Here is a 144,179-nt window from a genome sequence, read left to right as displayed (position 1 = left end):
AAAAAATTGAATTGAGTAAAACTTGTGGGGATAGGAAACTGTATATTAACTTCTGGAAAAAAATAGATGAACATTTTTATTACTGTTCTTAAATTTACTGGAAAACTTTTTGAATTGTATTTGAAAAATAAAATCAACAATATGTATTGGAAAAAAAGCCAACTAATTCTGTGAGGGCTGCTCTGAACTCAATATTTTATTATATTGTCTAACAATGTCAAAGACAGATGTTAGTGGTATTGTAGTAGAGGCTGAACCTTCTCAACAATATAGTGCCTGACATGTAAGTGCATATGGACTGAGTTTGTATGCAGAAAAATTTTTGCTCCTTGATATTCACAGATGCTTGCTGAACATTTATAGAGACCACACAGTGGATGTAAGCAGTTAGATAACAGGTACTGCTTTTCAGCAGGGGCAAGAGCCATTGTGGATCACCTGCACTGGTGCAAATTTTTTATATGAGTGGTATGCCTCCTGATCATCGCTGGCAAACATTAATTCCTTATTGTGGTGACTGGTTGAAAAAATAGTGTTTTGTAGCTGAGAATTTTCTCTATCACATAGTGTAATTGTGTTCTTTCTACCTGTTGTAGTTTCCCTGGAAATAATTAGGAGACATTACTTTTGGAGAGACCAATTTACTTATTGTACTCAAGTTGAGGTCTTTTAAGTCTCATCTAAAGCATTCTTTTGTGATTCATTTGGAGTCTTTTTTTTTTTTTTTCATAAAGACAAATTTTCATTTGATTCCTTTTTCCCTGTTTACAAATAAATAAAATTTCCAAATATAAGCTAAATTTGGGGAAAAACAAAATATTTCTTGATTCGTTCCGACTTTTTCTCAAGATCTTACTGTTCATAGCTTCTCTAGTTGCACAGGTTTGCCTCAAATTTGTTATCTAATTAACCTCTGGGGCCTGCAGCATAAGAAAGAGCTAGTAGAGAAAGTCAAGAGAAGGCTACAAAGATGATCAGGAGGCTGGAGCTCCTCTCCTATAAGCAATAACTAAGAAAGTTGGGATTCTTGGGATTATGATAAGAGAAAGCTTTGAGGAGAGTTATAACAGCATTCCAGTATTTGAAGAAGGCCTACATGAAAGTTGGGCAGAAACTGTTGGTCAGCAAATGTATTGACAGAACAAGGGGAAATGGTTTAAAACTTAAAAAAAAGAAAAAGAAAGTTTAAACCAGAAGCATTCTACACCAGATTGGATGGGTCCCTGGCGGCCTAATCTAATAGAAGATGTCCATGTCCATATCAGGGGGGTTGGAATGAGGTGATCTTTAAGGTCCCTTCCAAAATAAGATATTCTATGAATTCTATAATCCCCTTACTGTGACAAAAAAAAAGATATTACTGGCATATACTGAATGAATTAGATCAATTCTCTTCAATTTCTTGTATGACACTCTTTGGGGCAGAAGGAAGTTGGGGGAGTAATAATAATTATGCATATGGTGTCTGAGGACTGCATGCAGCTGGATTTGGAAGGAGATGTGCCCAAGTTAGATGGTAGGAGAGAATAACTCTAGGAACTCTGCCGTAAAGATCAGAGGCTGAGAACAGACAAGGAGAAATAAGAAACAGTGAACACTGTACAAATCCAGACAGAGTTTGGCAGAGTAATAGACTGGAGTGGGAAATCTAAACAAGGAAACCTCCAACCTTGATACCATCTCATTCTGCTGTGGTCTTCAATTACTGTTTTCTCTACCTCACCTTTGCCCCATGTAGGCAGGAAAGACAGTGGCACTGGGGATTGCAGCTATTCAGTGATTTGTTTCTTCCTCACTGCTCAGGACATGTCCCTAGTCTTTATTTGCTGCATGCTGTTGAAACCTTTTTCTGTATACAGAATTATTAATTTCCTCATAGACTCATTTCAACCTTCACTTCAGCTGATTCAGCCTTTAGCTATATTCAGTCCCTACCCATTAGCTGAAATGTTCCACCTGATTTACTCTTTTCCTAGCTCTCCCCCTCAAATCATTCTTCCAGCCCCACTAAATACTTCACGGAGACTAGAACTGCTTACTCCCGGGGCTGTAAAGTAGGGAACCTTTTTATTTTATTAATGTTCACTAATGGGTTTATTAATGCTCAGTAGATATTTCATTTCATTGCTTTATGTTTCCTCTTAAGAACACATACTCAGTACTCCTGAGCTGTGTTTTATTTTTTATTGGCTGGCTAGTGAAGAAGTTCATTTGTCCTATACCATTACTGCCACCTACCTTGTCAGGCTTCCTTAAAAATTAAATTGTGCCTCAACAACTTTGCCCTTGGTTAAATAAATAAACCATAACCACAGCTGTAACATCATTATCTGAGTATGACTCTGAAGGCCTTATGATTTAATAGGGTGATGGAGCCATTAGCACTGCAACTTGGCTTTATTGTATTCACCTTGCTGTATAACAGCATCTGTGCAGCACTTGTAATGTCAGTGGAAAAAGGCTCTACAACTCCAGTTATGTCCTAAGAAGATTCCCCTCCTTGAGCAATTCCACACAAACACTCCCTTAGTCTTTCTTGCTTTAATTTCTGTTCTTGTTTTACTGGTTCAAGCTCCTTTCAACTCAAGCAGAAAGCAGTGAAATGAGAAATGTGTCCCTGGAAATGACAACACAGATGGTATTTCTGAAAACAGAAATTAAGGCTTGAATAATACAACAAAGTCATTTAGTACCAGCGTAACATAAAAGAAGAGGAAACACATTTGTTGGTGACATGAATACTATAGTTCCTTTCAAATCAATTAATTTTTCAAGTGATGTTGTTTTCTATCTGTATTGTCAAGTTTTATTGTAGGACTCAAAGTCTTCAAGAAGGAGCAGCAAATAATAATAATATTGCATCTAATCCACATGTACTATATGTTGTCCTAATAAAGAACAGATACTGTGAAATTGCTTTGAATGGACTGTATCTTATATTCTGTGAATACAGCCTGATTTGTAAAGTCCAACCTCTAAATTAAAACGAAAGTAACAAACAAAAAAATATTGTTTGTGCAAAATGAAAATGACATTGTACATCCTTTGGGTACTTTCTGTCCAAAGAAACAAAATTATGAAAACTAGGAAGTCAAGAGTTATTTATTCTTTTCCTTGAGCAGTGCTCAATATAAGCTTAATACTCATGGTTATTCGGCTCTTATAGATGGTATGAACATTAGAGAATTAAATCACATTTACTTTTTAACACTCTTTGTACTTTCTTTTTGCATAGAGATAGTTGTAGAACAGGAGAATTTTTCTGTGTTAGAAGCAAACTTAAAGATCATCCAGTTCCAGCTCTCTGTCATGGGCGGGGATACCTTCCAGAAGATCACATTGCACAAAGCCCCATCCAAGCTGCTCTAGAACACTTCTAGAACATCTACAGCTTCTCTGGCAACCTGTTCCAGCACCTTGACACTTTAATCATGAAGAACTTTATTTCAGTTTTAAACTGTTATCCATTGTCATGTCACTAGAATCTCTACTAAAGAAACATTTATACTAAACAGGAGTTTTAGACTTCTGGCATGTGTTTGAACACTGACTTAATGAAAAAAGACCACAGGAGAAAAATGAAATATTTTAGTAGATTGTATGAGTTCTTCACTTCTTGTTTTTTTGTTTGGTTTAGTTTGGTGGGGGTGGTGGTGGCAGTGTTTCTTTTTTGTGTGTGTGTTTTTTTATTTGTTTGTTTGTTTGTTTGTTTTGAGGGGGAAGGAGGGCAGTGAGGGGTTGATGAGAGGAGTGGTTTATCACAGAATCACAGAATGTCAGGGACTGAAAGGGACCTTGAAAGATCATCTAGTCCAATCCCCCTGCCTGAGCAGGAACACCTATATTAGGTGTTTATATTTATTGGTTTTGTTTTTTGTTTTTTTTTTTCTTTTGAAATCAACGACATATATATTCAACATTATATCTAAACACTGTTTCCTTTTCAGAAGCTCTCAGTAATACTTAAAATGCATCCAGAACTGTAGAACTTTCCCTGTAAAAATTCTATATGCCTGTAATCTTCAAAATTAATCTTCAAAATTTTGAAATTAAAAAAACAACCAACAATTAGATGAGGTAATGCCACAGGAACAAGATTGCAGATGATCACTCTTAGAAATCTTCCTCTTTCTTGATTAGAAACTATTGTGCTTATCTGTAGATATGATTCAACAGAAAAGCGTATGGCCTCTTGAACCACATATGTCATCTACACCTATGTTGAATAAACATTCCTCAAGTCAGACTCTTCATAGAATCACAGACTACTTTGTGTTAGAAGGGACCTTAATGATCAACTTATTCCAAATCTCCCTGTCATATGCAGAAGTGTCACCCAGTAGAACAGGCTGCACAGGGCCTCATCCAGCCTGTCCTTAAATGCCTGCAGCAATGGTGCATTCACAGCTCCTCTGGGCAACATGTCACAGTGTCTCACAAATCTCTGAAAGTTTCCTCCTGATATCTATTTTAAATCTCATTTGATTTTGTTAGAAACTATTCCTCCTTGTCCTATAACTATCTGCCCATGAAAAATGTCAGTCTCCTTGCTGATTACAAACTTCTGTCAAGGACTGTGAGGCCGCAATGAAGTCTTCCCAGAGCCTTATCTTCCACAGACTAAACTAAATTCTCACTCCCTTAACCCTTCTTTGTAGTAGACATGCCTTCTGATCATCTTTTTAGCCCTCCTCTGGACCTACTCCAATAACAATGCATCTTTCTTGTACTGGGGGCCCCAGGCCTGGATCACAAGAATCACAAGAATCACAAGAATCACAAGGTTGGAAACGACCTATAAGATCATCCAGTCCAACCGTCTCCTCATCACCAATGCCACCACAAGCACTAAACCATATCACGCAGCACGTCATCCAGACGCCTCTTGAACACTGCCAGGGACGGTGACTCCACCACCTCCCTGGGCAGCCATTCCAGTGCCTGACTACTCTCTGAGAGAAGAAGTTCTTCCTTATGTCCAACCTGAACCTCCTCTGATATAACTTGTGGCCATTGCCCCGTGTCCTGCTCCTTGCCTGGGAGAAGAGGCCAGATCCCTCTTCATCACAACCTCACTTCAGGAGGTTGTAGAGTGCAATGAGGTCTCCCCTGAGCCTCCTCTTCTCCAGACTAAACAATCCCAGCTCCCTCAGCCACTCCTCATAAGGTTTGTGCTCCAGACCCCTCACCAGTTTTGTTGTCCTTCTCTGAACACGCTCCAGGATCTCAACATCTTTCCTGTAGTGAGGGGCCCAAAACTGAACACAATACTCGAGGTGTGGCCTCACCAGTGCTGAGTACAGGGGGATGATCACCTCCCTGCTTCTGCTGGCCACACTATTTCTGATGCAGGCCAGTATGCCGTTGGCCTTCTTGGCCACCTGAGCACACTGTCGGCTCATGTTCAGCCGAGCATCAACCAACACCCCCAGGTCCTTCTCTTCTTCACACTCATCCAGCCACTCATCCCCAAGCCTGTAACGCTGCATGGGGTTGTTATGGCCAAAATGGAGGACCCAACACTTGGCCTTGTTGAACCTCATCCCATTCACCTCAGCCCAGCGGTTCAGCCTGTCTAAATCCCTCTGAAGAGCCTCCCTACCCTCAGGCAGATCAACACCACCTCCCAGCTTGGTATCATCTGCAAACTTGCTGAGGGTACACTCAATCCCCTCATCCAGGTCATCAATAAAGATATTAAACAAGGTCGGCCCCAGTACCGACCCCTGGGGGACACCACTTGAAATGGGTCGCCAGCTGGACTTCATTCACCACAACCCGCTGGGCACGGCCCTCTAGCCAGTTCCTTACCCAAAGAAGTATATATCTGTTCAGACCACGGGCAGCCAGTTTCCCCAGAAGAAGCCTGTGAGGGACCGTGTCAAAGGCTTTGCTGAAGTCTAGGAAGACTACATCAACAGCCCTTCCCTCATCTATCAGACTAGTCACCCAGTCGTAGAAAGAGATGACGTTGGTCAAGCACGACCTGCCCTTCACAAACCAGTGCTGGCTGGGTCTGATCCCCTGGACACTGCGTACATGCTGTGCAATCTTATCCAAGAAGATTTGCTCCATAACCTTCCCTGGTACTGAGGTCAGGCTGACAGGCCTATAGTTCCCTGGATAATGTGATGTGATACTCCATATAAATCATAGAAATCATAGAATCCCCAGAGTTGGAAGGGATCTTTAAAGATCATCTAGTCCATCTCCTCTGCAACAAACAGACACCACAGCTAAATTAGGTTGCCCAGGGCCTGATGCAGCCTCGCACTGAAAGTCTCCAGGGACGGAGCATCCACCACATCTCTAAATCCAGATGGAGCCTTACAGGAGCAGAGCAGAGGGAGACAATCATTTTCCTCTCCCTGCTGGCCACACCTCTTTTGATGCAGTCAGGGTTACTGTTGGCCTTCCTGGTTGTGAGTGCATACTGTTGGCTCATGTCAAGCTTTTCATCCACCAGAAACCCAAAATCCTTCCTCACAGGGCTGCTCTCAATCAGTTTTTCTTGCAGTCTCTACTCATGTCTGGGATTGCCCTGATCCAAGTGCAATGCCAAGTGCTTGGCCTTCTTGAACCATGTTCAATTTGAATCACAGAATGGCTTGGGTTGGAAGGGAACCCAGGGGTTCCAATTCCCCTGCCATAGGCAGGGTTCCCAACTGTTATATGAAGTTCCAGATCAGATTGCCCAGGATTCCATCCAAGCAGGCTTTAAATACCTCCAGGAATGGGGCATCCACATCTCTGGGCAACCTGTTCCTACACTTCACCACTCTCAGTAAAAACTTCCCACTGACATCTAATCCATACCTCCCCTCCTTTAGTTTTAAACTATTCCTCTCTGTCCTATCACTATGCAAAAAGAGCACACACATGCACAGACACACACACACATAGACACACCATAAAAGATCCCAAACAGTTAAGTGACTATTCCTACTACGTCCCTACTAAAACGTCAATATCTCTGCATCAAGAATATAGCTGCAAAAGTACTGAATGAGAAACTAAATCAATCGTGTTTGGTACTTAAGAAAATATGTATCCTTGATCTTCTGGCGGTTTATTGGTGTTTCAACACATAAAAAAAGTGTAACTTGTCTTGCAAAACTGTGGAGTCATCCATTCCTAAAAAGAACCACTTAAGTGCCTCATTGAAGCACCTGGACTTGTTCTATAACAATGAAAATCAGTGGACAGCTAGAGAGAATAATTTAGTGTGCTGAATCATGCATAGGATTACTTATCTATAAAAATTACTTCACCATTATACCAAAAGTCATGATATTTTTACAGTATTTGGATTAAAATTGTAATAAATTCTTTCTTTTAGATAACATTTGTGGTGCTTTCTGTTCTAAAAATCACCAGTCGAAACCAAGAAAGTAATTACATGAGATATATAAAAGTCAAAAATTCCCTGTAGACTGGTGAAAATTGAGTGCAAGATCAGCAATCTGGATTTTTTGCAGTATTAGGAGGAATTCCACATTTTCAGCGTCACTTTGTTATGCTTATTTATATGTTAGCTTTTTTTAAAAAACAGTGTTCATGTTTCTGAAAGAAATCTGTTCTTTTATTTTATAAATCTGTTATTTAATTACATAAATATCTTAAGCATTTAATGGCTTACTAGCATAGACACTTCTTGAAAACATGCTGCTGATATCCCCAAGGAATTTATCATTTCAGTATGTTCATATTAAATAAGAAAGCAAATGCGAAATGCCCCAGAGGCTCATAACACTAAAATACTGTAGTTCACTTATTCTTGTTTAATTAAAAATAATTTTTATCTATTTTTGCTCTGTTTATCTACCACCACCTTCTGTAATGTTGAGGATCACAGAGAGAATGACAGGGAAATTTACTTCTCAAATTTTTCTCAAGTAAGTGTGGGTGTATTAACTATGATATAAAATATATTTCCATTTTGAAACATATTAAAGATTTGCAGAAGAAAGAGTAAAGGCCCATCTAGCCTAGCATTTTGTCTTTGAGACTGTGGCCATAATCAAATGTCTAAGGAAGAGCACAAGAAAATGGTAATGACCTTTCCATATGAGCACCACATGAACACCCCCTTAGATCCTATTTCCAGCTGTCATTTTCATTTATCTATCAATTACCCCCAAAACTTGCTACTGTCTGGTAGCTTAAAGTACATCACTTTTAAAGAAGTACAAAGTTTAAATATGAAGTTGGGAAAATATCTTCCTTTGAGCATCAATTCAATTCACATAACATTTTTTTTCTTTTATCATTAAATCTAAGACAGCTTTGCCAGCACATACAATCTGAGTAACAGTAATGCATGTGTTTTCATTCTGCTTTTGGATTATATTTCAAGGAACAAGTATTAAGTGGTATCAAATGAGTGGTATCAAATCTTCTTTATTTTTTGGTGCCCTCTCTGCCTGAAAGAATATTGTGTATTAAAAGAGTGGAAAGAAAAAGGTAACACATGCAGGATTAGTTCAGGAAGGATGGCATCCATTGGGAAGGACTCCATACTGAAGCAAGGGCAGAGAGTGACCATGAAGGAGCAGTAATGAAGAAGTATTATGGATAAAATACATCCCCTATTCCACATTTCCCTGTATTGCCTGGGGGTAACAGTTAGAAGAGGGAGTATTGGAGGGAAGGTTATTTTAATTTGCTTTTAGTCCTTACTGTTCTAGTCTGTTAGTAATATCCAATAAATTACATTATTATTCCTTTTCCCCATTTGTTTTGCCCGTGACATTAATTGTTGAGTGATTTCCCTAACCTTATCACAGCCCTTGAGCCCTTTTTCATTGAATTTTCTCCTCTAGTTCCTTTGAGGAGGAGTGAGAGTGAAAGAACACTGTAGTGGAGTTCAGTTGTCCATCAGAGTGAAACCAGCACAAGTTTAAGAAGACAATATATCAAAGCAATTCTATTTTACTTTTAGAATATTTAGAATTATTTTTATTACTATTTCTACTTTTTTTTTAAGTATTTTTTTTTTCTTATTCTGTACTGAATGCCAAAAAAAAAAATAATAATGTCCCTTCATTTCGTATTGGTTCAGCATAAACTTCATTTTTTCCTTTCTTCTCTTATATTTCAAATGAGAAAAGAAAAAAAATGGCTTCGGAGAAAGATTCCTTGTATACCAAGTTTGCTGTGTTTTTGAAATGGAAAAAAACATCTTGATGCAGGGGGAAAAAGGAAATTAAGGAGGACGTTCTGTAGAAAGAGATAACCTTCCACACATCAAAACTTACTTATATTATCTTACTGCATCTATTGCACCACCATCTTACACTGACTTCATAAATCAGCAAACTTTGCTCCCATGATTATCTACTCATGCCAAGGGAAAATAAGGCATTAAAATGTGTAGCAAGGACTGGAGGAGTTCAGAGAGTGAAGGACAAAACAACTCCTTTTGGCAATATTTTATAAGAAAGTAAAAGAATAGTTCCTATGGAACTATATCCTGAAAACTATTAGTTTGTGGAAAGATGTGGAGGATTGAAAGAACTCGTACATGTTTCTTTTTCAAATCACACTGAAATAGGGAACATTTCACAAAATTTTTTCAAGAAATGTACCTCTGGAAATTCACAATTTGTTGATTTTCAACACACAACTATTTTACACTTTTATCAGTCATTTTACTTCCCCATTGAAGCTCATTCAGAACCACCAACTCAAGAACTTGAAAATCTAAGTTCCAATGAAATGTTCTTGACACATCCTCCTTGTCCTGAACATCATTTTTCACTTCAGTACTTTGCTTTTCATAAAGGAAATCCAAATTCTCGATTCACAGAATTCTAATTCTAATAAGAGACTGGGGAATATTTCCCCATTTGAGTATACTTGAGTGTATGTTTCCTTGCCAAATATATAGGTCTTAACATTTTGCCTATGTTATCAGCTGTCTCATCAAATAGACAAGAATATCCAAAAGACTTTTATCAAAGAAGGCAGCATGTGTTCAGGCCAAGTGTAATCACATATGTAATACAACACTGTCAGGGAATCATGCTGAACTGCAGGCTACATGTTAGTCTAAACAAGTTAGGTAAAATGTAGAATTGGCTTTATATAATAATTTAATAACAAGAAAGTGATTTTTAAGCCTGACAAAATGAAGAAATGATACATTTAAACCTCGTGGGCTGTGTAAGAAATATATTCTGTCATATTTACTCATGAGAAAATACTTATTTCTCTATAACACATAGAATTATAGAATCATAGAATCACAAGGTTGGAAAGGACCTACAAGATAATCTAGTCCATCTGTTCTCCCATTACTTTTACTACCACAAGCTGCTAAACCTTATCTTATAGCTCCTCATCTGGACACCTCTTGAACATTGCCAGGGATGGTGACTCCACCTCCTCCCTGGGCAGGCCATTCCAGTGCCTGACCACTCTCTGAGAGAAAAAGTTTTTCCTTATATCTAATTTATATCTCCTCTGGTAAAACATGTGGCCATTTCCTTGGGTCCAGGAAGATAGAATAGAGATAAGTATACAAGATACCGCTCAAGCATCTGAAAATCATTGAAAACTGAAAGAAACTGCAGCATACATGATACAGGGCATTGTATTGATAGTGCAGGCTGTAAACCAAACTACCCTTCCCGTCTGTCATGGTTTTGTGATTTTTGCCTTTCAGTATTCCACATCATAACATCATGTGGGGCACTGGGACTTTAACTGTCAATGCTCAAGTCCTGGGTACCTGCCCAGAAGAGAAGAAGAACTACATTCCCCAGGGGACTTTGCGGTCAGGGAGAGGAGATTTAACTCCTGGCAAGGTCACCTGATGGGCTCTCTTTTTCGCCTGCCTTTCGTCGTGGGCGCTGCTCTGGTCTCCCTGCTGCTCAACTGGACTGCGCATCTCACCTCAGCGTTGTGGTGAGGCCTATCCACCTATCGGGCATTCTCTCTCTCATTATATTTGATTTATTAGCTTCAATTCTGATTATATTGTATTAAAGTGTGTTATCTTGCTTCCGATAATATACTTAGTAAATTAGTTTGTTTCTCCTCAGATCGTTGCCGCTGTTTTTAATTATTTTGGGGTCCCCTGTTTTCTTTTTTCCCAGAGGCGCGGATCTGCGGATCCCTCCGCCCCGCTCATCACGGAACCGGGCCAAACCAGCCCGTAAACCATTGACACCGTCTTGTCTTCCCCTTCTCTTTCCCTTCCCCTTCTGTTTCCCTTTCCCTTCTCTCCCCCTTCCCCTTTCCCTTTCCCTTTCATCTTCTCTTTCCTTTTCCCCTTCCTTTTTCCTTTATTTTCTTTTTTTTAATTTAGATTGCAAAGACTTCAGGAGAGGTCAATCCATGAGGAGGTAATTCATTAATGATAGCTATCTAAATATTGTGTATCTCGTAAGAGACCTTGAGCTTTTTTAATGAGGGGCACAAGAGAGAAAGGAGAAAGTGTTAAATCTTTACTGAACAAGGAGGTAATTAAGTCTATGTGACTATACTTGAGGTAACTGAGGTTAGATGTGATAAATTCTATCCTTAATAGTTTAGTGCAGTGTCTAATATTTCTACATAATTCAAAGCTATGGTTAAAAAAATGCTACAGCAAATTTTTTTGTTACTTAAGGTAGGAATACATGATTATTTTGTTCTTTGCTTTATACTTAGAATTACCTTGTTGGTGATGTGTACTTTTTGTGCCATTGTTTGCATGTGCACACAAAACTGAGAACTAGGAAACAAAATTTCCCATAGTATTACTCATTAGACTAGTTCGCGCTGTCATTACTTCATTCCAGCTTGGATAATGATTCTCTTCCCACCCATACTTTCTAGTTTTTGTATTGGATGTGCTATTCTTCTTGACTTGTTACTTCATTTGCCCTGTAATGATCTTGAGGACTTAATTCATTTCAATGCTAGATGAAGTGATCCTTATAATCAATCACCTACTACTTTCACAAGCATAATTAACATGTCCTATAAACACAAGGAGTGCTGAGAGATATTACAGAAGTGTAGAGAGGATAGAACTAGCTTGTCTTAAGCTTCTGTTAGTGTTTGAAGTTCATAGTAAAAGTATGTGGATCATGTGACATTGATTTTTTCTTTTTTCCATACAATACTATGAAGTAATGTAAAGGACTAGTAAATACAGGAAATTATATATATAAAAGACAATATTAACAATATACTAACACAGGTGAAATATAATGCTATGAAATTCTTTTCAAAGGTTGATTTTCTGTGTTTGGAGCAATAACATATATGAAACGATAATTTACTACACTAAAACTAATTTTTTTGGAACAAACAGAAAGTGTTTTCCTATTAAAGCAGAAAAAAAAACATTTTTTGTTTTGTTTTCCAAGTTTCATACATAGAATAATATTCATACTGTTCGATTTGGTTTGAGATAAGTATTCTTCTTTCTGAAGGCATTAATATTTTGTCATTGCTGAAATCATACTAGACTGATCAGACTAACAACTTAAATATAGTCTTAAATTACATTCTAAGGCCAGAGAGACTGTTAAATCATTTAGTCAGATCAGTAGACCATACATTTCACCAAATTATACAAATTAATCAGAGTATTCTTTTTTTATTATAAATTCCCAAATTGTGTGATGGTGAACTATGGTTCTATTTGCTTCCAAGGGGTAAATGCTTTGCCACTTTGGACTTCTGTAATGTCTGTTACATTTCTATTACAATTCTTAGACAAGATCCTCAGCTCACATTGTCTTCACAGAGAAACATAAAAATGCACTTTGCTTCTCTTCTCAGAATACTAGGTATTACCGACATTTAGAAAAATATTTTAGAGTATCCTGAAACCTCTTATTTCGTTTCATAAACCTCATCATTTTTGCCTGAGACTATAGTTAAAGAATCAAGACATTTGTGACCAGAGTATTTTACGTCAAATTAAATCTGCCAGATATGGAAAATCTTCTGAATTCCTTTCAGCTCATGTTGTGGCCCTACATTCTCCAAAAGAGGTACATCAGTGCATTCATTGTCAGTTTTCTCTCTCTCTTTCCCGTATCTAATGGCTGCATCTCATTCTGTTTCTTGAGACAGACATATGCTAAGGGACTATGACAAATTCCTTCCTGCACTGGCAATCAGGAGACCAGGATCTAGGAGTACATGCCAGCAACCTAATAGTACAAACACACCCTGAATTGATTTTATTTTGTCTTTAACATAAAATTTTGCTTAATTTGTAACCAGATATAAGCACGTTTAAGGAAAATAGAAAACATACCAAATTTGTAGAGGTATATGACTAAGAAATAATGAAAAGAGTGGATGAATACAATGATCACAGGACAAGAAATTGAATAAATAGTTTCTCATAACAAAATATAGGAAGTTTTTTCTTTGTTTGTTCAACATTTCTGATGCCATAGCAAAAAGGTAACTAAACCTCTTACTACTGAAATTGTTTTGAGAATTTTCTAATTGATACTGTCATCTGCTACAACATCAAATATTAGCTAAAATAAAAAAACAATATGACAAATATATTTATCTACTTTGATCCCATAATTCAAAGGAAAATCTTGATGACTGTGAAACTGAAGAATTTTATAACAGCATAGTGTACAGCATTTTCTTTCTAATCAAATAATTTTGAAATCTGTTTCAAATAAGATGTTAACCACATAACGTTTGCCTGTTCCTGATTCATTTGAACACATGCCTGTTCCTGATTCATTAAATCACAGCAGTTTATAAAGATGTGATGTTATAGAGTTTGTATTACGAGATCCAGTAATAGTCTATCATTATTCTTTCTGCCAGATGTGCTACAGGGAATGCTGGCTGCCTTAATAGTTCAGACAAAATATTATAGTCAGTGACACTCCACAAAGTTTTTGGATTGCTATCCACTTGGCCCAAATGCAGTAACCCAGAACATCACCTACAGCAAGCTGTTTCCTTACTTTTCTTTGCTTTTTTTTTTTTTTTTTCCTTGGCACAGATGAATGGGAGCTGGTTTAAACAGGTCACATTAAGCTAGAGTATCTCCTTCTCTGAATGAGATATGAAGGGAAGCCAGATGACTCTTTTACAGACTTCTAAATTTATATGATATAAATTTCAAACATACTATCCATAAAGGGCAATCAACTGTTTTAGATCTATTTCACGACTCCCTCCAGAAAAGTAAGTTACCCAAAAAGCTTTTCTCTGAATGATTAAAAACTGAGTAAAAATTTGACTTTGTGTTTTACATGTAATCCCAAGTTTCTGATAACTTCCCAACTTCTGATTTTTAGTAGCTTGATAAGATAGCAAAAAAAAAAAAAAAAAAAAAAAAAAAAGGGGTGTGTTGGGGGGTATATATTACAGTGACAAATTTTTTATTTATTTTCCTGTCATATTTAGCATGTTGCTTGAAAAGAAGAAATCTATAAATGTTGTGATTTTACGTTATCATAGCTGAAGAAAAGTACAGATGTTTAAATTTTTCTTTCATGCGTATAAGGTAGCATTAGGGCAGATATCAGTCCTAAAAAGTTTCACAGAGGCATATTTCTTTTGTTAAAAAATTGTGCATTATGAGAATTCAATACTTTATGATACATACATGTATGTATCATATGTATGATACTTTATCATACATATGATAACCTAAAACATAAGTATAGCTTTGAGATACTGAATCTGAATTATTTGAATAATCACATCTCTTTACTTTTGCAGCATATATTTTTTAATTTTTTCCTAGTTAGTGTTTGGTTCTCACATATATATTTTTGGACTACTTCACATAAACCATACATGAGGTTATGATTATGAATAATATAAAAGTTGCACTGATTTTCAGCATTCACTATTGACCTCTGCTTGCTAATTGCAAAAATGCTGATATACCTATAATAACCTAGAATGCTATAGTTTCTGAGGCATCTAATGTTTCTATAAATGCAACAATGAATGTGTTGTAAGGTATTCTGTCTTTCATTATGTATATTTGGCTTTAAATTTCCAAATTCTTTCTTGAATACGTTTTGCACTAAGATAAACTCAATGAATTATTTACAAGATAAAATACTTAATACTAGAATTCAGGCAAAAGAATGAGAGGAAAATAAATTTTAAAAAAATCAAATGTGAGCAACTTTAAGTTGCCTTGTTTGAACAATTATATGAGAACAGATAATAATATTAATCCACATTCTGAGATCTATTTAAAACTCACTTATTGAATATTTAGATTCTTACACATTTTAACGAGTTATTGTGTAATCCTGACACATCATTTTTGAGGGGAGATGGAGAAAATTAGAACAAATTTATACATTCTTTAAACAAACAAGAGACATGTTGGTATTAAAATTAGTCCTTGTAACAGAACTTGAAGTTAAACAGATAAATTAGAAAATAGTAGTGATTTTTTGGATTAAAAAATAAACAAAGAGGAAGATAACCTGGTCACTTACTCTTACCTTCCTTCAGAGATATGCACCAGGAAATAGAATCATTTAGATTGAAAAAAAAAGTCTTAGATTATCAAGTCCAATCATTAACCTAGCATTACCAAATCTACGACTAAACCATGTCCCTAATCTTCATAACTGTTAAATACCTCCAGGGATGGTGATTCAACTACATCTCTGGTCAGCTTGCTCCAATGTTTCACAACTCTTTTTTCCTAATTTTCAACTTAAACTGACTTGGTGCAACTTAAGGCCATTTTATCTTGTCCTACCACTTTTTGCTTGAGAGAAGAGACAAAAACAGCTCTTCTTTAATGCAATCACATTTCTCTGAATGGAGGTTGGGTAGATTACGTTACATACTTAGAAATATGAGTATTGTGTAAAAGCTAGGGACAGTTTACCGGTATGAAGGACATCAAATTGTATTATAAAGACAGCACAACACTTGTCCTGTAATAAAAATAAGAGCAAACACTTGAAAATATAATATTTTGTTTATTCTAATAGTGGGAAACAAAAAAACACTGGAAGAATTGGTCTAAATCTTTCATCAAGAATAATTAATCAGTTAAAAATGGTTTTATTATTGTTGCCTTTTGGAGATGATCCCTTCCCTTCCCTTCCCTTCCCTTCCCTTCCCTTCCCTTCCCTTCCCTTCCCTTCCCTTCCCTTCCCTTCCCTTCCCTTCCCTTCCCTTCCCTTCCCTTCCCTTCCCTTCCCTTCCCTTCCCTTCCCTTCCCTTCCCTTCCCTTCCCTTCCCTTCCCTTCCCTTCCCTTCCCTTCCCTTCCCTTCCCTTTTCTCTTTTGTTTGAATCACAGTTTAACTTCTGCTTAAATCAGATTTCTATATTATGGATAGAAATAATTAAAAAAAAAAAAAAAACAACAACAAACTAAGCAAAACAAAATACATACGAAATAATTTTTTTTTTGCAGTTAAAGAGATTTTGCACTTGCCATCTGCATATGGCTATTAAAGCTATTTTTCAATTATTTTTCAATGGATAGTTTCAGTTGTCCAAGAAAAATTTACTACCAAGCTCTGTTAAATAATTCAGTACCTATAATATAGCAATACCTTTCTGAGACAAAAATTACTTTTTTTCTCTCTAATTAGGTTATATCAAAGTATTGGTACCTCAATATGAACTCTCCTTCTCACATGATGTCTCTTCAACATCTTCATCAGTGACATAAATGATGGCTGTGAGTGCACCCTCAACAAGTTTGCTGATTGACACCAAACTGAATGGCATGATTGGCATGTTACAAGGAATGGATGCAATCCAGAGGGACTTCAGCTAACTTGAAAGGTGGGTCTGTGTGAATCTAATGAGGTTCAACATAGCAAAATGCAAGGTTTTGCACTTGGGTCAGAGTTATCTCAGGAACATATACAGACTGGGAGAGCTCCTTGAGAGTAGCGCTGCAGAGAAGGACCTGGGGGTCCTGGTGGATGAAAAGCTTGAGCCAGCAGTGTCTGCTCTTGCATCTGGGAAAGCCAAGAGTATCCTGGGCTCCATCGGAAGAGGGGCGGTCATCAAGGACAGGGAGATGATTGTCTCTCTCTACTCTGGGAGCCCTCTTGTGAGGCCTCATCTGGAGTACTGTGTCCAGGTCTGGGGCCCTCAATACAGGAAAAATGTGGAGCTGTAGGAGTGACTCCAGAGGAGGGCCACTAATATGATCAGAGGTCTGGAGCACCTTCTCTATGAAAACAGAAATACTCAGGTTGGAAAAGACCTTAAAGATCATAGCAACCTAACCATATTACGCTTACTCTATAGGATACATATGTTACTCATCTTTAGCATGAAAAATCTTTTTTCCTCGGACTCAGAAAATCAGAACTTTATCTGGTTTGATGTGATTGTTTTCATTAAAGAAAATATTAGCTTATAGAAACTCAGAACACAAAGAAAACAAGAAAATAAAATTATCACTTGTCTTATTAAAAGAATATAGTATAAACAGTCTTTGCCCTCAGCATGTAAAACAAACTAATAAAATCACTGTATTCAGAAGCCTACTCTATAATTTAAAAATAATATCACTCAACATCCTTAGAATGGTTATCATGCTTCCCATATGTGTTGCATCAAGTGTTTCGGAGAAAGAGCAGTAAATAAATGACCCAACTGAAGTTAATATCAGACCACTTCTGGAGGCATTTTTTTGACCTTAGCTCAGAAGATCTTTTGAAGCATTAAGATTAATAGACTTTTTGAATATGTTATTTTGTAAGAAACATTAAGTGAAAACAGGAAAATGTAAGATGAGCATATATTTTGTTCAGAAAGCTGAGGGAAAGAAGAAATCAAGATATGAGCTATTTAACAATTGGAGATAGTTTTCTCTGCAATGGACATGATGTTATAAATTGTCTGAGTTAAAAGAAGAAAAATGACAGTGCCATTCTTGGTGTAATCTATTATTTTCTTTGTAAAACCAGAAGTAATGGTGGCTTGTTACTTAAATACTTAAAAGCAGGCTATAGTATGTAGGAGATTTTATGCATGGAAGTGAACATTGCTTCTGCTAACTGATGTATGAAATATAATGGATATTTTTTCAATGTAGGGTTTTTTATTATTATAATTTTTAAAGAAATTAATTATTTGCTATTTATTTTTCCTTTTTTTCAGAGTATAGCTACTATCTCAAAAAGGGAGATTTTGGGTTGCAAATGATTCTTGTTCACAGTGATGTGGAAATGAGACTGCTACCATCTGTTAACTGAGGTGTGTCAAGCTTTATGACCACGTTAAATCTTTTTTTTTTTTTTTGGCATGTGTTTAAAACTACATATGCTAAAATCATAAGTGTTAACATGAAATAAAATGATTGATTCTGGTGTTTATCATTATATAGTAATCTTGGAAATAAATTTGTATTATATTTAATTTTTTTCATATGCAGTATAACCCCTGTATATTCATCAGGTACTCAGAAGCTCAAAGAATTCAAAGATTCTCTATTTCTTCAACAAATATGTAATGTAATACTGCTTTGGAAGCCATAATGATTCAGAAGATATGGCTCTTTTACTTAATGGATTTTATTTTTATATTTTTTTCTTCATGTCTATTGCCAGTTCCATATACTTTTTGGTTTACTTCTAAATTCTAAGATACAAATAGAAAGTCATCTTCTTTACAGGCAATAAAATTTTTAGACTACTTGAAAGTAAGTAAACATTCCCTGAATGTGTTTGAAAACCATTTGGATGTGGTGCTCAGGGACATGATTTAGCTGAGGGTTGTTAGAATTAGGATAGTATGGTTAGGTCATGGCTGGACTCAATGATCTTTAAGGTCTTTTCCAACCTGAGTGATTCTATGATTCTATAATTTATTTATATATATATATAAAAAAATAGAAAACAAGAAAAATACATGTTTGCTTTACAGGTATTCTCCTAGTGTCTGTCTAATACATTTTGACAGAGCACTGGAATAGGCTGCCCAGGCGGTTGTGGATTTTCCTTCTTTGAAGATACTGTAGACCCACCTGGACACCTACCTGTGCAGACTGCTGTTGGGGGACCTGCTTTGCAGGGGCATTGTACTCGATGACCTTCTAGCCCCCACAGTTCTATGATTCTGTGATTCGGTACTAATATAACTCCAGTGAACTGTAGAATACAGCAATTCTGACAAAAATATTGAACTAACAAAATCAAATATGGCAATTTTAAGTTGCTCTCTTACCTAATGCTGGAGATGTTTTTATGAAACCAGGTAATATTATTCCACACACTGAGATCTATTTAAAACTAATACAGTGGATATCTATGTTTTATGATTCTTATATATTTTAATGAATTACTGATTATTCTTTACGTATCATTTAGAGGCTAGTAAAACTAAACCAGGTCTGCTCATTATTTTATTTTATTTTTTCTGAGCTTGAAAGTGTTACATTTTAATTATATTTGCAGAGTAAATGGCTAAATAAGGAGAAAGTGACAAGACTAGATGAACCCTGTCATTGGAGTTAGTGGTTACAGGTCTCAGTCCACTAGAAATCTGGGGGAAGAAAAACAAAAGGTGCATTTTGATATAATTCATCCACTTAAAAGTTTATTGTCAAAATACATACAAAATAAACAAATTAATTACAAAAATAAAGGTTTAGTAAAATAGAATATAATATTTGTCCTTAAAATAAACATTTAATTTCATGTTGAACACAGTAATGTATTTTCTATAGCATTACTCAGGCAGCAAATCTGCCTAGATTTTTAAAAAATTGAATGATATCTGAAATTTAGCTGAAATTTTTTGTGCTAAAACATTGTCTATTTTCATTATATATAGCTTTTCAGATAAAACAAAATGACAGTTCAAGTGGAAATAATAGCAAAAAATAAAAATGGAATGGGAGCTATGTTTTTTGTTTGTTTGTTTGTTTGTTTGTTTTTAGAGATTTATAGCCTGAACACATGTAATTACAGTACAGCACTTTTAAGCTTCCATTAGAATGAAGTGAGGTACGCTCGACAGAAAGGTTTTCTTCTGCAAAGTGCTGCAGCAATATGAGTTTATTTTGTCACTTATTTTCAACTGAACGTGTACAAAAACTAATTGTTCCACCTTTGATCTCTTAATCAAGTTACACAAATGTTCAAAGCAGATTTGGACTTTTGGAGGTCTTTGCAGTTACAGTCCTATAGGAAGTTAAGTCCTACAGGGAAATGTAGGTCTTATAACAGAACAGTTAGACGGTGATTACAAAAAAAATTGAGCTCTTTAATTCTTGTGATAGCCACATACTGGACAAGGAATACATTTATTTTAATATTTATTGCATTAAAAATATTTTAGCAATCTAACCTTGGGCGCTTATTTCCACAATTGGCTCTTGCATGCTGTGTATTATTTGACACATTTAATTATTTCTCATTTTTCTGAAATTCTAAAATAACATCTAACATAACCTGCATTTTAACATTTCGTTTTTTATCCTGGCTTTCTTCAAGTAGCCAGGTTGTAATGAAAATTACTCTTTTCATAATCAAGATTTCTCTGAGAGATGTAGTCCATAAATGCATTTAAATGACTAGGAAAAAAAAAAAAAAAAAAGACAAAAAAAAGTTTTAGGCATTTTTTCTTTTCCTTGAAAATTATTCAAGAATCTTCTGTCAGCTAGGTTTTAGCAATATATATATATAATTTAGCAATATATATATATATAGCAATATATATATATATATATATAAAGGCCCACCTTGCTGCCATAGATTAATAATGTCATAACTTAGTGTAACCACTCAATATCAAAGGGAGAGAATACCTGAGTGCACATTAGAACAGCAACTACATCTTCTTTTCTCTTTCATTAGCACTTCAGTGAATAGATCTAAGAAAGTAGCTCTCTGTGTGCAATGTCTTTCAAGTTGAAACTGAACAAAAAATGTGTCAATATTTCTTATGGTTACCACATTATCATTAATTGGTATTTTTGAAACTCCTGCTTCAACTCTTAGTCAAAAGAATAATGCTCTTAGGAAGTGAACACTGTTTTCCAGATTGCAGCTAATTGATTCCAACTTGAACAAAAAGTAGATGATTCTGTCTGTTTACTTGATGTAGGAAACAATGATAGAAGTATGTATCTTTTTGCAACAGTTTCTATGGTTTACTCGGCCTGTATTCATTTGTTCTAATAGATATGTTTGGTTTTGTCTTTATAACATAGGAACAAGCATTTTGAAAGAGTTTTGGGCTTTTGACTTTTTCTTAACTCGATCTAAGTATCTTATGTTTCATTTATCTGACCGTGCAAAGATATACACTCAGTGTAATTATGTCAGTGACCTCTTGTATGACTGCAAAGAGATGACAGTTACCAAAAGCAGCTGCTTTGGAGCTGGACTGGCCAGAACCAGAGCAACTGATTTCAAGATACAAAGGGATATAGGGGTTTCTTTTGCCAGGGAAACGCTGAAAAAGCAGAATGACTCTACAGCAATGGCCACCACTTGTGAGAGAGGCTCATGTGGCATAGGCATTGCCAGGGCAATGGAGACCACACCCATGCCTCTAAAAGAAGCCTCATTGAAAACAATGACTAGCCTGCAGGGCAGGCAAACAGAGCATGGGTGTCACCTGTACACATATGGTGTGCTGAAACAGCCAGAGCAGTAGGTCACATGGCAGGGCACTAAGTCTCTGCAATCTTCAGAAGTGAAGTGCACTCACTCCAACTTACCCTCAAAGCAGTATAGTGAAAACTTGATTCCAAGCTAAGGCTACAGCTCTGGTAGGGGGTATGCACCACCAACCCCAACGTAACCAGACACTCCACTTAAACAGAGCACCTGAACGAAGATGCATCTGTGCAGACCATGATCTGTGGGAAGTGTCTGGACCTTTCTCCTGAAGCAGAGAGTGGCAAACTCGTGTCTAAGCTGTGCCCAGGTGGAGGACCTCTTGCAGCAGCTGACTGACCTGAGAGGATAGTCAAAAGTCTGTGTGCCAACAAGGAGGCAGAAATAGTCAGCCGCATTCACGTGGAGCCTATACTGAATTCACTGTCTTAGACCAAACAGCCCAAAATTCCCCCACTGGCATATTCCCACTGGGAAGACAACAGTGATGAGAGATGGCAAATTGCCACAAGAAAGATGAACAAGAGAAAAAAGTCTGCCTCAATGCCGAGGTGCCTCTGCAGAACCACTTCACAGTTCTCCAGGCTGAGAAGGAAAAAGAAACACTAACAGGTAAGTAGTCAGAACAGAGTAAGGCAGCCAGACCTGCTCCCCCCTACATAACAACTACTGTGACTAAGAAAAAGTGACAGGTGATAGTGATGGGTGATTCTCTTTTGAAGGGTACAGAGACACACATTAGTCATCCTGACCTGCTATCTAGAGAGGTCTGCTGCTTGCCTGGGACCTGAATCAAGGATGTGACAGAGAGACTACCAGACCTTGTACATCACACAGGCACCAGTGACACAGCTGTCACTGAAGAATATGAAGAATATAAAGAGGGACTACAAGAAGCTAGAGGCAGCACCAAAGAACTTGGGAGCGTAAGTAATCTTCTCATCAATCTTCCAGGTTAGGGAAATGGAGAGGGAAAAGGCTGAGAGAATTATGAATATCAATAAATGGTTAAGGGAGTGGTGTCATGAACAAGGCTTTGGTTACTTACGCCATGGAACTAGCATTGAGAAATCTGGTCTTTTGGGGCAGGATTGGGTGCATCTGCCAGACAAGGGGAAGACCAGCTTTGGCAGCAAGTTTTCCAATTGAATCAGGAGAGCTTAAACTAGAGTTGCTGGGGGAGGGGATCCATCTGATGATGGTAATGGATGCCCTGGGCCTGGAATTCCATCAGGGCGGTGTTGCCCTCTACATCAATGACCACCTGGAGTCCATGGAGCTCCACTTGGGGATAGATGTGGAGTTGGCAGAGAGCTTATGGGTTAGGGTTAAAGAGAAGGCAGAGGAAGGAGACCTTCTAGTGGGAGTATAGAATCATAGAATTGCTCAGTTAGGAAAAGACCTTAAAGAGACCTCATTGCTCTCTATAACTTCCTGAAGGGAGGTTGTAGTGAGCTGGGGGTCGGCCTCTTCTCTCGTGTCATTAGTGATAGGACCAGAGGTAATGGTTTCAAGCTACGGCAGGGGAGATTCAGGCTGGACATGAGGAAGTATTACTTTTCAGAAAGAGTGGTCAGGCTCTGGAATGGACTGCCCAGGGAGGTGGTAGAGTCACCGACCCTGGGGGTGTTCAAGGAAAGGCTGGATGATGTGTTGAGGGACATGGTTTAGTGGGAGCTATTGGTAATTGGTGAAAGGTTGGACTGGATGATCTTTTAGGTCTTTTCCAACCTTGGTGTTTCTATGATTCTATGATTCTAAGATCATCAAGTCCATGCACAACCTAACCACACTCCTCCAACAACCCGCTGCTAAATCATATCCCCGCTGCTAATTCATGTCCCTGAGCACCACATCTGAACAATTTTTAAACACATTCAGGGATGGTGACTCAAACACCTCCCTGGGGAGCCTATTCCAGTGCTTAACAACCCTTTCAGTAAAGAAGTTATTTCAGTATCCAATCTAAACCTTCCCTGGGGCAACCTGAAGCCATTTTCCCTCTTCCTGTCACCAGAGAGAAAAGACCAGCCCCTCTCTCGCTGCAATCACCTTTCAGGTATTTGAAGAGAGCAATAAGGTCTCTCTTCAGCCTCCTCCTTCCCAGACAAAACATCACCAGTTTTTTCAGTCTTTCTTCTTAGGGCATATTCTTCAAGCCCTTCACAAGCCTTGTTACCCTTCTTTGGACCTGCTCCAGCACCTCCATGTCCCTTCTGTATTGAGGTGCCCAAAACTGAATGCAGTACTCAAAGTGAGGCCTCACCAGTGTGGAGTACAGGGGCAGGATTACTTCCCTAGTCCTGCTCACCACAACATGTCTGATAAAAGCCAGGATGCCCTTGGCCTTCTTTGCTGCTTGGGCACACTGCTGACTCATATTCAGCCAACTGTCCATCAGTACACCAAGGTCCCTTTCCCTCAGGCAGCTTTCCAGCCACTCCTCCCTAAGCTTGTAGGTTGCCCGGGGTTGCTGTGACCAAAATGCAGGACTCGACACTTGGCCCTATTGAAGCTCATACAGTTTACCTTGGCCCATTGATCCAGTCAGATCAACATTCTCCCAGGCAGATCAACACTCCCTCCCAGCTTGGAGTCGTCTGCAAACTTACTGAGGGTGCACTGCATCCCCTTATCAGGATCATTAATAAAGATGTTGACTAGTAGTTGCCCCAGTACCAAACCCTGGGGGACACCACTCATGACCAGCCACCAACTGATTTAACTTCATAATTCTTTGGGCCTGGCCAACCAGCCACTGTTTCACCCAGCCAAGCATATGCCCATCCAAATCACAGGCAGCCAGCTTCTCCCTGAGGGTGTTGTGAGGGAGTGTCAAAGGCTCTACTGAAGTCCAGACAGACCACATTGACAGCCTTAATTTCATCTACCAAGCGAGTTACCTTGTCACAGAACAAAATCAAGTTTGTGAAGCAGAATCTATCACTCATGAACCCAAGCTGGTTGTTTATTATTATTGTTTATTTTTATATTAGGAGAAAAAAAGATAAAAGGAAAAAAAAAAAAAAAAAAAGGAAAAGAAGATAATATTGCATTATTGGTACTTTAAGTTAAATATATAATCTTCTAAATATTGAGAGATGAAAACAGATCTTCCCAGTAGTGTAGCATGAATCTGAAATATCTGGTTTCAATTTACAGAGAGAATAATTTGTTCTTGAGAGTCTCAAGTAAAATTAAAAATTTGCTAAGAATATAAAATCTTTAATGTGATAGCATGTGTTATGCCTCACTTCTCATTTAACATCCTGGAATTATTATCTTTGGCTGTCATTACTGGTGTGTATGTGTTAGCCAGGGATTTTGTATGTGCATGGGTCTGGTGATATCCAAGAGGGAATATCTACATATAAGCAGAAGGAATTTTTTAGACATGTTATTCATTAACTGTTTATTTTTATTTGCACTTTTTTTCTTTTTTCCCCAACCCTAAAATGTTCAGGCTTAATCAAGATCTCTGCGTGGGTACACTCACTCTTAATTTTACGAATCTGCATTCTGCCAGAAAAGCTGAGTCCTGGGAGAAACAGAGCACTGCTTAAGGAGTGCAGTATCGCTTTGTCTTTCTTATCCTATTTTTGTTCCCTCTTAACACAGAATATCTCCTAGGATGCTTGTGGCTCTGCTCAGAATCTTACCACTGTTACTACCATGTCTACAAGAGAGAAGTTTCTGCTTTGCATAGTAATCAAATCATTTCCTTTTTGATTTAATTTCCACTTATTATTGATCACTTCTCTGTTTTGTTCCTTAGTATGTTCTCTGCAGTCTAAAAAGCTATCGCTCTCCAGATCTAATCAACACAATGAGTGGAAATTTAAGCTTGTTTAGGTAATTTCTTGTCAGTGGTTTACAGGCTGGTTCAGCCTGGTTCTGTGACCAGCGGGGTGGACGGATTTGCAAATCTGCATATATGTAGGTCCCTATGAAAGTAATTTGTCTTATTTATTTCAGTGGGAGCTACAATGGATACAAAGAGCACAGTAACACCGTTTGATAGAAAAAATTTTCACATACAAAACACTAGTTCTTATCATACTCATCACCATTAACTATGCACTTTTGCCAGTGATGTACAAGAAGCTATAAGCCACTCTTGTAAAAATCTGCACCAGTGGAGGTGACCCACTATTGCCACTGCTGAAAAGCACCACCTAGCACCTCATTGTACTCACATCGACTATTTACTCTCAGTAAATGTCAATGAGTGCAATTTTTATCTTCATGGAGGAATTCAATTCTGCACCTTTGTTTCGTATGTCCTTCCGTGTTAGATGCCATTTTGTCAGACTGCCCCTCTGCTGCTGTCTGTCACATGGCAACAAAATGTATGGGAATATTGTTAGGAAAGTTTAACCTGTTATCATAGCACCAACACCCACCTCTGATGTTGTGAGCCAAAATACTAAAATACTAAAATAGGCAGTATTACTCTCAGAACAGACCGCATAAAACATAGTTTGTATATAAGTAATAAAACATTTTACTATTATAAATTTTTAATAAAAATAAAAGCGCTTAAAAAAAAAAAAGTAACAAATGCACGGAACTAGTGGGCTATTTGACTTTATTTTTGTGAAACTAATGCATGTCTTGTCCAACAGCAGTAGTTACAATGCTCATATAGAAAACAAAAAAAAAAAAAGAAAAGAAATGGAGCATTTTACAACCTGTAGAAAGAAAGTTACTTAAGACTAGTATATTTATCCATTAAGAAATCTTAAAATATATCTTGGGATGCCTACCAATGATAAAGGAAGTTCTACTACTGAGGTTAATTTGCACAATTTACCAACTGATGATCGCTCTCGTATCACACTCCAACCAACCAACCAACCAACCAACCAAATAAACAAAACCAAATAAGTAAAACACTGAAACAAAAAAGACAAAACAAAACAAAAACTCCCACAAGTAGCCCTTGATCAACAAGGTTAGCTGCTTTGGAGCTGACCCGGCCAGAACTGCAGCAACTGATGGTGAAGTAAAGAGGGGTTTTGTCAGTTCCTGTACCAGAAGAACCCCGAGATAACAGAGGGCCCAGCAGCTCTTGTGAGAACAGCTGATATGGCATAGGCGTTGCCAGGGCAATGGATGCACATCCATGCCCTTTGCCTTAGAAAAAGCTTCTAGGAAGGAACTCCACCTGTGTGAGGTGTGAGCAGGTAGAAGATCTGCTCAGCATAGTGGCAAAGCTCAAGGAGGAGTGAAGAGGTTAAGAACCATCGGGGAGTATGAGTGGGAGATTAGTGGAATAACTCCCTGGCATGCCAGAGAGAAAGGCACCAGGGAGACAGCTCCCAGAAAATGATGGACCCCATGCCCCATCACTGATGGGCACAGAAAGGGGATGTGAGAGAAAGGGAGGGTTGGAAGACAGTCCCAACTCAGCATTGTGAGTGAACTCCTTCCCTGCCAAACTCACTTCACTTGCTTAGGTGCCCCTAAGGGATTTGAGGCACTGGTAATTGAAGGGGAGGGGAGCAAGGAGGCACAGGAACGTTTGCCTAAGGCATTGTGAAGGGTGAGGTGGTTCACTCTGTGCCTCCAGGCTCCAGAGACTCATCTCCAGACTACCTCTGCTAAGAAAGACAGAAGGGTTATTGTCGTAGATGATTCCCTGCTCATGGGAATGGAGAGTCCCATAAGTGGACCAGACCCAAATCAAAGGGAGGTGCGTTGCCTCCCTGGGGCCCGGGTCAAGAACATAACTGGAAAACTTCCAGATCTGGTTTACTCTTCTGATTACTACCCATTACTGATAGTTCAGGCAGGCAGCAATAAAGTAGCTCAGAGAAGCCTGTGAACTATTAAAAAAGACTTCAGGGATTTAGGGAGGTTAGTTGAGAGAGCGGGAGCACAAATGATATTTTCTTCTGTTCCTTCTGAGGAGGCAAAGGACACAGAATGGGCTAGGAAAACCCAGGTAATGAATGAGTAGCTGTGAGGGTGGTGCCACCACAGGAACTTAGGGTTTTTTGACTACAGGATGATTTACTCAGCGTCTGGTCTAATGGGTGTCACTTTCCTCTAAGAGGGAAACAGACTGCAGCCCAAGAGCTAGCAGGGCTCATTGAGAGGGCTTTCAGCGAGGTAGGAAGGGGGAAGGGGATGCAATGAGGTTTGCTAGGACAGAGAAAGTACTCTGGGATTTTATACTAGATCTGATGGGAGAAGAGTTGAGTGTGGTGGGACAGAGAAAGGCTTGGTGTTGCTGTCACACCAGAAGATCACTGGGAAAAACCTCTGAACTGTTCTATAGGATCTTCTGGCAACTCTTCAGAGAGGGTAATGTTGCTTACCCCCTGTCTGAAACCCTCTCGTGTCCCTCTAGGAAGCATTGGGGAAAACTTCAGATTTATGTTGGAGGTTTGGGGGAGGGCCACTCTAGAAAGGTAGTGTGCCAGAAAGCACAGCTGAAGTGCCTTTACGCTAATGCATGCAGTGTGGGAAATAAGCAAGAGGAGTTGGAAAACATGATGTGCTTGGAAAACTGTGATCTGGTTGCTATCCTATCATGGGAATTTGGTGGGCCAAATCTCATGACTGGCTTACTGTTATTGAGGGCTACAGGCTCTTCAGAAGGTGACAGACAAGACAAGAAGTGAGGCGGAGTTGTTCTCTTTGTTAGGAGGTGGATAGATTGCAAAGAGCTGTGTCTGAGTAAAAATCACAACCGGGTTGAGAACTTATTGATTAAAATCAAGGAATGGTCCAGTAAAGGACATCTAGTGGCTGGGACTACTACAGGCCACCTGATCAGGAGGAGGCTGTTGATGAGGCCTTCTTGCTTCAGCTGCAGGAGGTGTCATGCTCACAAGCTCTTGAACTGATGGGGGGTTCCAACCACCCTGACATTTGCTGGGATAGCGACATAGTGGGTGGCAGACAATCCAGGAGATTCCTGGGGTCTGTTGAAGGTAACTTCCTGGTCCAGGTACTAGGCCCAGGGCGAAGCCTTACTGGACCTGGTGCTCACTAATGCAGAGGAAAGCATTACAGAAGTTAAAATCGGAGGCAGAATGGGTTGTAGCGATGATGTCCTGGTAGAATTTGTGATCTGGAGAAATGCAGGCCTAGCAAAAAAAGTAGAGTCAAGAGCCTGAACTTCAGGAGAGCAGAATTCTAGCTGCTCAAGGAACTGCCAGATGGGATCTCCCGGAAAAGTCTCCTTGAGGGCATAGGAACAAAACAGAGCTGGCAGCTCTTGAAGGACACCTTTCTGAAAGCACAAGAACTTTCCATCCCCCAGCAGAAGAAATTCATCAGAGGCAGTGGGCAACTGGAATGTCTGAGCAAGGACCTGCAGCTTCAGATGAGGGAAAAGAGAGAAATGTACAGGAAGTGGAATCAGAGTTGTGTAGCCAGGGAAGAATACAGGGATGTCCACAAATGTAGAAATAGGGTCAGGAAAGCCAAGGCACAGATGGAGCTAAATTTGGTGAGGGATGTGAAAGATAACAAGAAGGGTTTCTGCAGGTACATAAGCTGGAGGAGATAGGCAAAGGAGAGTGTTCCCCCTCTGATAAATGAGGATGGAGAAGTGTCTTCCTCAGACATGGAAAGAGCTGAGGTACCCAGTAAGTGCTTTATCTCATTTTTCACTGATGGTCAGGCTCCCCGTGTCTGCCAGACTCCTGAACCTCTAGGTGAAGGTAAGAGAAGCAGATTCCATTCCACTGTAATGGTGGAACAAGTTTGGGACCTCCTCATGCAATTGAATGTATGTACGTCCATGAGGCCAAATAATATGTATCCCAGGGTTCTGAGAGAGATGGCTGATGTGGTTGCCAAGCCACTCTCCATCATACTGAATAATCATGGCTGTCTGGTGAAGTCCCTGGTGACTGGAAAAAGGGAAACATTACTCCCCTTTTTAAAAAAGGGAGAAAGGGAGACCCGGGGAACTACAGGCCAGTGAGCCTCATCTCTGTGCCTGGGAAGATCATCCTGGTTACCATGTTAAGGCACATACAAGACAAAGAGGTGATCTGAGACAGCCAGCATGGCTTCACCAAGGCTGATCATGCCTGACCAATTTGGTGGCATTCTATGATGGAATGACAGCATTGGTAGACAGGGGAAGAGTGGTGGATGTCATCTTCCTGGACTTCTGCAAAGCCTTTGACATGGTCCTTCACCATATCCTTCTCTCTAAATTGGAGAGGTATGGATTTGAAGGTTGGACTATTTGGTGGATTAAGAACAGGTTGGCTGGGCACAGCCAAAGGGTTGTGATCAACTATTCTGGGTGGAGGCCAGTCACAAGTGGTGTCTCCCAGGGCTCAGTCTTGGGACTGGTGCTCTTCAACCTCTTCATCAATGACATAGACGATAGCACTGAGTGCATCCTCAGCAGTTTTGCTGATGACACCAAGCTGAGTGGTGTAGCTGCTACACTGAAGGGAAGGGAATCCATCCAGAGGGACTTGGACAGGCTGGAGAAGTGGGCCCATGAGAACCTAGTGAGGTTCAACAAGGCAAAGTGCAAGGTGTTGCACTTGGACCAGGGCAATCCCAGCACTTTTTACAGACTAGGGGAAAAATGCCTTGAGATCAGCCCTGTGGAGAGGTGCGTGGGTGTCCTGGTGGATGAGAAGCTGGAAACGAGCCAGCAGATTGTACTTGTAGCCTGGAAGACCATGTTATGGTCTGCATTCACAGAGGAATGGGTAGCAGGGAGAAGGAGGTAATCTTCCCCCTCTACACGGCTCTTGTGAGGCAACATCTGGTGTCCTGCATCTAGGCCTTGTGCTCCCAGCACAAGAAGGACGTGGAGCTGTTGAAATGAGTCCAGAGGAGGGCCACTAAGATGATCAGAGGGTTGGCACACCTCTCCCATGAGGAAATGTTGAGGGAACTGGGATTGTGTAGCTTGGAGGAATCTCTGAGGAAAACTCTTGTGGCCTTCCAATATTTGAAGGGAGCCTGTAAACAGGAGGGGATATAACTCTTTACTTGGTTGGATAGTGTGTCACTGAGTTATCTCTAGATCCATCTGTGTCTGTGACAGGGGGACGGCACGCCCACAGGCCCACCAGCCTGGAAGAAGGGGGTTGGGGATATGTGATGGTAGGGGGGCTTCCTCCTCTGAACGCAAAGTCCTTTGGGTTATGTAGTTCTTCTCTTCTGAGAACCAGGTAGCCAGAAGATTGGCAGTCCACTGAACAGGAGCATTAACTCTTTAACTCCCAGTGTTTTACATAATGATATGATGTGGATTACATAACAAAAATCATAAAAACATGACATAGTGATAGGACAAGAGAGAATGGTTTTAAACTAAGGTAAGGGAGGGTTTAGATTAGATATTAGGAGGAAGTTTTTCACCCAGAGGATGGTGACACACTGGAACAGGTTTCCCAAAGAGGTTGTAAATGCCCCATCCGTGGAGGCATTCAAGGCCAGGCTGGATGTGCCCCTACGCAGCCTGGTGTAGTGGTTGTTAATCTTGCCCCTGGCAGGGGGCTTTGAAACTAGATGATCTTTGAGGTCCTTTTCCCAGGCCATTCTATGATTCTATGGTTCTATGAATATTCCTCTCAGTTGAGGTTGGATGCCTTGGTTGTGGCTTCTCCCAGTTTTTCGTGTACCTCCATACACCTCACTGGCACTACAGTATAAGAAGCAGAGAAGACTTTAGCTCAGCGTAACCACTGCTGACCAACATCTAGAATACTGATGCTTTATCAACACTGATTTGATCACAGATCAAAGCAACACCTTACAGGCTGCTACAAAGAAAATTAACTCAATGCCTATCAAAACCAGTACAAATCAAAATATCTTGTTTTTCACAGTGGAGTTGGTAGTATTTAAAACAAACAAACAAACAAAAACAATAACAAAATGACTACCAACAGAACGAAAAAATTAAGATCAGATTCCTTTTGTATTTAAATGAATATTATGTGCATTTATGTGACAAATATCGATGGAACAGAAATACTAAGAATGAAAATTACACTAAACACCATAAAGAAGGAGCCTGCAAGAATGAAAACTTATGACATTAGTGAGAACAGGTGTCTTGGTTGAGAACTGCAGATTAGTCAAATATTCATAGCAGTAATCATGTCAGCTGCTGTTTCTGTTTCAGACATTGTTTTATTTTATCTCTTATTCACTCCCCCTGTCAATGAAATAATATAACTGTTATCTGTCGTCATGAAGAAGGAATGCTGGAGACCAGAATGGAATAGAGATTGAAGACATTTAGATCAAGTGAAAATTTAGATCTCTTTTCTTCAAAGTTGAACAAGAACACTAATGAAAAGCCCACTGCTCTTAAGTGTTCCACTGTAAGCAGACAAAATTGGTCTAATGTAGAGATGGAGAGAGTTCATCAGATCTTATTTTAGATGTGCAAAACATAATGCATTTTTTCCTGCTTATATATTTTTCAATTCAAGCTGGTCAAAATCTCTGGAGTCCAGAATTTAATGGTTTTGTTTGATTCTTTCTATATGCTATGAAACTAGGATTTGTAAAACATGATTTAAAGAATAAAGGTATGTTTTGAAGGTGATATTACCATTGAGATAATCTTAGAGGATATTAAACAGAAGACAGATGCATTCTTGTTTTCACTGCTGTCTCATCAGAGACTGTTCTTGAAGCATTCCCTTCACTGAACTGTATCTAGGATGTGTTTCAGAGGGAACTGGCTGGCACCCTCGACACAGAAAAGTGACTGTGAATTATAATGCAGTGCACAAGATCTTAAAAGAAAGCTCTGGGCCTGATTTGAAGAACTATAGTCCATGATAGTATAGAGATATACAAGTCAGGTGAAAATATTTCTAACTAAAATAACAATGCCGGAGTTATTTTAAAAATGCTATAATGAAAAACCCAACAACACCGAAATCTAAAAATTCTCAGAGTACTGATGCATATTTATGAATTTATTATTATTTTTTTTTCTATTTCATACAATCATAGAATCACAAGGTTGGAAACGACCTACAAGATCATCTAGTCCAACCGTCTCCTCATCACCAATGCCACCACAAGCACTAAACCATATTGTGCAGCACATCGTCCACACGCCTCTTGAACACTGCCAGAGATGGCGACTCCACCACCTCCCTGTGCAGCCATTCCAGTGCCTGACCACTCTCTGAGAGAAAAAAAGTTCTTCCTTATGTCCAATCTAAACCTCCTCTCATACAACTTGCAGCCATTACCCCTTGTCCTGCTCATTGCCTGGGAGAAGAGGCCAAAGCCCTCTTCACCACAACCTCCCTTCAGGAAGTTGTAGAGTGCAGTGAGGTCTCCCCTGAGCCCCCTCTTCTCCAGACTGAACAATCCCAGCTCCCTCAGCTGCTCCTCATCAGACTTGTGCTTCAGACCCCTCACCAGTTTCGTTGCCCTTCTCTGGACGCGCTCCAGGATCTCAACATCTTTTCTGTAGTGAGGAGCCCAAAACTGAACACAGTACTCGAGGTGCGGCCTCACCAGTGCTGAGTAGAGGGGGATGATCACCTTCCTGCTCCTGCTGGCCATACTATTTCTAATGCAGGCCAAGATGCCGTTGGCCCTCTTGGCCACCTGGGCACACTGTCGGTTCATGTTCAGCCGAGCATCAACCAACACCCCCAGGTCCTTCTCTTCTTCACACTCATCCAGCCACTCATCCCCAAGCCTATAACGCTGCATGGGATTGTTGTGCCCGAAATGCAGGATCCAACACTCGGCCTTGTTGAACCTCATCCCATTCACCTCAGCCCAGCGATCCAGCCTGTCTAAATCCCTCTGAAGGGCTTCCTTACCCTCAGGCAGATCAACACCACCTCCCAGCTTGGTGTCATCTGCAAACTTACTGAGGGTACACTCAATGCCCTCATCTAGGTCATCAATAAAGATATTAAACAAGATGGGCCCTGGTACCGAGCCCTGGGGGACAACATTGGAAACGGGTTGCCAGCTGGACTTAACTCCATTCACCACCACCCGCTGGGCATGGCCCTGTAGCCAGTTCCTTACCCAAAGAAGTGTATACCTGTCCAGGCCACAGGCAGCCAGTTTCCCCAGAAGAAGCCTGTGAGAGACTGTGTCAAAGGCTTTGCTGAAGTCTAAGTAGGCTACATCAACAGCCTTTCCCTCATCTACCAGTCTGGTCACCCAGTCATAGTCATATTTTCTCTTTATTTTCTCTAGTCTTTGGCATATAAGTTTTGTTACTACTGTTATCAAGTTTTTTTTAGAAAGATATGTTACCATGCTCTTCATGTTTTAGACCTATGTTTGCTTAACCTTGTTGCTTCTTCAGATGATAGCTACATTTTTACTGCAGGCATTTTAGATTTTAGATCATGACTTCATTTATAGTGAGCCATTGGTTTAAAACATATAAAAATATTAATTAAAATGTATGTAATAAATACTACTTGTAATGTTTCTGTTCTATTTGAAGGAAAATTTCGCATTAGACAATCCCTGTTTTGTTAGACTAGTAAAAAGTACAAATCAAGCAAAACAAAATGAAAAAAAAAAAAAAAAAAATTTGTTCTATATGGTCTTAAGATAATGAGAAGCTGTATAATTAAATCCCAAGATTCCAATTAACAATATCAGAATTTGGCATAATTGTGTGAGAGGTAGATTGTGTTTTTGCAATGGAAGTTTCCCATATTTTCTGTATATGGTATAGGATAAGATAGAGAAAACTCCTAAATAGAGTAAAGTTGAGACTGTGGCATTCCGACCTAGGTAGAATTGGCACAAGCATCAGGGTAAAGGAGAGACAGAATGAATGAAATATTATCCTCCTATTGCTATAGAAGTCTAGAACTTACCCAAAGACAATGGGTTGGCAACAGGTGTAGCTATGGAAGCATAACCGTAGCTTTGGAAGTGTAACCTTAGCTATGGAAGCGTAACCATACGTACAGAAATGTGAACGTAGCTATGGAAGTGCAATGTAGTAACAGCGTTGGAAGACTGTGAGCCTGAGATGCTCAACCAATGAGTGCCAGAAGAGGCTTTACCTGTATCAGAGCCAGAGTATATGACAGAATGGATTTCACTGACTAGTTGTGCGACTTCTCCCTTGTCAGTAGGGGGTGTGTGCCCATTATTGAAGCAATGAATAAAATGCCCTTCACAAAGATATTTTCCTGATTGGAAATTTTTTGATCTTGAGCATGTTTCTCAGGAAACAATCGTTTCCTGAATATTTATTTTCTAAAAAGTTAGACAATAATTATCAACTTAATACCTTTCAGAAGAACACAGTTACTATTTAGTAAATTGAAACAGTGTCATGGTTTTGTGATTTTTGGTTTGTGGTATTCCACAAACTTAACTAGATCAATCTATGATCTAGAGTATGGTTAACTAGATCAATCTATGCCCGTGACAGGGATGCAGTAGGCCTGTGGGTCCCCTGACCCCCAAAAATGGGAAGGATAAAGGAAAAGGGGTAGGGAGATCAGAGCTGGGCTTAAGGAATAAAACAGAACAGCAGCGATGATCTAAGCAGGAAAACTTATTTTACTAACTGTGATATTGGAATGCAATATAACTCAATATAATACAATCTAATTGAAATTGAGACTAATAAATCAAATTAAATATGAGAGAGAGAGAGAATTTTCAAATCTGAGGAAGCCTGAAGTCTTGGGATGGCTAGGAAGCACTCCACTCTCACACACTTCCCCTATAAAGCACTAAAAGCGAGCAAGAAAGAGGAGGGGCCAGATCCCATGACTTCCTTGATGTACAGGGAGAGGTACCAGGAACTGGAGCATGACAATTAATCCATGATGTCAAAAGTGGATATTGAAGTAAAGGTTGAACCTTACCAACAATATTCCATTAAATTTTGTTGCTGTGTGACACATAGCAGCAGAGGGGAAATCTGACAAAATGGCATCTGACATGAAAGTGTGCAGGAAGCAAAATTGTGTCTTTGAATTCCTCAATTCAGAAAAAATTGCATTCATTGACACTGTGTTTCAGCAGTGGTAACAGCACTGTGAAAGACAAGCCATTGTTCTGAACATCCAGGCAAATTTTTACAAGCACGGCATGCTGCTTTTCTTTTGGAGTGATTGATGTATTTGCAAATTTCCTGGTTCACACATGACTAAATATTCACTGAATAACATTCTTCAGCAGTTTTCGGTCCACAGAATAATGGCAAAAGCCCCTCAATACTTCAATATTTGTGTGTATGTTTCTATTCCTCCTGACTAATCAACTGAAAATATTCAAAGGAAGAGTAACACTATTGAGTAACACAGATTTTTGCATGATTGTTCTTAATCACTAATAAGAGTAAGGTGAGTAAGCAGCCAAACAAATATTAAGAAATAGGCATATGGATATCTGATAAAATGCAGATGAATTACAGTTATTTTCTGAGATTTAATTAGTATCATTTAACATCCCATTAGAGTGACTATTGCAATAGCCCAGTGTACTCTACTATATAGCTCTCATAGGAAATAGAATTAATCCATTGATAAAGCATCTGATTATGTTTCTAACTTATGTGAATTATCTGCAAATGTAATCTTTCAAAATAAATGGCCTTTAAATAAATTATTTTTATTTAGTCATGATTCTCAGGAAAAAAAATGCACTCTAGAGGACATACGAACAGATGTGTAAAGTCACAAAATTACAAAATTACTGCAAGTCTTGAGCTGGGTATCCTTTTATTCCAAAGCTTGTCTTGAGTAAAATATCCATAACAACCTACTTTATATATATATTATTTTGTTTCCAGATATAAAACTTAATATTTAATTGTTACTATATCAGCAAAATTAAGCTAATCTGTCACCCAGAAAAGTATGCTGAAGATTTTCTAGTTACTTTTCAGAAGAGTAATTTGCTAAGAAAAAAAATAATATTTAATTGAATAGTTATAATTCAAATAGATACATTGAGTCTATTAGCCAGGCTAAAGATGTTGAAGAATCAGATTCATGCTATCACTGAAGTGATTTTTTTTTTTTTTAATCAGATAAGACAGTTAAGAATTAAGTTTTTCCTGTTTCTTTTCCACTATTAAAAAAAAAAAAAAATAAATAAAGAAAAAAGAAAAAAGAAAAAAAGAAAAAAAGAAAAGAGAAAAAAGGAAAAAGAAAAAAAAAAAGAAAAAAGAAAAAGAAATCTTAAGGTATATGACATAGCATGAAAAGACTCCAATATTTCTTTTTTTCCTTCTGGACATATATGCTGAGGTTACTCCATAAAAGTCAATGGGAATTCATATGTTAGTTGTACATATGTCAGAAATTCTTCTAAGGACCTGATCCTCAACATTTCTGTAGTAAAAGGAGAAGAAAAAAAAAAAAAAAAAAAGCAACATACAAACATAAACTAAAACCAAACAAACAAATGAACAAACAAGAATTTAAAGTTTTGACTGTAGCAAGAAATGCCAGAAATTGTTCTACAAGCAAGACAAGCAAGAGATCTTAAAGAACAGAACGTCAGAAATTAATTTCCTTCTGAATAATTATATTGGAAAAAGAATCATAGAATCATACTCAGTGAATCAAAGAATTTTAGAATGGCTTGAGTTGGAAGGGACTTTAAATAACATCTAGTTCCAATTCCCCACTATAGGCAGGGTTGTCAACTGTTAGACCAGGCCACACAAGGCCCCGTCAAACTTGGTCTTGAACATCTTCAGAGATGGGGCATCCACAGATTTTCTAGACAACCTGTTTCAGTGCCTCACCGCCCTCTGAGTATAAAAAAGTATCCTAATATCTGATTTACATAAACCCTCTTTAAGTTTAAAACCATTCCCCCTTGTCCTGTCACAGAATCGCAGAATTGCAGAATCGCAGAATCACAGAATCACAGAAACACCAAAGTTGGAAAAGACCTATAAGACCATCCAACCCAACCATCCACCTATCACCAATATCACTATCAGACACAAAATATCTGAGTAGAGGGGCGAAGCAACTCCTTCACTTTCTGCTCTTTTGATGCAGCCCAGGACACAATTGACCTTTCAGGTTGCAGTTGTACACTTTTGACTCACATCTGAACCCCAAGTACTTCTCGGCTGGTTTGCTCTCAAGGAAGAAGGTGTAATATCTGGGACTGCCCTGGCCCAAGTGCAACACCTTGCACTTGGCATTATTGAACTTCATTTGGTTCACCTGGACCACTTTTCAAGCTTGTTCAGGTCCCTTTGGATGGAATCTTTTTCCTCTGTTTTTTCATTTGTGCCACTCAGCTTGGTGTCACCAGCAAACTTGCTGAGAATGCACTGAATTCCATGCTCCAAGTCATTGATAAAGATGCTGAAGAGCACTGGTCCCAATACAGCCCCCTTGGGTTGTTGAAATGCTTCCACCTAGACATAAAAATCATTGAACACAAATTTCTGGCTTCGATCATCCAACCAAATCCTTTTCCACCTAATAATCCACCCTTCAAATCTATATCCTTCCAATCTAGAAGTAGAAATATGTTGTGAGAACATTTCAAAAGCCTCTCTGAGATTTGTTTTATTCTTTGCTAGTTTGCATGTTTATTTGGTACTGATTTTATCTAGAACAGAATTGATTTTCTTCATGTGGTCATGTGTTACTAAATTTTGAATTTGTTTCTTAGACACTTGATAACACATCAAGTTTTAGTTTTAGTCTCTGTTGAGCAGCGCTTACACAGATACAGGCCTACTGTGTTTCTCACACTGCTCTGCCAGCAAGCAGTTTGGGCATATGAGATGTTGAATGGGGACACAGTCTGCCAGCTGATCACCTATGATCAAACGGATATGACACGATGTTTTGCTCAACAATAAAATATGACGTGCTATCCAAACATATAGTCAAGTTCTGAAAAATTAAAACTTTTTTTTTCTGTTTTACTTCAGCAAGAACTACATTTTGTTATTACAGGAATTGAAAAGTTTCAGATTTGTAAGTTGATCAAACAATCCCTTCTTTTTAACTGTCTCAGTTATTCTGAGAAAAAGCTTGGAAAGTGTAACTGGACTAATTCATTGTTCTCAGAATTATCTGGATGTAGGCGTTGGAAAGAAATAGCTTCACAAATTTAATTATTGAAAGCGATGAAGGAAGAGCTGTGGTTTGTGAGGTCAATGAGCAATGAAACAATGAAAGGCTAATGTCCTTTCAGATCTCCTTCCTCCCCTTTCTTTTCTTGTGTTCATTTTCCTTCCTCCTTCCCCAGCAATTTTATTTGTTCAACAATCTGTACTGGCTGCATGGAAAATAATTTGATCAAATTTGTGTTAAATTTAAATATAACTCTCAAGACAACATTTTCGTAAACATATCACATTTTCTATTATCTGGGTGTTCAGTTGTAATCCACTGATATGTTAGAGCTGATGACAAGGTGAAATCAAAGAAACACTATGTCAACTCTCCAAACAAGTATCACTGTGTTTTAAAAGATTGAGTATGCTCACTCCCATAACCTTACATACTAAGTTTCATGACAATAATAGCAATCTCTATGGCATAGCAGAATTTTGGAGAACTGATGAAAGCTGTTATGACTAGGGATGAATTATGCAGTCTCTTCTTATTTCTTTAGAGAGTTTAGCATTTGGGAAAATTCAGTTCATTACAACCTATAGGCTTCCACATAACAAACTTCAGAATTTACAATTGGCTGCTCTGCTGATCTTATGCTGCTTTGCTTACCATTTGTCTGAATAGTGAATGTGATTAAGAACTATTGCGGCATCTGTGTATGTCAGCACCCACGTACTTATACTGTGCTCAGGGCTGTTCATTTCCACCTTGATGCTCATGCAATGCTCAAATAACATCTTTAAGTTTTAACATTTATGCTGCATTGTCTCTTGCAGAAGACTGAATTTTTAACACATTTCATCACATTTATTATGGAATCCTCAGTCTCAGGACTGAGACATCACTAAAGCCATATTGATGATGGTTAAAAATACAAGGTCAACTTAGAACTATCATGTTCAGCATGGATTTTGAATGTGCTGGCAATTTATTGAGATTATTTAGAAATTAGTTTTCAGATTTCATACGGGAATCCTGTGGGAGAAATTTAATTATAATGTTAGGAATTTTCTTTAAAATAAGGAAGGAAAATAAAGAAGGAAAAATTTCAAAATATAATTAGCTTATAAAAACAATATAAATTATAGTGCACATATTTATTCCAATAATCTTATTCCAAGGGAGTTGTATACTGGGCTTGGAAATCTTATTAAAAAATTAATTTTTAGTAAAACATAACTTTTTTTCATCTTCACATACCATTATAATTTGATTGAATTCTTCTCTACTTTTAATATAATTCTGAAACTAGCAAATTAGAACTAGTTGGAAGATGGAACAAAAGTATGTATTAACTAGATAAGAAGAAATATTAACAACAGCAAGCACAGGAAAAGAAAATGACTGCACAAAACAGATGGTATGTTTGTGTTTGGTAGAACATTTTCAGAGATGTTTTTGCTATTACTTAGCTCTTTCACCAGTTTTACATTGTTATTAGGTTTTCACATGCAACAGCAAATGCTGAAAATATATGCCCTAAGATTTTACATAAGAAATAAAATTTAGGAACCCAGATACATGATGAATACTATATTAACACATCTATATGCATATTACACAGTTTGTCTGAGAAATTAATGTCTCTAGTACTTAAAAAATGTTTTGGAAAGCCTTCAGGTGAGAACTGGTTTTGAATGGGATAATTAACCTTGACACTAATTTCTCAATTTCAGAACCAAATAGTGGCTGGAAAGATGTATTCACTTTTCACAGAGCGCTAGGTACTTATGGCCTGGAAAGAGGCTCTAATGGTTTCAAAGAAAGTCTATTGGAAACAGGCACTGAAAAATTTTCCAACACAGACTCATCCATCAAATTCACGAATAAGGAAGTGATTCACTAAACAGGTAATAGAGTCCCTAGCTGAATGTTTGCAGTGGTTTATTTTCATTCCTAAACCAGCTGAAGTGACTATTTCCTGAACCAATATGCTTACACAATATGATTACATATGCACTATCCTAAATAGTTTTACAGTTTATTTAAAAATCAGTATACATGCCTTTCCCACTCAAGCTAAGAGAACTGGAAATAATTAATCAATAAAGTATAAAATCTGTATCAGTAATTGTGTAGGTATATTCGTCTGCAATTCAATACTACATATATATTTTTCTGTTTTAGAAATTAAAACAGCTATAAAACACTTTTTTGATGATTTCCATTTCTCAGTGTTCATAAAATAATACTCTCTGCTACATTCATATTTTCATAGGTCTGAAAATGGAGTGATTTGGCTTTTGTATTCAGATCACAGAATCACAGAATCACAGAAACACCAAGGTTGGAAAAGACCTTCAAGATCATCCAGTCCAACCATCCACCTATCACCAATAGATCTCACTAAACCATGTCCCTCATCACAATGTCCAAATGTTCCTTGAACACTCTCAGGGTCAGTGACTTCACCACCTCCCCGGGCTGCCTATTCCAGTGCCTGACCACTCATTCAGAAAAGCAGTATTTCTTAACGTCCAGCCTGAATCTCCTATGGCAGAGCTTGAAGCCATTCCCTCTAGTCCTATTGCTAGATACACAGAGAAGAGGCCAACCTGCAGCTCGCTACAACCTGACTTTAGGTAGTTATAGGGAGCAATTAGGTCTCCCCTGAGCCTCCTCTTCTCCAGACTGAACAATCCCAGCTCCTTCAGCTGCTCCTCATAAGCCCTGTGCTCCAGATAAACTCACCAGCTTTGTTGCCCTTCTCTGAACACGCTCTAGGGCCTCAATATCTTTCTTGCAGTGAGGAGCCCAAAACTGGACACAATATTCCAGGTGCAGCCTCACCAATGCCCAGTTTAGGGGGACAATTACTTCTCTGTTGCTTCCGGCAACACTGTTTCTGATGCAAGCCAGGATGCCATTGGCCTTCTTGTCCACCTGGGCACACTGCTGGCTCATGTTCAGCCGACCATCAATCAATACCCCCAGGTTCACTTCCTCTACACAGCCTTCCAGCCACTCTGCCCCAAGCCTGTAGCGTTGCCTGGGGTTGTAATGGCCAAAGTGCAGGACCCGGCATTTGCCCTTGTTGAACCTCATGTTCAACATTTGTACACTGTACACATGTACATATGTACACATGTACATTTCATGTACATTCCTCTCTTTTCCCTCATTTTAAGCTGCAGGTCCTTGCTCAGCCATTCCAGTTGCCCATTCTGCCTCCGATTTTAACTTCTGTAATGCTTTCCTCTGCATTAGTGAGCACCAGGTCCAGTAAGGCTTCACCCTGGGCCTAGTACCTGGACCAGGAAGTTATCTTCAACAGACCCCAGGAATCTCCTGGATTGTCTGCCACCCACTATGTTGCTATCCCAGCAAATGTCAGGGTGGTTGGAACCCCCCATCAGTTCAAGAGCTTGTGAGCATGACACCTCCTGCAGCTGAAGCAAGAAGGCCTCATCAACAGCCTCCTCCTGATCAGGTGGCCTGTAGTAGCCCCAGCCACTAGATGTCCTTTACTGGACCATTCCTTGATTTTAATCAATAAGTTCTCAACCCGGTTGTGATTTTTACTCAGACACAGCTCTTTGCAATCTATCCACCTCCTAACAAAGAGAGCAACTCTGCCTCACTTCCTGTCTTGTCTGTCACCTTCTGAAGAGCCTGTAGCCCTCAAGAACAGTATGCCAGTCATGAGATTTGTCCCACCAAATTCCCATGATAGGATAGCAACCAGATCACAGTTTTCCAAGCACATCATGTTTTCCAACTCCTCTTGCTTATTTCCCACACTGCATGCATTAGCGTAAAGGCACTTCAGCTGTGCTTTCTGGCACACTACCTTTCTAGAGTGGCCCTCCCCCAAACCTCCAACATAAATCTGAAGTTTTCCCCACTGCTTCCTAGAGGGACACGAAAGGGTTTCAGACAGGGGGTAAGCAACATTACCTTCTCTGAAGAGTTGCCAGAAGATCCTATAGAACAGTTCAGAGGTTTTTCCCAGTGATCTTCTGGTGTGACAGCAACACCAAGCCTTTCTCTGTCCCACCACACTCAACTCTTCTCCCATCAGATCTAGTATAAAATCCCAGAGTACTTTCTCTGTCCTAGCAAGCCTCATTGCATCCCCTTCCCCCTTCCTACCTCGCTGAAAGCCCTCTCAATGAGCCCTGCTAGCTCTTGGGCTGCAGTCTGTTTCCCTCTTAGAGGAAAGTGACACCCATTAGACCAGACGCTGAGTAAATCATCCTGTAGTCAAAAAAGCCTAAGTTCCTGTGGTGGCACCACCCTCACAGCTACTCATTCATTATCTGAGTTTTCCTAGCCCATTCTGTGTCCTTTGCCTCCTCAGAAGGAACAGAAGAAAATATCATTTGTGCTCCCGCTCTCTCAACTAACCTCCCTAAATCCCTGAAGTCTTTTTTAATAGTTCACAGGCTTCTCTGAGCTACTTTATTGCTGCCTGCCTGAACTATCAGTAATGGGTAGTAATCAGAAGAGTAAACCAGATCTGGAAGTTTTCTAGTTATATTCTTGACCCGGGCCCCAGGGAGGCAGCGCACTTCCCTTTGATTTGGGTCTGGTCCACTTATGGGACTCTCCATTCCCATGAGCAGGGAATCACCTATGACAATAACCCTTCTGTCTTTCTTAGCAGAGGCAGTCTGGAGATGAGTCTCTGGAGCCTGGAGGCACAGAGTGAACCACCTCACCCTTCACAGTGCCTTAGGCAAACGTTCCTGTGCCTCCTTGCTCCCCTCCCCTTTAATTACCAGTGCCTCAAATCCCTTAGGGGCACCTGAGCAAGTGAAGTGAGTTTGGCAGGGAAGGAGTTCACCCACGGTGCTGAGTTGGGACTTTCTTCCAACCCTCCATTTCCCTCACATCCCCTTTCTGTGCCCATCAGTGATGGGGCATGGGGTCCATCATTTTCTGGGCGCTGTCTCCCTGGTGCCTTTCTCTCTGGCATGCCAGGGAGTTATTCCACTAATCTCCCACTCATACTCCCCAATGGTTCTTAACCTCTTCACTCCTCCTTGAGCTTTGCCACTATGCTGAGCAGATCTTCTACCTGCTCACACCTCACACAGGTGGAGTTCCTTCCTAGAAGCTTTTTCTAAGGCAAAGGGCATGGATGTGCATCCATTGCCCTGGCAACGCCTATGCCATATCAGCTGTTCTCACAAGAGCTGCTGGGCCCTCTGTTATCTCGGGGTTCTTCTGGTACAGGAACTGACAAAACCCCTCTTTACTTCACCATCAGTTGCTGCAGTTCTGGCCGGGTCAGCTCCAAAGCAGCTAACCTTGTTGATCAAGGGCTACTTGTGGGAGTTTTTGTTTTGTTTTGTCTTTTTTGTTTCAGTGTTTTACTTATTTGGTTTTGTTTATTTGGTTGGTTGGTTGGTTGGTTGGTTGGAGTGTGATACGAGAGCGATCATCAGTTGGTAAATTGTGCAAATTAACCTCAGTAGTAGAACTTCCTTTATCATTGGTAGGCATCCCAAGATATATTTTAAGATTTCTTAATGGATAAATATACTAGTCTTAAGTAACTTTCTACAGGTTGTAAAATGCTCCATTTCTTTTCTTTTTTTTTTTTTGTTTTCTATATGAGCATTGTAACTACTGCTGTTGGACAAGACATGCATTAGTTTCACAAAAATAAAGTCAAATAGCCCACTAGTTCCGTGCATTTGTTACTTTTTTTTTTTTAAGCGCTTTTATTTTTATTAAAAATTTATAATAGTAAAATGTTTTATTACTTATATACAAACTATGTTTTATGCGGTCTGTTCTGAGAGTAATACTGCCTATTTTAGTATTTTAGTATTTTGGCTCACAACATCAGAGGTGGGTGTTGGTGCTATGATAACAGGTTAAACTTTCCTAACAATATTCCCATACATTTTGTTGCCATGTGACAGACAGCAGCAGAGGGGCAGTCTGACAAAATGGCATCTAACACGGAAGGACATACGAAACAAAGGTGCAGAATTGAATTCCTCCATGAAGATAAAAATTGCACTCATTGACATGCTTGCTAAACATTTACAGAGAGTAAATAGTCGATGTGAGTACAATGAGGTGCTAGGTGGTGCTTTTCAGCAGTGGCAATAGTGGGTCACCTCCACTGGTGCAGATTTTTACAAGAGTGGCTTATAGCTTCTTGTACATCACTGGCAAAAGTGCATAGTTAATGGTGATGAGTATGATAAGAACTAGTGTTTTGTATGTGAAAATTTTTTCTATCAAACGGTGTTACTGTGCTCTTTGTATCCATTGTAGCTCCCACTGAAATAAATAAGACAAATTACTTTCATAGGGACCTACATATATGCAGATTTGCAAATCCGTCCACCCCGCTGGTCACAGAACCAGGCTGAACCAGCCTGTAAACCACTGACAAGAAATTACCTAAACAAGCTTAAATTTCCACTCATTGTGTTGATTAGATCTGGAGAGCGATAGCTTTTTAGACTGCAGAGAACATACTAAGGAACAAAACAGAGAAGTGATCAATAATAAGTGGAAATTAAATCAAAAAGGAAATGATTTGATTAGTATGCAAAGCAGAAACTTCTCTCTTGTAGACATGGTAGTAACAGTGGTAAGATTCTGAGCAGAGCCACAAGCATCCTAGGAGATATTCTGTGTTAAGAGGGAACAAAAATAGGATAAGAAAGACAAAGCAATACTGCACTCCTTAAGCAGTGCTCTGTTTCTCCCAGGACTCAGCTTTTCTGGCAGAATGCAGATTCGTAAAATTAAGAGTGAGTGTACCCACGCAGAGATCTTGATTAAACCTGAACATTTTAGGGTTGGGGAAAAAAAAAAAAAAAAAAAAAAAAAAAAAAGTGCAAATAAAAATAAACAGTTAATGAGTAACATGTCCAAAAAATTCCTTCTGCTTATATGTAGATATTCCCTCTTGGATATCACCAGACCCATGCACATACAAAATCCCTGGCTAACACATACACACCAGTAATGACAGCCAAAGATAATTCCAGGATGTTAAATGAGAAGTGAGGCATAACACATGCTATCACATTAAAGATTTTATATTCTTAGCAAATTTTTAATTTTACTTGAGACTTTCAAGAACAAATTATTCTCTCTGTAAATTGAAACCAGATATTTCAGATTCATGCTACACTACTGGGAAGATCTGTTTTCATCTCTCAATATTTAGAAGATTATATATTTAACTTAAAGTACCAATAATGCAATATTATCTTCTCTTCCTTTTTTTTTTTTTTTCCTTTTCTCTTCTCTTTTTTTCTCCTAATATAAAAATAAACAATAATAATAAATAACCAGCTCGGGTTCATGAGCGATAGATTCTGCTTCACAAACTTGATTTTGTTCTGTGACAAGGTAACTTGCTTGGTAGATGAAAGTAAGGCTGTCAATGTGGTCTGTCTGGACTTCAGTAGAGCCTTTGACACTCTCCCTCACAACACCCTCATGGAGAAGCTGGCTGCCTGTGACTTGGATGGGCATATGCTTGGCTGGGTGAAACAGTGGCTGGTTGGCCAGGCCCAAAGAATTGTGAAGTTAAATCAGTTGGTGGCTGGTCATGAGTGGTGTCCCTCAGGGTTTGGTTCTGGGGCAACTACTAGTTAACATCTTTATTAATGATCCTGATAAGGGGATGCAGTGCACCCTCAGTAAGTTTGCAGACGACTCCAAGCTGGGAGGGAGTGTTGATCTGCCTGGGAGAAGAAAGGGATAGACTGGATCAATGGGCCAAGGTAAACTGTATGAGCTTCAATAGGGCCAAGTGTCGAATCCTGCATTTTGGTCACAGCAACCCCGGGCAACCTACAAGCTTAGGGAGGAGTGGCTGGAAAGCTGCCTGAGGGAAAGGGACCTTGGTGTACTGATGGACAGTTGGCTGAATATGAGTCAGCAGTGTGCCCAAGCAGCAAGGAAGGCCAAGGGCATCCTGGCTTTTATCAGACATGTTGTGGTAAGCAGGACTAGGGAAGTAATCCTGCCCCTGTACTCCACACTGGTGAGGCCTCACTTCGAGTACTGCATTCAGTTTTGGGCATCTCAATACAGAAGGGACATGGAGGTGCTGGAGCAGGTCCAAAGAAGGGTAACAAGGCTTGTGAAGGGCTTGAAGAATATGCCCTAAGAAGAGAGACTGAAAAAAGTGGTGATGTTTTGTCTGGGAAAGAGGAGGCTGAAGAGAGACCTTATTGCTCTCTTCAAATACCTGAAAGGTGATTGCAGCGAGAGAGGGGCTGGTCTTTTCTCTCTGGTGACAGGAAGAGGGAAAATGGCTTCAGGTTGCCCCAGGGAAGGTTTAGATTGGATACTGAAATAACTTCTTTACTGAAAGGGTTGTTAAGCACTGGAATAGGCTCCCCAGGGAGGTGTTTGAGTCACCATCCCTGAATGTGTTTAAAAATTGTTCAGATGTGGTGCTCAGGGACATGAATTAGCAGCGGGGATATGATTTAGCAGCGGGTTGTTGGAGGAGTGTGGTTAGGTTGTGCATGGACTTGATGATCTTAGAATCATAGAATCATAGAAACACCAAGGTTGGAAAAGACCTAAAAGATCATCCAGTCCAACCTTTCACCAATTACCAATAGCTCCCACTAAACCATGTCCCTCAACACATCATCCAGCCTTTCCTTGAACACCCCCAGGGTCGGTGACTCTACCACCTCCCTGGGCAGTCCATTCCAGAGCCTGACCACTCTTTCTGAAAAGTAATACTTCCTCATGTCCAGCCTGAATCTCCCCTGCCGTAGCTTGAAACCATTACCTCTGGTCCTATCACTAATGACACGAGAGAAGAGGCCGACCCCCAGCTCACTACAACCTCCCTTCAGGAAGTTATAGAGAGCAATGAGGTCTCTTTAAGGTCTTTTCCTAACTGAGCAATTCTATGATTCTATACTCCCACTAGAAGGTCTCCTTCCTCTGCCTTCTCTTTAACCCTAACCCATAAGCTCTCTGCCAGCTCCACATCTATCCCCAAGTGGAGCTCCATGGAATCCAGGTGGTCACTGATGTAGAGGGCAACACTGCCCTGATGGAATTCCAGGCCCAGGGCATCCATTACCATCATCAGCTGGATCCCCTCCTCCAGCAACTCAAGTTTAAACCCTCCTGATTCAATTGGAAAACTTGCTGCCAAAGCTGGTCTTCCCCTTGTCTGGCAGATGCACCCAATCCTGCCCCAAAAGACCAGATTTCTCAATGCTAGTTCCATGGCGTAAGTAACCAAAGCCTTGTTCATGACACCACTCCCTTAACCATTTATTGATATTCATAATTCTCTCAGCCTTTTCCCTCTCCATTTCCCTAACCTGGAAGATTGATGAGAAGATTACTTACGCTCCCAAGTTCTTTGGTGCTGCCTCTAGCTTCTTGTAGTCCCTCTTTATATTCTTCATATTCTTCAGTGACAGCTGTGTCACTGGTGCCTGTGTGATGTACAAGGTCTGGTAGTCTCTCTGTCACATCCTTGATTCAGGTCCCAGGCAAGCAGCAGACCTCTCTAGATAGCAGGTCAGGATGACTAATGTGTGTCTCTGTACCCTTCAAAAGAGAATCACCCATCACTATCACCTGTCACTTTTTCTTAGTCACAGTAGTTGTTATGTAGGGGGGAGCAGGTCTGGCTGCCTTACTCTGTTCTGACTACTTACCTGTTAGTGTTTCTTTTTCCTTCTCAGCCTGGAGAACTGTGAAGTGGTTCTGCAGAGGCACCTCGGCATTGAGGCAGACTTTTTTCTCTTGTTCATCTTTCTTGTGGCAATTTGCCATCTCTCATCACTGTTGTCTTCCCAGTGGGAATATGCCAGTGGGGGAGTTTTGGGCTGTTTGGTCTAAGACAGTGAATTCAATATAGGCTCCACGTGAATGCGGCTGACTCTCTATTTCTGCCTCCCTGATAGCACACAGACTTTTGACTATCCTCTCAGGTCAGTCAGCTGCTGCAAGAGGTCCTCCACCTGGGCACAGCTTACACATATGAGTTTGCCACTCTCCTCTGCTTCCCAGCTAAACATTATATGTGATATAGCCCTGCTTTTCTTGAAATATCTGAGTATCTATCTGCTGGTGGAACACATTAAATGAATTCCTTATTTTGCTTTGCTTGTGCATGCTGCCAAATCTTTGTGTCCAGTAGAAAAATAATATTTTTCATTCCATTCTTATTTGTTAAGCCAAATACTGATAATATACACATTTTTTTCACAGATTTTTTTGCTTTCAATTGCTAAAAGACAAAATTACCTTGTGCTTTAAGAGAAGTGTCCATAGTTTCTAGCTTGAAATATGTTAGTACTTATAATATATATGAATATTTATATGTATACATAAATATGCATTTGTTAGTGACAAAATTCAAAATTGATGCACCTTCTCAGAATTCCACAGATTTAAAATCCCGAGTTAAATTGCATTCTTAAAAAAAAAAAAAAAAAAAAAAAAAGTTAATTTCAAAAAAAGCTAATGTGATTTTTTTTTTTTCATTAATACCAGAGTCTATTTTATGTTGGACTTAATTCACTACTTGTCTGTCTAATAAAGCAATGAAAGTAAACAGTAAATACTTTCAGAAGAAACTATTAGGAGTTTTTTTTTGTTAGTCTTGGTAGAGATCTCCAGCAGGTTTTGTCTTGTGGATTTGTATGCCTAAGCAAATGTGAAAATGAAGTACCAGACACTGTACAGAAAGTTGTACAGAAATGATTTTATTTATATATTTATGTACATTGTAACAAAATCACTAGAATTTTTTCTTGTAGATGAAGGCAAATTAGAAAATTGACTGTAGGCTTTTGTTCATCTCATACAAAAGTACATAGCTAATGGTGATTACTCTGTTGAAAAATAGTATTTTGTAGATGAGGATTGGCCTTATCAAATGGTGTAGTTTTGCTCTTTTTATCTGTTGTAGTTCCCATGGAAACTACATGTTTCCATGTAGTTGGAAATAAATGGAGGCATTACTTCTGGAGAAACATACCTGAATTCAACATTTCTTTCCTAGTAACATATTTCTTTTATGTTTGAATATTCAAGATAGTGTTCTCATATAATCCTGAATAATCATTACTTACTGCAAAAATATGCAGCGTTATAAGATTGAATGCCATATCCAGAAAAAAATTTCTTACTGGAAAGAGAGACTGTTTTTATGCTATAATGATGAACAACCTAATTAAAATTTTGTTTAAGCATGGATAGGGGAAAAAAGAAAACTAGAGGCAAAAAGAGAAAGTGGAGAAGAAGAAATAAAATATCAACTGTGAGAGTATTACACACTTGCATTTATTTCCTTAGATGTTTTGTAACTGGGCTGGAATACGCTTTCAGCTAGGCTACAATAAATCAGAAAAAATTCTGCTGAAGTCAACAGCCATACACATACAAAAATGGTATGAGGATCACTGTATCTGCAGTCATAGTTCTGTGTATTCAGTGTCTGGCTGTTTTGTGAGCAGAGAATCCCTACTGTGCTTCTGTTGCGTTAAAACAAAAAAAGTCTGCAAAAACAGTTCTTCAAAATAATAACAAACAAATAAACAAACAAATAAAAAAACCTTTCCCAAGTCCTTTGAAGCTGTCTTTTGAACCTTCCCAGCCTACTGGCAGCAACATTGTAAAATAATGCTACTATGCCATTTTCCTGTGAGAAAGTAGTGTATAACTGACAAAAGGACAAGGAAGTAAATGCACAGAATGGAAATAAAGAGATTTAAAGTATAGGCAGAAAAAGTAAAGGAAAAAAACGCACAAAAAAATTCCCAGAAAAACATAAATTAGAATTAGGATAGGAGGGTGCAGAGTAATATAATACACTGATCATCTTAAATAGAGTTGGAGTTGGTATTTCATTTTTCTAAGTATTTCTATATATTTTCTATATAATTCACAGCCAGACATTCTGCAGCAGATTCTTTCTACTCTGGACACTATTCTTGAATTATTCCTATTTTATACCATATAATTCACTAGAAAAGAGCTTTCTAATTAAGTAATTGTATGTATGTGTTAGTATATATATATGTATGAACTAAAACACAAACATACTGTTCTCATACATATTAGTGTAATCCACTTATGTTGAAGTGGAATGACCAGATATCAAGGATCGTTTGAATGATTTCTTAACCATGGAGAGATAAAAATTAAAATATAGAAACATTCCATAGATACATTCCCTCCCACAGAAGAGCTTCCAGCTAATTTTCTGGGTAATTTTCCAGTGCAATCTATCATTTTTCTTATGTCACAACCCACAAAGTCTATAATGGCTTTGTTGTGGAGATGCTATGTACAGGTCCTCTTTCCCAGCTCCACAACACAATATACAGTAACACAGAAGCCCTGGTAACATACTTGGTAGAAAAATTTATGGTTTACCAAATTTGTCTGAGCACAGCCAAGATAGGGGGGCTTGTTCCAAGGAGAGAACAGTCACACACTCTGTGTTTAGCATATATTTTTCCCCGGATCCACATGACATGGAGGCCTTCTCTCCTTTTATCCTTTATTAGAAAAAAAAACAGTGTTGCTTGCTTCAGAAAAAGCTAGTTACTACAAAGTGATTCAATCACTTAATCTAACATTTAATGAAACCATAGATATGGGGTATCCTCTAGATATCACTTCAGAAAGACTCATATTTCCACCAAGCCTATATCATAACAGGCAGTTCTGCAGAAGTCTTGGATAATACAGGATGTCTCAGCTGGAAGTGGAGGTTTATCTCTGAAAATGTAACTGAAGCCCTTAGAGCTCACTTCTTCTAATCAAGCATGAGATAATGTAACTTCTTACACTTAATTTTTTTTTTTCCCTAACATTTGAACATCTGTTGTAACAGAGACAAGATGCTGAGTTGTGGCCTTATCTGTTTACAAAATGACCTGTATTGAACAGCTGTATATCACATTTCTTTTCTCATTTCCCTCACAGTTGCAGCAATTTGCCACCTATAGGCCACAGTCTGTTTGTCTGAGATTCATTTGTGTTAATTGACTTTTTTCCCGCAGATGAATGATTTCTCTATATTTGAAGGCAGAGCATAGTGAAAGATATATTCAATATGGTGTCTTACTCTGAAGAATAGATATGAAAACCAAAGATCAGAAACACTCTCCATGCCAGGATATGTAATTACTTTGTACAGTGTACATTTTGGAGGAAGATTATGATAATTCCACAAATATCTATTTATCATTAAAAAGATAGACAGTTATGGTTAAAAAAAGCATTTGACAGAATTTCCACACTCTATGCTTGCATTTTGTATGCTGTAATCATGCAGTTATGAATTAATAGTAATTAATCAAATAATTTGATTTCACTAAGACTACTATGTCTAGATTCGCCATGTTATTACAGCTATTTTAAGTAGAAATGATTTGTTTGTTATATTCATCCAAATATGTATGTATTATTGTATATTAATGAAAAACCTGAGATAGGTCAAGTAAATTCATAGTTAGAACTTAAAAGTAGCTTTGTATTTAGGTGGATTCAAGCATGTATAACTTTTTCTGAATCTCTTTCAGCACCAGTTATTTTCTGTAGGTCAAAAAAGCAGTCCTCTGGAAAATTCCTCAGTAATTCACAGATCATAGAAGAACCCTCCTGCAATTTTCTTTGCATTCTTTACAGTACAGTCACTAACATTTTAAAGTTCTACGTGCTATGTTTGGTTTCAGTTTGAAAGATTTCTTTTTTTTTTAATTACATTGTCTTAATATCACAGAATCACAGAATCACAGAATCACAGAATCACAGAACTGTAGGGCCTAAAAGGGACCTCCAGAGATCATTGAGTCCAACCTCCCTGAAAAGCAGGCCCCCTACAGCAGGATGCACAGATAGGTGTCCAGGCTGGTCTTAAATATCTCCAGAGAAGGAGAATCCACAACCCCCTTGGGCAGCCTGTTCCAGTGCTCTGTCACCATTACTGTGAAAAAGTTCCTTTGCATATTGGTGCAGAACTTACTGTGCTCCAGTTTATGGCTGTTTCCCCTTATCCTGTCCCCACAGACTGCTGAAAAGAGGTTGGCCATGTTTCTTTGACTCCCACATTAAGATATTCATAAACATTAATCAGATCCCCTCCAAGTCCTCTTTTTTCAAGGCTGACCAGACTCAGCTCACTTTGCCTTTCCTCATAAGGGAGGTGCTGCAGCTTATCATCTTTGTGACCCTTTGTGACTGGATATATATTTCTGAATATTTTTCTAATCCATTTTAACAATTCTAATGTAGATTTAATACCTTAAAAAACAAACAGATGCATGCACACACACACGTAAGAGATTCTGCTGAATTAAAAGAAATTACTTCATCAAGGATGGTGAAACAAAACTTAGAATAATTACTGACTGCATTGTGTTTTTAGTAGAAATCCGTAGAACTGGAGTTCCTTGCTTTGCGGAAAACTATGAACAGAATTTATAAAAATATATGTATTGGTATTTATATATTTAGGGCCATCATACCGATTTTAGGTTATTTAGTTCAGGGAAAAACTGAGACTGAATTATTGGTCTCACTGTTCATCCATGAAGACTTAAAGAACACATGCAAGATGTTTATACGAGCACAGGGAAATAAAGAGGAGAGGAAAAGAAGCACTGATTTTTTTTTTTTCTGAAAAAGATTTTAAATATTTTTCTGCTCTACATTGAAAGAATTTTATTCACACAATGGTCATTTTTGTGGTATCTTTCCACTTTTATGTTTTATTTAAATTCAAGGTCTAAATATTGTTCAGTGAAGTCAATGAAAAGAATTCCTCTGTAGTTTCAGCAAGTACTACAGAAGGACATTTACTTATAAATCACAAGTCTATAAAGAGAAATTCTAAACTTTGTATACTTTGACATTGCTTATTCACAGCCTTGAATTTTTATGTTAACGATGAGAAGAAAATGAGAAAAGCTGGGAAGGAAATTGTTTTCTTGAATTTCAGATGCTGTGTTCTGTACTGGAAATTTCTAAGTTGGCGTGGTGGTCCTAAAAACACCGACTCCCCAGTAGATTTTAAGAGTATGCCATTTATTAAAAGCAATGATCATTGAATTTAATCTTATTCTATTCCTTTCTTTTTGAAATTAAGGTAAAAAAGAAGTTATAAACAAGGAAGTCTCGCATGTCTTCTCTCAGAGAACTATTTTTTCCCTACATTATCTGGACTCTGCTATGGGCTCTGACTTATAATTGTGATAGCGGAGTTTCAAATCCATTAAGTCCTTGCAAGAGTATGTGTATCAAGACCATCAAGAGGAATGAATGAACAAGGAAAGTGCCTAATACTAGAATATATCCACTTCCCCTTAACCCTACAGAAAAGCCTCATACCATAAACTGAGTAAAGCTGATTAGCTTTCCCCCTCATTGTTTCCTTATTATCTTAAAGCTCTGATGCATGTATGTAATTAGTTGATGTTACAACTTGAATATCTCTGCATATTTGGATCACACACAGTGAGAACATCAAATCAGCTGGTATTTCTGTAACAAGAAATAGTATATTAGAAAGTTCAGTAAGCTTCAGAAACACACACATTTTCATGTCTATCCAAAGTATACACTATGCAGTGTTGATTATTCATGCCTAGGTTAGATTTATTTGCCACATCAAGAAAGATAATGATCCATATATGCATCATATTACATTCGTTTTCTAACCCCATCTTGCATCTTTGCTTCTTATCAATAAACACAAGATAAACTTTAATGAAATTAAAATAAAAACACTCCTGGTTAAAGCTTAACATTCTTCCTGTTCATTATTAGCATTGCCCCTGAATAAGAACTTGCATTTATACTCTTATACCAGTACACTCTGAATGAGAGTGACATGGTCAAAAGATGTCACAATGGCTGTTTCCAGGGAAGCATGTGTCAAGGTTAATGTGGACAGAATTCCTTGTTGAGAAAAAGCTGCACTCAAATCATATGTAGGTTCAACACGCAATATACCTTCAACATAAGGCACTCTACAGCACTTTTCCCTCCCTTGGAATGGTTTGGTTTTTTCTGCCCTAAATCTAAAAAGTCTCAGTCCAGAAGAGATTTTGTCAACTTTAAATCTATCTCTAACTTCAAAAGTGAAATCCTATACTTAGTGAATCATGAGAGCAGCTTTTCCATATTGTGAGAACAGCTTTTTCACATAACTTGAGTGTATACAAGCTGAAGTACGGGATGCTTGCATACACGTAAGCTCAAGAACAGAAAGCAGAGTCCATGGAAATTTGCTGGCAAATAACAATAAGAAAGAAGAATGGATTTCCTGTTGTTGAAGACAGGACAGTGAGATGCCTCAGCTGAACACAACACCTGGGCTGAGCTGGTTTGGTCTATCCCTATCCCCTTCTTAAAATGTTGAAAGTTCACAGGGAGAAAGATTATTAGCTTTCATCCAACGACAATCAGAGACCTCCACCACATTTTTAGGATGCATGCTCAAGAGGGTGGGACAATATGTTAATAATTTCTCAAAATTCCAGGGCATTTCTTGGAACATAATGCATATATATACATTATGTCTTTAAATATGTAACCATTGCTTTTCTCGGTGTGCGAGTTAGGAGATGTCCCTCTCACACCTGCCTCCGCAATAAACATACCTGCTTTACAACCTTATGTGGGATATTGAGTTTGATTCTGCACGTCATTAGTGTCCGAATTCATTCATTGTATTAAAGAAATTCACAATGCTTAACACAGCATTTTTAACTTATACAATTGCTGTCAGCTCTAATGTTAAATCGTGGAAATCGAGAAAATTGTTGCAGGTCCTTGCTTTCTGGTCTGTTGATTTTCCCTGATCTGGGTGCCTTTATTAATGGTTATTACTGTTTCAAGACTCCAAATATTCACAACAGTGTCCCATGTTACTTAAACAATCAAATAAATAAATAAATTTAAAAACAATAACAAGACACCACTACCAACATGAAAGCTTTACCACTGGAAAATAGTTCTGATAAGCGTTGATCTTGAATACACTATGTAATTTAAAGAAACACTTATTATCAAAGGCTACTCAAAAGTGTCTGACCACTCAGCTATAGTTTATGTAGAAACATATAGTGATAATGTGCATAATCAGTTTCAGCTTTGAATTCATCCAGTTTGTATTGCTGAAATATCTGTTTGGAATCACGATACATACTGTTAGGATTGACTGCAGTTTTCTTCTGGACATTTCAGTAGCACTTCATGCTTCCAGACTCAATTATTTGCATACGTCATCAAAATAGTCTATCATTTACTGTCTTAGAATTTTTTTTGTTTGCCTCTAGCTATATTCATTCAAGTACAGCTCATGATTATCTCCTGATGTTTTATTTTCTGCTGACATGCTGACACGTACGTTTCTAAATTATCAAGATGTAGACATTCAGTAACTTGAATGACAGTTTTGAAGGATTAGATTTATTCATCATAACTAAGTAGCACAACTGGAGATAGAATATGTAATTTGAAATTCTGGCAGTATCAACATATGTAGAAGGAAGAATTTCTTTTAAAACTTTAACACCAATATAAAAATAATTAAACACTGTATCTTGCTTTTTTTTTTTTTTTGCTTTTTTTTTTTCTGCTTAGGTACACTGCATCTTGATACAAACATTCAACATTTCCTATTGGTATTACAAAAGCAGGAATATCATCAACTGTGCTAGCCTTTCTGCCACACCCGTGAAATATTTTCAACTCATTTCAATTTTAATCAGTAGTTAATTATACTATGAAGCATGATTGACTATATTGTTTCTATATTGAGAGAGCTCCATTAACTTTCAGTAAGACAGATGATCAATTTTAAGAGCCTGCTGCTTACACACAGAGTCCTTCCTGCTGTGACCCAATTTATTTGCAGAACATTTTTGTTACTGTACTCACCAGGATGTTTTTTATGGCCTCATTCCTTCTTTTTTTTTTTTTTTTTTTTTTGGTTTCTTTTAACAAAATGATAATGCCAAGATAGAACGTGCAATTCATATAAATATGTCCTGATCATATACTCCTGTATATTTCAACAAAAATTAAGATTTTTTTTTTTTTTTTAATGAGCTCTCACACATATTAAAGTAGAATATCATAATAACAACTTTGGAAAAGGTCTTTATCAATTTCTGCTTTTTTTTTTTTTGAGGAGATTTTAAACAAATGAATAAATGAACATGTCAGTGTTTTCAGCATCTATACTTTATTAGAAAGGAGGAGTTAGGTATCTCAGATGAAGAAATGATGATTAAACAGGAATTGTAGGTACTTTTGTAGTATTTCAATATTTCAATTTTATTTTGGAAATCTAAATGAATTTCCTTTATGTTAGTTGAAAGTTTAAAAAACTGTTCAAGTTTCCCTGAATTATTTTTCAGAAATTATATCTAGATTTTAAGACAGAAACTTCTCAGTTTCCACATACACTACATTTGTTATTTACTTCTTGAAGATCAAGGGGAAATTTTCTTACCTACAATTTTATTATTATTTTTATTATTGTAATTTATGTTTTCTTATTGTTTTTATTTTATTGTTTTATTATTATTATTTATGCCCTATCTACTCTAAGAGATGAGAAACTGATGTTCAGAAGAAAAAAAGACAGAAAATTGAGTGAACGATGGCAAATTTTCATGGGTCCCATGATCTAGGCACTTATGACAGTAAAAACTGGAGACCTCAGTGATGCATTCTTTCCACAAAAGTAGTAGTCTAATTGTCATTATTATTATAGCTAGCTAGGAGCTATTGGGAATAGGTGAATGGTTGGACTGGGTGATCTTTTAGGTCTTTTCCAACCTTAGTGATTCTATGATTCTATGATTCTATGATTTATTGGTATTTTTATTGTTGTTATTGTTAGTTATTGCAGTCTTTGTAATATCTCAATTTCAGCCTTTTCCTTAATACTGATTTGTCCCTTGGAGCTTTTATTGCCAGCTCTGCTTAAGTATTTAGAACATTATTATATATGTAATTTATCTTTATCTTTTCTGGGGGGAGGCAACAATACATGTCCCTTCCTTTCTGCATCTGTTCAGTCATAAACACTTTGTGGGTAGGAATAATTTCATGAAAGAACACTGCCCTTTGCAAACACACTTCACAGGTATGCATAAATAATGGTGTTGTACTTATAACACTTTAATCTTTTGTAACATTTTAAAAATACTTCAGAATATCTGTTCAAACTTTTACTTTATTATGTGCTTTAGAATACGTATATTGCTCCATTTTTATTGTTAACATATTTGATTTGGACTGGTGTAGATTTAAAGCTCAACTGGTAATAATCTGACTGTAATGTGCATTAATATCCTATAATTTAGCAGTACTAGTTTCTAGTACTGAATGCAATTCTGAATCAGGCTCTTCACTGAACAGATTTCACCTTTGTTATAATATCATTTAGCTTGTAAGTATTACGGACTTAAAGTGCTGCTTTTAAAATTACCATATTCTTCAGACCAATTTTTAATTGATGGTGACTTTAATTTTGGTTTCTGAGACAGCTGTCTTGAGCCATATTTTAAAATACTTGTCTCACTCTGTTTACTGGAAGAATATTCTAAGCAGTTAGGGTAGACAAGACAACCGATATTTAGTCACTCAAAATAGGTGTGATAAGGTGATGCATTCATCAAATCATCTAAAATTATCGCAATGAGTTTTATTTGTTCCAATGTTAATGTCATTTTCTCTTTCCCTTTTTTAAAAAATGTGTAAATTAATTTATATCTTCAAGCTCGGTGCTTTCACATTTTCAAATTTTATTTATTACAATCTGATAGCTCTTCATGCTGTTATTTATAGAAAGCTACATACATAGATTGCTGTGAAAGTAATGCCTCCTGATTTTTTCCATGGAAACAACAATCAATATAATGAAACTATTCAATTCAAATTCTCATTTAGAAATCAGGTTTTTTTTCATTTGTTTGTTTGTTTGTTTTTCATAGTCATAACTATTAGTTATGCATTTTTTCCAGTGATGAACAAGAGCATTTATTAGGAAATAAATCATTTTTAAAATATGAGCAGTGTCCAACTGCACTGAACAGGACTATAGAATAAGATATGTCTCATAAAATCAGAAAATTGATAAGATTTTATGGGTAAATGGCAGAATTGGATAAAAAATCATCTATTAAAAGAAAATTGTCTTATGAAAATTGCTCTATAAGCACAAAACAATGGCTATTGACTCTTTGACCTCTGTCTGAGATGGAAACAGATGGGAAGGGAGTACAAAGTAAAGGATGACATTATGAAAGTCAATGTTATCAGCTCACCAGAATTCTTACCTGAATGTTGAAAAATTTATTGTAAGCAATAAGGCAAAGGAAGGCTTCAGATAGAAATTCAAGGGAGGAAAATGAGATAGCTCCTACTAAGTTTAAGTAAATAACTAAGAGAAATCTCATATACTCTTACTTCACAATTTGACTGGTAGATAATAGAGGCTGGACATCTCCAGCAAACTAGAGAGAGATGGTGAAATATTGATAATAGATAGCATGTGATTTAAGAATAGTTTTAAAGAATTAAAAACACTGAAAACAAATTTGTATCATGCATCACAAAAGTGATGAGAGAAAATGATGCAGAGAGAAATAATACATTCAAAGAAAAATATGAGGAAATAAATCATTTTTAAAAATATGAGCAGTGTCCAACTGCACTGAACAGGACTATGGAATAAGATATTTGTCTCATCAAATCAGAAAATTGATAAGATTTTATGGGTAAATGGCAGAGTTGGATAAAAAATCATCTTGTGTTAAGAAAGCTTACAGTTTCAAGTATGCTCCTGTTCTGTTCTGGAATTGACACAGAAATACTGCTCAGTAAAAATATCTTCATGAATAATAAATAATTGGAACCCAGCTGTTTTGGAAGAATGAAACTATTCATAATTATGGAGAAAAAGACAAACTTTTTTTCTGATCTAAAATGTTGAATATAAAAACATACTATACCTTGCTTCAAGTCAATATTTTTCCATCTAAAATTCAATTATATTGATTAGAAAATAAAATAAACTTTACTAAGGGGACAAGAAAATTCAATGAAATCAAAGCCTTTTGGTTTTGACCAAGCTCTAAAATAGTTTTGATTAATTTCATTTGGATTAAAATTAACTGTGTTAAAAATGCAACTGATTTAAAAAAAATTGAATTTGAAAGACATATCACAGTCTCATTCTATCCAAACTCAGTCATTATTTATTCTGATCTGTAAGATTTTGCTCATTCTACCTTGTTATTTTTAGACTTTTCTCTTTCACATACTGATAAATCTCTTTCCTTGGAATGAATGATAGCTCATTAAAGGAGGTACCATAGATGTTTAAGGAAAGCTATGTGTCAAGACTTTTGTGTTGGGGTGGGGTTTGTTTGGTATGTTGTTAGGGGTGAGAAGCCCATAGTTATTGCTTCTGTAAGAACAGAAAAGGATTGTCATCAATTTAGGCAAGAGCCAGGCACAAGTGTCTGCTTGTGGGGACTTGCTGCTGGCCAGAGCTGGACCAATGAAAGCAAATTTAGGAAAAGGGAAAAATGCTATACAAGAGAAAGTGGGAGAGACAATTCTGAAAAATAGACAGAAACAACCCAGCAGACACCAACGTCATTGCAGAAGGAGGGGAGGAGGTGCTTCAACCACCAGAGTACAGTCTTCTTGCACCTCATGGTATGTCATGTCAGAGAAAATACCCAGGCCTGCGGAGAGCCCCTAACAGGAGAAGGCCCTGGGCTGGAGCTGCAGCTCGTGGAAAGAAGAACACGGTGGGGGCAGGAGGGCTGCAGAAGCTGCCACCCATGGGGATCTGTGTGGGAAGAATGCTCTCCCAAAGGATGGAGCTGTGGTATAGAGTCATGTTGCAGTAGTGCTTGGAGAACTTCGGTCTGTGGGAAACCCAAACAGGATCAGTTGGGAAGGACTGCAAACCATATGGAGAAGGGGAAGAGAGTGAGAATGAAGTAGTAGCAAGTGATGAAGTGTTATGGACTGATCTCAACTCCCATTCCCTGCCTTCACTGATCATGGGAGGTAGTAGAAGATGTGTGGTTGGAAAGTGTTTTAAATTTGCTCTTAGTTCTTACTGCTCTAGTCTGTTTTCAGTAGGCAAAAATTACATTAATATTACCCAAGCTGAGTCTATTTTATCCGTGACATTATTTGGCAAGTGATCTCAACCCTAAAGCCTTTTCTCATCACATTTTCTTTAGAGTCATGGGAGGGAGAGATTGGCTGTGGCACTTGACTATCAGCTGGTACACAACAAACTACAACAGCTTCCAACATTGTGATTAATAATGTATATACACTTTATATGCTTGTTTTCATTTTCAGGTTAATCAGTTGTTCAAAATGATTTGAGGTAAATCCAACTGCCCAGTTCTGTGAAAACCTAAATCTGTCTTCATCCTTGATTAGATTTGAGAATCTTTAGGATTTGAATGAATTTCAACTTCACTGCAAGGGTCAGTAGAGAGATATAACTTATCTTATGCCAAGACATAAGGAAAAGATTTCCCAGCAAACACTAACTTAAAACACTATAGCAAGAAGAAAGCAGTAGGAAGGGACCTCGACCTAAGATTCACCTAGCTAGATTAAAGCACATAATGTAGAGAAACTTGAATATGACAAGGTAGTGTTTCTGAGGTTTTTGTATGGTTTATGGACAGAATAAGGAAATCCAAAAGCATAATAGTTCTTTTCTTTAAAGAGCTGTTCAGAAAATGTTGAATGATACTTTTTATTATAAAGAAGCTTATATCTATATTGCAGGCAAATGCTAAGTAATGTGAATCCTACCTGTCAACAACAGCAACAAAATCATACCACCTTTTCTGTGTTAAATAAAAATATTTTGGTATCTAAACTAGTGAATATAAATAACTAGTAATAAGAAACCTGTTTCCTAAGATAATGCAAATGAATTAGGTGTTTGTTTTTAATAATGTAATGTGCTGTAATTACACAAGACAACCTCACTCTTTATTACCATCTCCTTAATAAATAATATGAAGTGCCAAAACACTAATAGATTATGGGAAAATCTTTAATCTCCATAATTTCACAGTAGCCTGCATATTTTATCTTTGGTTTATAGAGTACTTAGATTTTTTTCTCTTCAAATCCATTTATAAACTTTTGAAAAGATAATGAGTTCTTGATTGCTAAGTATTGTACCTGATTCAATCTTATTTTACAAATAGAAGCTCTAACCACTCTAATATTATTTTATTAGGTACTCATAGGATATTCCTCTCCTGACAGCTGAATGAGATTTCTACCAACAAATAACTGCTTACTTCTGAACTTAAAGCACTCATTTACAAATGCAACATGAAATGGAGTGTCAACAGTTTTTTATGTACTAAAAGAAAATTCAGATACCTTGAGGAAGGCAGAAAAACATAAGCTAAATAGATAAAGCCATGCTTTTTAACTGTTTTAGCCTGCTTCTTACTTGAAGCAATTATGAATTCTCTGTTCCTTGCCACAGTATGTGGCTCCTACAGCATGAGTACTTTATCCTTCACTTGCTCTTCTGTAGTACCTCCCAGGAAGAAAAATGCAGTTTTCTATTTATTTATTTATTTATTTATCCCATATAAGCAACACAAGTAAACATCCTAACACATGAAATATTTAATGTTTAATGCTTAATCTTATTATCATTAGATTACTATTCCCTCATTTTCTTTCATTTGCCACTCATGCTTTTCAGAAAGCTTTCATTGTCCCTGCTTAAATTTAACAATAACTTCAACTACACTGGAACACTATACTTGTAAAATTTTAAATTATTCACTGTGAGGGTGGTGAGACACTGGAACAGGTTGCCCAGCAAAGCTGTGAATGCTCCCTCCCTGGAAGCATTCAAGGCTAGGCCGGATGAGGTTTTGAACAAACTGCTCTAAAGGAAGGTTATTCACTGCCTATAATAGGGGAGATGGAACTAGATGATCTTAAAAGTTCCTTCCAGCCCAAACTTCTATGTCTCTATGATAATGAGAAGAAGTATGCAAGATGTTTTAGAAATAGTGATCAAAGTGAGTTTTGACTTTTAGAACTAAGTGGTGGTAAGATGAAACACTCGATGACAGACCAACATTTACAAATAGCAAAAGTGAAAAAAAAAAAATCCTTTATGGTATATAGTAGTTTCTCATTTTGTGCTCTTCAACTTACTAGTCATTAACACCAATAAACTGTCTGTCTGCTGATACAGTCAAGATTAAGAAACATGTTTGCCTTATAAAATTTTGATAGCGCTGGTTAAATTGCTGAGTGCTTTTTGCACTTCAAGTCCATTAATCTTTGGTACCTTTTCAGAATTGGCAAAGGGATGCTAATTTTGTTTAAATATTTATAGTGAAAATTTAAATATAATTGGTTTCCTATTGCTTTAGAGCTTAGACATTTGTCTACTTTCTCTATTTTTCTTCAAAGCAGATATAGAGCTGTTTCTAGCCATTTAGATAAATAAAAAATATGGTGCAAAAGGGAAACAGTTATAGCTGTTATCAGTAACAAATGTACACTGCTTACTGCACACATTCAGAGCAACACATTACTAGCCTGTCTATAGTTAGATAGAATAAAATAACTTAGATACCAAGTTTATTGTTAAGCAGGTGAAATAAACTTGGAACTGAAATAAAACCATTTCTTCATAACTTTGTATTATGTTCAACATTTTCAAGAGCATATATACACAAAGTGGAAAAAGTGTTACTAATTTTTATAATGAGTGTCCATTTGACCTGAATTGTTGGTTAAAAAAAAAAAAGAAAGAAAGAAAAAGGCTTTCTTATGAAAACATGAACAAGCAAAAACAACAGAAATAAACTTGCATATAGTTAAAATAAATGGAAAAATGCCATAGAAAAATGATCAAAAGAGTTGTTGGTTTCCTCATAATAGGTGTACTATGTATAAACTAATCAATGTTAACTATAAGTTTATTATTTCAATGTGTAACTGGAGCTCTTGATCAAACTATGTATTGACCCTCATTATGTTTGAAAATCGGAAATTACGGCTGTAAGTACACTCTAAAATATGATTTTGATTGTGAAAATATTTGATGCTAAGTGATACTGTGGAAATATTTTAAAATACTGCAGTTTAAATTCAAAAACAAGCAAACAAAAAAATGAAGACAACATTTTTTTCATTGCTGTTACTTAGGCAAGTAAATCTAACACATGAACAACTTTGATAAAATGGTCCTGCATTTTTCAATCTTCTTGAAGAATAAAAAATTAGTTGTGTAGCTTTCAACTTAAACATTGTTCTGAAAATGTGTGATTTTCTAAGGCTTATGAATAATTTACATTTTATTTCAAATGTTTGTGCTATCTATTTCAAAACAGCAATTTAAATGAATCTATCTTACTACTAAGGTGAAAAGAAAATGCAAAAAAATACACATTAGTTGAGAATAAGAGGTTGATGCTTCTACTTTAGAAAAAGAGGGTAGGAAAGAGAACAAAAAAATCTAGGATAGTAGTTTATTCAGAATAAATTAATGGACCAGAACTATAGAAAGAAAAATATGAAACAAGCCCTTTGTCCCAAAACCTTCCCAGTCAGAAGTACTGTTTATTCACTTCATATGAAACATTGTTTAAATACTAATTCTGGGATTTTGCAAATGCTTATATTTTAAGAAAATTTTGGCTTTAGTGTCAAAGGGTCATTTACATTTCTAAAAAAATTGGCAAGGTACTGTGCAAATAAAACTTATTCAGGTTGTGACTTTAATTACACAATCACAGAATGGTTAAGGTTGGAAGGAACCTCCAGGCATCATCTGGTACCACTCCTCTGCTCACCCCAGGCTCCTCAAACCAAGAGCATGTTTCCCAGGACCACATTGAGTAATCTTTTGAAGATATCGGAGGAGAGACTCTACAACCTCCCAACAACATCTTGACATTCTTGATATCTTAGATTTATGTATTTCTATATCCATCAGTGTTTTCTTACTATACTGAAGGTTCCTCATTACATAGTTGTAATCGGTCTCCAGAAAATGAGAGTTTGGGATTTTCAAGTGTTCCTGTTATCATCAATTTGTTAGCCACCTTCTCAGAGAATCTTCATAGAATGGCTTGGGTTCAAAGGGACTTTAATGATCATCTAGTTCAAATACCCCTGCCATGGGCAGGGTTGCCAGCCACTAGATCAAGCTGCCTAGGGTCCCATCCAACCTGGCCTTGAATGGCACCAGAGATGAAGCATCCACAACTTCTCTGAACAAGCTGTTCCAGGACCTCACCAACCTCTGAATAACCACAGAATCCCTTTTTGTTATTTTTCACACCTCTTGCAAAGTTCAGTTTCATCTATGCTTTGGTTTTCTTGACCCCATCTCTTTATGTCCAGACAGAATCCCAGTATTCTTTCCAGGACACTCATTCCTGATTCCACTGTCAGTACATTTCCTTCTTATCCCTCAGTTTGACCAGCAGGACCATTTGTGAACCATGCAATATTTATACCTCTTCTGCTTTACTTCTATGCTGGGGGATGGAGAGCTCTTGCTCTTTCAGAAGGGTATCATTAAAAAGCTTACAGTTCTGTTCCATTCCTATGTCAACCTAAGGACAGTTTCCTAGTGGATTTCACCAAGAATTCCTTAAATAGTCTGAAGTTCACTTTCCTGAAGTTCAGGGTCCTGACTCCACTTTTTGCCAGAACCAAATTTCTTGAGATCACAAACTCAACCAGGATATGGTCACTATAGCCTAGACCGCCTCCAAACTTAACTTCATTAATGGTCTTCTCTACAATGGTAAGCACCAAGAAATGCATCACCACTGATTGGTTAGTACAATTCCTAGACCAGGAATTTATCCTCAACAGCTTCCAGGAGTTTCCTGGATTTCTTACAGGTCATCATGTTGTTTTCCCAGCAGATATCCTGATGATTGAAATTCCCTGCTTAAATACAAAATAATAACCATAGTAAAAAGTCAATTTAAAAATGAAGATAGTGAATCATTCTCACTTTTAAAGTAACACAATTGTCTAATCAAAATAAAATTAAGTCTAAGTAACATCCATGCCCAATATCAGTATTCAGTGCACATCTTTTCTCCTAAAAGCTGCAAGGAAAAATAGGCCTTTACAGCAGTTTCAAGTGCATCAAGTATCTTTCTAAATGAATATTAGTCCATACAGAATATTTTTTAATTTCTGTTACATTTAGATATGTATATATAGGTATAAATGAAAATGCAATCTCCTAAACAGAATAAAACCAATTTAGTGTATAGTAACAATACAGAAATATAGGCTATTATATGTCCGTGTGTGTAGAGATAGGATTAGGAAAGCCAAAGCACAGATAGAGCTGAACTTGGTGAGGGATGTGAAAGATAACAAGAAGAGGTTCTAAAAGTACATAGGCAGGAGACAAGCCAAGTAGACTGTTCCCCCTCTGGTGGAAGGTAACGGGGAGCTGGCTTCCTCAGACATAGAAGAAGCTGAGGCATTCAATGAGTGCTTTGTCTCAGACTTCACGGGTGGTCAGGCTTCCTGTGTCTGCCATGGGAACATGTTTAAGTCCATGAGACCAGATGATATCCACCTAGGGTTTTGAAAGGGATGGCTGATGTGGTTGCTGAGCCACCCTCCATCTCAAATGTTGATCCATTTAGTTAGCTTTGGCATGACCTTGGAATAGCATGAATCTTGGATACAGGATCCAGATATTCCATCATCTCTAATGACTTAAAAAACCATTCTAGAAATCTTTGGATATTTAGCCATGAAAGTAAAAGATGCATAAGGCTTATCCACTCAAATTGTACTTTCAGTAAACTATACTTTATTGGATATTAAAAATCAATTATTACATCTTATGCTAATAAAACCCATTTCATCTTCAGTTCTGCTCAGTCCCAGAATAGAGGTGAAATCGTGTTTTAGCCCTTCTCAGGACGGTGAGGGGCCAAGGGATTCCTAAAGGCTGTGACTTGGGATCCCCCAGGGTCCATCAGGGCAGGGTCTAGAAGCATGGCTCTGTTGCATCACCTTACCCAGGACAGGCCCAGCCCTGAGTACCAGCCACCTCACTGGGATAGTCTGAAGATGAAGGTGGCCTGGGATGGACTGTGGCTGCTGGAGGTAGGGCACAGCAGAGCTGTGGGCATATGGACAACAGCCCTGCTGTGACTCTGCTGGGACAGGGGCTGGCAACCCTGGAGGTTGACATGGATTTCTACCTAAAGTAGGGTCAAGGAAGCCCCAGGTGATCTGTTCAGGAACAGTGAGGCCTGGTGATGCACTCAAAACCATGATGCTATTCAAGATTCATGGGCTTTTTTTCTTTTATTCTTTCCTTTTTTCCCTTCTCTTCCCTTCTCTTCCCTCCTTTCCTTTTTCCTTTCCTTTCCACATAACATAGCCCTTTTGAAGTTCTGTCATTTAAAGGGCGTTTCTTTTTTTGTTTGTTTAAAGTTTATTTATCATGCTTAAATCCTTGTATTAATGCAAAATAATCCCTTCCCTTTCAGACTCTGACTCAGTTAATCACTAGAGGAGTTAATTCCCTTAAACTAACTACGGGAAACTTCTGCAGCTATCAGCCTTATTATTTATACTATTGTACGACAATCAGTCAAAAAGTTTGGGAACCAAATATAAAGTGCATGTGAACATTACAGTGCAACATTCTCCCATCTGCTACATTCAATTATATTTCAGTATGAGTGTAAGAATTCCCATGCACTGTGAAGTTCTCTTGCATATTTAGTGTGTCAAGAAGAAATATTTGCAATAGCCAGGCTAGTCTAGAGCTCGTTCAGACTTCAGGATTCTCCAGTGTCTGTAACTCAGGGCCATCACAGAATCACAGAATGGCCAAGGTTGGAAGGGACCTCAAGGATCATGAATCTCCAACCCCCCTGCCACATGCAGGGACACCAACCTCCCCATTTAATACTAGACCAGGCTGCCCAGGGCCCCATCCAATCTGGCTTTGAATACCTCCAGGGAGGGGACACCCACAACCCCTCTGGGCACCCTGTTCCAGTACCTCACCACTCTCTGTAAAGTATTTTCCCCTGGCATCCAAACTAAATCTCCCCTCCCTCAACTTCATACCATTTCCCCTTGTCCTGCAGTTATCTACCCTTTCAAAGAGTTGATTCCCCTCCTCTTTGTAGGCTCCCTTTAGGTACTGAAAGGCTGCAATGAGGTCACCCTGTGGCCTTCTTTTCTCCGGGCTGAACAAGCCCATCTCCCTCAGCCTCTTTGTAGGGGAGGTGCTCCAGTCCCCTGATCATCTTGGTGGCTCTCCTCTGGACCCTCTCCAACACCTCTTTGTCTTTCCTGTACTGGGGCTCCAGACCTGGATACAGCACTCCAGATGGGGCCTCACAAGAGCAGAGTAGAGAGGGACAATCACCTCCCTGTCCCTACTGGTCACCCCTCTTCTGATGGAGCCCAGGATACCATTTGTTTTCCGAGCTGCAAGAAAACACTGCTGGCTCATGTTAAGCTTTTCATCCATCAAGATCCCCAGGTCCTTCTCTGCAGGGCTGCTCTCAAGGACCATTCCTTCCAGTCTGTATGGATGCCTGGGATTCCTCTGGCTCAAGTGCAAAACCTTGCACTTTGCTGTGTTGAACCTCATTAGGTTCACCCAGGCCCACTTTTTGAGTCTATTGAGGTCCCTCTGAATGGCATCCATTCTTTCCACCCTTGTCAACTGCACCACTCAGCTTGGTGTCATCAGCAAACTTGCTGAAGGTGCACTCGATTCCATCACTGATGTCATTGATAAAGATGTTAAACTGCACTGTCTCACAACAGACCCCTGGGGGATGCCACTTGTTACCAGCCTCCACCAGGATATAGAACCATTGATGACCACTCTCTGTCTGAGACCTTTTAACCAATTTCTTATCCAGTGAGTGGTCCACCCATCAAATCCACATCCCTCCAATTTGGACATGAGGATGTGGTGGGGGACCATGTCAAAGGCCTTGCTCAAGTCCAGGTAAGTGTCATCAGTCGCCTTTCCCTTGTCCACCAATGCCATCACTCCATCATTGAAGGTCACCAGATTGGTTAAGCATGACTTTCCCCTGCTGAAGCCGTGCTGGCTGTCTCAGATCACACGCTCATTCCTCATGTGATAAAGCATGTCGTCCAGGAGGATCTGTTCCATGATCTTCCCAGGCACAGAGGTGAGACTCACTGGCCTGTAGTTCTCCGGGTCCTCCTTGCTCCCTTTCTTGTAAATGGGAGTGACGTGACCCTTTCACCAGTCATCCTCTGGACCTCACCTGACAGCCACGATTTTTCAATTATGATGGAGAGTGGCTTGGCAACCACCTAAGCCAGCTCCTTCAGAATCCTGGGATGCACGCCATCTGTCCCCCATAGACTTGTAAGCATTCAGTCTGATGAGGTGGTCTTGAACTTGCTCTGCTCTTACAGTGGGGGGTAATTTACTGTCCCATTCACCACCTAGAGGTTTAGGAAAGCAGGGCTTGGGAACGTGAGAAATACAAGAATCCTGGCTGCCAGTGAAGACCAAGGCAAAGAACTCATTCAGTACCTCAGTCTTATCTTGGTCCCTTGAAGCCAGTTCTCTTTTTACGTTTACCAAAGGAGGTACACTTGCTTTGCCTCTCCCTCGCCAAGTTCAGTCCTGCCTGCGCCTTGGCTTTTCTGATCCCATGTCTGCAAGTCCAGACAGCATCCCTATATTCTTCCCAGGTGACACGCCCTTGTTTTCAGAGCCTGTACACACTTTTCTTTACCTTCAGCGTGCCCAGCAGGTCCTTACTGAGCCATGCCAGTTTCCTACCTCCTCTGCCAACTTTCTTATTCAGAGGGACGGATAGCTCTTGTATTCTGAGGAAGGCATCCTTGAAGAGTAGCCAGCTCTCCTCAATATCTTTGTTTTTAAAGAGAACATTTCGGAGGATCTTGGCCAACATATATTATATTATATTATATTATATTATATTATATTATATTATATTATATTATATTATATTATATTATATTATATTATATTATATTATATTATATTATATTATATTATATTATATTATATTACATTATATTATATTATATTATATTATATTATATTATATTATATTATATTATATTATATTATATTATATATATATATATATATATTTTTTTTTTTTTCCAAGGAAAAAAAGGGTATAGGAACCAATAGTGAATCAAGGTAATGAAGGAAAATCGACTGAGAAAATCAAATACTGCCCTAAAACTTCTCAAATCTAAATGTTATTGGGACAGCTAAGTTTAGAAAAATACTGAGCATCTTCTGGTAGCATTTGTCACGTGACACATAATATTGAGTTGTGGATTTAAAAATCTGGAAAGAGAAATCATTTTTACTTTAAATTTTACCAGCATTTTTAATATACTTCAAGCATAGATCTTGTTTAAATTAAATCATCAAATTTAATGAATTGCTTGCTTCAGCAGTTTCAGCTCTAAGGATTTTTTGTTTGTTCTTATTTTGAAGAAAAAGTGAATTGATAACAGTTCTAATTTTAGATAAGTTTCCAAAATTTTTTTCCTATAATATTTTTTACTTAAAATGTTTGTCTTTTAATATTGCTAGATAATATTTTCTGAAAGAAAAACTGTATATATACATGTACACAAGTATGTGAATATGTATGTGTATATAGACACAAAACAAATTGCTTGCATTATTATAAATGCAATGTATAACTTCTGAAAATGCTTTCCTTGCAACTTATTTCTTTAGATATCAAATAGAGTCCCATAAACAATCCTTCACAAAAAAATCTATGAATAACATACAGTAGAAGTGGATCTTTTATCCTAATAATTGAGAAGTCCAAAAAATGTGTATTTCCTCATAAGCATTCAGTTTATCTTCAAACGTGGAACAGTTTTTATTATCATATTCTATTTTGCATGTGTGAAAAGCTTAATAAAAGACTAGCAACAGAACAAGAAAAAATCATATTTTAGACATAATAATGAATACTCAAAAAAAGCATGCAATAAAGATGACAGACAAAACTATCCTGAAAGATGCATCCTTCAGCTGTCTAGTATTTCTTTACACACTCGGAGATTATGATAAGCTGGTTGATCTTCTATTTCAAAATAGACCCAACCATGTTATGCTCTATTCTTTCCTGCTGGTAACAGGAGAAGAGAGAAGGGAAGGGACGACTTTTTAGTTAGTGCATTTCAATTTCCTACTCAGAGGAAAGCCTCACAGGGAACCCTATGACAACTCTTGTCTCTTCAGACAATTCAAAACATCTTACGAGGAAGAACGTGTAGCTTATGTGTGTCTAACTTTATGGCTTGCCTAGAATGCATTGAAAGAACAGAAATTTTCTTGGGCCATATATAAAAAAATATAATATTGTTAATGTATATGAATAATACTTATTTATTTATTTTCCTGAAACATAAAAATAATTTAAAAAAAACTAGTGGATATAATTGACCTTGTTTTTGTTGAACTAATGCATCAGTGTCTTGTTCAATAGAAGTGATTGCAATTCTTAGTGAGTTCTTGAGGTACTCATCAGAGATTTTTGGTGAAATTCTACTTCTCTTGTACTTGCCTTTGAAAATAATTGTTCACAAATTTACATACTACCAAAATACAATGACTTGAATAAGGTGTGATTTGTGAAGCAAGGGATATCTTTCTGTGATAAGATAGGTCTTTATCAAAGTTGAGTAAAGAGACATAATGAAATTAAGTTGAATATCTGATTGCAACTCTGTGTATTCCATTTGAATATTTTCAGGTAATGTATTTATGTCAACTAGGAATGGAGTTGCAAACAGGAAGAAAAAAAAAAACTGATATTTTTGCTAATCTTGAAACCTATTCTCAAATTCCTTTAGCAAAACAGAAAACAAGGCTTCATATTTTTTTGCTGCTCACAGGATTACATTTAGCCAATATATTAAAATCCAGATAATTATTTACTGTAACTTGAGTTAGCTCAACACTGAGCTCCTTCTGTGTCCTGATTTCAGCTCACATAGTACCTGTCATACTCCAGTGTTAGATTGTGGCTGTATAATCTATCTATATATTATATATCTATATATATATTCTATCTATTCTCTTTTTGTTATTATAATCTGCTTTGCCGAACTCTCTCGTTTAATTCATAATTATAACATCTTTATATTCCTTGATTATACAGCAGTAAGTAGCATTGCTACCCTGGACTTCAGAGAACTGGCTTTGGCTTCTTCGAAGATCTACTTGGTGCCATCCCATGAACATTCACATTAGAAGTTAAGTGAGGCCCGTGAGAGCTGGCTGACACTGAAACACCTCTTCTTTCAAGCTCAAGATCTGTGCATCCCTAAGAGTAAGAAATCAGGGGAAGGTGGGATAAGCAGGGAAGATGGTTATGGATGAGCAAGGAGGGGGGTTGAAACTAGGTGATCATTGTGATCCTCGTCAACTCAGACCACTCTGATTCTACGATAAGCTAGAAGTAAAGAGGAAGATCCTTTAAATGTGGAAAAAGGGCCTGTCTGCCTGGGAAGAACATAGGAGTCAGGGCCTGTGGGTATGCAACAAGGAAAGCTAAGGCCTTCCTAGAAGAAAATAGAGGATAACAAGAAAGGTTTGTTTTGTTTTGTGGTTCTTGTTTTTTAAGTATGTCAACAGTAAAATGAAGACTAGGGAAAATGTTGGTCCCCTACTATATGAGGTGGAGGCAATGGTAACAGGGGATACTGAGAAGGTGGAGATTCTGAATGCCTTCTTTGCTTCAGTCTTCAATGCTAAGACTAACCCTCATGAATCCCAGACCCTGGGGTAAGAGAGAGAGTCTGAGGAAAGGAAGGCTTCCTATTAATCGTGGAGGATTTGGTCAGAGAGTGTCTAGCTAAAATCAGCGCACACAAATCCATTCATCTGGATAGAATGCACCCACATGTGCTGGAGAACTGGTAGAGGTGATTGCTGAACCACTATCATCTTTAAAATATCTTAGCAAATTGCAGAAGTGCATGAAGCCTGGATGAAAGCCAATGTTTCTCCAGTCTTCAGAAATGGCAAGAAAGATGTTCTGGGAAACTACAGGCCAGTATGCCCTGGAAGGGTGATGGAATAATTTGTTCCATATACCCTCTTCTAGCAATTGGAAGAGAAGAAGGTTATCAGGAATAGTCAACATGGAGTCACCAAGGTTTAAATCCAGCTTGACTAAGCTGGTAGCCTTCTATGATGTCATCACTGGCTGAGTAGATGGGGGGAGAACAGTGGATGTTGTGTACCTTGACTTCAACAAGCTGTTTGAAACTGTCTCCTGCAACATCCTTGTTAGGAAAATAAAGTGTGTGATAGATGAGTGGACAATGGGGTGAACTGAGAACTATTTGACTAGCAGTATTCAGAGAGTTGTCAGCAGTAGTGCAGATTGTTGTTGGAGGCCTGTAACTAGCAGCATTCCCCAGGGGTCAGTGCTGACTCCAGTCTTGTTGAACATCTTCATCAGTGACCTGGATGAAGAGATTGAATCCATCCTCAGCAAGTTTGTTGAAGATACAAAGATGGGAGGAGTGGCTGACACAACTGAAGGCTGTGCTACCATTCAACAGGACTTGGACAGACTGGAGAGCTGGGCAGGGAGGAACCTGATGAGGTATAATAATAGCAAGTAGACTCTTCCATTTGGAGATAAATAATCAGTAAAGGTTAGGGGATAACCTACTGGAGATGAGCTTAGCAGAGAAGGACCTGAGAGTTCCAGTGGACTACTGGATTGCCATGAGCCAGCAGTGTGCCACTGTGGCTGAAAAGACCAATGGTATTCTGGGATGCATTAAAAAGAGAGTGGTCAGCAGGTCAAGGGAAGCTATCCTCCTCTACTCTGCCCTGGTGAGGTCACTGAGGAAAAGACGAATGAGAGGGATCTGGTTAATGTTTATGAAATATATAAAGGGAGATGGGAGGCAAATGGATGATGCCAGACTCTTTTTGGTGGTGTGTAGCAATAGGACAAGGAGTAATTGCCTAAAACTTGTACATAGGAAGTTCCATACTAACATGTGGAAAAACTTCTTTACAGTACAGATGACAGAGCACTGGAACAGGTTGCCCAGAGAGGTTGTGGAGTCATCTTTTATGGAGATATGCAAGACTCATTTGTACTACTACCTGTGAGACCTATTGTAGGGTACCTACTTTAGCAGAAAGATTAGACTCCATTATCTCTAGAGGTCCTTTTCAACTCCTGCAATTCTGCAGTTCTGTGAGGAAAATTTGGAGGGGCTGAGAAGAAGTGAGGAGAAAGCGGGGGGCAGGGAACAGCTAGTATGGACTGACTGTGATCCTGAAATTCACTTTTACAAGCATTATTTGCATTTGTTCAGATTGCAGTATGTAAAACACCTCATATGATTCTTTCATCATTCAACTGAAAGGTAATGTAATGATAATACTATCTAATCCATATTCTTTGTGCTTAATCAGAATAGTGGATTTGTCAGTAACCCATGTTACAAACTAAGATTTCTACCCATAAGCATTATTTTCCAGAAGATATTGGAACAGTGAAATTAAGAGAGGAAACCTCTCTCTCTCTCAATTCTTTTACTCTAGTTTTAGTGTTGTTTGTTTGTTTTTAATTTGAGATTAATGGGTACTAAAGTATGACCATATCTGTAAAAATGACACACCTTATTTACATCTGACAAGTCTGTAAGATAAATTTATGTGAGTTTATGTAATTTTACATAATATAAACAGGGAAAAGCTGGCTGAAATTTAATCTATAAAATCCAAACATCATAAATCATCTAAACTTTTCAGTAATGGAATGTAACTTGGGGAAATTTATGTAATGCAATTGTCAAATTTTAAATGTGTGTCAATACTAATATACATCTCTTAAAAATAATTACGTACACAAATTTAATAAACTGACTACTGACAAATTTAAATTCATGTACAGGAGATAGCAATCATGTAATAGGACAAACCTCAGTGACTGATCGTTCTCAAATTTAATATTGTCCATATGGCATTGGTCCCATACTGCTCTTATTCACAAGCTTAGGAAATACTTTGCATTGTAGCTGAATAATTTTGTTGCTGAGTGAACAGGCATAAAATCTTCCTTTGCCTTAAGATTCTGGGTATAGTTTAATATTGAACTAATATTTTCTGTCAAGAGCCTATTTCATGTTGTAGGAAACCAATAGTACATTTTTTCACCCACACATGAAGACAAATTAACGTTTTAAACTAAAGGAATTCTTAACACAGGAAACATACTATAGCAAAAATTAAAGCGCAGACCAAACTAAAGGAATAAGAAGTGACAAAAATAGTGAATAAAACTATCCAATTGCCTCTAAGCACATAATAATAAAAACTAAATACAGTTAGCACTGAAATTACAGATGTTTGGAAATTAGAAGACATGTATTCAATTCAATTCTTAGTAATGAATAGTATAAATGTTACAAATTTTGAGATGTACTGACAACTATTTTTGGCATTTTGTTGATTCCTGCATATTTATCTATGAATTTTTGTTATTGTGCTGTTTGTATATTGATATGTCAGCTGTTAAGGAGGATGTACATGAGACTTGCAGGAAGAAATTAAAGTGAGGGGAGAAAAAAAAAAAAAACAACCAGTAAAACTAAACACTATTTAGTCATTGCAATATGTAAAATTTGAACAAACCATTAAGATTACATATATCCATATTATAAGTATGAAACATCTTATAATTACCTAAATACACCTGTGATAGACTTGACTGCCCACTACAGACAGTGCAAATATTTTTTACTTGATGTTGATATCAAAAATTAAAATATTATTTTTGGTAGCTGTGAAAGGAATATAGTAAATGATTTATTTGAGGAGTGTAAATTTAACAACTAAATTAATTTGCTCCTTTTTTTTAAATTTCAGAACAAATTGCCCAGCGAACAAGGTAGTGGGGAAACTGTTTGATGGATGTTTGCATGGCCATATCCAGAGAATGATGATCAATGACTCAATGTCCAGATGGAGAACAATAACTAGGTATGTCCCTCAGGGGACAGTATTTGGACCAGTGCCCTTCAACACCTTCATCAGTGACACTGACAGTAAGAGTGAGTGCATTCTCAGTAAGTTTGCAGATGACACCAAGCTGTGTTGATATATCCCAGGACAGAATACAATTCAGAGAGACCCTGACAGGTGATCACCATGGCATTCAACAATTTCAACTGTAAGGTCTTACATGGGGGTTGTGATAACCCCTGGTATCAGTACAAGCTGGGGGATGTGTGGATGGAGAACAACCCTGCTGAAAAGGGCATAGGGGTACTGGTGGATGGCAAGCTGGACATGAGCCAGCAATGTGTCCTTGCAGCTCATAAAGCCAACCATATCCTGGACTGCATTAAAAGAAGTGTGGTCACTAGGTTGAGGGAGGTGATCATGCCCCTCAATTCTGTGCTGGTGAGACTGTAGTGTGTACAGATGTAGAGTTCTCAATAAAGGAGAGACATGAACCTGTTACAGAGCATTCAAAAGAGGGCTACAAAAATGATAGAAGGAATGGAACACTTCCCACCCCAACTGAGAGATCTGGGGATGCTCAGACTGGATAAAAGAAGATCATAGAATGGCCTGGATTGAAAAAGACCGCAATGATCACCAAGTTTCAACCCCACTCCTGTGAGCAGGGTTGCCAACCAATAGACCAGGCTGCTCAAGACCACATCCAGCCTGGCCTTGAATGCCTCCAGGGATGGGGCATCCACAACCTCCTTGGGCAACCTGTTCCAGTGCGTCACCAACTTCTGAGTGAAAAACTTTCTCCTAATATCTAACCTAAACCTCCCCTGTCTCAGTTTAAAACCATTCCCCCTGTCCTATCGCTATCTACCCTCATAAACTGACATTCCTCCTCCTGTTTATATGCTCCCTTCAAGTACTGGAAGGCTGAAGTGAGGTGTCCTCGGAGCCTTCTCCAAGCTAAACAAGCCCAGTTTCCTCAACCATTCTTCATAGGTGAGGTGCTCTAGTCCTCTGATCATCTTAGTGGAACTCCTATGGACCTGCTCCAAGAACTCCATATCCTTCCTGTACTGGGGGCCCAAGGCCTGGATGCGGTACTGCAGATGGGGCCTCACAAGAGCTGAGTAGAGGGCAACAATCTCCTCCCTCTCCCTGCTGGCCATCACTTTTTTTAATGCAGCCCAGAATACAGTTGGTTTTCTGGTCTATGAGCACACACTGCTGGCTCATGTCCAACTTCTTGTCTCCTGGGACTCTCAAGTCCTTCTCTGCAGGGCTGCTCTCCAGATCTTCCCCCAGTTTGTATAAATACCTGGGATTGCCCTGACCCAAGTGCAGTACCTTGTACTTGGCTTTAATGAACCTCACTAGGTTTTCATGGGCCCACTTCTCCAGCCTGTCTAGGTCCCTCTGGATAGCTTCCCTTTCTTCCAATGTATCATCTGCACTGCTCTGCTTGATGTCATCTGAAAACTTGGTGAAGGTGCACTCGATGCCATTGTCTATGTCATTGATGAAGATGTTGAAGAGCACTGGTCCGAAGACCGAGCCTTGGGGGACACCACTTGTGATCGGCCTCCACCTTGGCACAGAAGCATTAATCACAACCCTTTGGCTGTGTCCAGCCAGCCAATTCCTAATCTGTCAAACAAGATGCAGGGGAAACCTTGTAGCAGCCTTTTGGTATTTGAAAGGGGTGCTATAAGAAGGCAAGGGACAGATTTTTTAGCAGAATCTGTTGTGATAGGACAAGAGAAAAGGGTTCGAAACTAAAGGGGAAGATTTAAATTGGATATAAGAAAGAAAGTTTTTTTGCAATGAGAGATGGCAAGATACTGGTTAGGATAATAGGTTGCCCAGAGAGGTGGTAGACGCTCCTCCTTGGAACCATTCAGGATCAGGTTGGACAAAGCTCTGGGCAACCTGATCTAAATGATCTAAAAATTAATATGTCTGTTTTTTTGCAGGGGAATTGGAATAAATGATTTTTAAGAGTCTCTTCCGAGTAAAATAATTGTGTAAAATAAAATAATAAACCATCTGCTTATGTATTTGTGTTATAGAAACTGTGGTTGCATGTGTATTGAATTATTCATTTACAGTGAATTATAGACAACGGTGCTGATGATTATACAGGTTAGCTTCAAACTAACAAACAAGTCACTGCTTCTAAGTCAGAAATATTAAAAGCAAACGGGAGAAATAAATGATAATCTGTCTTGAAAACAACACACTCCCCTTGGAGTTTTCAGAACAGAAGTGTTAAGCCTTGGCAGATTTCATGAGGCTTGATGAACTTATGAAGACAGATACATTTTTTTATGAGAACTGAATGCAGTAATTTATCAGTATGTAAGTCTGAGTTGACATATATCCTTGGGCTGTAGCATGAGGATATGACCAAAAAAAAAAAAAGTTATGCACATCCACATTACAAAACAAGTAGTTTGTGTCAAATTAAGACACAAAGGCCAGAATTCTTTAAAGGTTGCTCATTCGTTGATTCATTCTGTTTCAAGATCTTTCATCCTACTGTGATCCAAAGGCTATCTAAGATCAGAGAGATCTCTCACTAGGGTAGAAAGAAATCCTATGATGAAAAGGCTTTGAGGTAGATCCTATTAATGAAAGCATGACAGTTGACATCACAGGCTGCAAAAAAGGCATAGGAGACCATGTTTAGAACTTCACACGTGTGAAACATTATTTAGAGCTTACTGATTAAGGGTGGAAGAACTTACATTACACTTTCAAACCATTTGTTATATGCTGCATATGCAGTGAATGTTGCACATGCATGACTGTAACTTTAATTTTCCTGTTTGAATTTGAAAAAAGCTGAGCATTGTTTATGGACAACTTGTGAGCAGTTTTGCTCACATTCTTTATCTGCTTACAATCAAACATGTATTGTGCAGATGTTTCTGATTTTTTAGTATCTCTCATGAAAAATAATCCCTAGGTAATGATTACATCAGTTTCCTTGGTAGGGTTAGAGCTTCAGAGTCACACATGAGATTTGCTATGGCATTTACCTTGAGTACTGTGTTCAGTTTTGGGCACCTCAATACAGAAAGGATATTGAAGTGCAGGAGTAGGTCCAAAGAAGGGCAGCAAGGCTTGTGAAGGATTTGGAGAATATGGCCTACGAGGAGCGACTGAAGGAACTGGAGCTGCTCAGTCTGGGGAAAAGGAGGCTGATAGGAGACCTTATTGCTCTATCCCAATATCTGAAAGGTGCTTACAGTGAGAGACAGTTTGGTTTCTTCTCACTGGTGACAGGCGACAAGATGAGGGAAAATGGCCTCAAGTTATGCCAGGGTAAATTTAGGCTGGTTTTAAGGAAAAACTTCTTTACAGAAAGGATTGTTAAGCACTGGAATAGGTTTCCCAGGGAAGTGGTTGAGTCACCATCTCTAAATGTGTTTAAAAACCAATTGGATGTGGTGTTCAGGGACATGATTTAGCTGAGGGTTGTTAGAGTTAGGATAGTATGTTTATGTCATGGTTGGACTCAATGATCTTTTTTAAGATCTTTTCCAACCTGAGCAAAGGCACAGAAAACTGAAAATGACTTTATTTTTACTTACTTTTCCTCCCATTCCTCCCCGTCACTACCCAAATTACATTTTAGATTAACGGTTTTGTACAATTGCTTTTTTTCTTGATGGCTACAGTGTTAAAGGGTTTGTATCTGCTCAGTCTTCTCCTTTGAGATTATAGCTCCTTTGTAGTTCAGTAGTTTCAGTCATATTGATTTGGTATGGGACAGGAATATGTAAGTAATTGATTTGGAGTTTGTATTACAAAAAAAAAAAAAAAAAAAAAAGGCATTGACAACTTAAGAGCTGTGACAATCAGATAACTTTTTTTAAAAAGGTTGAAAATTTCTCTAGAATGTTAAAAATTAATATTCAACTCTTCATTACTTTTATGAAAGTCATTCAAGAATCTTTTTAATATTTTCATCAAAGAAATATCACTTAGTCCACCAGAAGCATTTAATCTTCAAGCTTCAGCATTCAAAGAATTCTGTAGTTTATTTCTAAAGCACTGCGTCCTTGAAAAAGTGGATTGCCTGGGGGAAAATGGTAATTGCCCTTTTAACTTCAGACCGCTAGGTGGTCTTCCATTGCAAATCAAGAGGATGACTGGAATGAGTTAGTTATTGATGATGGTCCAATGGACCTGATATGGAAGTCTGAACTTGTCACTTTATGCGCCACGTAGTCAATGGAGAATGATGAGAATTTGAACGCAACTCATTTTGGCCTAAAGTGGATCTCCAGTCAGGTGAATTACCATGAATGTCCTACATATTTTTAAGGAAATTTAACATAGTAGCTTAGATTATGACACCTAAAATGAGGTGAGGCTGCTTTCGTTTTTTTCTCTTCTGTCTAGACCTTATGAAAGAAAATAGGAATGAACAGTCAAGATCTTTCATAAAGGAAGGGGTTTCATTCCCCACGGGAGAGCTTAAAGCACCAGTCTGGCTGTGGAATAAATACCTTATGGATACAGAAGCTGGAGGGAAACTCAGAAGGTAACAAGATCTAATAGAAGGAATTGGAAGACACACAAATTTAGCTGGAAGCAAGTTTTTAAAAAGATGATGATAAATCGCTGGAACGACTTGCAACCACTTGGGAATTTCCAAGAAGAAATCACTGTGAGGATTATTGGAATCCTTTGTGTTTGTGCAAGTTGTTGAAAAAATAAAGTATTCCCATTTAAGCAGAAACAGGGTATCAAAGCCAAAAGTCACAGTAGGGTTTTCTTGCCTTATAGTCTAATGGAAGCATTATTACAGCCAAGTACTGTTATATTTTGAACTGAGAAAGAACAGAAAGGGCAGAGAAAAGCACAGATGAGAACTGCAGTATCATGGAGCCTATCAAGACTGAAATAATGAGGGGGAACTCTACTGTTTGAGCCCCTAATTGGGACAAAAAGGTATTCAGGTATATTATATTGATGAGGAGGTCAGTATATAGTCCTAAGTTGTCTCCCAGAATCAGCTCCTGTACTAAATGTGCATTACTATGGTATTGCTTTTCCTTCTCAGGTTCAGCTCTTGTTTCTCCAAATTAGATTGATATTCCCCGAAGAAAAAATGTATGTACAAAACTGCACATTAATTAATTGATTAATTAATTGGAGGGGGCATTTTATCACTCAAAACAACAACTGATTCAACAACATGCTTGCTCTAAGTTCTGCTACACTTCCTGTTTGAACTGCAATGACCTTATGTTTATCACTTGGGAGGCAGTTTCTACTTCTCAGTCAGGAATCTCTGATTCCTCCATGAGGGGAGATCCAAAGTGTATTAACTACTAGATAGTATCTGATCTGGGGAGTCACCTCTTTACTGTAATTTATTACTTATTTTCAATTTTTATTACATGTTGATGAAAGCATTTAAAAGGAGGTGCAAGTTATGCTGCAGTTTTTAACAAATTGATTCCTTCAAATCATGCACACATCTAGTTATCATCATGTCACCCATCTTCTGTCAGATATTGTCAGCCAAGACACTCATTCCCACTTTCAGGAATTTTAACTGTTTCCACATATAGTAACAAAACATGATACAAGAAATCCCATATCCATTCTTGTGGTTACTAGAGTATTAATGAGAGCAGAAAAGAAATTCTTTCTCCAGATGACCATACTGATGCAATGTGGCGTATGGCAATTTCTCCTCGACCAATAATTTGACATACCAAAACAAACTGCATATGTGCCACAAGTATCTATTAAAAAGGTGTTTCATTAATTTAAAATAGTTGATTTGGGCTACATTCAGATTTTATATATATATATGCTTCGCTTGCTTGATTGAAAAACATATTTCACAGTCATGAATAATCTGTGCAATAATATTCGTGGTCAACTCCACCCCTCAGTCCCAACCCTATCTGTATGTTGCATCTCTTCCTTAATGAACTGAGGTTTCATGGGCCCTAAGCTAGAAAAAAAACACCCTTGTGTTGCTCCTCCATACATGAGCATCTTCATGATGTAATTTTACAAATTGGTATAAAGTGAGTGAACTCATTTCCCTGTACTGGATCTTCAGTTACACTATAGCGTATGCCACTACAAAAGTCAGGAAAACCAAGTCAAAATTACTTAGATGAATGAACTAGAAGGAACTCAAAAGTGGCTCAGAGTAAGGCTTACAGGAATGATGAAGTATTTAAGTCAGAAGGACAGACTGACACATTGAGAGATATCATGTAAATAGTAGTAAAATTGAAAGTATTTAATACAGTCAGTGTATTATTAATTCCAGGGAAGCTATCAGAAAATGCTGCAGCTTCTCTGTGTGGTTGTAACTGCTAAAATGTTAATGACTTGTTTAGAAGATAGAAAGTGAGTTATAGAACTGTATTTATATTATAGAACTATTATAGAATTGTACATGTAGTGGGATATAAAAAAGAGCAGTGTATGTATAGTAAATGGTAAATTTCTTTGTTGTTCCCAAGATTTCTTAGAATGACTGTGCCAGCTACTAAATCAGAAATGAAGTCATACTTGCCATTGCTATCCCTAGCTATATTAATATCCATATCCATATCCATATCCATATCCATAACATACTTGCATACATTGTGTTAAAATGTTAAAATGTATCCATGATAGCTCCAAAGCTATTTTAGAAGTCCACACAAAGAGGAAGCTACCAAGAGCCTCTAAAAACAGAATAAGTCAAATAGAAAATCAGCCAGAAAGAAGAAGTCAGTAAACAACTTTTAAATTTGGTAAAGAGTAAAGAATTTAAAATAACTAAAATGATTAATTGAAAAGCAAATATTTAACTTACAGTAAAATATCTTTTTCTGTGCTTAGCAAAGCTACAGGTCCTGAAATCTAGTAAGTTCTAAGTTCCTAGACTACTAACTAATTTTTGTCCATTTTGACTGAGGTTCCAGTGAGAGTATCACATTTTAAGTCTTTGTCATGGTTTTGTGATTCTTGGTTTTCGGTATTCCACATCATAACATCATGTGGGGCACTGGGAGTTTAACTGTTAATGCTCAAGTCCTGGGTACCTGCCCAGAAGAGAACTACATTCCCCAGGGGACTTTGCAGTCAGGGAGAGGAGTTTTAACTCCTGGCAAGGTCACCTGATGTGCTCTTTTTCGCCTGCCCTTCGTCGTGGGCGCTGCTCTGGTCTCTCTGCTGCTCAACTGGACTGCGCATCTCACCTCAGCATTGTGGTGAGGCCTATCCACCTTTCGGACATTCTCTCTCTCATTATATTTGATTTATTAGCTTCAATTCTGACTATATTATATTATAGTGTGGTATCTTGCATTCCAATACTATATTTAGTAAATTAGTTTGTTTCTCCTCAGATCGTTGCCGCTGTTTTTAATTATTTTGGGGTCCCCTGTTCCCTTTTTTTCCGGAGGTGCGGATCCGTGGATCCCTCCACCCCACTCGTCACGGAACCAGGCTGAACCAGCCCTTAAACCGTTGACATTCTTCATCTCCATATTACAATTGCAGTCTGTTCAAGCACTAAACAGCTCTGTAAAACTGCAATTTTACTGCATTCTGCTTCATCTGCACGCAGTGTTAGCACTGCACTTTCTGTTAACCATGATTAAATATCCAGATCCTATTCATGTCATACGTATATTCTGCCAGTTCTCATGGCAAGAAGACTATTCTTTCTTAAATGAAACTATACAGTACAGTATACAGCATACCAGCATACAAAATACTGACATGAAATCTATATCATATTAAGATACATACACACCTTCATCTATCATGTTGCACATAGGAAAGGTGTTCCTAAAGGAACATGCTGCTGATTTCTTCTAAATCATTTTGTCATATTGACAGCCCTGGCAAAATGCTCCAGTGAGTTCATTTACTTTTCAGTATTTTGCACTTAACATGTTATGTAGTGCCATTGTCCATTGCCAACTGGGTGATAAAGAGATAGCAGGGGGAGGAAAAAAAATGCTTATCTCTTTCAAATCTGACTCTTTCATTCTTCAAAAAACATCAGTTTTGAGAAATTAGGGTTTTTGAAGCAATATATGCAACTTCTTATAATTATTTTGTTGTTGTTTGTTGATTTCTTTCTGAATTATCCCTTCAATTATTTCCATGTAGTGAATAGTTGACGCTATTTTTGGTCCACTTGATCACATATGGAATGTATAAAGACATTGAGGCCCTGGAACGTGTTCAAAGGAGGGCAACAAAGCTGGTGAGGGGTCTAGAACACAGGCCATATGAGGAGAGGCTGAAGGAGCTGGGAACGTTCAGCCTGGAAAAGAGGAGGCTCAGGGGAGACCTCATTGCTCTCTATAACTTCCTGAAGGGAGGTTGTAGTGAGCTGGGGGTCGGCCTCTTCTCTCGTGTCATTAGTGATAGGACCAGAGGGAATGGTTTCAAGCTACGGCAGGGGAGATTCAGGCTGGACATTAGGAAGTATTACTTTTCAGAAAGGGTGATCAGGCACTGGAATGGACTGCCCAGGGAGGTGGTGGATTCACCGACCCTGGAGGTGTTCAAGGAAAGACTGGATGTTGTGTTGAGGGACATGGTTTAGTGGGAGCTATTGGGAATAGGTGAACGGTTGGACTGGATGATCTTTTAGGTCTTTTCCAACCTTGGTGATTCTATGATTCTATGATTATATAGAACTCCCAATTTTATCAGTTGGCAATTGAATAATATCACGTTGGCTAAAATTATATAATCATTCTGCCTGAGGCATGCAAATTATTCTACAATGCTATGCATACATTATGATAAAAGTAATTTTTATTCTGGAGAAAAATAAAGTAGATAATGGGAACAGAGAACCTATTAATCAATTTTAAACAATAATTCACAGTTCAATTTTGAAGAGAGAGAAAATTGTTTTATAGGTACAAATACTGAAAAAATTGAATTCTCATTAACATTGTCTAATCTTTCTAGTCTGAACTACATAATTTATCTGAACTACATAATTTAAAGGTCAGACAAATCTTCCATTAAAAAAAAAAATAAATAAAGACCTGAACTTTCAGAACTTCTAATATGCAAAAATCTGCTTGGGTGGTAACTAAATCTCTTGCCAGACTGAATATTTTGATTTACAGATACTGAAAACTTATGTTAGACACAGATGGCCAACTTTATTGTATTTATAAGCAGCAGCCTCTTAAACATTTTCAAGCCAAGAAATAATTTTCTTTTTAAGAGCTTCATCTGATACTTCCAGTGTCAGAGAACTCAGGGTAGTCTGTGGTTTACTCAGCAAGATGTCATGTTTATTGGAGGTTCAGGAGACATTTATTGCTCTGTGCACTATGATCTCTTCTAGGATTCTCACTGAAATATATACCATTAAATCACCTTCAGCCACATGCCGTATTCACAAATACAGGGAGTCTGCCAAAAAGAAGCAGAGACATAGACTGGCTGCAATTTCAGATCATTTAGTTTGAGTCTCCATGTTTCCTATTAATTTGTTGGAAATAATAATAATAATAATAATAATGATAATAATAGTAAGAAGAAGAAGAAGTCTAACAACAGGTAAATTCTAAAGCTTCAAATCCCTAGTCAGGCTCCTGGTAACAATGTATTGTGAATATTCAGAGAAGTTTTATTTCTAATGACGGGAAAATTTGGTTTATGTATAGTACTTATGGTTTTATAAATGGAAAGGCAAATACTCTGTTCACTTAACTACAGATTTCTGCTATGATTAAGATATAATTCTGTTTGTCTTCAAACAAACTCATAAACATTTTGAGACACTGAAGACAAAAGTCAATGCAATATACCCAGTACACAGTTGATGACACCAGTGAGATAGGATGTGAGATTCTTTTGCCAACTTCTCAGAGTCCAGAACATTGTATCAAAGATATAACACTCCATTTTACCTTGTCTGCCACCTGGGCAGCAAGAGCAACATATTTTTTTTTTTTTTTTTTTGTACTCATGATTTGGTTTCAGAGAAAATATCCTCCACTGTAATCAATGTATCTCCACGTCAGTATAGCTAGCTCTGTAATACAGATGACCTCCAGAAGTTCTTTTCAAACAAAATTACTTTGATTCTGTGATTCTTAGCTAACAAAATTAAAAAAAAAAAAAAAGTGTAAAAAAAAAGTGCAAAAAACCACAATGAATTATTTTGAAAGGAAGATAATAAATGAAATCGGTAAAATAAAATGGTATGAGTTTAAAATAAGTGATTTTTAAAAAGGACCATCTAATCTAACCCATCTAAATGGAATTCATTTTATTTAAATATGCTACTTGTCTTGTTTGTATGCATCCACTGAGATGCAGCACTGGACATTATTAGTCTTCTTTAGCATAAGGATACATTGCTGACTCATGTTAAGTTTTTCATCCATCAGGACCCCCAGGTCCTTCTCTACAGGTCTACTCTCAAGCATTACTTCTCCCAGTCTGTATAAGTGCCTGAGATTCCTCCAGTCCAAGTGTAGAACCTTGCACTTTCCTGTGTTGAACCTCATTAGATTCACCCGGGCCTAACTTTCAAGTCTTTTCAAGAAAAGTGTGTGTTGCATTTGCTACCTAATTTATCCAAACCAACTATGTCCCTTTACTTTCTCTAAAGAGCAAGACACACAGATACTGCAACAGAAGAGAATATAAAGAGCAATAAAATAGCACTTGAAATTTTATCCTTGATTAATCAAGACTGAAGAAAATGAATACTTCCTTCTTATCTGAAGAAGAGCTGAAGCATATTGCCATAAAACAATGGGAGCACTCCAATGATGTATGAGTCAAATTAGTGAAATTAAGAAGTTGAAAAACTCTCGCAGGTGAAACTGTTATTTTTAATTAACTATTTTGAAAGCACATTCTACTATAAAATGATTCTTGTTATTCTGAATCTGTGTCTAAAAATCTAGAAATGGTTGGAAGACAAATGATTGTCTTACAAGTCAAGTTTAAAAAGTATTTTCACTGAATACAGTAAAGAGTAAATGAATATTCTTTATATATACATGTGTTTATAGACAGTAAAGCAATAAAACATAATTTCTCTAAACATTTTTCCAATCTCTGGAACAGTACAAGTTGGAAGCAAAATAATTTGGAAAGACTCAATTTAAACTTTCATTAAGTTAACATAGGTTTTCTAAAGGATTTCTCAAAGTGTTCATCCACAAAACCTGTTAACTGTCAAGAGATATAGAAAATAAGCATGGAAAGGATACACTGATGTAATATGATCAAATCAGAAATGGAAATTCTTAAATATTCTCATATGATGTCTGGCATTAATTCAGGGTAAGAAATAGTTTGCTACTAGATCTCTACACTAAATTAAGTTTGCATTTTCCTTTTAATAACTATTTTAATACACTGTATGTATTCATTTGGGCTGTACTATGACAACACAGTTTGACAACATCCTTGTGTAGGCAAAACTCATGACACCTACTTCAGTCTATTCTACTTTCTTTATTTGAAAATGTATGACGATCCTCTGGAAAACTTTGTGATATTCAAATTTTTCCTGTTTATATCCCAACATCTATCCATTGGAAAAATTCAGCAAATTATTTTTATTTCAGCTTCCAAACACATTTCTGTAAGATATTATTCTTTTACATCATTATCTCAAAGCTTGCTGGGAACACAGCAAGTCCTGAGCAAGGGTTGAGAAATCCTTTGTCTGAGGGACACAGATGGACAAGGCCAGGGGCAACGAGAGAGAGAGAGAGAGAGAGATAAGCCACAGATTAATGGCCAGGAAGCAGACTTTTGTGTGGACTTATTCAAGGAGGATGGCCATCTCAGACATCCCCCTGATGTCTATACATATCTATCTTCTTTTAGTTTACAACCATTCCCCTTTGACCTATCATGATCTTCCCATGTAAAAAAAAGAGTATTTTCTTCAGGTTTATAAATTCCCTTTAAGTGCTGGCAGGACACAATGAGCTCTCCACTCAGCCTTCTATTTTCTATGCTGAGCAAATCCAATTCCTTCAGCTTATCTTCACAGGACAGGTGCTCCAGCCCCTGGATCATCTTCATGACCCCCCTCTGAACTCTTTCCAAAAGCTCCACATCCTACCTGTGTCGGGGGCCCCAGAGTTGAACTCAATACTCCAGCTGGGGCCTCATAAGGACAAAATAAAGGGGGAGAAATCACCTCCTTTGCTCTGCTGCTCACCCCTCTCCTGATGGAACCTTTTATACCATTCATTGGCCTTCTGGGATGCTAGCGCACACTGCTGGCTCATGCTAAATCTTTCATCAACCAAGACCCCTAAGTCCTTCTCAGCAGGACAACTTCTTCCAGTTTGCATACATGTCTGGGATTACGTCAACCCAAAGGCAAAAATTTGCACTTTTCTTTGTTGAACCTCATTAGGTTCACGACGGGCCACCTTTTGATTTTATCAAGATCCTTTCAGATGGCATCCTTCTGCTGTATTAACTGCACTGCTTGGCTTGATGTCATCAGCAAACATGCTGAGGGTGTGCTGAATCCCATCATCCACGTCACTGATATGGGAGTTAAAGAGTATTGGACCCAAGATGTACACCTAGGGGACATCACCTGTGACAAGTCTACCCTTCAAATCCATATCTCTGCAATTTATAAATAAGAATGTGGTGGAGGACTGTGTCAAGCCTTACAGAAGTCCAGACAGATGACATCAGTTGCATTCCCTTTATCCATCTTCCATCACTCCATCATAGAAGGCCATTAGATTGGTCAGGCACAACCTTCCCTTGGTGAAGCCATGTTGATTGTCTCATATCACCTGCTTCTCCCTCATGTGTATTAACATGTCTTCCAAGAGGATCTGTTCTATGATCTTTCCAGGCACAGAGGTGAGGCTCACCAGCCTGTAGTTCCCTGGGTCTTCCTTTCTCCCATTCTTTTAAATGGGATTGAACTTTCCCTTTTTCCAGTCACTGTGGACTTCATCTGACAGCCACAACTTTTCTAATATAATGGAGATCGACTCAGCAACCATCTCGGTCATCTCCCTTAGTACCCTGAGATGCACATCTTTTGGTTTCAAGGACTTGTACCATCTTTAATGTGAGGGTGGTAAAATACTGGAGCAGCTTCCTGAACAAGTTGTTGATGCCTCATGGCTTTCAGTGTTCAAAAACGTTTGGGCAATGCCTTCAGTAATGTGCTTTAACTTCTATTTAGGCCTTGAGTGATCGCAACACACTTGAACCTGATGGCTGAGGGTCCCTTCCAGCTGAACTGTTCTATTCTAGTATCAAAGATGATTAACAGTCCCACAACTTAATATTTATTTTCTTGGAAATGGTTAGCCTATGAAAGCTTAGGTTATTGATTAAATTAGAAATATTGTTTCAATTCCTTTAGTTTTTATTTATTTATTTATTATTTCATTTTCAAACCTTGAAGACTGTGAATGAGATTAATCTTAAATAGCCTTTCTAAAATGAGATTACTTCTTTCTGGAGGTGCCTGCTTACATCCGTTACTGATGATGGCATGTGAAGAACAACTTAGGCAAAATAATTGAGGTTTTCATTACTGAAGACCTGAATCATTCCTAAATACTCACAAAAAGAAAAAAAAAAAAAAAAGAAAATATGTCAAGAGTTAATCAAACTATTGTATAACTCAAAAGACAGATTCTTTAGTACTAATTAGCGTATATAAACAAAGGCTTTCAGAGGAAAAAATCTGAATTAATTTGGGCCAGAGGAATTCAAGGCACTTATACAGACTGAAAGGAGCAGTCCTTGAGAGTAGACCTGCAGACAAGGACCTGGGGGTCCTGATGGATGAAAAACTTAACATGACCCAGCAGTGTGTGCTTGCACATGGTATCCTGAGCTCCATCAGAAGAGGGGTGGCCAGCAGGGACAGGGAGGTGATTGTCTCCTCTACTCTGCTCTTGTGAGGCCCCATCTGGTGTACTGAATTCAGATTTGGAGCCCCAGTACAAGAAAGACAGTACAAGAGCTGTTGGAAAGCGTCCAGAGGAGAACCACAAAGATGATCAGAGGACTGGAGCACCTCTGCTACAAAGACAGGCTGAGGCAGCTGGGCTTGTTCAGACTGGAGAAAAGAAGGCTGTGGGGTGACCTCATTGCAGCCTTTCAGTACCTAAAGGGAGCCTATAAACAGGAGGGGAGTCAACTCTTTGAAAGGGTAGACAACAGCAGAAGAAGGGGAAATGATTATAAGTTGAGGGAGAGAAGATTTATGTTGAGTGTCAGGGAGAAATTCTTTACTGCAAGTGTTGAGTTGCTGCCCATAGAGGTTGTGGATGCCCATCCCTGGAGGTGTTCAAGGCCAGATTGGATGGGGCCTTGGGCAACCTGGGGAGGTTGTTGGCCCTGCCTGTGGCAGGGGGTTGGACATTCATGGTTCTTGAGGTCACTTCCAACCCGGACCATTCTGTCATTCTGTCATTCTGTGAAAACTTACCTGTAATTTTTAAATACAATATGGCAAAGGAGTTTCTTTTCATTGTAAAAAGGGAAATGTTTCTTAAGACATTTTTGCTCATAAAAAAACCCCACATGAACATGAACATATATAACCTTTCTTGATGAATAGAAGAAAAGAATGTTAATTAACATTAAATTGCATGACAGTTTGCACTTGATAATTTGACTTAATTTCAGTGGTTACTAACAGAACATACTGCATTTGCTCAGCCATGTGACATCTTATTTCTATTACAAAGATAAAATTAGATTTTCTTTTATAAGGTTAAATTTCTGAAGAGCAGTACTGATCAAATTGGTTTGGCATCAAGCATAAGAAACTATCGTGCTGTGTTAACCAAAATAGCTAGAATTTGAATGTTTGTAATTTAACTGATTAACTAGACACTCTAGTGACTAAACTTGTTTGCAAGTTTAATACAGCCTTTAATACTTAGTACTTTTAAGTAATGGTTAGTGTAAAAGAAAATTCTTGCAAAGGACTTTCCTCTCCTCACAGGACAAATTTAAAATTTCTCTCTTTCTCTCCTTTCCTTCTTGGTAATAAACTACACTCTGATACTTTGCATCCGATGTAACTCCAGAATGTTACAACTATTGCTTGGGGATTTCATAGGACTGGCATATTTAGAAAGAATTTCTAGCTTTCATATTTATTTCATAAATTTTTTCTCTAATCAACAGGACATCTTTGAATGTTGTTCTTTGCATATGCTTTTGGACAAACAGCTTTTTACCCTGATTCATTGGGATCAAAATTTTGTCTGGTAAGACTTCCTAGTCCTTGTTGGTCAAGTTGCTTTTCAGTCAGTTCACTCTGCAGCCTGTAATGGTGCTTTGGATTACTCCTGCCTGGGTTGAGGTATTTCCTTTTATTGAACATTATGATATTTCTGTCAGCTTATTTTGCCAGCCTGTTGAGGTCTTTCTAATTGACAGCACACTCATTTAGTGCTGCTACTCACAGTTTTACATCAATCACAAACTTGCTATGGGTGCACTCTGTCCCATCATCTGGATCAATAATGAAGATGTTAAAAAGTACTAGCCCAGCATTAGACTCTGGAATACAGCATTTATGCCTGAACTCCAGATGAGCCTTCTGTTACTATTCACAAGACCTTGAGACTAGGATTTCAAAGAAATGACAATCTACCTTCATGTCCAATGCACTTTAAATCAAATTGGCTATCCAATGCCAAAATAGCTTTTGCTATCTCATCCCCAAACACCTATTAAAACATTATATAAAAATCAGCTTTGGTACTTAGTTATCAGTAGGACAACTTGAATCAATAGAACTTAGTTGTTTTAGCTATATTATACTGTGACTGCAGAATGATAAGATCCTCCACATAGTGAAATAGAATCATTGTCATGGTTTTATGATTTTTGGTTATCAGTATTCCACACCATAACATCATGTAATGCACTGGGGGGTTTGACTGCTGATGCTCGAGTTCTGAATGTTTGTCCAACGGAGAAGAACTACATTTCCCCATGAGGCTTTGCGGTCAGCAAGGAGATATAACTCTGTGCAAGGTCACCTGAAATTCCTTCTTCTTCGCCTGCTCTTCACTGTCTGCACTTCACCATCTGCTTTTCTTCATTCACTCAACTGGACTGCACTTCTCACCTCAGCATTGTGGTGAGGTCTATCTACCATCCAGACATACTCTCTCTCTCTCATTCTATTTTGCTAATACTATATTTAGTAAATCATTTGTTCCACCTCATATTATTGCTGTTGTTTTCAATTACTTTGAGGTCCCCTGTTTCCCTTTTCCGGAGGTGCGGATCTGCAGATCCCTCCGCCCTGCTAGTCACGGAACCGGGTCAAACCAGCCCGTAAACCATTGACAAATTATATACAATAACCCACTCTAAAGAGATGTAAAATACACTGAACAAAATCTTACCAAAGACACCATTAAAATAATGTTTTTCTTTTACAGAATCACAGATCACAGAATTGTAGGGGCTGGAATGGAATTCCAGAGATCATCGAGTCCAACCTCCCTGCAAAGCAGACCCTCTACAGCAGGCCACACAGGTAGGCATCCAGGTGGGTCTTGAATATCTCCAGAGAAGGAGAATCCACTACCTCCCTGGGCAGCCTGTTCCAGTGCTCCGTAGCCCTCAATGTGAAGAAGTTCCTTCTCCACTGGAGTTTGAGTAGTTAGAAAAAATACTGCAATAAAAGGGGACTCAGGAAAATTTTATTTCAATCATTCAGGTTTGAATTGTCTGCATTTCTATTCTTTCAGGAGAAGTTTTCTGTGGGTTAGATTTTAGGCTCTATACACAGAATTGTTTTCTATATACGTGTTTACATGTATATTGCTGGCTTACACATCTGAATGGTAATGTCAGAATACAATACAACCCACCAATAATATGAAACTGTGTTCAGAGACAATGTAGGTATGTAAAAGGAATTTAAACTGTATCAACTATTTCAAACCATTTTGTAAATCTAAATGAAATACAGTCAGTGTTTATATATATTGGATTTTCTTGGAAAACTTATATCTACATGTTCATTATAGTGAAGGGAAATCCAGTACTATGTACAACTTTGCATAAACTTCTGATGACGTTCAAGATTTCATAGAAAATCCTGCTGAGACACCTACCAGAGGTGTTGGGTCTTCTACATTGCTCTTTTGTCATGTTTGCTCTCCTCTTTTTTATTTATAGTGTAAGCTCAGTAGCCCTATAGACTTTATGATTGGCCTAGATTTCCACTGACTGTGAGACTTTCACACATATTATTTGTGGCATATATTAGCAGAGCAGATCTCTACATTTAGTTGTCTGCAATCTGGAGATAAATCCTAACCTATATGTGCCATTCAGTTTCCTATTAGCAGACATTTATTGCTGACTGATATAACTAGGGATACCAGTCAAATGGGATTTCATTTAAAACTCTTGGAGACATTTTGATGCATTTACATATCATTTCTGACCTTGAGCTAACAGTTCAAAAAGGGAACTGTCCTTTGTATATCACGTGCTGAGTGTTGTATAGAACTTCTATCAAGACATCTGTGACCTTATATTCTCAAACTGAATTCCTTGAAGTTTTTTATAGTAAACTGTTTCTGAGGCTAATGCTCTTAAACTGCTAATTCAGCTAATAGATTATTATAACCTTTCCTACCTTCATATTTCTGTACTTGATACAGAAGTCTTGATAAATACTTCTTGTGTAACCATATAATACACACCTACTCTCTTCAAGCCAATAGATAAACTTCTTAATGTCAAAGCAAGTATAAATTTATTGTTATTTAATTGATCATGTTGCTTGAGTAAGCCTTTTAAGGACTAATATATATGTTATCTTGAAAATAAAATTATTACACGCAGAATAGAAAATAGGCATGTAATTTAAGGAAGGACATAGCTTGGCAGCTCAGGGTAGTTAATGAGCTTCTTAAACTCTTTAATGATGAAAATGTCTACAATATCCAGAAAAAATATATGTATACTGTGTGCTAGGAAATTATGGCAGATAATGAAATGTTACTTCTAAAATATAAGCAATTAATAACTTTTGTTTCAATTGTGTTGATAGTTCCTCTCTTCCTCACAGTAAAAAAAAGAAAAAGAAATATATAGCAGATCTGGACAGAAAAGAGTGTTCTTTTGTCAGTTTCTTTTCCCTGTTTTTTTGTTTTGTTTTGTTTTTCTTCCCAGTTACAGTTTACAACACAATAGAAATTAAATACATGGAGAGTTTTCCCTAAGAATACGGAAATAGGGATTACTGGCAAGTATAAGGAGAAATTACATTACGGATTTTAGTCATATAGTAGGTTAAAAGAAAAAAGTTTAAAAAAGACAAACACTTGCCCTTCCCAAACGACAACAATAGCAAACAGCAAGAACAAATGTGCCACAAGCAGCTGTGAATTGGGAAGCTTCCTAGTATGATGGAGTCAAATGTGTGAAGAAAAAAAAAAAATCAGAACTTAAGGTTAAAATCTTCTGTATTAATTCACAAACAATTCAGTGCACCCAAAAGGGGAAATTTTCAAGTTTTAAAACTAGTTTTGTCCACCAATTTTTTCACCAATGCTGCCACTGCATCGTAGAAGGCCATCAGATTGGTCAGGCGCAACCTTCCCTTGGTGAAGTCATGTTTACTGTCTAGTATCACCTGCTTCTCCCTCAAGTGTCTTAACATGTCTTCCAAGAGGATCTGTTCTATGATCTTCCCAGGCAAAGAGGTGAGGCTCACCAGCCTATAGTTCCCTGGATCTTCCTTTCTCCCATTCTTTTAAATGGGACTGAACTTTCCGTTTTTCCAGTCACTGTGGACTTCATCTGACAGCCACAACTTTTCTAATATAATGGAGATCAGCTCAGCAACCATCTCGGTCATCTCCCTTAGTACCCTGAGATGCATGTTGTTCTGCCACACAAACCTGTACACCTTCCTCCTCATAAGGTGGTCTTAGATTTGCTCTGCTCTTAGAGTGTTGTCTGTTTGTTCTTCCAGTTCCTACCAAGAATTTCAGGGATGTAAGATTTAAGGATGAGAGAAATATCCTGGTTGTCAGTGAAGACTAATGCAAAGGTCTCATTGAATACATCAGGCTTCTCCATATCTGTTGTAACCAGTTCTCTTTACATATTTATCAGAGAAAGTAGGCTGTTGCTGACCTGTCTCTTCTGAGCAATGTACCTGTAAAACTTGTTCTTTTTGTTTTTAACATTCCTTCTCAGTCTTTAAAACAATAAAACAAAAACAAAATATCACTAAAAAATATTGACCAAATTTTCATGTTGAGATATGTGAGCAGGAATATACATTCAGTAAAGGGCGTCCATTCAAAAGCATAGAAGAATAAAATTATCCCTTAATAACTTTTTTCAAGATGTCAACAGTTTACGGGCTGGTTTGGCCCGGTTCCGTGACCAGTGGGGCGGAGGGATCTGCAGATCCGCACCTCCGGAAAAGGGAAACAGGGGAGACTCCAAAGCAATTGAAAACAGAGGCAACAATCTGAAGTGGAACAAACTAATTTACTAAATATAGTATCAGCAAAATATAATGAGAGAGAGAGAGTGTGTCTGAAAGGTGGATAGGCCTCACCACAATGCTGAGGTGAGAAGTGCAGTCCAGTTGAGCAGATAAGGAACAGATGGAGCAGAGCATATGGAGAAGCGCAGGCGAAGCAGAGCAGGTGAAGAAGAGAGCGTCAGGCGACCTTGCACAGAGTTATATCTCCTCGCTGACCACAAAGACTCCTGGGGAAATGTAGTTCTTCTCCGTCGGACAGGCACCCGGAAATGGAGCATCAGCAGTCAAACCCCCAGTGCATTACATGATGTTATGATGTGGAATACTGATAACCAAAAATCATAAAACCACGACACAAGATATACCAGATTACCTTTTTTTCTTTCCTTCGTTCTTTTATGCATTATATATAAAATTATATATTGTACAGAGCAGTACAGGAACTCTCAGTTATAGTAACTATTTTATAATTATTCATTTGTAATTAGATTATTTTTTTCCCTTTTTTGATGTGGAAATTCAGGTTTCAGGTTTCTATTTCTTCAACTATTTTGTTGTTGTTACACCATTCCATTATTTCTTGCAGGGATGCAGTTAATTTTCACTACAGTAACTCATAATGTTGTGTTATGTACTTGTAGCTAGAACAGCCATTGGTGATATCATACCAATGTTTACTGCTGTTGAGTGCTGATACAACATCAAGACTCTCTCCAAACCCGTCCAAAGCCACTGGGCTAGGAGTTCACAAAAGGTGAGGAGGGGACATGGCTAGGACAGATGATCTAAATAAACCAAAGGAATTTCCCATACCATGTTCATGAATAAAGGCTGGGAAAAGGAAATTAGAAGGGAAGGATCTCATCATGTAAATGTCAGTCCTCCCAAACATCCACTTTGCATATTGAGACTGGCTTCCAAAGATGTGACTGTAAATCATTTGCTGATAGGAAGTAGAGAAAAAGTTTTCTCTCTCTTTGCTTCTGAGCAGCATTTGCTTGTTTGTATTTTGTTTTGTTTTTCTTCTACTTTTGCCTTTTCCTGTATTTAAAACATTTTTTTCTCATTCCATTATCTTTTTTTTTTTTTTTCCCATCGTATTTTCTCCCTTCCTATATCCTTTGTGGAAGAGTACTAAGAAAGGGATGCGGTACAACCGCCAGAATCATTCCACTTTGCGTTAGTACTTAACATACAAATTCTGAAAGCATACTGGTGAACATTCTCCTGTGAGGGTAGGTTTATCCTATGAACTCAGTAATGAACTTCTCAGTACTATCATTTTAGATATTGAGAGTTCTCTTTCAGCATTTCAGACAAAGAGAATCAAGGGACTTTAAATATCCCATCTCACAAGGCATTAAGCATTTTATAAAAAAACACGGTTTCAATTATCTTTTAGGTATACAACCTCTATGTAAAAGTGAGATTATTTTGAATAATTTATGATTCAGAAGTGATTAAGCATGCCCAGTAGTTTAACTCTCTCTGGATTAATAGCACTTATTACCGACAGAATAAAATCTTTTGATCATTTCCTGATGAATTTTGAAAGTGGTGATTTCCAGTGGCAAGGCAAAATATTCATACTGCCTGTTAGTTGCCATAAAGAGAATGCCTGCCCCTTGTTCTTTACAGCTAGGTCTGGCTCCTGCTTTACTTCAAATAAAAGCTCCAGTGATAACTTCTGTGTCTACCACATTGAGATCTATACTAGCCTGATTTTACTCCAATCAATATCATGGAATTTCATGGTTGGTTTTGGTGGGAGCCAAAGTTAGACTAGTGCTAAATGTCTCAGATAATGACTACTTTTACCCAGTTGTCCATATATGTTTAAAAAGGATTTAAAAGGATTTAAGATTAGCAGTATTTAGTGTTCATTCATCATCAGAAAAAGAACCACAGAGCATAGATTTATATAATATCTAAAATGTGTAGATACAGAATATGTTCAGAGATGCTTACTTACTTACTTACTTACTTACTGTATTTCAAATTGATAACAAATTATCCAAAACAAGCATCATAAGATCATTCACAAGGCTGCTCACCTACTTTGTTGTTTCTTTCTTGAACACTTTCAATAAAATATTATCTAGTAAGAGTCTGTTTGTATACCTGTTGTACTTATTAACAGGAAAAAAAAAAAGTGCAGATATAATTTCTTTTTTTCATAGTTTACAGTACATAGTTGCCAGCTTCAAATAGTGAAATTATTAGTAAAATAATTTATTAATATGTCTGTCCTTTCTGCATTCACTTTATTGAATATAGATTACTAGGTAGCAAGAGAACTTTCTGAAATTGTGAACGGGACTTTTTGGAAGGACTGAAGCCCAAGCAGTTTCTTGTTTATCTCCACGGCAACAAAATCTCTTTCCACTTTGTCAAGACTGAGAAATCTGTATGTAGTGATTTTCAGGAGCTGAAATGGAAAAAAAAATACCCCTCTCTTTCATGTTCCATCACCAGCTGGATACTTCATAGCTAAAAAATTATCCAGAGCTGTATTTATACTATTCTGAATAAAAATACAATTCCTAGTTAATCTGAGTAGGGATTTAGATAAGTAAAATAAACATTTGTGATGCTTGTATGTAATGTATGTAAGAATTCATTCCTTTTGAAAGGGAGCTCTGCAGAGAGGGACCTGGGTGTCCTGGTGGATGACAGGTTGGCCATGAGGCAGCAGTGTGCCCTTGTGGCCAAAAAGGCCAGCTCAAAGGCCATCCATCAAAAAGGGATCTCTTGGAAAGAGTCCAGCGGAGGGCCACAAAGATGGTGAAGGGCCTGGAGCATCTCCCCTATGAAGAAAGGCTGAGTGAACTGTGTCTGTTTAGCCTTGAGAAAAGAAGACTGAGAGGGAACCTGATCCAGGTCTATAAATATCTAAGGTGTGGGGGGCAGAGTGGCGAGGCCAGACTCTTTTTCAGCAGTGTGTGGAAACAGGACAAGGGGAAACGGCCAGAAACTGGAGCATAGGAAGTTCCACATAAATGTGTGCAAGAACTTCTTTACAGTGAGGGTGATGGAGCACTGGAACAGGCTGCCCAGGGGGACTATGGAGTCTCCTTCTCTGGAGATGTTCAAGACCTGCCTGGACACCTACTTGTGCGACCTGGTGTAGGGAACCTGCTTTGGCAAGGGGGTTGGTCTCGATGATCTCTGGAGGTCCCTTCCAACCCCTATGATTCGATGATTCTGTGATTCTGTGAAATCAATTTAGAAAAAAAAAAATCAGTATGTGGTTTTTCTCATCTGAAGCTGGAAATTTAAGAGGATCAGATAAATGTTATCCCAAAAGTGTAATTTCTCTCTATCCAATTTAAAAGGAGTTTATAGTAGTGATTTCAGATACTAGCAATAACATATTATAGCATGCAAGTTAGGTGAAATCAATCCTTTCCTCTGTTTTCAGATTTTTACTACATCCACCATCTGTTGTTCTTGAAAAACTGTTCAGTGACTGCAAAAAACTACATAAACAGATTCTATTTCCATCTCTTCCTCATGAATATTATACTATTCTTCTCTGTCTGAGAGACCATTGGAAGGTTTCATAATTCATAAAGCTCACTTTTATGAATCAGGCCACATCTTCATTAATATGTTTTTTCTCTGAATATGAACTGGCAGAAATGCGTTAAAGACTGTTATGTGGCTACATACTATTCCTATACAGAAACAAATTTGAAAGTATTTCACTCCCATAAACTAGATTAAGAGAAGCTTTAAAAGGTCTTTGGAAAGATAAGAGAAATCATGGATACTCTGGGAATCATGATGCAAATCTTGAAATTGCAGTTGCAGAAGTTGACATCTATTAGTTACAATGACATTTGCTTTTTATTGGGAATAGTAGCATGTGGAAGAACTACCAATGTGTGATTAAAGCTGCAAATCAGATGCTCAGGAGGTGTTATGTAGACTCATGTTAGGCTGCTCTTTGAAGAATGTCACAAGATAATTTTTGGAAGTCTTACTTCTCTTTACTCTTCATTTAATTTAGTTATTCTTCATCATTTTTTATTCTGTTTTCTTTCTTTTTTTCTTCTTTTTTTTTCTTTTTTTTTTCTTTTTAATCTTAATCTAAATCTTAAAATTTAATCTAAAAGATTAAAGAGTCTGTCAAGGCTTTTTGTTTGCTCATAGTGAAAGATACATGTTAAAACAGAAATCTCCCATTTTGTTTCTCATGCATTACATACAGATAGATAAATGAATACAGATACAGATAAATAAAAACCATACCCAGATAATATAAACATCATACCTACATCTATACTTACATCTATATGAACATACATATGTATTACACTCCTTTATACTCTGTAGTAGTGATTAACTTTCACAAGTACTACTAGTAGTATTGTGCTGGAAACATCAAATAGTGCTTGTAAATGTAAATGTATTATAAGATTATTATAGAATTAAGGAGATGTTATATTTGTGCATATAGCCAATGCTCAAACATTGTCAAAGATGCATGCATTGTATCTCAGTATCAAAATCATTTTGCTTACAGAAAATGAAGAAAACTGATTAGACATCAGTAGCTGAATTATATGAGCACATGGTACATTTGCCAACCTATTGGGTGTCCTCCTCTACCCTCATGGTAAAACTTCTCTCAGTGCTGCAGCTGCTGCTGTAGCTCCAAGTCTGCTGGAAGCCTTGTTTAGCTCCAAATCCAGTAAATGAAACAAAATACAATGACAAGTTACTACAGAACCACAGTACTGATACATATACACATCTCATGACATCACGGGAACCCACCCAAATAGCTATTTTAAAAGGCAAAGATACAATACTGTTTGAACATGCTAGTGAAAGCTGAAGTATGTTAGAGAAGTTAGGAATTTTAATAGCTATATAACTTGGAACTTAATACTGCATGTGGTGAGTGACGTTGAATTTTAAACTTTTTGCTGTATCTGATTACCTGGTTATTTGCTGTTTTTTGTTTTTAATTTTTATTATCACTATTCCCATGGGGATATTCTTGTTTCATAAGCACTATTCACACAATAACTATAATGAGAAGTTATATGAAAGGTTAAGCATAAGGTAATTTGATTTCTGCATTGCTATCTCAATGACATATGACAGTAAAATTCTGCACACCAACCACATAGCAATTAATAATGAATATGCAGACATTACTACAGAGTTTATAGAATGTAAATAGAATAAATAAAAAAGTGGATAATTAGAATATAAAACCATTTCTTATTGAAGTAGCTGCCTCTCAACAAATCAATAAATGTATACTTTTTTGGTTTTTTGTTTGTCTGAAATTAAAGTATCTGACTTGCTTTTAGTCTTCCTACAAATATATCTGAGCTCCCTGACATAGTAAAGGCTCATCAAGATACAGGAAAAAATTAGCAACCTATTTTTAACTTAATAACAATATCCCTAAATTAAGAAAAACAAAAGTAAGCAGAACTTGATTTTCTAAAGCATATAAGCAGTTTGCAAAACTGATTTAATTAGCATAATTATGAACACCAACTGGTTTAATTTTTTGAAAATGGACAGCTATCTGATTTAGGAACATGTTTTTATTAAACTGCTATGCAAATTTGATAAGCAATTGCATGTCTGGGAATAAAGTTGTGTTGTGCTTGTGGAAATACTGAAAGAGCATTTCAGTAATGCTTGAATAGGATAATGAAGAACCTGCTCTAAGCTGTTAAAAATATCAGTCACTAAAATGTAACAAAAGCATTAGGGCATCAAAGAGCTGACCAACTCTCACTTACTTTCCGTACCTAGGAGTCAAAATATTTATTTATATGTAGGTTCAGAGGCATTTTATCCATAACTATACAATGAAATTTCATTTCGGCTTATATCTACAACTACAGTGAGACTATGATAAAAAGTTTCTTCACTTGTGTGGCCTTGAATATTGATCTCGTGATCATTAGTTAGGCCATGTACTAGGCTCTATACTAAATTACATGAAAATAATAATAATAATAATAATAATAATAATAATAATAATAAAAGGAAAAATGAACAATCTCAACTCTTTCACTAAAATCCTTAGGCTAATTTTATCTTCCTTCTAATTAAATTTTCACTTACCACTGTTCATACCATGTTACAATTTGTCTGTAAAGAACATTGGAACTATTGGAAATATTAAGTTGTGCTTTACACTAAATAAATAAATAAATAAATATAAAAAATTGAAATAGTTAAATATCCTGGAGACTAGAGAGCTTATTTTCTTTCCTTACTGCTACTGCTTCACTTTGAAATCAGGTATTCAGAAGAACAAGTATTTAAAACTAGGCTATTTCCCTAAAATACATTCTATAATATAGTCAGGTAAAAAACAGAAAGAACACTCAAAAGGCCACATATGAACAATACATAACAAATAGCTAGAAATCATATACACTCATTATACTTTTTCTATCCACAAATTCAAAATAATGCAAGTGTTATACAAAAACATGTGAAGAATTTTTTCCTGATAGAATACTCAAGTTGAAATGAATCAACAAAGTCCAAATGCAACTGTTTTTTCTCTGAACTTTGTTTATACATACTGCTTACTAGAAGTCTGGCAAACTGCCCTTGAAATAGCTCTACACTGCAGAGTGAAACAGATGTGGGGCTTTGTCATTTGTTCTGCATTTCCTGAGGTTGTCAGTTTGTGTGAGTCTTCTTTTTTTCTGTTTTGGCTCCCCCACTCCATCTTTTTAAAACATGCATTACTTATTCAGAACTTTTTAAAAATGCATGTCACTGAGTTGAAAAACTGCTCTGAGTTCATAGCTGTGAAAATTCTATCCAGGGGATAAATTCTAAGCCAGAAGTATCTTCAACAACTTGTAGAATTCTAAGCAATCAATGGGCATAAAATGATTATGCTTACAATAGAATATATAAGGATTTATTCACACTGTGACCACTGTGTGTGATACAAGCAAGTTCTGTGATAATGCTAAATATATAGAGGTGGAAAAGAGGAGTGCAGTGAAACTGCAGGTTTCATTCTTTTTCATTTTAGCCAAACTCAGAGCAGATATGTGATTGTATCTACTTCAAAAGAAGTTAAACGTGGCTGTGCTGTACTAGGTTCTCTAAGCCACCACTGGGATCTGTTTCTTCAAACACATTTTGGAGAACAGTGTTAAAACTACAAGTTAAGTTTTGGTTCATTTTATACAATATTTACATATGATAAAATAAGAATTACTGTTATAACATTATGCAAAACAATGAACAAACTATGGGTAAGGTGGTAAGCATTTCAAGAACAAAAGTGTAATGCAGCAAAGCATTAGAAACTTCAGAAACTTAGGTTTCTAACATGCTTTATGGATATGAAAGTTCAAGAACACTATGTAGGAGTATAATGCATAATCTATTAAGCCTGCTAAGGTAACTCTTATCCCCATCATGTGTCAAGACTCAAATTTATACTTTTCTTCCACATGAATTAGTAAATCCCCACAGTATCCATCTGTCTGTAATATAGATTAGATCAGCAGCTGTCCTCTGTGAAAATTATAAAATTGTTTTCCTATCACATAGTTCCATTATCTAACCAAACTTGGAGCAAGCCTCATTCACTCAAGCCACTGGCCAAGATAGTACGATAGTGCCAAGTTAATAACAAGACAGTAATAAAAACACTTGTACAGGAAATGGGAGTTTTAAGTTTTCTTCACATTAAGATAATTCTTATGTTTTTGCACAAATACTGAGTTCAATGTTTGACAAAGATGAAAATGAAATATGAATTATAATCAAGGCACAAAGAATGGCTTAATTTACAGTCAGGTAGCATCTTCCGGGCTTGCAGCCCTGAAGACCAACTGCTTGCAGCCTGGAAGGCCAACTGTGTACATATATTAGGCTATTATATGTCAATGCATAGATATAGACATAGATAAATATATTTGTATATACATGTATACATATATTCATACACATTTACATATAGAGAGAGATTTACTGGATTTTAGGGGGAAATTTAGGTTACATATTAGGACGAAGTTTCCTCCTGTTTCCCTCAAACAGAGGGTGGTGATAACAGGTTGGCCAAGGAGGTTATGGATTCCCCATCCCTGGAGGCATTCAAGGCCATGTTGGATGTGGCTCTGGACAGTCTGGTCTATTGGTTGGTGACCCTGTACACAGCAGGGGTGTTGAAAATAGATGATCATTGTGATCCTTTTCAACCCAAGCCATTCTATGATTCTATGATTCCATGACCTTGTTGACAACTTTCTAAAACTCAATGAAATCTCAAGATGAAGTCAAGACATTAAAAAAAAAAAAAGTTTTCTTGCCCAAACTTAGGCCTCATGAGGTTTTATGTGGCACAAACACTGACCATGAACCTATTGTCTTGTGATCTGGATACATAAAAAAAGAAGAGATATCTCATGAATCTCAGTTTAATGCATATAAGTTTAAATGTCTTCTCTCCCACATCCCACTCGCTGCCATTGTCATCTGTGTCTTAGCAGTGGGAGTAATAGTAGAAGTAGTAATACTAGTGGCAGTAATGGTAGTAAATACCTGTAATCTTAATACTTACGTAAATAAATAGATCTATGCTTCGCAGGGGTAAAATCATCATAATCTGCATAAGAAGTCAGTAAGAACCACAATAAAAAAAAAAATGTTTTAAAGTCTTTCTTTACTGCGGTTAGGTGTCCGAATACATTTCACTTTAGATACTTTTTGATATGATCAATTTATTTCCTAGATTAAAATATTGTGCTATGTAAGTTTTGAAAGTAGCATTGTATTGTAATAAAGGCTACAATTTCATCTTAAATATTTGAACAAAGAGAAAATGTGAGATGTACAGAAGTCTTTCAAAGCTATGCAGTTCCTGACAAACGTATCATATGTTCTATTCAGTTTAACACAATGTATTACAGTTTAATTTTCAAATTTAAGTTTGATATCAGAATCAGGTTTTTTCACTTGCATTGTGAATTTTTTTCTCCAAATGTTTTGAGGAAAAATACAAACAAACAAACATCATTGGATGTTGTTTGAGTCCTGGCCAAGCACACAGATAATGTGGCCCATTATTCCAAACATATATAGAGTGCAGATATGAAGTTATCTTCTACACCCAACAGCTCACTATGACATAATCAAATTTGTCAGTGTAACTAAAAAGGAGACTGATTTTAAAATTAGTTTTTTCAAGGAAAGTATTTTTTATTTCACCAACAAGACCAATTCATAAATAACTTCTGGGTTATTTTTGTTCTTGTTTTTTCTTTAATTTGGTCATATCTTTAACATGAAAGTGTGAGCAATATAATTTATTTTTTCTCTGCTATAAAAAAAAAAAAAAAAAAAACAATAAAAATATATTTTTATTAATATCTCTCTGTTGCTATAATATCAGTATTGACAGTAACCAAAAACAAGCAAACAAAAAAGTAATCCTTAATCTCAGCCACAATTATCTCACTCATCATAGTTCTTCCATATTGCTCTTCAGTCTCTAATGCATTTCTAGAGTGAATTGACCCCAACTGAAGATAGGTAGAAACATATTGCAAACTAGGTAAATATAAATATATTATCTTTAACTAAAAAGAGGAATTTTTACATAGCATAGCTGAAAAATCAAACAAGTAAGAAAAACACAGGAAAAAAATTCTTAGAATTTATCCTGTTTACTAATAATTTCTAAGTGAAAACATTCTGAAGCTCTTTCCAAAAATTCAAACGCACAAATTGCCTTTCCCAGTTCTCAATTTATGTTACATAACCACTTTTTAGTGGCTACAGGTTGTTACAACAAAATAAGTTGTGAATAATTGTACACTAGGACAAGGACTCTCTTTCAGATGTTTACAAACTTATTTTTCTTTACTTTGTTAACAAACTATATCAATATTAGGATGCAAATTTTATTTATCATGACTAGCTGGAAACAGATTTTTTAAAAAGAAAATCTGGGATGGTAGACAAGAAGAAACAGAACAAATACCACATAGCAGAATACAGTAAAAAAATAATGGAAGAGAAATCATGTAATAATTTATTGTACTCATTATCTCATACTATCCTTACAACAAAAGTAATGAGATATGAACTGGATGAATAGAAAATAAAATGATCATTGAACTAAATAGAGCATTCTTCTCTGAACTTTTTTTCCCAGTTAACTGGGAAAGGTAAAGAGAGATATTAATAATAATACCTAACAGGAGGGCTTAGAGAAATAGATTAAGAATCTTACCTAAGGTTCTGTACAACAGAACAGAAGTTCTGTTAACAGTTAACAGTTAAGAGTTAACAGTTAACTGTTAACAGTTAAGATGGAATAGGTAATGATTACAGTACAAGATGTAAGAAAAGGGAGTTAGAGAACAGTCAGATACGGGAAAGGGTTTCTCAGAGAGATGTGGAATCCCAGCCCTCTGATGTTAATATACACACAGTCAGTACAGTGTTGGAAAAGATGATCTCCTAAGATATTCCAACATAAACTTCTGTTTTCCAAATTGAAGGAAAATGGAAGGATAAAAGAAAGACAATTATACATACAAAACAGTAATACCTTTATGGTACAGTAAGGGAAAATAGTCAAGAAAAAGAAAAAGAAAAAAGAAATATCTGTTCATCAAACTGATGAAAAAAGTGAAACTGATGGAAAAAAAAAAAAAAAAAAAAAAAAAAAGTGTCAGCTTTCTCCTTTAGCCTAACTTTGGTCAAAACTATTATTGTCAGTTTCAAACTGCCCTACAAAGTAATACCAACAGACTTGGCATTTGAGCTAAGAGCACAGTCTTTGTTACAAAGAATAATTTTTCATTATTCCCATTCAGTTCTTGAAAATGCATTCAGATATTATATCACAAACATAACACTCACCATAAAAAATCACCTCACACTTTCAGTCTTAACAGAAATACATGACTACTTGCAATTCTTCATGTTGAGATTTAAACTGAAATAATGTCCAAACAACCACATAAGTACTTAGCTCTTTAAATTACTTCAAATGCATTTTTGTGACACTGAAATTAATTTTTATAATTACTACAAAATATAATGATCAGAGCAAATCTTTTAATGTTATACCTTTATGCTATGGAGGTTGCATGCACACAGAAATATTAAAAGCAGTTAAAAATATGATACCACCATCAAAGGAATTTTATGTTATTTGCTGGATAGGGGAGATCTCTGTAATTTGTCTAACAAGTTGAGTGTATACATACATTAATGGATTTGATTTATTGAGCTTTATTTGACAAAATGGCTACTTAAGTATAGATTTATACAGCTTCAAGTCAGAGGTGCCTTATGAGCTAAGCTCGCAAAAACAGAAGGGAAACTGCCAAAACCCTTTATTGGAAATTGATGCTGAAGATTACATGGTTTCAAGCATAGTGTTTCCTGATACTCCTTTCACAGTATGAAAAATAGTCAGGATTTTAGTAATAAATGATTATTCAAAGAATGTGGGATAGTTGTGTGTCACTAACTCTTACCATCACTGACTACACTTGCTCTTTATACCCTGCAAATGATGCCACACAGTTTCTCCAGTTACTTATTTTTACACACAATATCCTCATTGTCTAGACTGGATGACTTGCAATTTATTACTTTGCTTTGCCTGTAGAAGAAGACTCCCTTATTTCCTAAAAAACAAATCACAAAACTGTATGGTGCATTTATATGTCTAATGAGGATCCGAGGTGGAGCTCGAACATTTGTTATAAACACTGCTCATTCTCTTCATTTTTCAACTAAACATGAAAGTTTAGTCAACTACTTTTCTCAACTTCTATTTTATCCTCTTTACTCTCTTCATTCCCATTATTTTCATGCCTTTTGAGTTACACAAGATACACCTCTTTTCTGTGCCTTAGTTTATAATTTTTCATTTTTACATACTAACACTAGTGCTGCTACTTAGTTCGACTGTGGCAGATGCAAAGTCACATTTCATGATCCTTCAAGAGTACACAACAAGTTTTCACACAGTGCCAGCTGTCTCTTTTCATTCAACTTAAATTAAACTCCTCAGAAATTGTGGGAAATTCTAGGTCAGTTAGGAGTACAAAGCAGCAGGAGGTGGTTAAAATATTCTGCTACCCATCTAGAGTAATTAGTGTTACTCTAATACATATTATTGAATGTACAGATGGAGAATAGAGTTGTGTCATTTTTTGTTTTGCTTTCAGCAATCTTTTCTTTGATGCCTGGTTGTTTTTTGTTTTTTTTTCATTTTTCTTCATTGCACTGATCATTTAACTTGATACTACTTACAACATTTTTGCTCTTAAGATCTATTTTCATCTTTTGTCAGCAAATTTCAGAACATTTCATTTATAAAGTACCTACTTTAAGAAATTAATAGATTATTTTTGATGTTGGACATTTTGTTTTGAAGTAGGTATAATTATGCACAAGAACTTCTTTACAGTGAGGTGACAGAGCACTGGAACAGTCTGCCCAGGGAGGTGGTGGAGTCTCCTTCTCTGGAGATGTTCAAGACCTGCCTGGATGCCTACCTGTGTGACCTACTGTAGGGAACCTGCTTTGGCAGGGGGGTTGGACTCGATGATCTCTGGAGGTCCCTTCCAACCCCTACAATTCTGTGATTCTGTGATTCTGTGATAATCATTCTCCAGAGAATGTGATGTAGTGCAATTCTAGAATGGTATGCATATTTTCAGATTAATTTTCATCAGACCTTTAGCAAAAACTATGCAAAGACAATGAGATTGCTATGCTATACCTGTTAAATAAAGACATTCAATACATACATCTGATGAACAATACATTTATAATTTATTTTTTTAAGATTTACTGAGTTATTTATATTTATATTTGTCATGCAGTACAAAAGAAATGCTAGAATATATTGTTTCTATTAGTAAAATAAATTTTAAAAGATAATTTAAAAAAAAACCTTACTACTTCCTTTTGTTATTGTGAACCAATATGATGGTTAATATAATTTATTCTGTTAATATAATTAACTGAAAAGTCTTGTGATGACTGGAAAATTAGACAAAACTTTTGTAAGCAGTTTAAAGATTCTGCTCTTAAAGTAATCTTTTACATTTGTCTCCAAATGCAAAAAGAACAACAAATGTCTTCTGTGCAATTTTTCTTCCACTGAAACATGATATCACTGTCAGGGACAGGGAAAATGAGATCTTAAATTCAAGTTCTTAAATATTGATCTCAAATCATATTCAAATGTTAATGTAATATTACTCAAACCAACTCAGAAAGAGAGATCTGGAAATTAAAATGAATGGGGAAAATCATTACATGATGGCCATACAGAGGGCCATATGGGTGTTTGTCAGCCCAGAAATGGGACAGAAGCAACTACACAGAGCAGCAGGTTTCCATCTAATGCTGTTTCCTGGTCACTGCTGGGGAGCCTCTGCATATACAGCAGGAGTGCTGAGGGTTGGACATGCGGGTGCTTGTGGGCAGGAATCAGTATGGGACCTAAAGGGACCAGGAGATGTCCAAGAAAATGGAAATAAACAGGTGATGCAATATGGTTAGGGGGTATGGTGATGATGGGTTGACAATTCTACTTGATGATCTTAGTGGTCTTTTCCAACCTTAATGATTCTATGATTCTGTGGTGACAATGAAACAAAGTTTCTGTTTATTGATAACAAAATGTATAATTTCAGAGATTACAGCCATGAAATAAGAAGTCATGCTGCACAGTAAGTTGCCTATTCACTGTATTTATCATTGCATTGACCAATTGACCATCATCTAACATGCTGATTTCATCTTTTGCTCTTATTTTAATTGTAGCTATATTCTCATCCTCTTATAAGATGAGTGGTGTTAAAAATCACTTTTTTTCTTCTTTTAATTGGTGGCCTTCCTTTAAGCAAAAGAAACAATAAGGATTCAGACTTGCTGTTTTCATTTTGTGTAGACCACAAAACATCTGTAATAGAACACATTTCCTGTTTCTTTCTCATCCTTTATTTCTCTTTTTATTTCCAATGGGGGGAGGGGCAGGAAGAGAAAAAAGAAAAAAAAGTTGACTTTTCACATCTACTTGAATGAGTTAAATCCACTTTTGCCTGTCTTACTTAGAGCATTTAACTGTCATAGGGCAGAGCAAGGGCTTTTTCATACATTTTGAAATAATGCATTGTCTCTTTGGAGATAGCACTGTCATTTGTTTTCATTTTACCAATATGTCATTCTTCAGATAGAAATAGATATGTTAAAGGGAAAGTCCACTTTTCTGAGAAATATAATGAAATGGATAAGTTTTCTTAAATCACATTTTACCTGAAACACAATCTTATAGTATAAATAGTATGATGGATTATAAAATATATTTCAGTATTCAATACTGTTTTTTCCTTGAATTATTGTGATTCCAGGAAACACAAGAGCACTAGAAATCCCTGCTACCTTTTCAGCTTCACTATACAAGCTTGTATCCATTTTACACTTTCTTCTAAAAACTAACAATTTGAGATATTTCTTATGAATACATAATTCTTTTTTCTTATGTTTTTTTCTTTTGATATATGCTATTGAATACTTTCTTTTCCCCCGGTAGCATTTATCTCACTTCTACATAACTAATTTTCTATTTCAGCATTATCCAAGAATAAGTGGGAAGAATAATAAATATGCTTTTTGCTGTGTGAAACTTAGTGGTCAAGAACAGAAGTGTTTGGATAAGGCTTACCATTTGTCTGTGCATTTGAAAGCAACAGGTGAAATAAAACCAATTCTACAGACAAGTTCACTTTGCATGTGTTCTTTTCCTTTTTTTTTTTTGGTTCTCATTTGGTTTGGTTCTCAAGATCTTGAGACTCAAACAAGGCAAAACTAGAGTTCAGAAACAGTTTTCTAGACTATAGTTTAGAGTCAATAAGAATCCTATATAATCTATTCACAGGGTACAGTAGGAAGGTGTCATGGTTTGGCCTGGTTTCCATGAAAGGGGGCAAAGGGATCCATGAATCCACAACCCAGAGAGGGATGGCGGGGAAAGGGAAAACACAGGGAAGTGGACCTGGACAAGGAAAACAGTGGCAATGAGCCAAAAAAAAAAAAAACAGTAAAAATAATAGTGGAATGTGAGATAATACAATATAATGTAATATGATTGAAATTGAAGCTTATAAGTCAAGTAAAATGCGAAAGAGTTTCTGAAACTGAAGTGCTTACTCTAATGCTGTAGGCAAAGCAGCCATGGAGCAAGAAGAGAGAACAATCTTGTAACTCCCAGTGCATTTTATCTTTCCCTCCAAACAGAAAATAGAAACAGAGAAATGAAATCTTCTGGGAGTTGTCGTTCAGTCTTCTCTTCTGAGACCAGGAGAGTGGGAACTTAAGGAAAATATTGACAATCCACAGAGCTGCCGCATTAACTCTTTAAATCCCAGTTCATTGTATGATGTTATGATGTGAAATAACAATGAAATGCCATGAAACAATTACAGGACGAATGCATACAGACATTGTAATTTTGCTGCTTTCTTGCTGTTGTTGATCGATAGGGCACGCTATATCTCTCAGAATCTAGTATTTGTACATCTACAATTTTTTTTTTTTTTAGAATCTCCAGGGATGATCACCAACATCCTGTTCAACCTGTTCTAGTGCCTGATCATTTTTCTAGAGAAGTATTCTTTTAATATCCAACCTGAGCCTCCCCTTGGTGCAACTTGAGGACATTCCTGTCACTAGCTACCTGAGAGAAAAGGCCAATGCTCCAAATAGACACAACCTCCCTTCAGACAGTTGAAGAGAGCTACAAGGTCTGGCCTGAGCCTCCTCTTCTCCAGACTGAATAATCCCAGTTCTCTCACCTTCTCCTCTTAAGATTTGTGCTCCAGACCCTTCACCAGCACCACTGCCCTTCTCTGTACACACTCCAAGGACTTGATGCATTTCTTGTAGTGAGGGGCCCAAAACTCAACACAGTACTTGAGACGTGGCTTCATCAGGGCTGAATACAGGGGATTGATCACCTCTCTGGTCCTGCTGGCTACTCTATTTCTGATACAAGCCAGGATGCCATTGGCCTTCTTGGCCACCTGGAGACAATACTGGCTCATTCAACCAAGCATCCACCAACACCTCCAGATACTTTTCCTCCACTCAGCCTTCAAGCCACTCTGCACAATGCATGGTGTTATTGTGACAAGTCTTGTGGAACTTCACTTCATCCCATTGATCTCAACCCATTGATTGATTCAGCCTGTCCAAATATATAATTAGGAAGGCCCTAAAGTGTTCAGACAAATGAACACTTCTCCCATGTCATCTGCAAACTTTCTGAGAGTGTACTCAATTACTTCATCCAGATTATCAATAAAGATATTAAATAAGATGGGCCTTAATACCAACCCCAGTGGAACACCACTAGTGACTGATCACCAGCTGGATTTTACTTAATTCACCACCACTCTCTGAGCCCAGTCATCCAGACATCCTCTAACCCAACAAAGACTACACCTGTCCAAGCCGTGGGCTGCCAGCTTCTCCATGGGAATGCTGTGGGAGACCATGTCAAAGGTTTTGCAAAGGTATATGTAGTCTACATCAACAGTCTTTCCACATCCACCAGAAGGATAACCCAGTCATTGACCACCTGTCTGCTCCTGTGCCTTTAAGACTTCCTTCTTGAGGGACTCCTAACCTTCCTGGATCCCTCTACTCATCATGACTGACTCCCAAGAAACTCTCCCTTCTATTATCCAGAACAGTTCAGAACCTGCCCACCAGAAGTCTGAGATGCAGTTTTGCTGTTCCTCTCCTGACTTGACCAAGAATAATTTCTTCGTTGCTCTGTCCAAGACAGCTCCTGACCTCCACATCTCCCAAAAGTTTTCTCCGTTCATGAGCAGCATTTCTAGTAGGGCATCTCCCCTGGTAGGCTCTCTTACCAGCTGTATCAGGAAGTTATCTTCCATAAAATCCAGAAACCTCCTGGACTGCTTCCTCTGTGCTGTATTTTATTTCCAGTATATACTGGGGAAGTTGAAGTCTCCCACAAGAACAAGGGCTGGCAATCACATGACTTCTTTCAGTTGCTCATGGCATGCCTTGTCCATCTCTTCATCTTGATTAATTGGTCTATAGCAGAAATCAACCAGGATGCCTGCCTTGTTGGCCTTCCCCCTTATTCTTATCCATAGGGACTCAACACTTTCTTTACCAGCCCTGTGTTCAACAATATCAAAACACACTCTAATATAAAGAGCCACCACCCTCCTTCCTTGCCTATCTCTTCTGAAGAGCTTATAGCCTTCTGTTGCAGTACTCTGGTTATTGGAGCTATCCCACCATGTTTCTGCAATGGCAACTAAGTCATAATTTACCTGCAGCACAATGGCGTCCAGCTTCTCCTGTTTGTTGCCCATGCTGGATGCATCGGTGTAGATGCACTTCAGCTGAGCCCCTTGTCTCACCCCTGACCCCACCATTGTTCCCTCAGGCTCATCTCCAATGAGCCTCATTTTATCCCCTTCCTTTTTCATTCAGTTTCCATCAGTTTCTCATTTTCAAAGCAGCATATAGTTTGTATGTGGAATGCAGGAAGGTATGAGTAAGGAAGAAGGAAAAATCTCCTATGCTTCTAAAAGCTTCTTAGTGTACTACTCTTTAGAATGTAGTATACAACTAGCTATTGCAAAGCAGGTCTCTCAAATTTGACTCAGCTAGAACTGCATGAAAAGACTGAAAATTAGAAGGAGCAAAGATAATGTTTTTTTTTTTTTAAAAAAAAAAAAAAAAGAAAGAAGAGAGATAGCATATTGTTACATCAAGCAACGAGCAAATATAGAAAAAGGGATTTATTCACAGAATCACCAAGGTTGGAAAAGACCTACAAGATCATCTAGTCTAACCATCCACCTATCACCAATAGCTCTCACTAAACCATGTCCCTCAGCACAACGTCCAAATGTTCCTCGAACACCTCCAGGATCGGTGACTTCACCACCTCCCTGGGCAGCCTATTCCAGTGCCTGACCACTCATTCAGAGAAGTATTATTTCTTAATGTCCAGCCTGAATCTCCCCTGCCGTAGCTTGAAACCATTCCCTCTGGTCCTATCACTAATGACACGAGAGAAGAGGCCGACCCACAGCTCACTACAACCTCCCTTCAGGTAGTTGTAGAGAGCAGTAAGGTCTCCTCTGAGCCTCCTCTTCTCCAGACTGAACAATCCCAGCTCCTTCAGCTGTTCCTCGTAAGCCCTGTGCTCCAGATAACCTCACCAGCTTTGTTGCCCTTCTCTGAACACACTCCAGGGCCTCAATGTCTTTCTTGCAGTAAAAGGCCCAAATATTGGACACAGTACTCCAGGTGCAGCCTCACCAGTGCCCAGTTCAGGGGGACAATCACTTCTCTGTTGCTTCTGGCAACACTGTTTCTGATGCAAGCCAGGATGCCATTGGCCTTCTTGGTCACCTGGGCACACTGCTGGCTCATGTTCAGCCAAGCATCAATCAATACCCCCAGGTCCACTTCATCTACACAGTCTTCCAGGCACTCCGCCCCAAGCCTGTAGCATTGTCTGGGGTTGTTGTGCCAAAGTGCGTGACCCAGCATTTGGTCTTGTTGAATCTCATCCCATTGGCTTCAGCCCAACTATCCAGCCTGTCCAGATCCCTCTGTAGAGCCTCACTATTCCCAGGCAGATCGGCACTTCCAGCCAACTTGGTGTCATCTGCAAACTTACTGAGGATGCACTCAATGCTCTCATCCAGGTCATTAATAAAGGTATTGAAGAGGACAGGCCCCAGCACTGACCCCTGGGGAACACTACTCGTGACTGGATGCCAGCTGGATTTAGCTCCATTCACCACAACTCTCTGGGCCTGACCCTCCAGCTAGTTCTTTACCCAGCCAAAAGTGTACCTATCCAAGCTACAGGCTGCCAGCTTCCACAAAAGAACATCTTGGGGGGGACAATGTCAAAGGCTTTGCTGAAGTCTAGGTAGACTACATCAACAGCCTTTCCCCCATTCACCAGATGAGTCACTAGATCAATAAGGAGATCAGGTTGGTCAAGCAGCACCCGCCCTTTGTGAACCCATGCTGGTTAGGCCTCATCCCCCAGCTGTCCCACATGCACCATGTAATCTTCCTCAAGACTATCTGCTCCATAATCTTCCTACCGAGGTCAGGCTAACAGGCCTGTAGTTCCCCAGATCCTCCTCACATCCCTTCTTGTAGGTGGGAGTCACATTGGCAAGCCTTCAGCCTTCTGGGACTTCACCAGTCAACAAGGAGCGCTGATAGATGATGAAAAGCAGCTTGGCAGTCACCTCTGCCAGTTCCCTCAGACTCTTGAGCGAGTCTTATCCGGCCCCATGGACTTGTGACAGTCCAGTTGGAGTAGTAGGTCTCTGACTGTGTCCTCCTGAATCGGGGGGTGGGGTGGGGGGGATCTTTTTTCAACACTGTAATTCTGGTTTTAGTCTATTATTTTCTCTTACAGAAACTTCAGTGTAGCCCTAATCATCCTCTTTACCCTTCCTACTTCTGCTGTATAATATTTGAACCAAAGAATATGAATTGTTCAGAGCAATGCAGGTACTACATGAATTTGAAAGAGAAATTCCAATTCAAAAACAAACTTAACCATGAAAACAGTCAAAAACTGGAGCAAATTGCCCAAATATTCTGTGCATTCCTTAGAGAATGGAGGTCCTGTTGGGTTAAAGCTGTGAATGATCTGGCATAATCATATAGTTATCTCTATTCTGAACAGGATGATTCACTTGCAATCAGAATTACTGCGTGATTCTACCCTAGTCATTGGAAGTCATTGGCATTATTGTGTTGCAAAAGAAAGGTTGTCTTCTTCTCTGGCCTGATTCTGGAAGTTCAAGCCTTCAGCTTAGTGTTGAGATATAGAAGTCAATGTTGATGGCTTGTCCAGGTTTCAGGAAATCCAGAGGGATCATCCATTTCCTATCCCCAAAAAATAGTGCAAATCACTTTACTTGCTGTCTCCTGGACCTTTTTCTAGATGTGGAATTCATATCTCATCACTCCATAAACTACTATTTTGACACTCACCCATAGTGGTGACATTACATCTTGTCACTAGCAATGTTATGATCCAGGAAACTGTCACCTTCAGATTTTTATTGGCTCAATTGTCCAGTTGCTTTTGTTTCTGTATAAGCATTTGTGGGACCCATCTGGAACAAATTTTGCAATATTCCAATGTTGCCACCATCATCTCCAATGCATTAAAGTTGATATACAGCTATGTACATACACTTCCCTAATTAAAATCTCTAATCTAATTTAATCTCTAATTTAATCTAATTAAATTCTCATGGATGAGACTCTCTTCATTTTGTGGTGTGATAGCTGTAGATGGTAATACAGAACGCAGTTTGTCTTTCATGTCTCTGTTGTCACTGCTGAAACACACTACCCACTACTTCATGGTGCTCACTTCCAACAAGCATCAATGAATGTCAGTGTGTGCCATTTGTTCTGCCTGGAGGAATTCCGTGGTACACCTTTGATCTGTCATATTGTCAGACTGGCACTCTACTGCCATCTGCTTCACAATAAATAAATAAAAATAAATAAAAATATATATTAAAAATAAAAATAAAAATATATATTAAAATAAAAATAAATATATATAATAAAAATAAAAATAAAAATAAAAATAGAATATTGGTGGGAAGGTTCACTTCTACTGCCATGCCACCATCTGTTCCTGACATTGCGGGCCAATGTAATAAAGTAGAAGAGATTACTTTCAGAGCAGCCCTCAAATAATTTATGAATACAGTTCACAGATCCCAGCAGATACCTTTATCTGTTAGATTACTTCAAGCATTCAAAGCATTTGAGTCACATCTATTAATCAGCCTAATATATGTAATTATTGACATATACATTTTCTTTAGGTTCTTGAAAAGCCTGTGGTGAGAGACAGTAATTCTTTCTCTATTCACTACTTCTAGTACTACTACAGTCTAGCTCAATTTGCTTGATGTAGGTGTCACACTTATTTACCAGTGATGTCATGGAATGTGCCAAGTTAGTCTTCACCAAAATAAAAACTTTGCCTTTTGTGTTCCTCTGGGAAAGAAACTGATTTAATGAAGAAGCTAAACTTCTTCATTGATATTTCATCTGTTTCAATGCTGAATTTCATTAGAATCCTTGGGTAAACGATACTGGGCCCAAAGTAATTTCTTACACTTAACTTTCTGCATTACATTAAAACAAAGCATAAAAATGTATCCTCCAGATAAACCTTCATACATCGTTAAAAAACAAATGAAGAAGATCTTATTAGGAATATATATCTTATCTGAAACTTCATTTTATTCCTTGAATGATTGTTTAGCCATTTGTCTTTTTAGCTTTGTCCTCCATATATCTTTGGAAAAGCATATTTTGTTGTTGTTGTTTTCTCTTTTGCATGCTAGCCCCAAAAGCTTTTTTATTTTAAACTGTTCATATGCTAACTGACACAATATCAAGAGAACAAATTTCTGAATACTTCAAATGTTCAAATGTTTTTCTAGGCTGCTCTACACAATTTATCACAAGAGAACGCATTGATTTTCAGTCTTAAATATGACAGAGAACAAAAGTTATGGGAAGGAATGAAGGTTTTAAAAGTTATTTTGCAGAATATTTAATTACCTGTAAATATAGGAATGCAATTTGAATAACTTTTAGATAGTCTAAAAACTGCAAGTCATGTATGAACAAGAAACTATGTAATCAATTTCTACATAGAAGATGAAGCAAGGATTTGTCTTCCTCCTTCCTCCAGAAAATCATTAAATATATAAAAAACAAAAACAAAAACAAAAACAAAAAAAACAGCTATGTTTTCAAAAAGAAAGGTATGTTTTCAAAGAAGCTCTGATATCCTCTGCTGCAGTGATTGAATCAGTAGAAAAGAGACCTGTGGAGACTCATTTCCAGCCTGTCTGTTCAAAGTGGGGATTAGTGGAGATTATAGCCCAGTCAAGTTTTCATGTCTCCAAAGGAAACTTTACAACGTAAGTGCAAACTGATCCACTCTTACAGAAGAGGCAAAAAGGCAGAAAAGCAGAGTGGTAGAAAAAATGAAAATGTATTTTGTTTAAAACAAATTTTAAGTACTCCACTTTGTACTTATTGCCTCTTGGCAGAAGTTTAGCTCTTTCCATTTTCCCCCTTCAGTTTTTTACAAGCATTGATAGCATACCTCACATCCCAATCTTTCTCTTTTCCAAGCTGAGTAGTCCCAACTCTTCTAGCATTTCCTCATATGTGAGATGCCCCAATCTTTTAATATCCCTTTGTTGGACTCTATCCAGTAGTTCCCCATCTTCAACCAAGTTGAAGACCCACCACTGGAATACCCTGGTTGAGAACTACAGGCTTTTCAGAAGGGATAGACAGGGTAGAGGGGTGAGGGAGTTGCGTTAGGAAGTGAATAGATTGCAAAGAGCTGTGTGTGAGAATACTGTATATGTTAGCAGCATGTTTTAGAAACATAACTGCTGAAATATGTGATTAATTCCTTCTTGCAAAACTGCAATAGTTGTTAAATGTTCCAAACAGTGTGGGTATAGTATTAGGGATTAGAAAACACATTATAGGGTTGTTCGTCTAGGTTAAGAAGCTCCCAGCAAAAGAAAAACAGATCTAACAAACATCAAAGAAGCTGGAGCCTCTAAACAAGGTCAGACTAGTAGGCTCTGGGCAGCCTAGATTATTGGTTGGAAACACTGCACTTAGCAGGGGGCTTGAAACTAGATGATCATTGTGTCCTTTTCAACCCAGGCCATTCTATGATTCTATGATTCTATATTGTACTTCCAGCAGACTGATTAACATACCCCACAAAGGCCAAGGCCTGCAAACATGAGGCTCCTTATCAGTATTCATTCAGCAAAGCTCTTTTCTTCTCCTTTGTCTCCTCTGTTTGGCTTAACGGCAATTCCTCTCTTTCCCTTTCTGATCTGTTTTTCCTGAAGTGCCTGTTTCCCACTCACAGAAACACTCCAGTCATATGAATTACCCCACCATATTTCTGTGAACTCGATGAAATTATAATAGTTGATCTGCATGCAAACTTACTGTTCTCCTTGTTTGTTCCTCAGCATATGCATATTAGCATACAGTCTCTTCACTGAGAAACCCACTCCTATTCATTTCCTGGAAAGGTTACAAGAGTTTTTTCCATAATGCTTTCCTTTAGTCATTTCCTGATTTATGTATGCAAACTTGAGGTGACCTCACTTCAGCCCAGGGCAAATGCTGTGTACCCCAGTCCTCTTCATAGAGAAATTGTTACTTCAGTAAATATCCAGAATATATGCAAACATGACTTGAATTAAAGCAAGTGTGCTCTCAATGAAGCAAAGTCACAAACTTACCTAGACATTTGAGAACCTGATTCTAACTCATTTTAATGTGGTGTCTTACAGTCTCAATTTACTGTTTTGTTTTAATGAGCTATTAAAACAATTTGTGGAGTAAGTTACAAACCTCGTTTTATTCCAGACTGCCTTTCTACCACTTCATACTATAGAACTAGCCAAGAATAAGTCTGTAAGTTCATAGGATAGTTTAGGTCATTGAGGAGCTCAGGTCTTCAAACACCTTACTTAGTTTTTGGAAGGTTGGAAAGGCCTAGTTTTTCCACAAAGTTTGTCTTCATTTTTAGTTCTATATTGCCTCTATTCTTCTTGTATCCCACATGAACTCTTTATATCTAAGCTTGATATATTCAAACAAATCTATGACATACTATTCTACAGTTGTGAACTGTTTATTTCATGCAGAAAATCTACTAGTAATTACTGTCTATTAAAAGTAAGAATTGCAGCACAAGTTTACAGAAAGCTACATTAAATCTAAAACAAGTTTAAGAAATAGTTACCTCGCTACTAGACAGTCTATCAGTGCAAAATAAATACAATCTAAAATAATTTCCATCTAAAACAAACATTAAGGTTGTTAAGAAAGTCATGGAATTCAGTAGACTCCATAGTCTCATGTCTCCTTCTTGACAGCTGGAACCCTTCCTGGTTTACCTTCAGATATAGAGATCTCCTTCCCAGTCTGTTAGTTGAGGTTTCTCACTCCAATTATTGGAGGAGATGGTTCAACACATAGATACCTAGAGGAAGATTAAGGCAGCAAGAGGAGAAATGCTGCCCATTTGTTTTATTACAAATTCTAAGCAGCTAGAGAATGCAGGGAAGCTGGGGAAATTAGTGATAATAAAAAGAGAAATCCTAGTGAATGGTTAATAAAGCAGTGATAGTCACCATCAGGGATCAAATGATGTCTTGTTGGTCTGCAGGGAGGCAGCAAGTCAGTGACATCTTCTTGACCTTCATGGCTTTGAGGAGTAGGACCCATTCTACCTAGTAACTCTTCAAATTTTTCTACTCTTCATAGCATCGTTCTGGTTGCCATGGGCAGCAGTTGGTTGTCAGGGGCATTTATGTTTTGTTCATTGGGGTGATGATAGTTGCCTGGGGTACTTAACATTTGTCAGGGGCCACAGTATGTTTATAGTACATGCCTCTCCCATTGGATAAGTGGCAGTTGATCATGTGATTGTTGCATGATGGGCTACTAGGTATACAAACTGACTGCATGATGGTCCTCTTCTCTGAGATGACCCCCATAAGTCAGCTTAAATGCCCAAAACAAGCAATGGTCAAAAAAGGTTTTTCCTGGATGCATAACTGTCTATGTTTCTCTTACCACTCTGCTCATGGTAACCATTAACCCCAGAAGCTTGTCAAGCAGGTTGTGTTTCAAATCGGTGTTGCTGAACAAGCTTTGAGCCAAAAGTTGTTCTAGCTTCTCAAATGAGGCAACTGCTTTGTTGTTTACAAGTCCATTCAATAACAAAGCTGATCGTGTACTCAAGACAAGCATGGGCAGACAGGACCTCACATAAAGTGTAAGTACAGATGTCAATGTTCTGTTCTTCATCTCTGTTAAGTTCACCAGTGAAACCACACTTCCCCTTATTGCTGTGACTCACAAGCACAATCACACTCATATTTCACATGGGTATCAGTACAGGCCTTCAGCCTAATACTGAATTCCAGACCCTGAGCTCCCTTTGCAATTGAGTATCTTCCTCTGGTCAACGTGAAGTACGCTAGTGAATTACACATACACAGAGAGACAATTAAATTCATTGGGTAAAAAATAAACACATCTAGATTTTTCTAGGTATTTCAAGCACATTCCCTGGACTTTCCAGTTGCTGACACAGACCAAAGAGCCCTGCAACCTACAACTCCTTCTAAAATTGATGGCACCCATACCATTCTTCCATGCCAGTTTGTCTTGTTGCTTACACATATACATACAGACCTGTGACTGATGTCCTTTTGCTTATTTTCTGGCACTTACATATCTCAGCATGTGCCTTGGTTCCTCTAGGTTCTAGCATACGGGCCTATCTAGTGCTTGTTGGCATTCCTCAGTTGCTCACCCTCCACACTACTATTATATAACTCCTTTTCCATTTGAAGGCACCTAAACCTATGGATCCCATAACTCACAGATCTTTCTCCTATTGCTGACACTTACTCATATGCAGAAAATGTGACATTACACAGAAAATGTAAAGCAACAATTTTTACTAAGAAGATTGCAATGATCAGGCATTGGGATTAGTTTGGCAAACACACTGACTGACAGTTTGCTTACACATGATCTATCCCTTGTAATCACCCTTCTTTCTATTTTTCTACAGTTCTTCTCTGCTCTGACCCACACCTTTTCCCCCTTTGATCCCTCCCCTAAACATCTTACAGTAAGTTTTTTCACTGGCCCAATGTCCCTCCTCAAGGATCACATAATACTCTTGTTAGTCTTGATTATTGTTAGTCTTATCATTTAGAAAGTTCAAGCTGACCTTCTTCAAGGCTAGGCTATGCCTGAGTTGTTTTGTTAATGGTCTATCTGTCAATGGCTGAAAAGTTCAGGTCTTCAATTCTGCATCTGTCATCACCTGCTTTTTAGGTTTGTATATCCACATGTTTAATTTATCACTTTCTTTTTACTCATTACTTCATTTATGCTGAGTAGTCCTTAAATAGAGAACTTAATGAGGCAGAAGCTCTCATATTCCATCCTGAGGCCTAGAACTGCCAGGACTAATAATGTAAAGCCTTGTTTGCCAGACTACAATAACACACTATCAGGAGCTGCAAGAACTTCTTAAGGGCAGGCAAGCCTTGAGCCAAGGTTGACCCTGGCACCTAGAGTATTCTTGCTGATGGAACATGGTCCTGTGGGCTCTGAGCACAGCAGAAGCCCCAGAGCTAGTGATAGCGGCTATAGACAGCCTGACCATAGAAAGCCATAAGAATGGGATGTCATAGTTCCAGAGAATCGGGAGGAAAAGGAGACAGGCAGAAAAAAAAGGAATGTAGGCAAGGCTGCAACATGAGTGCTAAGTCCATCCAGTAGACCGAACCTGAAACAAGGTGTAATGTAGGCCCAACATGCCCATCCAGAAGACAAGCTGCCACCAATACAGGGACAGGAGCCATGATTAAAAGCAGAACTGAGCACAGGTACTCCTATTGCTCATGACAAGTGTGGGTACCTAAATTTGATCTTAAATAAGTCTCTGGGATAGAGAGTGTGGGTAAGGTGGGTCTCAGTTTATGATGATCAGTCACACAGATGTGTTAGTGTCCTCAGAGCTTTGATGTGTTCAGTCTGAAATTCTGTCAGTTCGCTCATACATAGAAAATTAGAAAATGTGATTTTTTTTTTCCAGTGTTACTGCTGAGTGCTCAAAACTACTCTCCCAGAACTGTTCAGATTTATTGCCATTTTTATATCTAAATGACCTATATATAACCCTATAAATTAACACATTACAATTTGAAAAATTTTTTGTTAAAAAATATGTCATTTTTAAGAGATAAGGATTAATTTAATTCTTTAACATTGCAAACCAATGTGTGTCTCTCTTGTATGAGTCTGAACTCTTTGAGAACTGTGAGCCTGAAAATCAATCCATTATTAACACATGATATTTAGCAAGCAGCAATGCAAAATATAATCAGAGGTTAGTAGTAAAACAGGGTTCATTTTATTTAACTCTTTTGTTTGTAATCAAAAATGCATAAATAAAATAAATAAAACACTTAATTCAAAGAACTTAATTCCTAGAACTTGATGTCTGCTGTAATTTTATTTTGTATTTATTTTTTTAATTACAATTTCATTCACTTAAGATCTGTAGAAAATTCCAACTTGAAAAGGTTTGCTCTCTGTTCAGCAAAGCATCTGTCATTGATTGGAACCTGTAAAAATTATTCAGTTTAATCCATTGTGCTTTTATTGTCATGAAATGTTGTATCTGATTTAGACTGAGAACCAATTTTTTTCCTATATTTCATGTGTATTTATTTCAGGTGCGTAGAGCATGAATAATTTTGCAGTTCTAAGATGCACTTCTTTACTTGTGAGATCGGCAGGATGCAAACAAATTTTTCAACAGAAATTTCTCACATAGAAATAAAAACTAAGTTAAAGTTCATACGTAAATAAGATATAATATTCTCCAACATCAAGCAGATTTTATTCTTCAAACAACTGTGAGCATCAGTTATCACACTGATTCCAGTTAATTTTACCATATAAATTTTAGTTATTTACATTATGTTTTTGTGTGCTTCCATTTATGTTACCTTGCTTGAAAGAAAATCTAATTTTGTGCAGAATAGAGCAAGGCCTTAATATTTTCATGTTAAGAAAGATGTAAAAAAATAAAATTACTTCAACCTTCAAAATGTCATTTATCAGAGATTATCAAGATTATTTTTGGGAAGGATAAATTGATTATCAAACCAGTTTATTATATACCACATATATGAGCATTTATATGAACATACAGTACATTCAGATGCATGGACATATGCACAAAGGCACAGCAGAAATAGTAGAAATTCCAGAAGAATAGTCCCAGAAGCAGACTGCTAATCAACAATATTCTGCATATTTGCAAATAAGTTGGAATGCCTAATGAGTTAGTGTGAACACTAACATAGGATCAAATTCTGGTACTGCACCAGCAATCTCCCAGGTGGATCAGTACACAAAAATATTTATACATACATGTATACATTATCATTGGGAAAAAAATGCTATGAAATACATGAGTAACATATATATATATATATATATATATATATATATATATATACACACACATATATATATAAATGAAAACTTCTATATGATTTTTCTTCACATTTCAATTATTCATCTTAAAACTTCCATTAAGTAATCAAATACAGACATATGGACTATTCAGAAGTGACTAGGGCAAATATTTAAATATCAGTAGATTCTCAAAAACAATGTGTATATATATTTTTAAGTTGCCTATTCTATTTTCCCTTCCTAAGTCATTATTATTAGAAAAAGGTGAATAAATCATAGAATCATAGAAACACTGAATCACAGAATTGTAGCGGCCTGAAGAGACCTCCAAAGATCATTAAGTCCAACTGCCTGCAAAACAGGCCCTCTACAGCAGGCTACACAGGTGGGTTTCCAGGCAGATCTTGAATATCTCCAGAGAGAGAAAATCCACAACATCTTTGGGCAGCTGTTCCAGTCCTCTGTCACCTTCACTGTGAAGAAGTTCCTTCACATATTGGCGCAGAACTTCCTATGCTCCAGTTTATAGCTGTTTCCCACTGTCCTGTCCCCACAGACCACTGAAAAGAGGTTGGCCATGTCTCATTAACTTTTCTCAAGGCTGAACAGATGCAGGTCAGTCAACCTTTCTTCATAGGGGAGATGCTCCTGGCCCCTTGTCATCTTTGTGGCCCTCTGATGGACCCTCTCTAGGAGATCCCTGATGTGCGGAAATCAAACTGTATAATCACAGAGTAGTTATGAAGCAGGCATGTTTAATCTGTCACACGCCAGATGCAGAAGGAATATTCCCACCTAGCCTGCATACCGGAGGGCAAGAAAGGCACATACTTGAAGAGCAAGCTGCTTACATATGTATTAGATGTCCAAGAAAAGGCTGGGTTATTGCAATGGGTCCCCAAGATGATTGACATTCCCCGCCCTGCCCCACGTCTCAGCTCTTTTACACGTGTATCTCTTGGAGGTCTTTCCTATGAAGGAGAGTGTAGAGGGAGAGGATCACCTCCCTTGACCTGCAGACCATGCTTCTTTTAATGCATCCCAGGATCCCATTGGCCTTCTTGGTCTTCAGAACATGCTGCTGCCTCATGACCAACCTGTCATCCACCAGGACTCTCAGGTCCTTCTCTGCAGAGCTCCTCTCCAGCAGGTCATGCCCCAACCTGTATATATATAATACTGACGGTTATTCCTTTCCAGATGCAAGACTATGCTATTTTGTTAAATCTTGTCTGGTTTATTACTGCCCATCTCTCCAATCTGTCCAGGTTTCATTGAATGGCAGCACAGCCTTCAGGTGTGTCAGCCACTCCTCCCAGCTTTGTATCCTTGGCATACTTACTGAGGGTGGACACTATCTCCTCATCAAGGTTGTCAATGAAGAAATCAAACAAGACCTGTCCCAGCAATGACACCTAGGAAACACTGCTATTCACAGGATTCCAACCAGACTCTGCACCAATGAGCAATGACCCTCTGAGCATGGCCAGTCAGCCAGTTCTCAACCCACCTCACTGTCCACTCATCTATCCCACACTTCATCTCTTCAAATCATATGATTAAATCTGTAATCTAGTCACCCTTGGACATCAGTAACAAATCATGTGTGTTAATACAATGACATTTGTGTATTAGCAGGGATAGATTGCTATATATGCTTAGCAACTATAAGGAACTGGATAGATTCAAGTATATTTGATGAGAGCTTGAATTTCCAGGAGCTCTAACCAGAATTTTATAGATGTATAAATGTCACTGAATCATGTTTACAGTGATAAAATAAAAAGAAAGATACAAATGGACAATTTAAAAATAGTGGAATATTTGTAGCATTCAAAATACTGCAGTTTTCATTGTATGTTTAGCAGAAATGTACTGTGAAACTTCTACAACCTTGCTATTTTTATTCTTCAGCTTTTGAATGCCTACAACACCATGATTTATTATCTGTTACCAGTTGTTCTGCAAAGTAATTCTCAAACCATTTAATTTCTTTCATTACCTCTTCCCCTTGTTTCTCTCCTTCACCCTCAATCTCCCTCAGTAACCTCTCCTTTTAATTTTCTTTTCCTCTTTAAACATTGTATTCAGAATGTCCTCTACTGTTTTAAGAGCAAAATCCCCAGGCATTCACCTTCTTCAATAAAACCTATTCTTCAATAAAACTTCAGTTGTGAAGAGTGTAACTATCTCAGCATGTTATTAGTCAGTGTTGAGAAAAAGAAATGCTGCTGTGCTAAATGGAGTCATTTAAATGTCTGGTGACAGCAACGAGTGTTTGAGGAAGCTGAAGTTTCCTATTTACTAGTCTAATAGGTACTTTAGGGTCATCTTCCTTTTGTTGATAAAAAGAAATATAAAAAGAAAATATTCAGAATTTGCCTGTTTTCACTCTTATCCATTGCACTTCTGCATGCTGATTTAATTCTTCCACTGCTGGAAAACTGAAGTCTGCTTCACATTCCATTTAAGCCAGTGTGTTTCAATAAGCTGTTCTTGGAGAAGGAAGTGATTCTGTGCTAAGCAAAACGCTCTTTGTCTCCAAGAATGTTAAGTGTACCAAGTCTAATGTCTGCTTGCTCAATGCCTTGGTGTAGTGGTCAGGCATGTCCAGCCTATGGCCCATGGGCTGCATTCAGTTCAGCTCATCTCACACTGCAGCCGAGGTCCTCTGCTGCCACATCATCATGATGGCAGATCTATCCAACTAAGTGGCCTGGCATGGTCAGGGACATAGGGAGGGCACAGTGCAATGCTGACAAATAATGTGGCACTGTGCTTAATTTGCAAGGGAATAGTGTCAGTTTTCGAAGATTGCAATTTGAAAAACACATTATATGCAGAAACTTGCTGTCAAATTAGATGTATATAAAGGAATGTTTTATAAAGGCAAAACAGTGGAACTGAAAAAAGTCTGTCATCCCAACAATATTTTTTTAGAAGTCAAAACCTAAATGGTAGCTATTATAAAAGCTAGTTATGTGATAGCAAATCTAACTGCAAAAATTTCAAAACCATTTCCTGATGGTGAGTTTGATAAGCACTGTAGGGAAAGCAAGACAGATATAATGTGTCCTGATTAAAAACAAACAAATGAAAAAAACCAACAGATTTTTCTAAAATCAGTTTATCTCACTAGACTATAGCCAAGTGAACTGAAGAAATAAGAAAATCTATTGAAAAAAAAAAAAAGGAGAGTAAACTGCCGATTTCTTTTTTTTTGTTTGTTTTTGTTTTAGTGATAGATGAACTTACTGATGTTATAGATATGGCTCAACTTCCTATTTTCATTAGAAGTACTGATAATGAATAAAATGTCACTGAAAAAAAATGGCCTTTTTTTGCCATTGAAAGACACACCTACATCTCTTGCTTTGTATAAAGCAGTAAAAAAATACATTATAGCAATTTTCTTTAACCTTTGTCAATATATCTGGTATAGCTACTGATGCTGCCCCAGTGACAATCAGTAAGAAAGAGAGATTTATAAAATTAATAGAAGATGATGCAATTACCACTCGTCACTCACATTTGATGAAGTATCACTGTATCAGATATCAAGAACATTTATATGCAAAAGCTTTAAAAATAGATAATGTCATGCAAATTATCATCAAAGTTGTGAATTTCATGAAGTCCGTGGGACCGAATCATCAAAATTCAGAAACAGATATTTAGATATCTGTTTCACATCTGTATCCTGTATTATGGTACCCAACTGTGCCATTGATATACTTGCTAGACATGAAATTAACAGCACTCTTACTGGATCTCAAGTGGTCTGTCAATTCTGATGAAGTGTTTTGCAGTCTTGTACTAATAAGCTTTGTTTTTGAGGAAATGATTTTTTACACGTAAGCATTTTATGCACTGCATTATTCTTTTTGGAAAGTTTAAATAAAATCTAAGGAACAAATGAATGGACACATGGACCTTGTGCTTTTTTCTTCCTATTGATATAAAACTGATTAAAGGAAATTCATATTAATCTTCACTAACAAGTCTTTTTTTAAGCAGAATCATCAGTCAAAAGTGTGTATATAGTAGGGAAGTTGTATGCATGGAAGAAATACAGAGTTTTTAAGAAATTTCAAGAGTAGTTTCTTTAAACATAATTCTCTCATTTATGTACTGCAATAATGTGATGTATACTCTTGCACAAGAATAAGAATTTAAATAAGCTTAAATTCAGTTCACTGAATTCCCACCAATATTCTGCTAATTTTGTTGCTGTGTGACAGATGGCAGCAGAAGGACAGTCTGAAAAATTCATGTCTGATATGGAAGTGCATATGAAGGAAAGCTATGTCACTGAATCATAGAGTCATAGAGTTGCTCAGGTTGGAAAAATTTTAAAGTTTATCAAGTTCAACCTAACCATACTACCCTAAATGTAACAACTCACCACTAAATCATGTCCCTGAGCAACACATCCAGACAGTCTGTAAACATGTTTAGGGATAGGACTCAATGATCTCCCTGGGAAGCCTATTCCAGTGCTTAACAATCCTTTCTGTAAAGAGTTTTTTCATGACATCCAACCTAAATCTCTCCTGGCTCAACTGGAGACCATTTCCCCTTGTCCTGTCACCTGTCAAGGTGGGAGTGGTTTGCCAAGGGAGGTGGTGGAGTCACCGACCCTGGGGATGTTCAAGGAAAGGCTGGATGTTGTGTTGAGGGATATGGTTTAGTGGGAGCTATTGGAAATAGGTGAACGGTTGGACTGGATGATCTTTTAGGTCTTTTCCAACCTTGGTGATTCTATGATTCTATGATTCTGTCACCAGTGAGAATCACCTTTCTGCAATCACCTTTCAGGTATCTGAAGAGAGCAACAGGGTCCCCCTTACTCTGCTCTTCTCCAGACTAAACAGCCCCAGATCCTTTAGTTGCCCCTTGTAGGGCATATTCTCCAAGCCCTTCACCAGCCTTCTTGCCCTTCTTTGGACCTGCTCCAGCACCTCAATGTCCTTTCTGTACTGCAGTGCCCAAAACTGAACACAGTACTCAGGGTGGGGTCTCACCAGTGCTGAGTTCAGAGGCAGAATTACTTAACTAGTCCTACTCACCACACCATTCTTGATACAAGCCAGGATGCTGTTGGCCTTCTTGGCCACCTGGGCACACTGGTGGCTCATATTCAGCCAACTGTCCATCAGTACACCGAGGTCCCTTTCCGTCAGGCAGCTTTCCAGTTGATGTGCATCATAGTATGGATCATTGCAGAATTTAGGAGTCAACATCAACATTTCAAGGATGTCCTTAGCTCCCATGTTATATTCCTAGGTCTGGTTTCAGGCTGGTAGATATGTTCTCTGTGTTTAGTAGGCATTTTGTGTCAAAACTTCTCACATTGCAGTTAGGTTACCTTCATAATTGCTCCCTTCACCAAGTAAGAATGTACACGATCTATGCCACTTTCAAATTAAAACATACAGGTCTATTTTTTAACAAATTTTTCATGCAGTATAAGAATTTTTTAGCACACAAGATTATTTATTTATTTATTTATTTATTTATTTATTTATTTATTTATTTGATATATTCTGGTGTTGACAGTTATGGACATTTGTGCTGAGATTCATCTTCCCTAGCTTTAAATTCCTTAAGTTAGATGTGCACAAGCCAGTATTACTCAGCTTTGTCCTCTTTCATCAGTTAGATAAATTACTTCCCTGAAGGTACCTATTTCTCTACATGGACTATAATGTGCAGAGATAAATTCTACCTCTGCACACAGTGATCAGTCCTGAGCACAATACATGTACAGTGTCCATCAACAAATTTGTTTTCCTTGTGATTATCTCCTGTCTTCGAAGGTCATCTCATCCTTTCCCTTTGCAAGAAAAAAAAAATAAAATTCATCCCTGATTCTGAAATTCCTGGTTGAGCTACACTAAGAGCACTGACTGGAACATTTTCAAAAATTATTTCTGTAATATTTTGAGTATTATCAAAAATAGATCCTAAATGCTTGGGGAAGAAAAAAGCTAACAGAAATAATAATAATAATAATAATAATAATAATAATAATAATAATAATAATAATAATAAAAATAAAAATTGTAATAACAGAAACAAAACCCAATCACCAAGACTTTGAAACATTGAACATTGAATGGACTGGGTTGAAAAAGACCTCAAAGATCATCTAGTTTCAACCCCCAGCTATGTGCAGGGTCACCAAGCACTAGATCAGACTGCTCAGAGCCATATCCAGCCTGGCCTTAATGCCTCCAGCGATAGGGCATCCATAACCTCCTTGGGCAACCTGTTCCAGTGCATCACCACTCTGTGTGAAAAACTTCCTCCTAAAATCTAACTTAAACCTTCCTTGTCTCAGTTTAAAACCATTCCTCCTCTCCTATCACTATCTACTCATGTGAACAGACATTCACCCTCCTGTTTTTGTGCTTCCTTCAAGTACTGGAAGGCCACAATGAGGTCTCCCTGGACTCTTCTCCAAGCTAAACAGCCCCAGTTCCCTCAACCTTTCCTCATAGAAGAGGTGCTCCAGCCCTCTGATCATATTAGTGGTCTTCCTCTGGACCCATACCAAGAGTTCTACGTCTTTCTTGTCTTAAAATAAACTACATGATTGTGCAAAATGCACTGGAATGGAAATGAATTGTCTTATCCAGTCCTTCAGCAGGATGAATTAGCTTTTGCATAAGTGCTTTCATTTATACTATGACAATTTTGCTAATTCTAGGATTATTTAGTAAATACTCAGGCAATTACCACTTTAGAGTAACAGACTGCAGTAACAGGCTAATAAAGATAAAAATTATAAGCATCTTTTTTTTTTTTTTAACTTTTATGCTCCATTTAATACTTTAAACTTAAGCTGCATTTGTTAGAAATAAAAAGTTCATGTTAATGAATATGAACGTAATTTGCTTAAATTCATTATCTAGTTCAAAACAAATTGCAGAGATACTCTAGAAAGAAAAACAGAATTTGAATTGACAAATGCCAAATCACAACATGGAGCTGTTGGAGTGAGTCCAGAGAATTACTATGAAAATAGTCAGAGGCACTTCTCCTGTGAAGAAAGGCAGAGAGAAGTGGACTTGAACATCTTGGAGAAGAGAAGGTTCTGAGGAGACCTCATTATGGCTTTTCAGTACTTAAAGTGAGCTTTTAAATAGGAGGAAGTTTGACATTTTACAAGAGCTGGAAGTGAAAGGACAAGGGGGAATGGTTTTAAAATAAAAGGAAGTAATTTATTGACTTATGCAGTATCTGCAGGTAAAAGACTGTAACAGTATGAAAGTGATCTGTTCTATGCCAACTAACCTCTACACAGTGAATTAAGACTTGCTTTAGAACTTGATTGGAGGAAAGATCTTCCAAAGCATTGTCACATAGAAGATGTGCTAACTGTCCAACTGAAGAATTTTAAAATATGGAAATTTTAAAAAGTGAAACAAAAGTTAAAAAATGCTTTTTTCACAATTATCATTTTGTATCTTATTTCATTATTTTCCTTTAAAAGAAGCTGTTTTGTTCTTTTCAAAAAGTAGATATATCCCAGGAGAAGTGTTCCAGAGCCTGAAGGATTGCAACTACACAAAATAAAATGACTAGAAAATGTGAAGAGGTCTTAGGATCATGGGGGAAGCTGGAGAAATAGCAGAGCACAGAGGCTGAAAAAGAACAGGACAAAGACACAGACCAAATATCATGGGATGGATGGACTGGGTAATGAAGGACTAGAGTTTTCTCTTGGAAGTTTTCTGGCAGGCACAGTTGTATATACTGAAGACTGATCTACTTTGCAGTGATGATGATGATGATATCTATTTTAGTTATATTATTTTTGACCTAACCTGCTCTGTTTAAGAATGTTAATTGCCAGTGTATATATCATTACTTTCCTAAAGTTGTAAATTCTTTTACCTTATAAATATTCTTCATATAATTTAAGTGCATAGTAAGCTTATTATGTATCACTCTGTTCATAGAAAACATAAAACACACCTTTTTCTTTTCACGTTGTCCATCTTTTTATTTACTGCTAGTTTTGGAAGGTATTTTTATCACATTAATATTCCTTTCTCTATTAAGTACCCCTAGATTTTTCTTCAGAAGTCAATTGTTAGATTTTTATGATCATTATTGTTATTCATTCTAAAGACTTCAGTTATTCTACATGCAAGAAATTAACATAATATTATAGTGCCAAATTATAAATAGTGCTTCTCTGTTTTCATACATCTACAGATGTATATTTGTACATGAACATATCCAAGAGTGCTAACAATATTAATAAATAAATTTAAGAGCTTATGAATTTAAGAGCCATTTTATTTATTTATTTATTTATTTATTTATTTAGGTAAAAAATAATAATTCTGTCAATTGATTAAATTATTCCAGAAGTGGAACTTCTAACATAAGCTTCTAACTTTTATGTATAAGACTTGAAAATCTGAGAGAGTGAGAAGGCTTAAATATGCAAAATCAGTCCAGTTTCAGTTAAAGAAGTGCTACCACAAGCACAATAGCAGAATACTGAATTTTAAACAAGAAATTTGCTGAAAATATTTTCTCTGTGCTGGAGTTAAATGAACAATCTGAAAATGTCATCACTTGCATGTATTACAGATATAATATTTCTGAACTAAAGACTCTTTTAAACAGCTCTATAAAATAACACCAAGTCAAGTCCAAATCTTTCAGCGTTTTACCAACCTATTTCTAGGCATATACTGTTTTCCAAAGGAAGAAAAAAGTCAATGCAAAAAATCTAGAAGAAAGCTTATGGTATCAAAATAAAGAAGAAATGATTTTCTGAAGGTAAAATGTTGAATGGCATTTTAACTCCTCTAATCCTTAGGAATCTATTTACAGACTTAATAAAGCTAAACCAATGACTCATGAAGTGCAATACTGTGGTATGTTGATCAATATTATAATCTATTTAATAAAATTAAACATCTTTTGCGATTCTTGTCTATTGAACAGTGTTCCTTTAAGTTGGCTTGCTATTCATTTAATTATTGCAATGAGATAGGCATTTGAATTAAATTAAATCCAAATACTTTGACACATGGTGGGCATTTAGCAGCTGCTAATGTGAAACACTAAATTGAACTAAATCTAAACAAGTTTAGAAACATTTCTCAAATAAAATTGCTTTCTCTAATGCTTCTGTTGCTATGTTTTATTTTCTAATGCAAATGAATTTTTTGAAGGAAAAACATCCAAGGTAGCTAGTATTCAATATTTTGTATCTGTGACACATTGTTAGTCGCCACAGTTATTCTTCTGTAGGATTGAAAGGTGAGCTGTGCCCCACAAGTGAAAGTAAAAAGGCAAGAAGGCTTCACAGTGACTGAGAATAAGGGGGGTGAAAGGGAATAGTTAGAGATAGTTTATAGAAGCGAGAATGTAGAGCTTGTTAGAAAATAAGGGATGGCAGACACTGGGTCTGGGATAGTGAGGGGGATGAAGGCCATAAAGATACGGGTTTGAGAACTGCCCGAGGATATTTGGCAGGGAGGTGATCAGATGTCCACAGGGCAAGAAGAAACCAGTCTGGGGGGATGCTCCCCCGAACGGCCAGGAGTTTACAGCGAAAACACAAGGAAAACAACAAATCTTCATCCCATGACCCACTACACACACGCAAGAGGGGAGGGTCTGCATGCTAATTAACTCTTGGGGGGTGAAATGAACATGTATCCGAATTCCAGGAAAACTATTGGTTATGTATTAGTTCAGCCTATATCTGTAGCACGATTTTACCAGACGGTGTGCAAGTTAGGCGCATCTATCCCCCTTGCACCTGGTGTCTGCACAACACTGAATAAACCATACCTGCTTTGTAATCTTACTTGGGTTACAGAGTTTGATTCCGCATGTCAGAAATACTTTTCATAATTAGTTTAGTCATATTTCAAAATAAATGTGCTAAGTTGTGCTACAATAGCTAACTTCAAGCTAAATTAATTTCTGAATTCACATCAGATTTCTTTTAAGTGAGAGGCATATTTATGCCTTTTATATAACTAAAGAAATGAAAAAAAATCTGTTTATTCAATGAGTTAATCATAGACCAACCTGTTTACTCACTTTTGTTGTTAACAACATTTGCTATTTATAACATCTCTCAAGCATGTGTAGCTTTTCATCTATTAAAAAATCTCGTAGTATTATTATAAGTCTGAAAGGTATTTTGTTGTTGTTTTCACAACTCCCTATAGCAAGGTCCAACAGAAAATGTGACAAATGAGTCTTAATAAAACATATTATGACTATATTATTGCAAAGAACAGAAAGAAATCAAGACTCAGGTGACCAGTGATAACTCAGAACCTAAAAATCAAAGAGAAAAGCAATATATATTTTCTAAGAACATTTTTGAGGGGCAAGAACTTTTGATTTCTTAGAATTAACTTAAATATCTGAGTACACAGTGAAACAACTTTCCACAGCAGACTTTTTTTTTCTTTGTCAGCATGTAGATCTTTAAATTGTTAGGCTATACCCACTCTATGGATGAGCAAGATCAAAGAGGAAAGATTTAGTTTATCTCAATTTCTAAGATTATATGTGTCATGAAAGAATTAAAAAGTGAGAGAATAAACTAAATAAAGTAAATAATTTCTAATGTCTCAGAACAGTCTTCAATAATGCAAAGTAACAATTTTCTTGTAGATACTATTTGTACGATAAAAAATTGAAGTATCATGCTATTTATCAAATTTACAGTTACCTTTTTATTATCATTTTTTAAATACAGCTACTTTAACCACTTACTAACTATTTAGCAATATAATTAAAGTCTGTAAAGTAAATTGTGCTGTCTTCCCTGATTTTCAGTATTCACAGGAAAAGTATTAGGGACAACTAATTTTTTTTTTTTATAGATGCAGAAGCTTATTCCACTGACATTAGTACTTTGATTTTAATCAAATATTATGTATCTTGTGTTGGGAAAATATCAAAAAAGCCTTCATGGTATGTACATATACTTCATTTTCTAGGTGTGTGCTGTGATTTAATATGGTGGTCAGTTAAACACCACACACCTTTTCACTGTCTCCCCCCATTTCCCATGGGATGAGGTAGAGAGTCAGAAAGAAAAAAAAAAGAAAGAAGTGGGATGAGATAAAAAATATATACTAAGACAAAAAAAAAAAAAAAAAGTGAGAAATAACAGTAACAATGATAATTTGCAATGATACATTTGCATATGTATTTTTATTTACAATACAAGCAATGCACAATGCAATTGCTCATCATCTGCTGACTGATGCTCAGCAAGTTCCCAAGATCCCATGAGTTTTATAGTTTTTTTCACCTGATATCATATGATATGACTGTGAAGAGGAAAGGTACCTGGGTGTGTTGGTTGATGCTCGGCTAAACATGAGCCAACAGTGTGCCCAGGTGGCCAAGAGGGCCAATGCCATCCTGGCCTACATTAGAAATAGTGTGGCCAGCAGGAGTAGGGAGGTAATCATTCACTGGTGAGGCCGCACCTCAAGTACTGTGTTCAGTTTTGGGCCCCTCACTACAAGAAAGACAACAAGGCCGTGGAACGTGTCCAGAGAAGGGCAACAAAACTGGTGAGGGGTCTGGCGCACAAGTCTTATGAGGAGTGGCTGAGGGAACTGGGATTGTTTATTCTGGAGAAGAGGAGGCTCAGAGGAGATCTTACTGCACTCTACAATTTCCTGAAGGGAGGTTGTGATGAGAAGAGGTTTGGCCTCTTCTCCCAGGCAACGAACAGGACCCAAGGAAATGGCCGCAAGTTGTACCAGAGGAGATTTAGATTAGACATAAAGAAGAACTTTTTCTCTCAGAGAGTTGTCAGACACTGGAATGGCTGCCCAGAGAGGTGGTGGAGTCACTGTCTCTGGCAGTGTTCAAGAGGCGTCTGGATTAGGAACTACAAGATGGTTTAGAGGCTTGTGGTAGCAATGGTAATGGGTTGGACTAGATGATCTTGCAGGTCGTTTCCAACCTTGCAATTCTATAATTCTATGATTCTATGATTCTGTGGTATGGTATACTCCTTAGGTCAGCTATCCTGATTCTGTCCCCTCCCTATTCTGTGTGTCCCCCTCAGTCCACCTGCTGGCAGGACAGTAAAAGAAGCTGAAATGTCTTTGGCTTGGTACAGCACTTCTCAGCAACAACTGAAACATCAGTGTTTTGTCAGCACTATTTTTTGCCTAAAGTCAAAGCATCGTACCATATCAGACACTATGAAGAAAATCAACTCTATTCCAGCCTAAACAGGACAGTGAGCACTGCTTTATCTGCATGCTCTCTACCTGACTAAATAAAATTTTATTTATATACTGATTTTTAATATTTTTTAAACAAAGGACATATGCAATTTTATATGGCTTCCATATGCCTTGTCAGCATGCTTTTGACAGAGGCAAACCTACAGGGATTTCAAAATATCTCGGAGCTACACAGCAGTCAGAACTGGAGTACAAGTCTGATATCCTGACATCCATTTCTATTTCTGAACCATAATCACAAAACCAGTTGAACTATTCATGCATTTTTACCCTACTTATCACTTGTTTATTATGCAAATTTATTTCAGACAACTTACAAAGAATTGCCATTGATTTGCCAACTCAATTACTCTGTCACTTCCAAAAAACACTGGAAATTCTAAATTCTTCTCTTCAAGATCTTCCAGGACATCAAAGATGACTTTTAAATGTATATTTGCAAGAAATTTGGATGCCTGTATCAGTTGCTCATTTTATTTTCCTGTGAGATGGCAATGAATTATTTCCCCCTCAATTTAAAGATATGCTGCTGAAAGTCTGTCAAGACAAATTTAAAGAGAACCCAGTAGTACTTTCAAAAATTTTATTGCTACAATTAAAAATGCATGAACCTATAACACTGCTTAAGTATATTCATGTAAAAATGAACAGGAAACAATTCATTTCTATAACACCCTATAATATAGACAGACAACCTTATGTTATAGACAAGCAATTCAAAATATTTGATTATTCTTTTATTCTCATCAACAAAATCATGCAAGAAATGATTTTAAAAAGAAAAAAAAAAAAATTATTAAGCCATGCTAAAATTTATGGTATGTTAAACTGAACAATAAGCAAATAACTTTAAATTTCAGCATCAATTCATTAATGTTCTATAAGGTCTACCAAAAGCCTGATTATAATAAAATAATTTTTTCCACCTTTTTTTTTTCTTCTTATCTGACCATAATAAAAAGCATTTCAGTATTCTTTCAGTCAAAAAAATGAAGGTAATAGAGTAAAGAGATACATAGCAAACATTGCTGACAGAATGATTAAGAAATGCCCTAACCTAACAGGTAGGAAAGACAGAACACAGGACCCACCAGTACTGCCTCCCACCCTTCATCTAACCCTCAATTCTGGCTCTTTTGATTAAGGTGTCCTTGTCACAGAGGTCAGTTAATTCTATTGCATACAAATATTCTAGGTAAAGTATGTTGCACACGTGCAGACTGCAGGCTCATTTGTCACATTATTGTTTGCTGTCACTTTTGAAGGTAGGTGTCCATTTGAAGAATGTGTAGTGGCTGGAGGGTCAGTGGGATTTGCATAAAGCTTGGAAATAACCTCTTCAGGCACAAGGTGTAGGATTCTGCTTCTGGCTACATACACAGAAAGCACACAGAAAACCTGGAAATTGATGTTGTAATGTACCTAGGTCTCCCCACTTCTCCTCCCACACTCAAATAATAAAAGTCAGCAATACATAAAAATTTGATTTAGCATTATTTTGCTTAGCTTTTCTTTCTAGATAGAGTAACCAGAATCTTCTCACAAGCACTGTTTCATTTCTGGATCACTCAGATAACTGTAATCCAAAAGTATAGATTTATGGAAGTATTTATGTTTCTTATGGTTGGCCAAAGAATTATACCCTTTGGGACTGTAAAGAATTGATGCAATGTAAACTATTCAGCTATATCAGTTGGAATGAACCTCCAGAGGTCAAGTCTAACTTCCCAACAGGGCTAAATAAAAATTGAAGCATAATCTTGTGGGCATTATCCAAATGCTTCTTGAACACTGAGAGGCACTGGGTATCAGCCACTTTGCTGGGAAGGCTATTCTGCTCTCCTGAGGCCCCATCTAAAGTACTTTATTCAGGCCTCTGGCTTCAGCCGATTAAGAGCTGCTAAAGTGGGATCAGAGGAGGGCCATGAGGGTGATCAGAGGGCTGACACACCTCTTCTATGAAGAAAGTTTGAGGCAGTTGGGTTTGTTTAGTTTGGAGAAGAGACGGCTCAGGGCAGGACCTCATTGCAGCCTTTGAGTACTTGAAAGAAGCTAACAAGAAGGAGAGGGATAGACTTTCACATGGTCTAATAGTGATAGGGCAAGTGAAAATGGCTTTAAACTAAAAGAGAGGAGATTTAGGTTAGATGTTAGGAGGAAATTCTTCACTCAGAGTGTGGAGAGGCACTGGAACAGGTTGTCCTGAGAAGCTGGGGATGCTTGAAATGACTCAAGGAACTGGGACTGTTTAGTGTGGGGAAAAGAAGGCTGAAGGAAGACCTTATTATTCTTTTCCAATATCTGAAAGGTGCTTACAGCAAGATCAGGGTTGGTCTCTTCTCACTGGTGACAGGTGACAGGATGAGGGGAAATGGCCTCAAGATGCACTAGGGTAAGTTTAGGTTGGATATCAGGAAAAACTTTACAGAAAGGGTTGTGAAGACCTTTATGTGTTTAAAAACCATTTGGATGTGGTGCTCAGGGACATGATTTAGCGGAGGGTTATTAGGGTAGTATGGTTAGGTTGTGGTTGGACTCAATGATCTTTAAGGTCTTTTCCAACCTGAGTAATTCTATGATTCTCTATCCCTCACAGGTGTTTAAGGCCAGGTTGGATGGAACCCAGGGCAGCCTGGTGGTGGCAACCCTGTCCATGGCAAGAGATTAGAACTAGATGATCTTTAAAGTCTTTTCCTACCCAAGCCACTCTATGATTATATGATTTTATGAAGAGTAAAATTGCAAAAAATCTCCAACATCTTGAAAACTCACTGAGAATAGCAACCACTGCTATCAAAATAAATTGATGCATTAGTTCCACTAAAACGAATATCCCCCTACATCTATGTATTTGCTGCTTTTTTTAATATTTTAATTAAAAAAATAATAATAAGTTTTGTAACTTATGTATATTAACTATATTATACATTTTATATGTGGACCAAGACATTTCTGCTTCATTCAGTGCAGCTAAGGCAAGCCAAAAGATTTGACACCCTACATACACATCAATTTGCACCTACATACACATCAATGACTTTTAATTCATGACTCACTGAATGATACATCTTAGTACAGCAGGGTAGAGAACCTTCTCTAAATAGTGTTTTTGAAACAATATATCTCAGTTTCAGGTTTTAAAGGGTTCCAATATGCTGTTTGGAGTTCTTTTTTTGGTTGGTTGGTTGGTTTGTTGTCTTGGTGGTGAATTTTATTTTTGAAGTTGAATCATGGGGTTGCACTATTTTAGAGTTTTTGTTGTTGCTTCTAGTTGTTGCATGAGATCCTTGGGCTCTGATACTACTTCGTTTCACATATTTTTTCCCCCAGACATCTCATCAGCAACCAAAATTTCAGGTATTTTTTTGCAAGATACACAAAAGACATTATGTATTCTACAACCTGGTAGTGCACTAAAGATGAATGAGTTGTAGACTACTTGAAAATTAGTTCTCAGAGTACTGCAAATCAGGAGCCCTCTTCAAAGTACAATCTGCAATACATTGTTCTCAAATTTGTTCAGTAAAATCTTCAGCTCTCCCTGCTTCTCAGACTCATTGGAGCAGTCAATATTCCTATTACTTAATGAGTTATGTGGTAATCTGAAATTCGAATACCTGAAACATACTGGCTTAACATCCAAGACATATGTTGCCCACATTTACCTGAAAAGGGATAAGTCTCAGGTTGTTTATATGAAATAGATCTATATTTAAGGATGCAATATTTAAGCTTTCTCAATCTTCAGCTTAAGTAAACGAGGGTCATGACACGCAAGCAGTTTCCTCAGTTTGCTAAGCGCAGTCTCTGCTTAACCTTTCTGTCCCTCATTTTCTCAGTCTAAATTTAGAGTATAGAATATATGCTTGCTTCACAGCATTTATAACAAAACTCCTCTTTTTTCTGATATAAGCCTGTAACAGTTTAGTTGTTTTGTGTTTGTTTGTTTGTTTGTTTGTTTCTCATGAGCTCAGAATAGTGGAAGGACTAAAGTGATGCACTTACAGGCTACTAGGTTCTACTTAGACATTACTTTTCACCTAAAAATTGAAATATGGGACATTCTACTGTGACTGAGTTTTTTTTTGTTTTTGTTTTTGTTTTTGTTTTTAATTGCATCTGCTAAAGGAGGTATTTAATTTATTTCTGTTCTTTTTTCTAGATTTCACATATCAGGCTGGCAAATATAGTTCTCTTCATTAAGCCCCAAGAATACAGAATATATTTCATCAGCAGGAAGAAAATTCCTCTGTAAATGTAATTTTATGAAATCAAAAAGTAACCCAAATGGTACTTTGTACTAAACTGCATTTAATTTCACTTTATTTGGACCATAATCTCTGAAGCAGTGGTTTCAGAGAATTGTACATTATCATTTTTATGTGCACTTGCAGCCCAAAGGCCATGTTCTGGGATGCATTAAAAGAGAAGTGGCTGGCAGAGAGAGGGCTACATCTGTAGTACTGTGTCCAGGCCTGGACAAGAAAGACACAGAACTCCTGGAATGAGTTCACAGAAGGGCCAATAAGATGATCGGAGGGCTGGAGCTCACATCTCCTATGAAGAAAAGTTGAGGGAACTGGGTTTCTTTGGCTTGGAAAAGAGAAGATTGTGGGAAGACCTTGTTGTGACCTTCTAGCATTCGAAGGGAGTTTATAAACAAGAAGGGAGGACAGGGGGGAATGGTTTTAAACTGGGACGGGGGGGGGGTTAGGTTAGATACTGCGCAAAGAGGTTGTAGATGCCCCATCTCTGGAGGCACTCAAGGCCAGGCTGGATGTTTCTCTGGGCAGCCTGGCCTAGTTGTTGGCAACCCTGCCCACAGCAGGGGGGTTGAAACTAGATGATCATTATGATCCTTTTCAACCCAGGCTATTCTATGAGTCTATGATTCTACGTTTTCTTAGTTTAATGATCATATGAAATATAATACAATAATCTCAAACAAAAAGGAAGCTAAATTCTATATTTTGTTTCAGTTTATGGTTGCTTCTTTAAAAGTACACTGAAGATGTTTTATTCTAAAATCGCCTAGTTGGATAAAAGAAAAAAAAAAAGAAAAAAAAAAAGAAAAAGAAAATTAAGAGGAAGTTAATTTCACCTAATCTTGACTCTTGATTCTTAATTCTGAATAATAGTAAATTCAATGAGTATTTAAGATAAATATTAATAATACTGTTATATAGAATGTAAATATAAAGTTTAAATATTAAGCTAATCAATAAGAGAAGAACGATTTTGTGAAAGTGTATTCTAGTTTGTAGATGCAAAGTACTGAATATAAGATTTTGTACAGAGGTGTGTAATGCAGTGCATTATCAGAAATTCTATTGTGTTTTTTCGTAGAGTCACTGAAACTATTCAGAACGCAGAAGAAAGGCATAGCTGTATTCTTGGAAGTCATTACTGGGGAAAAAAAAATAAAGAAATAAAATCCACTGGCAAACTTTTAACAGGTTTGGTTTTAGGTTACAGCAGTTCAGATATTTATGATGCATAACATCACAATAATTCCATTGTCCTAAGTGTGTTCAGGGGTTTTCCTTTAGGGCACTCTTTAGATAAATTATATGTTAATTTAGATGAAATTGTTAAGTATTTCTACAATTTCTTGTCTATCACTGCCGTGAAAATGGCAGAGTAAGCTAATTTCTTCATTGAGCTAAGAGGATTGTCTCTCTTAGCGTTTGCCTATAGCTATACTGGTTGCCAGGCTAGCATTTTATAGACAGTCTCAGTTTACATCAGAAGTTTTATCCACCCCTGTAAATTTTTATCACATTAAAATGATACACGTTTTTCCACATAAAACATCCCTGATTAAAGATTAAATCCTGTTCAATTACAGCCATAGACTGTAGCTGTAAAATGCAACATGAAGGAAAATGCAATTAAAACTGTAGTGAATATTTATGTAAATCAGAAGTCGGTAGTGAAGCAAATATAATGAGCTAGTCAAACCATGACTAAATCAGATTCGTTAATGTTCTTGTAGACATATATTTGCACAGAAAACAGATAAAAAGAACAGATGAAAAGGTTATTTCCTTTAGTTCTAGGAACACTGTTGGAACACTTGGAACACTGACTGCAAAATATATAATTGTAATTACTATCTATAGAATTATGAGAGCCTGCTTTTGAGAAAACAAAATATTTTGCATTATCAGGGCACTTCCTATGAAGGTAAGCAGGATATTAGAAATTACTAACATAGGCAAATTGCCGCTTTCTGAGTTTGGCTACACTGCTATTTACTTTCTGTTAGCTTTTCTGCTTGACACAAAAAGTTTTTCTAGGACTGCAAACTGAATTGCACTGTTTTGAATTATAGTATTTTATTATTTGTAACAGATAATCTGGTTCTTAATTCATTTTCTATAAAGAACTTCAGAGACAAGGTGAAAAATTAAAAAAAATGAACAACTGCAAACAAACATGAAAACAGGAAATTAATGGTATCTTAAAATAAATATCTTTGCAGTTATAATACACTAACTGGATTTTAATTTATTTTTCAATGTCTCATTCTGTAGTTTGGGGGGGGGCGGGGGGGGGGGGGAAGGACAAAAAAGGTGACCGAATGATTGGTACTAAATACTGCTTGGATAAGTGATACATATTTTAAAAACCCAAGAAGTTAACAGTAATAGCTTTTTTGAGATAGGAAATGTCACTGAGAGGTTCAAGTGATTCATGATAGAAGATGAAAACCTTGCTCAGAGATGAGACATTAAATGATTTGACTGGAGAAAATATCAATGGATTTAGCATACCCTAATTTTACCTTAGCGTTTAGAAATAAATGACAACTGAAGATGTTATAGAGTATCAGATTATTTATCATATAATTAATTTGCTATTACGGGGGGGGGGGGGGGGAAATCATAAATTCCAAGTACTTTCCTTCCACTTGGTTTTCCTCAACCTTTCCTACATTAAACTTAAGGTACATTTTGCTTAAGGTAAACACCTATAAAAATGAGTGTTCTATAAACACACACACACAAAACAGGCTGATTAGGATTAAAATATATATTTACAACTATTTCAATTACAACAGTTTTCAGTAAAAGACTCAACCTTACATTTCTGTCTTTAGCAAAGGATATTCAGTAATTTCAAAACCTACTGCAGAACAATTATTTGAGTAAATAAATCACCAATAAAATCCAAGATCTGGTAGCTTGACAAATATGATCTTCAGGAACTAAATTATTAAATTTGGTTCTACATTTATATTCATTTTATATGTATATTTTTTCACTAAATGTAGCTGTAGAAATGCATATTGTAGGATATAATACTTGCTTAGAACCAAGATGCTTGCTTGAATCTATCTACCACTTGCTGGTCACTCAGAAAAAAGTACTTAAGTTAAAAACCCTTGAGCACTCTTCATTTGTGCTTCATAAGCAATGCTGTGATCTTTATTAAACTCTGTTCCTTGTGTCATCCAGAATTTCATAATCAAATTATACAATAGTAAAAGCAGATTACAAATGCATCATCATATATCTTAAGGTAATAATCCATTTCTTAAATGGAGGAAAGAACATACATTTTGTAATGTGCCTACATGATGGACATTTTGGGCTACTGTGTTACTATCCTTCTGCAGTGATTTCTTTAAATTTCTAACTCCCTGCAAAATGGAATTGTCTGACTATCCAAGTACAGTCAGTACAGAGCATTGCACTAAATAAATATTCTGGACCTATGTTTTCCTGAAGCAAATTCTTACAATAAAAAGTCTCTAACTTGACTTCTTTGACTATATGTCTTTAGGGCACTCGTGTTGGTATCTTGTTATTACCTACAATCTTCAATCTTGTTCAGTTGCCAGTCAGCATAGCCATTTACTTATCATGCAAAAAAAGTTAAGGTTGTGTTTAAAACAATGGCTTGCAGCTGTTTCCAGTTCTAGTTATTAAAAATACAACATTCTGGTCAACTGAGAGAGTAGCTGACAGTTTTGCTCAAAAATATGATTTAGCAAATATAGTAAATAAGAAATTAAACTGTACTGTATAAAAAGGCTTTCAGATTGACTTCCACAGTGCTGCTGCTTGGTTGCTGTGTATAAAAGATAAAAATAATGTATGCAAATTAGATGAAGATGAAATTAAAGAAGTCTAGCAGAGAATGGCTAAAGAAGCCAATTTTATTTTATGGTTTGTAACTGGATAAATAATTCTTCCGTAGGCATGAAAACAGCAGAAACATATCGGTGAGTTCATTTGAGCATTTCATTTGTTACTCATCCTCACTCAGAAATTACTGGGAAATTAGTTGTTAAAAGAAATAAGAAGAAATATCATGCTTGTTTCATCTCAAGGTGGACATTTTATCTTCATTTGGATCAAATTAACACACAAATGACACAAAATGTAGTTTTCAATTCTGTTTTAAGATACAGCTCAGGAAAACAATCTAGAAGGAAAGAAAAGTTCATGAAAGAGACAAATTAATTTGGATTTTTTTTCAGTGAGTTGACTCTGAATCATTTAACATTAATATTTACTTAATGAATAGAACTCTCATAAGGATTCACTAAA

The sequence above is a fragment of the Lagopus muta genome, chromosome 1 (genome assembly GCF_023343835.1).
Source record: "Lagopus muta isolate bLagMut1 chromosome 1, bLagMut1 primary, whole genome shotgun sequence".
Lineage (NCBI taxonomy): Eukaryota > Metazoa > Chordata > Aves > Galliformes > Phasianidae > Lagopus > Lagopus muta.
Note: the sequence above shows the minus strand (reverse complement) of the source record.